The 144179-nt window shown below is 42.8% G+C and overlaps 1 protein-coding gene across 1 annotated transcript; it reads left to right on the top strand.

Moving 5' to 3' along the window:
• Positions 1-92183: 92183 nt before the first annotated feature.
• On the top strand, positions 92184-128717 carry LOC126176605 (uncharacterized; the record flags this gene model as incomplete). The annotated part of the gene is made up of 3 exons (XM_049923764.1): positions 92184-92201; positions 111848-112060; positions 128532-128717. Coding segments are annotated over exons 1-3 (417 nt in total), but the record flags the coding sequence as incomplete, so codon positions are not given.
• Positions 128718-144179: the final 15462 nt, after the last annotated feature.

Genomic DNA, 144179 nt, shown 5'->3' with positions numbered 1-144179 from the left:
GCTTCTGTATAATGTTATTCCTTGTTTTTAGTTTCTCTCCTGTTTTCATTAGGTGACCTTTGAAAGAGAGTGTTCTATCGAGGGTCACACCTAGGTACTTTGGGGTTTTATTGTGGGTAAGCCATGTGGTCTCGAATTTTATTCTGGGCTCCCTCTTAGCCGCTTTATTGTTTAGGTGAAAACATGATACTTCTGTTTTGTTGGCGTTAGGTTGCAGGTGCCATTTTCGGAAATATTCTCCCATCTTCTCCAAGTCAGCTGTTAGGGTCTCCTCTGCCCCTTCAAATGACTGACTTCTCGTTGCAAGGACCCAGTCATCGGCGTAGCCAAACTTCTTTGATCTTGTTTCCGGTATGTCTGCAATGTAGAGATTGAAGAGGAGTGGTGCAAGCACCGATCCTTGAGGTAGGCCATTTTTTAATTTCCTCGGTGAACTAATATCTGAACCCATGGTGACTTGGATCGTTCTGTCATTCAGCATGTTGTTTAGTAGGCGAGCTGTTAGTTTACATGGGATTATGCGGAGGAACTTATAAATCATGCCTTCTCTCCAGACTGTGTCGTAGGCAGCTGACAGGTCTATGAATGCTGCAGTGGTTTTAAGCTTTCTTTGGAACCCAGCTTCAATGTACGTCGTGAGTGAGAGAACTTGATCGACACAGCTGCGGTTTGGTCTGAAACCTGCTTGTTCGATTGGTATAGCATTGAGTATTTTCTGGCAGATTCTATTGTAGATGAGCCTTTCTAACAATTTATATATTACTGATAGTAGTGCTATGGGCCTGTAGCTCTTCGGTGAGTTTGTTGGTTTCCCTGGTTTTAAGATGGCTATTATTTTCGATCTTTTGAGGTCACTAGGCACATTACCGGTTTGGATGATGTCGGTGAAGAATCTCGCCAGCCAGAGTTTTGTGTATTTACCGCAGTGTATCAGGAGTTCTGGGTTAATGCTGTCGAGTCCTGGTGCTTTCCCTGGCTTGACCTCTTTGAGTGCTGTTTCTATTTCTTCGAGTGAGAAAGGGAGAGCGTATTCAGTTTCTGTCGCCTTATTCCTCAGATTCCTGAGTTCTCGTTTTATCTTGATCGTGTGTGCTCTGTCACTAGGGGCTCTGGACGTGGCCACTATATGAGATGCCATGGTGTTTGGGAGACGTTTGCTGTCTGTCTTTGAATAGGTGCTCCACTTCCTAATATCCTTAGCAGGGTCCATGCTTGTCGGCTTGAAGTCTGGAAATTCAGGCTCTCCATTGCTTCTGTCCATTTACGTTGTCTTGCAGTATCAAGACTGTGGAGAAGGTCATCGGCCAGTTGTTTGTCGCCCGTCTTGAGGAAGCGCTGGTAGAGCTCGTCACTGTTTTTGGACCACCCTGGGACATACTCTCGTCGGTATCCCCTAGGGATGTGCTTCTTGGCAGTGCTTATTACTGTTCCGATGAATCTTCTATAGTTTTTATGGGTAGGTGGAATCCATCCTAGACATTTATCAAGGTCTCGAGAGTACTTTTCCCAATTTGCGTTCTTGAAATTCCATCTGGGGCAAGGCATGGAAGTCACCAGTGGGATTTGGCTGCCAATTTCAATAATGACTGGTCGGTGCTGGCTATGAGGAAAGTCGCACAGGACTTTACGGGTAGCTGTTACAAATTGCTTATTTCAAGCGGAGCTCCGAGCTGGAAGTTCTTTATCATGCATTCCAATGACCCTAAACCACCGTCATTTGCGACCGGTGGTATCGAACGAGAGCTCATTGGAGGGCAGGATGGAGATGTGTATCCTGATGAAAGCTGGTTGTCCCTCGGTGCCAATGATGGCCGTGTGTTGGTTTAAAATGAAGCCTGTCTGCGTGCTAGACACACTGGAACTACACATAGAGTTATGGTCTTGGATGCTATTTCGTATGACAGCAGGAGCACTCTCACGATTATCCCACATACAATGATTGCAAATTTGTACGTCAATTTGCTGATTCTACCTGTTGTTCAGCCAATCATGAGCAGCATTCCAGGGCGTGCTTGTCAACAGGTTAACGCTCGCCCAAATATCGCTGTTTCAGCCAAACATTCTTCACAGAATGTCGATATGTTGCCTTGGCCTACTTGATCACCAGATCTGGCTCTAATCGAGCACATATGGGACATCATCGGACGACCACTCCAGCATCATCCACAAATAGAATCAACAGGCCCTATATGATTACCAAATACAAACAGTACGGAGCTCCATCCCACACACTGACATCTTCTACCTGAACAACACAATGCGTGCACGTTTGCATGCTTGCATTCAACATTCTGGTGATTACACCTATTATTAATGTAACAGAATTTCACATTTGCAATGGTTTATCTCGCCCTTACGTTAACTTATCATCTTGCAATGTTAATCACTTGAATATGTTACCTAGACCAATGTATTTCCAAAATTTCGTTACACTTCATTATCTAGATTTTGGTATAAAGATTTTTTCCGTCAGTGTATTTTTCAACAGAAAATATTGTCCATTATATGTGTTGAATCTGCTTGTGGACACATTGAGAGAATAAGCTGATGGTCGTATAAGGAATTTTGTGAATTCTCAGTACCTGGATGTTCGATATGTACATCTTTCTGTTCCAAATATCTTAACTTTTTTTCAGCTACATCAATAGGTGTTCTCTCCTATTTCAGATACGTTGATGATATTTTAACCATCTGCAAGGGCCTGATGATGAGAAAATATGTTTCACCAGCGAACTAGAAAACGTGGTCTGCCCATTAAACTTTCTTGACTTGACGCTTACAATAGAAGATAATAAAATCTCATTCAATATTTTCGTAAAGAAACATATACTGATCAGATCGTACCTGCGTCTTCCATTCATCCACAGTCTCATAAAACACCCACTTTCATTCTGCTATTCACCGAGCTACTTCCACTCCACATTCGAAAGAAAAGTTCAACGACGAAATCAATTTACTCAAAACGCTAGCAGTTAATATCGAGTATAAAGCTAGCATAGTAGATGACATCCTTAAGAAGAAAACTACTAAAAGAGTTACTACGATCGGCACCTCTGTCTTTAAATCTAAAACAAATAATATTTCTCTATTCCTTTCGTGGGGCCCATCTCCAATCAGGGCCAACGCCTTCTTCGTACTTTAATACATCTGCAACGTTGCATTTTCTACCAATAATAATTTGAAAAAATCTTTATTCATAATTTAAAATTGATTAGTCCTTCTTTAGAAAGTTCTGGCGTCTATAAGATTGTCTGCGATACCTGCTCTTCTTACTACACAGGACAAACAGGACGTGCCTTTACAATCAGATATAAAGAACACCTTTTAAGAAAAAATGGCACTAGCCCCCAAAATTCGTATTTTGACCAATTATCTAATTACAGGTCACGCGTCTAAAGCTATTTGCGATACCAACATTTTGCACACCGAGAAGAAAGCACGTAAATTAGACCTTCTGGAACAATTAGACATTTTTGAACATCTTTCTCGAAGTGATAGTCTCATTCTCAATGAACAGCTGCAGTTGCGTAATAAAAATTTCTTCAACGGTATAAAGCCGTTACTTGATATTTAATTTCGGGTCTCCTTGTGCAGTTTACCGAAATGTTTTTTTTCCCGTCCAAGTTAACTCATAATTTTTCATTTATTAAATGGTTTATTGGCTGCATTTCATGTTATATCGCTTTCGACAAGCAGTGTCATTCAGCCCTTCCTGTATCTTCTCTAATGATGTTTTTATGCTTCAAACTGTACTGCTAAACTCTGATGCAGACAAAATGTTACTTTATCTGTCGCTGTTAAATAGAATGATGCTTTTTACTGAACAAGATTCATTATAATTTCGTCTGTCTACACATGAATGTTAAGTAGCAAAGTTGTACCTGCAATGTCATGTTCACCTGCCCGCACTTGTTAACGCCGGCGCAACCTGTGGCTGTACAAGCAGCCCATAGTGACTCGCTTGCACGCATTCCTCTTTATATATTTTGTGACTAAACATGTTCCGGCCTGTTAATTATTTTATATGTGACATGTAAGTACTGCTTCTGCCTTTTATTGTTAGTCAGTACTCATACTTTTTGTATAAAAATGACTTTTCCTATTAATTTTTAACTATGTTATAAGCAATTTTAATTGTTTTAATTCTGATGAAGGCACTCTTAGAAGTGTTGAAGCCTGGTTAATAAGACTAAAAATAATTGTGACCGAGGGCTCATTTATTTCAATTTTAATTTAGAAACGGTCACTGAACCAAGCAGCCATGTTTAAAACTTTGTTCCAGTTTGATACAAATCATGTTAATTATAAGTGTTTCTACACGTGGGCTTATGGATTGATTTCTATCTTACATCTGTTAACACGTGTTCCATGGAGGTTATCAGATTATTACTTTATATGGATTAAAAATTAGAAATCTGACGAATGTCATTTAACTGAAAATTGTACAATTAAAATTTTCGGGGATAGCTAGGTCAATTTTTCATCCGAATCGTCTATTAGTTAAGTTGAATCTGTATATAGTGTGAAAACAAAGATTTCCTTTTTCACATTTCAAATGTACAAATATAATTGTTTATGAAGTCAGACAGTTCCAAAAATGTAATAGTAGGTAAGACTCCGAAATATGGCCACGCCTTTTTTATTATCACTTGACTCCATCAAACTGCTAGAACAGAGAAGAATATTTACTATTTGTGGTAAGATCATTTTTGTTACGGTTTTATGAATAAGGGCAAGACGGTCAGTGCATTCATGGAAATACATTTGTTGTTGCTAAAGGAACCGTGATTTTACCCAAGCGTGGGCATCTTCATCTGAAGCAAATCGACGGCCACGAATTTCGTCAGGACTCCAAGAATGTAGAAATCGCTGGGAGAGGAATGTGGACTGTTTGGTTTATGTCTGAGGGCTTCCCAGGAAACGTCTGCTGCATTCTCGGAACTTCCTTGGCAACATATCGGCAGGAGCCCTTTATGCTTTGTAAGGTGCCGTAAGGCAGTTAATATCGCTAGGCCACATATCATTGCCCTCAACCGATACAGCTCGTGACGCCTCTAAAAGGAAGTTTAAATAACGATGTTTTTCTGTGCTATGTTACAACTGCGATGAACGCAGAGCAAGCACGTTAAAGCTCTAATAGTACATTGCATGGGTGCAGTGCATGACTTCTCATTTTATAAATATTCGTTTATTTTATCGGAACCTCAAGCTACATATTTTACCTAAATTTTCTCTTGTTCTGTATACAGCACTCACCGCATATTGAAGTATACCTTTCAATTATTACCTTGTCTATGTATCTGTCGCAATAATTGTACTGTACGGTGTGGCTCATTTTAGCTACTTCTCAATAATCGCTCTTTGTAATACATCTTACCCATACTTTTGTTTTATGCTACAGTTCTCTTCAGCATATTATATGCATACTGAAGATCCAACAGAAATATGTAAGGTTACAATTTACGCGCTTATATTTGTTAGGTGTTTCATACATTTTAGCTTAGCTTCTATCCACATAAGATGATTTTTATCTATTGTCCACGTAAGAAATTTATGTGTAAGAAAGTTGCGCTGAATGTGTTCTGTTGTCAGTTGCCTATCAATCCCATCACGCAATTGTACAACTAGCTGCTCATATTGTTTCTCAAGATGGATGTAAAAGGGAAATTTACGCGCTCGTATTTGATAGCTGTTTTAACGAAGCTGCAGACACGTCTTCAGTTCAATAATCCCTGAAGTTGAGCGATGCTTTTTTCTAATATGTTCTGTAATGGAATCGCTTATGATGATAAACACAGCCTCGCTGCTCCTGGTGTTTATGGTATAAAATGTTGGCGCGCTATTGGGCGCTAATGTTATGTCGTACTAATTCCCAATGAAAAGACATTTGCATTCGTTTATTAAATAAACAGTTAACGTATATGTCATGGGAAGCGCTGTGCACTACCGGCACCTAGCATGCCTTTCTGAAGGCATCTCACTCGTTACTCAGAAATTTCTTGAGACAGTCAGTGCATGTGTTACACTATGCAGGTGGTCCTTAAATTTTGAATGCCTTGTGGCTCATTGGTCTGTCTCTACTGGATGGGGACGCTTGCTTTAATCATAAATATATGTCCAAGAGATGACAAATGTTATTATCTTTACATAAAGAAAAGTATTATCTTCTCAACAATCTATAAATCGTGAGCTATACCGTTAATTTTATGAAATTAATGAATTTACTCATGGTACTTTTGCTGCCTATGTCAGGGGTCACCTTCATAACTCAAATGAATCATCAAATTAACTAATTTAGTATTATTGGATTCTAAATTGCTGGTATATCCACGTATCACCACAATAAAATAGAAACAGTGGATGGTTAGAGTAGTATGAATGAGAACGGTGGCGCATTTAAGTTTACAGAAACAATTGCTAGCCGGCCTTTGCGGCCGAGCGATTCTAGGCGCTTCAGTCTGGAACCGCGCGACCGCTATGGTCGCAGGTCCGAATCCTGCCTCGGGCATGGATGTGTGTGCTGTCCTTAGTCTAGTACCTTTCGCCGCGGAAGTCGAACACGCGGCAGAACAAATGGACGTGGACAGCCGATAGAGGGCTCCGCCTCCGCGGCGGCTATTTCGCGCAGTGGCTCTCGCGCAGCGAGGGCGCCACCGCTAAGCCACGTGCAGACAGCGGCCAATAGCCGCTCCCTCCGGTTTCTTATATAGGGACCCGCTCTGCCCTAGTCCAGCCCCTCCATCTCTTGTGCCTCCTTTCAGTGTCTCTGCGCTCCCTCCTGCCCTGTCTTCCCTTTTCCTCTCCCGCCCCACGTGTCTCCCGCCTCTTCGTGAACCCACGGTTGCCCCTCCTCTCTTCATCCGGCCGCTTCCTCAGCTGCCCCATGCTCTCCCCTCCTTTTCCATCCTCTCTGACCTTTCCCTCGGCAGGTCCCACCTGGCAGTTTTACTCTTCTTCGCGTGTGCTCCAAGTGGGTTTTAAGTGTGTTGTTTCAGAGTGTTTTTAATACTGTGGCCAACTTTTAACCTGTGCATGCGCATTCAGTATCTTCTCTGTGTTTTAAGAATCGCCAACTGTGTTTTTTAACTTTCTGGTGACATTTTTAACTGTCCCCCATGAACGTCTACATGTCCATGACTTTTTACTTCCATTTTCTCCCCTTACTCTGTTTTATGTTCCCCTTTTTTATCTCCTTACATATGTATCATTTTATTCTTGTTTTAGTTGTCGTGTCTCTCGGCTGAAGAGCGGCGGATTGTGCCGCTGACAGGCCTCCCCTGCCCATATGGGGCAGGGGAATGAAATCACTATAACAAAAAAAAAAACCTAGTCCAGCCAGTCTGGTACTCGCTCTGGATTTCGTTTTTATCTCGGCGGTACTGCGTTCTGGTCATTGCTCATGGCTAATGGCTCTGGTTCCGAGTGGATTTGTGTTTGGTGTTGTGTTTTCCACAAGCCTCCGTTGTTTATCTCTTCCTCGTGGTGTCGCTCATAGTCGGTCGTGATCGGTTGTTTTCAGTTGTCGTTGGTCTGTCGTCGGACTCGTCCTGTGTTTACCCGGTGGTGCGTGCTCCACCGCCAGCGGCTTGCCCACCTGGCGGCTCCGATCCGCAGCCCAAGGCGTTCCTGCTGTTGGTTGTGGTTACTACACTTAGGTTAGTTAGATTTAAGTAGTTCTAAGTTCTAGGGGACTGATGACCACAGATGTTAAGTCCTATAGTGCTCAGAGCCATTTTAACCATCTGAACACAGTGACAAGTTCTTATTCATCCCTTTATAAGTACAATTGATCTGATAAATCTTAAAAAACAAAGACAGACATAAATCAGGAAAGAGATGGTGCTTTATTGGCAATCATTCATTATGGTGGAGTTGATTCATTTTACAGCACGATCAGACTTTGTTTACATGAATCCACTGTGAGGCCAAATTCTGTTCAAATGGAATGAACTACGACCAGATACACCACAAAGTATGGTTCTTGGAGAATAGAGAACTGTGAATATCTTTAAGTAACCCTACGTTGCTGCAGCAATACATGACCCTTTCACCTTGATTCAAGCGGCAGCAGATAACGGCACGCTGCGGGCAAGAAGCGGAGCATGGCGGGAGCTATAATGTTCTGAGGCGTCCACGAAAACTTGGAAAACTAAGCGGACAGGTGGTCTTATTATTAGGGAACTTCCCTATCAGAACTCTGAAATGGAGGATTTCAGTGTGAGGTGCACCCGTTCGCTGGTAAGGACAACCAATTTGATTCACAGGCAGTCGGCCGGTGTGGCCGAGCGGTTCTAGGCACTTCAGTCTGGAACCACGCAACCGCTACGATCGCAGGTTCGAATCCTGCCTCGGGCAGGTTTAAGTAGTTCTAAGTTCTAGGGGACTAATGACCATTTGAACCATTCACAGGCTTGACAGTGCGTTCTGGATTTGTCAAACATCAGACAGCCAATTCAGGACAAAAAAGTTCAGCCTCATTATGTCCGAGATGATATACGGTTTCACTGTGGTACAGTTGGAAACTTCTACCACAAGTCTCACCCACTATGGAAAGACCCGATATTCTCTATCAAGGGCGACCAGAGGACAAAGAAGGCAAAGAATCACAATCAGTTTATACCAAGCATCACTATGGGAGCCGAATTATCAAAAAAAAAAAAAAGAAGAAGAGAATAAAAATAAAAAAAACAGCAACTCAAAATCTCTGTTGTCAGAAAATAGAAGATTTTAGACTAGGGAAGTGTCGTTCTCATGTTAAGCATAGCCACATTTCGGCAAACAGCATCTACCTAGATGGGACCACATTCCCTCATTTATGGAGAGATCTTATTTTGCCAGGCCAACCATTTCCCATTACCAACATCTGAAAGAAGTCTATTAAGCTTCCCAGACAGTCGTGCTTGTGAAATATATATTTTTTGCCTCTCGATAAAAGAACTTGGTGACTTCCTGGCGTCGGGGGAGTTACAGTCTTATGTGCACCAGCCGCTCTGCTCGTATCGTCCCAGAGTTCGTAGTTTTATGACTATCCCGCCATTCGCATAAAAGCTCACATTACAACAGTCTCTCTTAAATGGCTTCCTCCAGTCACTTCCAGCCAACTGGCCGCCTTCATTACAGTCTATCGTCTGGCACCGATAAAATGTTTTGCGAGTCAGCACCCTCCTGCTCTGACCCTAAGGGGGAAGAGTGGACTGCCACAGACTGAAGTCCTTCCGCAGGTACAACTCACAGTGTGCTGCTTCTCTGAATCTTTCACACATTCGCCGGACACAACATTTATAGTCTATAATCCATCTTTCTTCCTGTACTCTGTCGCCTCCTCTATTGCCACTATTGCCTTTGGGTATAAGTTCTCGGCAGTGATATGAACATTCCGTCCATAACTACCTCATGTAAAAATATAAATAACAAATATGAAATGTAGTTGATACGTGTTTCCTTAGTCGTACCCCACTTGCACAGTATATCTTAAATACCATAAACCAGGAATCGGAATAGAATCAGGGATGGTAGTCACACTTTATAATTAAGACACTTTATTGTCATTACGCCTTTAAAAAGCATAATTTGAAAAATTACAAATTGTGTACGAGCCAATAGATAACACTTTGCAAATACAATTAGAAACCCAACGTACTCAGTACTCTAACAAACAATTCCAAATTAAGAAAAGGGGTTACAGGCAAACTTGAGATCTTCAAACTCACACATAGGACTCCCCTCAAAATAGATGTAATGTAACAATTACAGGTAAAGGGTGACTTAATAACACTTGAGCACTAGTGACAAACTAAGATGCCATTACATAACATGACAGAACCACTTAACTGAAAAAAAAACTTTAACAGAGACACTTATTTAAAAAAATGTTTACGTACTCAGACGTATTAATAAAAAATTACCAGAAAAGCTGCACAAGTAACTCAGCGGATACTATGCAGTTTAAGGTTTAGCCAGTTGCCAGCCCGTTATATTTAAGAAAACAAGTTCATATACACTCCTGGAAATTGAAATAAGAACACCGTGAATTCATTGTCCCAGGAAGGGGAAACTTTATTGACACATTCCTGGGGTCAGATACATCACATGATCACACTGACAGAACCACAGGCACATAGACACAGGCAACAGAGCATGCACAATGTCGGCACTAGTACAGTGTATACCCACCTTTCGCAGCAATGCAGGCTGCTATTCTCCCATGGAGACGATCGTAGAGATGCTGGATGTAGTCCTGTGGAACGGCTTGCCATGCCATTTCCACCTGGCGCCTCAGTTGGACCAGCGTTCGTGCTGGACGTGCAGACCGCGTGAGACGACGCTTCATCCAGTCCCAAACATGCTCAATGGGGGACAGATCCGGAGATCTTGCTGGCCAGGGTAGTTGACTTACACCTTCTAGAGCACGTTGGGTGGCACGGGACACATGCGGACGTGCATTGTCCTGTTGGAACAGCAAGTTCCCTTGCCGGTCTAGGAATGGTAGAACGATGGGTTCGATGACGGTTTGGATGTACCGTGCACTATTCAGTGTCCCCTCGACGATCACCAGTGGTGTACGGCCAGTGTAGGAGATCGCTCCCCACACCATGATGCCGGGTGTTGGCCCTGTGTGCCTCGGTTGTATGCGGTCCTGATTGTGGCGCTCACCTGCACGGCGCCAAACACGCATACGACCATCATTGGCACCAAGGCAGAAGCGACTCTCATCGCTGAAGACGAAACGTCTCCATTCGTCCCTCCATTCACGCCAGTCGCGACACCACTGGAGGCAGGCTGCACGATGTTGGGGCGTGAGCGGAACACGGCCTAACGGTGTGCGGGACCGTAGCCCAGCTTCATGGAGACGGTTGCGAATGGTCCTCGCCGATACCCCAGGAGCAACAGTGTCCCTAATTTGCTGGGAAGTGGCGGTGCGGTCCCCTACGGCACTGCGTAGGATCCTACGCTCTTGGCGTGCATCCGTGCGTCGCTGCGGTCCGGTCCCAGGTCGACGGGCACGTGCACCATCCGCCGATCACTGGCGACAACATCGATGTACTGTGGAGACCTCACGCCCCACGTGTTGAGCAATTCGGCGGTACGTCCACCCGGCCTCCCGCATGCCCACTATACGCTCTCGCTCAAAGTCCGTCAACTGCACATACGGTTCACGTCCACGCTGTCGCGGCATGCTACCAGTGTTAAAGACTGCGATGGAGCTCCGTATGCCACGGCAAACTGGCTGACACTGACGGCGGCGGTGCACAAATGCTGCGCAGCTAGCGCCATTCGACGGCCAACACCGCGGTTCCTGGTGTGTCCGCTGTGCCGTGCGTGTGATCATTGCTTGTACAGCCCTCTCGCAGTGTCCGGAGCAAGTATGGTGGGTCTGACACACCGGTGTCAATGTGTTCATCTTTCCATTTCCAGGAGTGTACAAACAAGTTACTTACAAAATATATGTCTATCACCTTAACTCGCCTTGACGGAAGGAAGATAAATGCTAAACTTTGGAAGGGGATATGTGACCAACTCGGGTAGTGGCCAGGTTCTTAAACACTGCCAGGCCTAGACTTCGGATGACATTACACTCCCCGCCAAGGCGCTGGCACAATTAAAAGTTTCAGTCCGAATCACAAAGACGTTCCAATAACTTTGAAACATAGAAACACTGGGCAGAACCTTTGACTCACTTACACATGGACAACTGAATTAATAAAATGCAGGAACATAAGATCATTTTATTGCAAGAGACACAAAAAAACTACTGAGAAAATTTTCAAATAACGGCCACCATTTAACTAACCCAAGAAATTCTCCCTTAATAATAATAATGTTTAAAATCTCTGAGATCGTCGGTGAACTAACAGTTACGACGACTTACTCCATACCTGTTACCCAATACGAGGGAGCGGGTTCCACAGCTTCACCGCTTCCCTTCAGATTTTATTCCCAGCGAAGTCACAGAACATGTATCTCCAAGCTACCCCTGTCGGCAATACGCCCAACCAGTTTCACACCCCAACGTGTAACGGTCATCACGCACGTTCGGCAGCCGTTGACACTCGTGTGCCCCGCAAATGGCGCGAGATCTCGAGGGTTCCCGTCGAAGGCTAACAACCAACTAGCTTCCCCGGCGAAGCCGCAATATAAGACACGTGAAAAGCAATGATAGCTTGTAACTAACCTGTTTCTACGGCTTATTACGTTAAGAGTGGGAATGGAAATGCTTATTGATTGCGAAATTAACATAAGAAGATTAGGGTCGCCACCGACTCTAACCATACAACTAATCAAAGGTTTGGCTGAGTCGGAAAATAAATTAATTTGATCACAGACCAAAAACTCATAAAAATGTATACGTCGTGATATCGCGCATAGAGGATGCGATTTAATTAATAGTATTGTCCGTGCACTGTTCACAAGAATCAAACATTCAAAATAAACTAGATAATGCATGAACACTGTGCATAAGATCAGCTCCCAGCAACACACCTGTAAATAAGACTTAATCTAAAGCATTTGTTTTAAAATAAAAGGGGAAACTAATCACTGGACCTGTGCGTAGGGAAACGCGTTGGATGTGCTAACAGGAAAGCTACGAGGTGAGTGGCTTAGGTGCAAAAACGTAACCTCGGAATGCAAGAGAAAATTGTGTACAAAATCATTTACTCCTAAGATATGGATGTGAGACACGTACACAATTCCTGATAACATTAATGCCTAAAACATTAAAGAAAAGCACCGAAACATACACCGTTATAATCTACACCTAAAATCATTGGTGTGAATCATTCATACAACTGCTGTTGCCTGATAACTGATAGCAATAACTCGTGAAACGGTACACGTTTCACAGTACACCTGCGTGCCCACGTGGTTTATGGAGACGCAATTTCTAGGTATCGTGGTCAAGTTGCAAGAATATCTCATCACACAATCATGAACAGTTAACATTCTTTAAAACAAACGTGAGACCGGACAGTTAGTGATGACGGTAGCCCAACAAACTGTAATGTTCAAACAACGTGGTCGGCTCCCCACGGACGAAAGATACATAAAGCAAGGCAAATTTACGAGAAAGCAAAGCCATTAATATTTAGAAAAATGAAAGCTTATATAGGCACAGCTGAAGGCAAACAGACATCCATACAGAAGCGAGTGCTCACTTCTTATCGACACCTTTGTGTGGCGCTCTTCCGGTGGATCCAAGTCTGCTATAGAAATTTACTAAAAGAAAAATCTGCCAAAGTTTTGCATTCCTTGCTGCGACAAGGCAAAGCAATCTTTCAGAGTTGAAAAACGAGACCAAAAGCTAACAATTCTCCCCTCGCCAAGTAACAACGCGCCACGTGGTCAGTCTAACTCACCCTTCTTCGACTGGAGCACAGCTGTGGACGCTTCCCGTACTGGCGGCAGACTGCCTCCCTTTTACTTCTCCAGCCTCTTCCACGCTCCACGTGGCCCGGAAAACCCAAAGATGCCATTTCCGCCACCAACCTAACGCAGGTGGATTTCTCACAAGCAGCGCAAACCTCTTTGCCTACTTGACCACTACGAGAGTTGGCTATTCTGTACAACTGCTGCTGAATCTGTATGACTATCGCAGACTTTCTGCAGCAGACTGCGCCACCGTCTAGCAACGTGACACACAATCACATTCATTCAATCGCAATATTATGAGAGTTATGAGGAAAGAGAAAAAAGGAAAAGAAGGAGAAATGCTAGTGAAAATGGGCTACCGGACTAATGAAAGGTGGCTAGAGGACCCTTTCAAGCTTACCTCAACCACAATCGATCTCAACCATACATGAACAAAATAAGACTGACGGCAGCTCGCCTCGGCTCAGTAGTACTAGAGAACATAGAGATCATGACCTAAAATACGAATATTAATCATACAGTGCAGATAAAGTGAGGCAGTGGCATACCACCTTTCAGTACTATCTTTACACGTTCCTTGTGAGTATTCAGGTATGTAATTGTTTTGTTTGTGCTTATATTTGATTTCTGCTGCCGCGTTTTGTAATTACGGCATGCTTTGTGTATCAACATGGCTCTGTATGTTTGCACGCCCGAAGATGGTCACGACAGACCAAAACTAATAATTAGATTTATTAATATGTTTGTGACGCCCAACTGGAATGAAGAGATGTATTTATATCTTCCTGCATCGTAGGGGAAGTTTTGCTCTGACAATATCACAACTCGGAAAGGAAAAAGCGTTCCTTCAAGTAATAGACGTTTCTTCAAGACTACTTGAATACCAGGCCTTGTCCGGGTATGTATTTATTCCAGTCTTCTCTAAGTCTATCACCTGTTCCATGCACTCTCTGTCCACTTCCTCCTACCCTCCTTCTGCCTTTCCCTCTGTTCCACTGTTCCTCCCCCTTGCTCTCTCACCCTCTTCCGTCTCTCTGTCCATTTCTTCTTCCCCCTTTGCTCCATTTCCTCTTTCCCACTCTCCGTCTGCTCCTCCCCACTCTGTCCATCTGTTCCTACCCAATTCACTGTCCTTCTGCTCCATCTCATTCTATCACTTCCTCCTCCTCTATCTTTTCTGCCTTCCTCTTAAGTTCATCACCTCACCCCCTCCAAGTCAAATTCTTCCCCCTCTCTATCTCCTCGTCCTATTCTCTGTCAGTCTCATCTTCCCCCTGTCCACCTATTTCTCCCTCTCTCTTTCTATCTCCTCCTCCCTCCATGCATATCATCCTCTTCTCCTTCTGTCTATTTTATCCTCCCCAGTCTCTATATTTCCTCTTCCCTACTATCTATGTCCTCCTTCCCTCTCTCTGCCCATCTCTTCATCCTGATGTCCCCCCCCATTACCAAATTATCATCCCCACTCTAATAGCATGCTGGTGTTTCCTAACTGCACGATTTTTCCTTTCAGGTGGTAAATAATATGTATATCAAGTTCGTTTTAAATCGACCCAGGAGCTTAGGAGGAGACTTTCGGCCACGGCTTTACCTGTGTACGCACATGTCAGATATTTATCACATGTAGTAACAAATTTCAAACACATCTGTACAAATGCTTGACCTGTATCTGTGGCAAATTTCTCCTTGGAGCTTCGTTTTCACACATCTCAATTTATACGTCATCTCGTGAACAGTGTGTCACAATGATATTATGGATATGATTTCGTGGGTGCATTCAATAGTACATGTGCACAATGATTGCGAAAAGTGTAAAGTATAAATCAGAACGTGGTGCATGATGTGACAGTTTTTCACTCATCTCAATGTTTATTACAGCATCTCCTGAGCTACCTGTTGTACATTGATATAATTTTTCAGATACCTTCAGCAGTATACGCGAATACTCTCTGCAAAACGTATTGCAAATATATCTCGAAACAAAGAAGTAATAAATTTAAACGTCACGGTACATGTGGCAGTTTTACTGAATGATCTGCGAAAATGCAGTAAGCGATAAGCTTTCTCCCTTTCATTCTTTTGTGTGGATTGTCAGCGACAAAAAGTTTCATAGGGCCTTAAGATGACGTGTTAAGTTTGTTGCGAGTCACTAAGTGTTCTCATTTTCAAATATTGGATGATGAATTCATCATATTTGCACGATGCGGGCTAGACTTATTTTTCGCCTCCACACCCACACGTTTGAGAGGTAGATGGTTCTTACCCTTTCCTTGCAGTAAGTAATACGTGAACCAAGTTTGGCTGAAATAGGTTTAGTTGTTTTGGAGGAGATGTGGAAGACACATACATATGGATCAATCCAAATGAAGTGGTCCAATAAAAATTGAGCTGGTTGTTTGACCATTTTTAAATATTTCAATTTTTTATATGTGATTACCCTGTAATTGAGAAGTTCAAAAGAGCTTTTTAAAAAAATTTACCTTTCACCTTTACTGAATTGCAGCCATCTTCGTTTCTAAGCGCCTGACGATGTTTCAGTTTAGAGTCGTTAGCAAAAATATGAATATCTCTGCACTGAGTTAAGATACATCATCACAAATTAAATGATTGTTGTTAGAAAAGTGTCCCCTACAATATTTTCTATTACGCAAAATACCCTAAATTCAAAAATAACCAATCAACATGACCTCCAAAGTTTGGTATCCAAATTTTCAAAAATCTACTTTTCAGGCCCAAAAATAACAAACAAGGAGTGATTTATGATAGTCTATTTTTTTCTCTATAGTTAGATATCATACACTAGCAGCCTCATATAGAGCATAAACATCTCAGGTGGGATTTAATATAAAAATATGATTTTTGCACAGTTTGTACACCAATATGATAGGATCGTACTGTCAAAAGGTCAACATTGATATCTGACTGTGAACAAAGATATGAGTTTTTGAATATGAGGAAATAATTCACATTACTCTCCATTGACCTTATTGGTGTTGCCTATTTAAATGCTTTATTGTTTCATTGTAATAAAATTTAATTGTGATATATATTTAGTTAACACTGTCACCCAATATTCTTTTAGTTTATTTATTTTTAATAAAATATTAAACATAGAAGTTTTCGCTTTTGTTCTATGGTAATAAAGATGCCTATTTACGTTTAGGTTTATTGTCAATAAAGAAGTAAATTATTGCTGGGTGTGGCATTGTAGAAGTACATTATTGCTGCGTGTGGCATTGTTGTTGCCATTCAGTTCTGAAACCTCTGTTAGAGTGGATGTACTTACTTCATCGAGAGTGTAGAATGTGTTAAAATTACCGCCATCCAGTAAAGGTGCAAGTCAAATTATTTTGTAAAACTGTTCTAAACTTGTCAAATATAGGGCAATCACATATAAAAAAATTAAATATTTAAAAATGGTAAAGCAACCATCACTGGACCACTTCATATGGACCCACATACATGTTTCTAGTATGTAAGGTTATGGATATTTGTATAGGTTGATTTCTCGGAAATTTGAATTTATCAAGGTTCGAATAACCAAAACTTGACTTCATTGCAATTCTTCCCCATCATTAGCAAACTGCTTCTGCAAATCACCTCTGACCCATCCATAGATCCCGTATGAGTAATGACGTTACAGGTGGATGTCGCGGCTGATCTTTTGGAGAGCTGGAGGCTGCGGCAGCGGCTCGCGTGGCGCACGCCCTGTGGGCGGGATGGCTCCTGGCCCTGCCCAGAGACGCCCTCCCCTGGGACGAGCCCCGGGCCATTGTCCTCGGCTGACAGTGGGCCTTGCAGCGCCGCCAGATAACGTGACAGCAGCGCAGTTGGCTTTTGTCGGGCATCCGGTCGCAGCTGCCTGCCTGCAATTAAACGCGACGACCGGCGGGCGCTCCGCTTATCTCCGCGTTTATGTGTTCACACTCGCCGGCATCCCGTCTTGCGCTTTTTATCGATCCGCACCGGCGTGCCACATGTCCGCAAGTTTGTAACAAGATTGTACGCGCAAGGATGTGCTCTTATTGTCTCGCGTCCGTCGGCCGTCGTAGTTTAAAGTATCATTTATTGGTAATGTTGATTGTTGCCGACTTACGTGGTGGGCCTTAATCAAAATGATATTTCATCAATTTTGATTTACAATTAAATGCTTTTGTGAAGTTCTCTTTTCTTAACAATATTAATCTTCAGTATAAATTATTTGTTACGTTAATGAACGTTAGACTCGCTGAATCTTAAAACATGAGCATATAAGTTGAACAATGGAATAAACTTTTCATATTAATTTGTTCGGCTAGTCAGCTCACTTTAAAACAAAAAAATCTTTAGTTATTAATAACAATTGTGGCCCACACCCGCGCGAGAGTATTTTTTTCTTACCTCCGTTAACCATTGCGTTGGAGTCGGTGTCCTGGCTCTGGCTCTCGGCTGTTGTACCGAAAATAAGAGTCTTAAAAAGCTACGTATTTTCTGCAACGTCGGGCGGCCGTGGAGAGTAATGCATATTGTGTTAATAGCGGGGGAGTTTTTCGCTTCCGTTAAATTTTATAAGTTAATATTGCCACGTAATGGCGTCGTTGGATGCATCGGCCGTTTCGATTGGTGCACTGTAAATCACTCGAATGCAGGTTAATTCAAGGAAGGCGGACATGAAATCGGGATCACCTGTTACAAATTAAAAGTGAACAATAATATTAAATCAATATATTATTTACTTAATTAGTACAAATATGCTTACATTTTCCAGCACCAGCAAGATGTCCGTCTACACGCAACCAAGACAAAAGAAGAAGTGAAAATGACTAAAAATTTAACAAAAAAGCGTATCTTGTCGTCTCTTTAGATCATTTTGTTATATTTCTTTGCCCTCTAAACTTACACAGAGAAATTATTATAATACGGAGAAAAATGTATGTTCGCCTGAGCGGCTAGTGTCCACTTATTATTCAAACTTTAAGCGTCTCTTATTTAAAAATACTGTTTTTTAAGTCTTTTCTTATTATTTCACCGGGGACGCTATAGTTGCCTAAGAACTCCGATCCATACTAAGACTACCATGTAACGAAACGATCGTTGAAGAGAATTAAAGTATGGAATTTACTTCGTGAACATATTTAACCACACACTGTTTTTGTGTAGTTTATGTGTTGCATTAAAATTTAATTTTTTCTAGCTCAAGGATTAAACTAAACTAACTGTGCCTAATTGTAACTTATACTTCACACCATTTGTTTCCTTTTTTAAAACTGTTTATCATAGTACCAGCATTTGTTCGAGAAACGAAAGTAATTTCCGCTTGTTTTTAGTATTTTAGGACCAGAATGTGTTTAATGCACGAGTGCAGTGTGATATGCTAGTACACCCTGCACAATGGAATAAGTAATTGTTTATTTCATCACAACAATACAGCAATATATTCAAATCTAAGAAAGAGAATTTCTCAGCAAAGATCGCACTTGTAAAATCTTTATTTGTGATGACCGGTTTTGGTAAACAAAATGAACATCATATGATCTCAGCATGGATTAATTGGTCATCGTAAATAAAGATTTTAAAAATGTGATCTTGGCTGGGAAATTGTCTTTCTTCGAGTTGGATGTTTGCGCAACACACCTTGTTACTCAGCATGAGCAAGATAATAGCGATACAGTTTTTGCGATGTTGCAGTCCGACTACATCCGCCAAAAATCTATGCTGTATCCCAGTGGTACTGTTTTCTTAATTCTTAGATATTTGATATTCCATTTTCACAGTATCGCACACATTTCACTTAGTTGCTAACATAGTGTTCCTGTGAGCATGTCAAAGTTACTGTAAGAGTCTCCTAAGCAATTAGTAAATAAAACACCACCAAATATCGGTTCCAGGAGTCCTATGAATATTTCTGTAAAAATAATCGAAGTCGAAATTTTGCCCAAAGATAACTGTAAACGTAAGTAAACTCACAACTTCGGAAATACTGCAGTTTGATAAGATCGTGAGTAATAACATTTTGTTTTCCGATTGGACATAATCAGAAATCTACAAATCACGCACATTTTACGAAATACAACATTTAACTACGAAAATTTACCCAATAATAACACTGAGAACACATTCAAGAGTGGTCTTCACCAAAAGACAGGTAATATGCAGACAACAACAGTTAAAAGCAAAAAGAGGAAAAGGTGAAGCAGAGCAGCGGAAGGGAAATGATAAAATTGATGGCTGAGACTAATTACATACAACTACATTTATTAAAAGAAGAAAAGGTAATTGTAAGTTTAACTACAATCAAGCGCCGCTAGAAATTATCTGAACAGCTTTCAGGGTCTTTATGGAGGGACACCTTTACAGCTATGCAAATCCTCAAGGTTCGGTGAAATCATGCAACATCGTCAAGAGCGAGATGGACAGCTATTGGTTTAAGGCTGGACGTACATCCTCTCGAAGTGATCACAGCCAATACGATCATGGTAATAGTCCCCGGTCGTCTCCTGATGGATATAGGTTGCTCGAAAGCAACAAATATTGTACTTCATTGCCGTTCGTACGAGTGGGACGACAACATTTCAGCACGTAACAGAGTTGTAAATGTGAAGTTTACTATTGTTTAAGTGTGTCAACTCACAGAATATGAAACTGCTGTTCGTTCATTTTTGCCACGCGTACCATACCTGCGAACTCACAATCTGATCAGTAACTTATGTTTAACTATTTTGTAACAACGAGGTACGCCTACAGTACATATCTCTCGTTGAACCAATACTTGAATAGTGATTATTTTTCTGGGGTCCATACCAGTTATGATTGGTGGAGTAAACAGAGAAGATCAAATGAACAGCAGTGCATTTCGACATTTCATTTAGTAAACGTAGAAGGGTCATGGAGATGTTAACCCAACTCAAGTGGCAGACGCCTCAAGAGAGACGTTGTATGTCACGGTGAAGTTACAGTTAAAGTTACAAGAGTGTACACTCAAGAGTCGACCGATATATTATTTCCTCTTACGCATATCCCACGAAAAGACTTGGAAGGTAGGAATGTGAATAGAGTACTTTTGTTTGCACACAGTACTAGTTGGCCTTACTCGTTTCTGTCCCAATGAAGTGTTTTGACGAAAATCTCCGGAGCTCTTTTCCCAGTTGTAGTTTATTTCAATCAAACTGATCAATGGTAGCCATACTTTCCGATCACAGACTACTCCAGAGTGATCACATTCACGTCCACTAGTTCTAGTTGGCCGTTGCATCCAACCCACATGAAGAAATACCATGTTAAGATTGAATTCCCCTAAATTACGATCACAGGCTCTGACAGCTGATGAAGTTACGAAACTAATGTTCACAATCCCGTGTCATTTAAGTAAGTACATAAAACTGATATGTACATTTCTCCCAATAAGTGAATTACGAGTGAAATTTTGGAAGTACCGATGTATTGTACAGGGATATAACTATTGAACAGTGATACCAGAAGAATTACGTGATTAACATAAATTAAAGTAATATTATAAAAACTTCAACTATAACGTTGGCCGTTACGGAAAGTTTTTCTGTTCAAATTACTCTCATGACCCAACCGCTCGTGAACGCAGACCTTTATTTACGCCAAATGGAGAGGAACAACTGTGCAGCTCAAAAAATACTCGTGCCCGTCATAAAGATGTAACAGAGGTAGGTCAGGCCGGTCTCCCTGCACGGTTGGCAACGCAGACTACGTTTTTGGCTGTGGAAGCACACTGCGCCGGCTATAAAACGGGCGCTCCGTCTGATTTGTTGCTCACTTGAATCTCTTCTGTCTGCAGTTGCACATTAGTTCTATATTAAAGTGAACATTGGCGCAAAATTCTGCTGCAGTGCTACATGATACAATGTTATGACTCACATTACGCTGGAGTCGGACTCGTTAAATCCAGATTTGCTAACAGCCCAGTCGTGTGGCGACAGTGTTGTATTGACGAGTGCCAGAATTGAGGCCACGCACGCCTGTGGTAGACGGTAGAAGTTGCTGGTCACCTATGTGCTGCACTAGACTGGCACGTTTTAAGGTCTGTGCCTCCGCTTGCAGCGAATCTATCTGCGTAAATCAAATAGCTAACTAGCTCCCATTGTCTGACCGTGCATCCCACAGTTCATCCCCAAGATCGTTTGAAACTCTAACCACATTGTTGCTTTACTACACAAAAAGGGCAGTGACTTTTCTGCCATCCGTTTTAACATGCTATACGTTGAATTAAGTAAATCTTTGTATCTTTTCTAATACTTTTTCGATTTAATTATTTTGTCGCTTGTGAAAGGGCTAATGCCACTGATGGACAAGCATTGTGGACTAATGGCTCCGCCGGCCGAAGTGGCCGTGCGGTAAAGGCAGTCTGGAACCGCAAGACCGCTACGGTCGCAGGTTCGAATCCTGCCTCGGGCATGGATGTTTGTGATGTCCTTAGGTTACTTAGGTTTAACTAGTTCTAAGTTCTAGGGGCCTGATGACCTCAGCAGTTGAGTCCCATAGTGCTCAGAGCCATTTGAACCTTTTTTTTTTTACTAATGGCTCCCGTAATACGACGGCTGCCTCAATTTCCGTTTGTATTGAAGAATTGATCCAAATTATTTCAAAATTCACCCTGTCTCCTGTTGGTAACCATCTAGTCTCTCCCCATATATCCGTTCACCCGGTTTCGGCAGAGACACCTGCAGTTTAACATGAATTACAAAGCTTCTACGATCACGGTAATAGGAAATTTTGTACACTACTGGCCATTAAAATTGCTACACCACGAAGATGACGTTCTACAGAAGCGAAATTTAACCTACAGGAAGAAGATGCTGTGCCATGCAAATGATTAGCTTTTCAGACCATTCACCGGCGGGTGGCGACACCTACAATGTGCTGACATGAGGAAAGTTTCCAACCGATTTCTCATACACAAACAGCAATTGACCTGCTTTGCCTGGTGAAACGTCGTTGTGATGCCTAGTGTAAGGAGGAGAATCGCGTACCATCACGTTTCCGACTCTGATAAAGGTCGGATTGTAGCCTATCGCGATTGCGGTTTATCGTATCGCGACATTGCTGCTCGCGTTGGTCGAGATCCAATTACTGTTAGCAGAATATGGAATCTGCGAGTTCAGGAGGGTAATACGAAACGCCGTGCTGGATCCTAACGGCCTCGTATCACTAGCAGTCGAGATGACAGTCATCTTATCCGCATGGCTGTAACGGATCGTGCAGCCGCGTCTCGATCTCTGAGTCAACAGATGGGGACTCTTGCAAGACAACAACCATCTGCAGGAATAGTTCGACGACGTTTGCAGCAGCATGGACTATCAGCTCGGAGACCGTGGCTGCGGTTACCCTTGACGCTGCATCACAGACAGGAGCGCCTGATATGGTGTAGTCAACGACGAACCTGGGTGCACGAATGGCAAAACGTCATTTTTCGGATGAATCCAGGTTCTGTTTACGGCATCATGATGGTCGCATCCGTGTTTTGCGACATCGCGGTGAACGCACATTGGAAGCGTGTATTCGTCATCGCCAGATTGGCGTACCACCCGGCCTGATGGTATTGGGTGCCATTGGTTACATGTCTCGGTCACCTCTTCTTCGTATTGACGACACTTTGAACAATGGGCGTTACATTTCAGAAGTGTTACGACCCGTGGCTCTACCCTTCATTCGATCCCCGCGAAACTCTACATTTCAGCAGGATAATGCACGACCACATGTTGCAGCTCCTGTACGGTCCTTTCTGGATACAGAAAATGTTCGACTGCTGCCCTGGCCAGTACATTCTCCAGATCTCTCACCAATTCAAAACGTCTGGTCAATGGTGGCTGAGCAACTGGCTCGTCACAATATGCCAGTCACTACTCTTGATGAACTGTGGTATCGGATTGAAGCTGCATGGGCAGCTGTACCTGTACACGCATCCAAGCTCTGTTTAACTCAATGCCCAGGAGTATCAAGGCCGTTATTATGGCCAGAGGTTGTTGTTCTTGGTACTGATTTCTCAGGCTCTATTCATCCAAATAACGTAAAATGTAATCACATGTCAGTTCTAGTATATTTGTCCAATGAATATCATCTGCATTTCTTCTTGATGTAGCAATTTTAATGACCAGCGGTGTATTAAGGTAAGAACTTGCTTATCTGAGAATAGGGAAGGAAACTACATATAGGGAATCAGACAAAGTCGGATCAACTTCTTCAGTGTTCCACCTGTAGGACTCAAGGCCTTCATCCAAAAGAGATTACAAAATTCTACCAACGTTACAGCTGTGAGGCCATTAGTGCGTGTTATGGCCAGGTAAGCTGTGATACTGAGTAGATATTGCAAGAACTCTAACGAGATCACCTACGAAGATTGTGTCACGGTTGTATGGAAATAGCCAACTAAATACCAGCTATGACTATCACTTTCGGTCAGCGCTTACACGCACATGCAGTCTAGCACGACGTCGTAACAACCACTGAAGTACTTTCCTGCAGACCTAGGACCAAAATGAAAGTGTCATACATGAGATGGATTCTTCTCCCAGCGTTAACTTTGCCATGGGTCTGTATCTTCGTCTGGCTGATCTGTTCCCATTCTTTTTGTTGCCAGTTGAGTTATTTACTAGTGCCCGCCAGGGTGGCCGAGCGGTTCTAGGCGCTACAGTCTGGAACCGCGCGAGCGCCACGGTCGCAGGTTCGAATCCTGCCTCGGGCATGGATGTGTGTGATGTCCTTCGGTTAGTTAGGTTTAAGTAGTTCTAAGTTCTAGGGGACTGATGACCTCAGAAGTGAAGTCCCATAGTGCTCAGAGCCATTTTAAGCATTTATTTACTGTAACTTCCGTTGGCCCGCAACGTCCTCTTATCCTACTCAAAACGACAGTGACTTGCCGAAAATGTTCCTGACTATAACTATTCCCTCGTCTCATTAACTACTGCTCAGTTACTCCAGTATCTGCGAAACTCAAAGCCTTCTCATATAGGACACGCGCACAGCCTCCTATACTGATCATTGTCATCCCTGCAGAGTAACGAGAACAATGGGTTCGATCTGCATCCTCAGTGGTCTACCAGAAGTCGCGCACAGACTAGACAGTCGACATGCCTCCTTTTACTTTCCGTGATTCTGACAGGGCGATTGGTCCCCTCTCGCGCACATACCGGATGTGTACTCGTATTATCATACGGTGTATCATCCGTCCGCAGATTGTGGTCCAGTGACCCACGCAAGGGGCCCTGGTTCGATTCCCGGCTGGGGACTGGGTGTTGAGTGTCCTTCGTCTTCATTTTCATCGGCACAATAGCTCAGCGTGTTCGATCAGAGGGTTGTCTGACCTCTGTAACAAAAAACTGAGTGAATATATCAACGATGAAGGGTGTGAAGGGACTTCCGCGCCGAACAAATGCAATGAACGATATCGAACAACGTAAGATTAAAAAAGTAAAGTGGGTAGCTGTTGGTGCCTCTGGATCACGGGGTCCCTGGTTCGATTCCCTGCCGAGTTGGGGATTTTCTCTGCAGGGGGACTGGGTGTTTGTGTCGTCCTCATCATCTCACCCTCATCATCATCATTCGTGACAGTGGCTCAATTGTAATGTGTAAAAACTGGGACCTGCTACGAGCGCTGATGACCGTGCAGCTGAGTGCCTGGCAAACCAAATATTATCGTACGGTGTATCATCCTGTCCCTTCCTCAGTTGTTCACTCATAACCGTTTCTATGGAGAACCTCCTCCCGCCTCTCCAGTCCACTGAATTTTTCAGCGATCTTCTGTAGCACGCCTTGTCAAATGCTTATACTCTAATCATTTTCGTTTTGCCCAAAGTCCGTGATTAACTTGCATACAATGATTTGCTCCATCATGTGTTTCAGTCTCAAGTGTTATTTTTCTTCCAAGGCAGCAGAATTCCTTCACTTTGTCGACTATGTGGTAATCACCATTAATGTTGATGGTGTTGAGACAGCAACGAGCCACAAATTAATTTTAAGTTCCTTCATTCACCGTTGCCGTTACGAATCATTACTATTCGTCGTCAGATGGCTTTCATGCTTTCATTACAACATGTGCTGTCTTTTTTTTTTTTTTAATTAATGTTGAGTTTGACCATGAAGAAAGTAAATTTTGTCTATAATTTGAAAGATCTGCTGCTCCTCACTACGCATCACTATTTTCGTTCTTCTTTGCTTCATTCTGAATCCATGTTCAATACTCAGTGGATTGTTTTCTTTCTCATTCAATAGGTTCAGTACCTTTTCCTCGTACTCGCAGAAGATAGTAATATTATCAATATTTTTTCTTTTACAGTCTTATGTCTTAAATTATTTTTTTCGGTTCTCTATTTTTCTTTTAGTTTCATTGCTTATTCGATAAACTTATGGAACATTAGAAAAGACATCCTACATCCTGGTTTACACAATTTTTCATCAGAATACTCTTGGTCCTCGATTATATTGTTTCGCCTTCGACTTGGTACACACTGCATTCTACCTGTCATTCCCTGCAGCACACAAATAAGTTTTTTGAAGATTTCAGTCATCTGTTACCACGTTTCGTAGTCGAATGTTTTTCCTACGATCACTAATCCTATACCGTCTGTCCTAAAAGATCCGGGACTGGTTTCATTTCTGTAGGCAATGTCATCGCAGTAATTACGGTCGAAACTTGAACTAACAACTGAACGAGAGATGTGTATTCGACCAGTCTGTTGTGAGCAGGCAGCGATAAGACGTGTGCATGCGGCCGTAAGTGTCAACGTTGTTGTGACGCATATCTCAAAGGAGCAACATTTTCCAGAATGTTCTGAAAAAGAGATATGTGTGTGAGAAAAGGTATTCTGCACATCCTCACTCGCGAACAAAACCGATACCTGGACGCCGGCCACGACATTACCGAAATGCAATGCGCGGGAAATTCTTATCTGGAAGAAACATCACGGGAGACAAGCCTTAGTGTTATCAATACGAATCGATCACAAGATGTCAGTGTACCGAAAATCACACGAAGGGTAAACGCTTTGATAATATAATCGATATCCCAGCCATTGTGTAGCACCAGTTGAACCACATACCAAAGACAGACTTTTCTGCCAGTTTAATAAGGTAGTACGAACGTTCTGTGTGTTCCACTCAAATGAAGAGCTGGGGAGAAAATACTGCATAACTCCTGAGGTATTACAACCATCATCTTAATTTTTCTCTATTTATTATACTAATACAGTCTCGAAACTATTTGGATGGACGGGATATAAAAGTGTTTTGAGTTTCTGTAGACTTGCGTCCATTATTAAGCGTGATTTCAGAAGTGCGTGTCTACTGCCTTGACCTTCGAAAAGAGCAAATGACCTTCACGTATCAGATCTTCATTTCTTCCAGTTCTTTTGTATATTTTACTGATTGGGAACACTGGCGCATGAGCTGCAATACGGCTGTATGACAGTTTAGACATTTATCTGACTTTGCTGTCTTCAGGACTAGTGGTTAACAAGCTTCTAAAAGTCTGAAAATATGTTTTGTTGATCCTAAACATCGCGTGGTTGCCTCATACCGCAACGAACTGAGTGTCTGCACTGTTTGATTGTAAGTCTTCCTAATTTCTAATAAACTGCAGTTATTAGAAACGTCAATGCGTGTTTAAAACTGTTCCGAAACAGGTCCCTACGAAGTTGGAAGCGTATAAAATTATGCCTCTCCGGCGCTATAGCTCAAGGAGATATTAATATGAAACCGCTCCATTTACTCGGTAGATCTTATTTAGTCCACTACCAATTTCGGCTTTTCTAATAAGCCGTTTTCAAATGGTTCTCAAAACTGCCATAAATATAGCAGATACCTCGACAAGAATATAACAGAAGATGAAAAAGTAAGATTTCCGTACGTGTAAATACAAAATAAAAATTATGTTGTAGAAAAGTAACGTCCAAATAATTGCAATGGTATTTATAATCTTATGTGCCACATGATATCGTGAGAAAGATGGGTGTGTCAAGTAACTTATTACGTTACAAGTGTTCTTTGTGATTAGGAATGTTTATGTTTCAATGTATTCGTTAATTCCAAATCGTATTTTTTACACGTAACAGGCAAAAAGATTTTTTCAGATTTAATAGAAGCGAAAAATAGTTGCATTAAAGTGCAGAATTTTGTCTCTAGGATGAAAATTTAAACTACATGCAATTTTCAGTTTTCGAAAGTGTTAGAACATAAATCGTCTGAAGCCCGAAGAACACTTACAATGTAATAAATTATAGTCTTGATACGTCCATGCTTCTCACGATATCATTGGGCGTGTAAGATTTTAAATCCACCAGACATTTGTTTCTATCATTCGGACGCTGTTATATAACAGTACAATGTAAGCTGTCGGCTATACCCTGTCCGTACTTATACGTACATATGTAGTCCTCAGTTTTTCATGTTCTGGTTTATACAGGTGTGTTATGTCCATGATATTTATGCTGTTTTTCAGAAACAATTGAAAATGGCTTCCCAGAAAGCGTGAACCAGTAGTGGACTAAATAACTTCTACACAGCATATGGAGCGCTTTTGCCTTTATTAAACAAACACTTGTGTAGTACACGAAGAAACTAATTATGTAGCTATATTCTAGTAATGGATGATACGATCGCTTCTTTACATGCGTTTTCATCGCGGTTGTGGTATTACATGATCGTTTTTTAGGGCTCGATGCTCTGTTTGCCTTCTGACGTAGCAAACGGTATGTCATGGTATGAGATGATGGACGTCTTACTGTCAGATGTACGTCTAGGACAAAAGTTTGTACTGCAAAAGTTGTATGCGGTGAACATCTTATAACTGTCAAAAAAGTGAGTAATCGACGGACAAAGAAAACAAAATGTAAGGATCCAACAAATGTACAGGGAAAGCTGTTGATAACAGCAAGGGGACAATGTGTCGACTGCAGAACATGTCAAAAACGGCAATGTACATAGTACGTAAATTGTACACCAAACGCACAAGAAAAACGATGTTTGATATGGGTATTATGCCATGGCACAAGCAAATTTTTTTATGCCTTTAATCTATAAACAACAAAATGTATTATTGGTACTACATTTACAAACCCATCTCTGATGTTTTTTTTAAAGAAAAGCAGAACGTAACTTGTGTGAAAAATTCCTAAATCGCCGTGCGGTTAAGACGGAGAAAACAATAATTGAGTAGTACAATAGTTTCCATGGACGATGACCATGCAAATTAAAATACTCACAGAATATTAAATCGCGTAAAAGCGTCGCCAGCCACAGTGTGACGCAGTTTGGTCGTCATGAGAAAGAACTTCATCACTTGTGCTCGTCTTTGTTGCACTAATTTTCTAATGGGCTTAAGAAACCTAATCCACTGGTATTAAAAAGTGTATCCATATTTGCTTCAAAGTCTCAGTTGATACAAAGTTTATTAGCATTAGTCGTTTAACCAAATTATGTATTCATCCACTCAGTATACGTTGCCCCTAGTCTCGTTTTGCTGTTGTGAACCGTTAACAGTAGAATTACTTCCCGAATGAATTTTTCACTCTGCAGCGGACTGTGCGCTGAAATGAAACTTCTTGGCAGATTAGAACTGTGTGGCGGACCGAATGTAGATCGGAACCTTTGCCAGAATCTGCCAGGAGCTTCATATCAGTGCACACTCATTCTAGACACACTCCACAGATCGTGGCTGACCATATCTTCGCAATATCCTTTCTCCCAGGAGTCATAGCACTGCAAGTTTCGCAGCAGAGCTTCTGCGAAGTTTGGAAGGTTGGAGACGATGTACTGGCGGATATAAGGCTGTGAAGACGGGTCCTCAGTCGTGCTTGGTTAACTCAGTCGGTAGATCACTGGCTTGAGAAAGGCAAAGGTCCCGTGTAGGAGTGTCACACAGCTTTAAGCTGCCAGGAAATTTCGTAGAAACAATTCTTATGTAACTCACCGTCTATATTCCCTTCCCTTATTTCTCTTTGAAGCCAGGGACGCACCCAGCTACCTTTCTTTTAGCCTCCGCAGTCGTTTTCCTGCCATTCTGCGACGAATAGTGAAGTTTAAGGTCTGCCGTTTTTAGGAGGTTAGTATCTGTTTTCTGTAAGAATAGTTGCCCTTGAACTGCGTATCGCTAGTAGAACAAGTATGTAGGATATAACAATACTTGCATAATGAGATGCAGAAACCATTAGAGCGCTTATATATATATATATTAAAACAAAATAAACGAGTCTGACCTGTGAAACAGAAGAACAGAAGAACGTTAAGAGGCAAACTGAACTGTCCCCAGCTGTCAGCATTTTGTTGTAAACGCAAATGACCACTCCATGAAGTTTGTATACAGGAATCATAGGCTCTTCTGCCATGAGTAGTCAACTGCCAGACAAGAAGATCGCTCATGTAAAGAGAGGGTATTAGACCACAATTTTTGAAGAGGCGCGTACAGCTGACTCGTCCCATGTGCCGATCTACCAGTACTTCGACGATGGAAAGAGGGAACGAATCCCATAGCGCTGGCTAACGTGTACATTCGTATATCGGATACAGGTTACATTTCATAAGCGTAAAGCTATTACTACTATCTTATGTGAGTCTTCAAGTGTGGTACCCTACCAGAGAACAATGTATTACTGGTACAGAAATTATTGCAGCTGCGCACGTGCCTCCGTGATACGAAAAAGAAAAATTTCTTACTGATTCATCACAGTTCTCATCAGTCATCTGTCGCCATTTGGATTGATCTGAAACTCTCATCGGGTGGAAAATTATTGAAATATTGGCGCTGGCCTGGATACAGTCAGTTGAATAGTTGAATTTTCAATTGAGGACGCTTCGCAGTAGCAACACCAATACACTGACGACCTTCAGTTATACGTAAGTGTACGTTCAACAAATATGCACGCAGTCATCCAACACGTAAATACTGACTTACTAGTCTTATCGGAGCAGGCACAGAACTTAATAATGAAACTCAAACAGCTAAAACGCAAGCAAACTTAGACGCTCACACAAGACTTGCTTTTCCTCAATTGAGAGAATTTTTCGCCTTCTGAAAACGGCTTCAGATATTTGTGTATCGTCGCTTAGACTAGACTGAACAAACGCTGCAGTCTATAAGAAAATGTGTGCATCACTTCACTCACTAAAGAAATACGTAAAAGCATCTCCTCTCGAAATTAAAAAGAAACTTACGGATTCACTAATACTTCCCTTATTTGTTTATGGTTTACATATTCTTTCGTACGAGAACTAAAGCTGGTTGTAAACGACCTTTTTGAGCGGCCCCTCCTGCCGGAGGTTCGAGTCCTCCCTCGGGCATGGGTGTGTGTGTTGTTCTGCTCATTAGTTAGTTTAAGTAGCGTGTAAGTCTAGGGACTGATGACCTTAACAGTTTGGTCCCTTAGTAAATGACACACATTTCAGCATCTGAAATGACGTTGAATGTTTGTGTATGCTAGAACCTGACGCTCACTATTACGACCTTATAACTCCTGCCTAAGAATAATTATCATGGCTGCCTGCTGATAAGCGTAGAGACCTTACATTTGCTCTATCGTTTCCCCAATCAATGCACTCCCTCTTGTTTAACTTCAACCGCAATACCAATACCTGAACAACGCAGTAGACACACTCGTTCTCAACGTAGTAAAATTTTCTCTATGCGCCACTACGTTATCGTCAGAATCTTTTTATCCATCGAGAACTGGACTTTGGAATAAATTTCCTGAAAACATCAGAAAAGTTAAATTTTTTTGACGCTTGAAAATATTTAGCAGATGGAAGCATTCTTGCACAGGCAAACTGAAGAGAGCAAAACAGCAGACGCAATTTTGACGCCGGCTTGTGAACACAAATGATCGCACGAGCGTTGTCTGTTCCATACGTTTGTCTGTAGTTCACTTTGCTCGACATCTCCTCCACATTAGTTTTGATTCCACTTCGCCGCAGAACCTCCCATTGAAAGGCTTTATCGTACCATCTATTGTCACTGCCATTTAAATCTTTTCCGTTTTATGTATCCCTTCTGTTTCCGAAGATACCAAAAAATGGCTTCATATGTGCGAGACATGTCAGTATTATCGCCATAATTAATCCCTTTAGTTATCAATATTACTACAGCTATTGTCATTATCATTAATCACCGTTATTATTTCTATTGCTTATTACAATTTTCCTACTAATAATTTCCCAGTGGACGTAATTGAACCATAGGGAGGGACAGTTAGTAAGAATATGTTATTTCTAGTCAGCCGTAAGAGAAGCCCTTAAGGTCGTAATCTGGTGAAGTTAATAAAAAATGTCAGGCTAATGTATAAGAATGATCCCAAGGAACATTAGCACAAAACTTGTTTCTCATCTGTTAGTAAGAATGTCAACAACTGTGACAGACTCTAGTTACGTTCTCCTTTGTTTTATATGGGAGCCTGGGATTTTAATGCAGACTTTCTCCTTCCACCCTGAGCTTCGTCCTATAGTCCTAGCACGTATCTGTGTGGTTCTGCAGCCTCCTTTGGTTTTCGTTGCGCTTACATTCAATTCTGTATCTCTCTTTCCTAGGTTTCACAAATCTGTAACTAGAGGAGGCAGTCTTTCACAACCCAAGCAGCATTTCACTTTCAAAGACATTCATGTTGTTATAAAAATAAACACGTGGAACTATTTGTGGTTTTAAGATTCTTCCTGTCCTTCCTGGGATATGTGCTGGTACAGAAACTACGCCGTATCTCGCTTTTAGCTTAAAGCTCTACAAATGCTCCTTGGACGCAGAACTTTCTTATAAATCGCTATTTTGCCCCACTGCTCACTCCCTTGCTCTGCCATGCTGAACAGTGGAACTTGCTGTTAGCAAATATACAAACTACATTGCTCACATTTATGATTCTCTCCACAAAGATACGAATTAAAATTCCTGTGTCATCTCCTACATGGATTAAGGTACACCTCGATAATTTCATACGAAGTGGAAGAGTTGGAAATAGTGTGACTACAGTATAGCGTCCTTTGTCTCAAGTGGGAGCTTTTTAGTTTGATACGACATGAAATTTTATTCCTCACAGACGTTTGCTTCTCAAACACACTACCAATAATATTTTACCTAGGACGGAACTGAATACATTCAAAACATCTCATCTAACTCCGTTAAGCCTAGATCCATGAATTCTGGACACCGGTAGAAAATTGCCGGATTAAAAGCGGTCCCATTCGTGTGGCACAGCTCACGGAGGGTCTAAAAAAAAAATGGCTCTGAGCACTATGGGACTCAACTGCTGAGGTTATTAGTCCCCTAGAACTTAGAACTACTTAAACCTAACTAACCTAAGGACATCACAAACATCCATGCCCGAGGCAGGATTCGAACCTGCAACCGTAGCGGTCTTGCGGTTCCAGGCTGCTGCGCCTTTAACCGCACGGCCACTTCGGCCGGCCACGGAGGGTCTCTATTGGAATTTGTTTCTGAGAGTGCAGAAAGCAACCCTCCATTGGAGTTTGTTTTTGAAAGTGTAAAAATCCAGGAACTGCATGTTGCTTGTAGTTAGCGACAGACAGTGCTAGTACTAGAGCTCTGTAACAAAGAAGGCTGTGGTAGCAATTGCCTCTACTGCCTCTCTGCCTTTCACAACGGTGCATTTTGGCCCAAATACTGAGGCTATCAGCAAACATGACCCGAACATGCTTTATTGAAGAGCTTCGTACGTATCACGAGTTTTTAGAAAGTATCGATCACCAAAGAAGTTGTGAAGCTCCTTATCTCCATGCAACACTGTTCACATCCTCATCTCAGGGACATTGTATCGCGTCCACCTCATTTAATATTCGCTGTAATTGGTTGTAATTACGTGTAGCGTATCTGTCGAAATGGTTGGATTCCAGAGTACCTTGATTGAAGCGATGTGGGAAAGTGTACAAGCAGTTATCAAACTGGCTATTAAATTCATTGTGTTAACTATGATTTAATGAAAAAAAAAAGAAATTAAAAACCGGAATTTAAATTGGGTAGTCGATTTTATCACTAATTAAAATTTGTGTTTTGTTCAAATTACAATAAGGCAATGAAATAATTTGTTCTGCAGTCCTAAAGCCAACAAATCAGTTATGAATGCAGGCTTAATGTTCAAAATGGCTCCGAGCACTATTGTACTTAACTGCTGAGGTCATCAGTCCCCTAGAACTCAGAACTACCTAAACCTAACTAACCTAAGGACGTCAGACACATCCATGCCCGATGCAGGATTCTAACCTGCGACTGTAGCGCCTAGAACCGCACGGCCAACCCGACCGGCAGGTTTTATGTTCATGCAGTAATCAGCTACACATTTGTGCATCAGTCGTAATTCTAAAAGTAAGCACGTCTGTAGTCATAGTAATAATTTACAATTGTTCAAATCAACAATAATGACATAGTTAACCTCAGTATCATTTTTACTATTATGACTTTTAAGAGATAACTTTTCCGCATATATGAAAATCAAACATTTCTAAGTGACAGTAAAACATCATGACAAAATTTGAACACCACGCTCAAGACAGTGATATACAATGTTACCAAAAATCGCAGTGGAGTAATGTAGTAATAAGAAGTAAAATTTACCATGATTTTCCAGAATAGAAGCCGGCCGCCGTGGTCGAGCGGTTCTAGGCGCTTCAGTCCGGAACCACGCGGCTGCTACGGTCGCAGGTTCGAATCCTGCTCGGGCATGGAAATGTGTGATGTCCTTAAAGTAGTTAGGTTTAAGTCCCATAGTGCTCAGAGCTATTTGAATCATTTTGCCAGATTAGATGTTTGCAACACTTCTACTAAATGTAAAATTCAAAAGATTTCGTTATTTTTGTCCCGCGAAGTTTAATTTATAACTTTAATTAATTTGCAGCAATATGTGCATCTGAACTCAAGATGAAATTAGGTTCGCTTTCTGAAAGCCTTGTTATCCTCAATAATAATCGAATTTAGCATTTACAATAGATCACTCTCAGTATCTGTCAACGTTACATGGATTTTGTTCCAGGTAACGGTCTCTTAGAAATAATAAGGTTCACACAAAAATTATATTGCCCAAACCACTTAAATCACTAGCAAGCCTTTTAGAAAGCCGAAAGTCTGAAGTTGTACGATCTTAAACAGTTTTGGACGCTGCAGACGCTAAGTAGAACGGCTAGCTCAGGGCAATAATGTTCCATGAAAGCAAGTCATAACGCCTCGTCTCCAAATGTAGATATTCCCTATACCTGCTGTGGCCAAAAAGTAGCCTTCTTGCTATTCCACTTGAAGATTGTAAGTAAGTTATACGTATTGGTCCTCGTTATTTGCATTGTCTCTGGCAATCAAATAACAGTGATTTTAGTGATGGGTAGCTCGTGAATGAGTCGTTCAAAATAAACGTTAAGCGGTTTCAGTGAACTGGTATTTCAAACACTACACAGCCCTCATACTCCTTAACATTCACAACGCACTCAGTTCGGTTGTGACTCGCTCAGTCTCTGGCTTTCACTCTCACTCTACACCGACGCTGCGTCACCCATTCCGCCTTCACTTCCCAGTCCCGTCCATACATCAGCGGTGGTCTTACACCATTAAAGATATAAACGACAACAATGAAATTTTGAGCACAACCAGCATAAGAAGTCTGGAAGTCAAGTATGAGCAGAATTCGCAGCTTCAAGAGAATCCTCTCAGTAGCAATGTTTATCTCGTACACATTACTTAAATAATTGCGCTAAATGACACTTTAAGAATTAGCTTAATTAAATTAAAAAGTATTACTTCTGCAGCGAAATGTGATTTATTCCAGTCTTTCCTCCTGTCAGACGATATCTCCTGTTAAAGGCGTCTGGCATTCGAGAACACTCTATCTCGCGACGTGGATATTCCAAGAATACACGGTCGCATGTTTGCATGATCGAAGAGCGACTGCCGTTCATACCACCAATGAAGTGGATTACCTTGCCTCTGTAGTAGGTGTCTTGCAAATACACTGACGAAATATGAAATCACGAGACAAAAAATTATTAATTTAGCGTAATGAATTTTCAGGAATACATTTGTCTACGTAATGTAAGCAAGTGATTAACATCGGAAGTGCACAGGTTAATGTAAGCGCGAGATAAACCATAGCAAATGTGAAATGCTGGTACATTAACAATCGGTGTAACCGCCATAACTGCAAGCACGCAAACGTGCATGGATTGTGTTGTATAGGTGCGAGATGCCAATTTGTGGGATGGAGTTACATGCCTATTGCAGTTAATCGATCTATTCATGGACGGTTACTACTGTTTGCAGATGACGCTGGAGCTGTCGTCCGGTGATTTCCCAATTGTGCTCGGTAGGAGACAGATCTGGTGATCGAGCAGGGGTAGTCGATATGTCAACACATCTTTGAGCATGTCGAGTTATAACAACGGCATGTGAGCGAGAGTTACCGTGTTGTAAAAAGCCCGCTGGAATGCTCTTCATGAATGACAGCAAAGGGCGGAGGAGGGAGGCGGCGGCGCGACGCGGCGAGTGGGAAGACGGCGGCGACAGCTGGTCCCGACGTCGACTCGGCCCTCCAGGAGGCGGAAACAAGATTCCGCATGGTCCTCCATGCAGAGATGGAGGCCGCCTGCTTCACTCTCCGTGAATACCTCCGCCGCTATACCAGCAAGGAGATGCAGGCGCTGCAGACGGATCAGCAGCACAAAGACGACGGGCCGGCAACAGAAGCAGCACACCCCAGGCGTGACCAGGCCACACAAACGGCCTGGCCGAAGAAGATGACCATCGGTCGAGCCACACAGGTCTCGTCAGAAGGCAATGGAGCACCGGCAGCACGTCAGGACTCAAGCGTCCAAACCAAGGAGTTCGTCAATAACTGGGCCGCTCTTGTGGACAGCGAAATCCTGGACGTCACCAACCCAAACTTCGCCGACCGAGATGAACACCAAATAAGCTTCCTGCAAAGCAAGGAGCTCATAAGAAGAAAGGCGGAAGCCCAAGTAGAGCAGTTCAGAAGAAAGCGAGAGGAGCAAGAGGTGGAGCGTGACAGACGACGCGAAGCCGCCCTTGCCCGCCGTGAACGCCAGCGCCAACGCTGGCAACACGGCAAATAAAGAGAAGTCAAGCCATAAGAAACAGTTCTGGCCGGGTTTTGCAGGTTTTCCTTGGCCGCTAAGGTAAATACCGGAACTGTCCCCAACAAACTCCTGCAAATAAATTCCCAATTGGGAGAAATGCCCCCCCCCCTCCCCTTCCTTGCACCCCAGCAAAAAAGAATAAACAGTGCCAAAGCAGAATAACCTAAACCCCATGGCTGACAAGAGCTCCGCACGCTCTCAAACAGCCCGCCTTTCTCCACAGCAGGTCGAATCACCAGACTGATGTACAGATTAGGAGACGGGGTGCTTGCGATGACCACGAAATGGTCCTGTTCTCTTACGACGGCGCACCTCGGACCATAACTCCTGCTATAGGTCCAGTGACTAGCACACAGACGAGTTGGTTGCAGGCCCTCAACTGACCTAACCAACACAAGGCCATCACTGGCACCGATATAGAATCAGCTTTCACTGGAAAACACAACAAACCTCCCCCATCCCTCCAATGAACTGTCGCTTGACATCAGTGAAACCGCGAATGGTTTGGTCTCACTGAAATGTACGCCACAGGGTGACTGTTTCGGAGCTGTCCTTGAAGTAACTACTTTTTAACAGTTCATTGTGTGTCTGCGGTGCCAACCCTGCTCAAATCGCTGCTGCACATGCAGTACGATGTGCCAGAGCCATGCACCGAACACGATGGTTATCACTCTCGGTAGTGCCACATTACCGTCTGTGTAAGTAGGCTGTTTATATTTTCTTATTGGCAACGTTACGTAGCGCTCTGTATGAAAATCACTGGCTGTGCTGTGTGCAGCCTGTGGCTAGTTTGCATTGTTGTCTGCCATTGTAGTGTTGGGCAGCGGCAGCTGGATGTGAACAGCGCGTAGCGTTGCACAGTTGGAGGTGAGCCGCCAGCAGTGGTGGATGTGGGGAGAGAGATGGCGGAGTTTTGTAATTTGTCATGAACTGCTATATATATTATGACTATTAAGGTAAATACATTGTTTGTTCTCTATTAATATCTTTCATTTGCTAACTATCCCTATCTGTAGTTAGTGCCTTCTGTAGTTTGAATCTTTTATTTAGCTGGCAATAGTGGCGCTCGCTGTATTGCAGTAGTTCGAGTAATGAAGATTTTTGTGAGGTAAGTTATTTGTGAAAGGTATAGTTTAATGTTAGTCAGGGCCATTCTTTTGTAGGGATTTTTGAAAGTCAGATTGCGTTGCGCTAAATAATATTGTGTGTCAGGTTAAGCACAGTCGTGTATAAATTGTTCTAAGGGGACGTTTCATCTGGAGTCCGGTCTTCTTGGGACCGTACATTCTCGTGACCACCGCTCCCAGCAGTCACGTACAGTTGTTAAGTTCTTGACAAATCTTGTGTACTATCGCAGAAGGAACATCCACCTTCCCGTACTTCCATCACACAACCTTGTTCAAACACAGTGATGCTTTGAAAATGCTATAATCGTCGCCTTAAATGCATTCTTGACTACCATCAGCTCACTATGTCCAATCTCAAAGGTAAATAAAGCTCACGACCGATACAGCGTGTATTTATGCAAACCTGATTTGCTTCGTCATAGTGGTGCTAGCTGCGGCAGTCTTAGGCGACTGCCGCTAATTCTGAATAGACATCGTCTTTGAGATCTAGAAACACGTCTGCCACTTTTCGTTTATGTCACACTATCCTTTCTTGGTGTTCCAATTTTTTCCCGTCAGTATATTCGCCTTCATCCAGCAGCAGCGCTCTCTGCAGCTTGGAAAGCATCAAATTCAACTCAGAGATAACAAGTACATCGGGTGATTGTAACTGGTATTTTTGTAATAGCAGTGGATGTCTCCTCCAGGTATTTCTCACAATGCCTGATCAGGTTTACTTTTATTTTCTCACCAGAATTTTTCTCTGCACTATGAAATCGCCGCTTTATGTCGTCAACAACTTCTTGGCCATCTCTTGCACATCAACACGAATTCAGTGTTACTTACAAACCCGTAACACCAACATTTCAACCACAGACTGAGAAGTATAACTTTCGAAACGGCTACCACCCTTTCACTGCTCATTTCCTCACATTCCATAAGCGTCACCTGCTACCCTTCGAACTTCTGAAACTGCCTCTTCTCAACTATGCTAAAGGGCTAACAATATTTCATCATGTTCTCTAGAAGTATGAAGTCTAATTATTGATTTCTTTTTCTAGACAGAACATTCGCAAAATACTAAAATAGCCCTTTGTTTTTGAGGTCGGATTACTGCTTTTGAAGGCACTGATTGCTGTTCGGTTCTGGCAATCGCTGATGTTGTTTGCAGATCGTCCGGGTTATCTTCCGAAGAAATATCGATGTCGGAGCAAGAGGTGCTAAACATCAGACAAAGACATCAAGCATTATACGAATATGACGAGCAAGTTTAAACGGGTCTCCTTTATACGAAACAGACTTTGAACAAAAGTTGTACTCGGTTTACGCATGATCTAGATCTCTGAAGAAACCCCAAATATCCCTAATTTTCGTCGATCGCGAGTTTCTAACCATAGTGTAATAGCAAACAGATACTATAACTTCCTTCCGAATAAAAGAAAGGGAAATTATACCTGAAATAACACCAATGTGTTAACGTTGACAATTTGCATTTTGAATCTGAAGGACTATTATTCTCGACACAAAATCGACAAGAAAATTAATGAAAAATTAATTAAGGTAGGTATACAGACTTTATAGCAGACGTAAACATATTCGTTCTGTTTCAGATTGAATTTTAATAGGAACATAACATTACTGTGCGTATCGTTGATAGCAATGGCAACAATTATACTTGCAGCATGAAATTCGTCACTAGATGTCATGTATGCGATAGCTAACATGACAAGTGTGAGCTAGTAAGTGGCATGCGATCTCTTTTCAGTTTCATCACTATTGGGAGAAGATTTTAACGCATCCTTATCAGATCACTTTTATGAAACGTTAATTTCTATAAACATGAAGTAACATCCGACGCATAGGAAATGACTATTTACGAGCAGAATCCTGTATTTCTTTAAAAAAATAAATAAAAAATTTATAAAATACTCTGCATCTCTCCCAGAATCCTCTTTAGAAATAATTTATTACTTTTTAAGTATACTGTACTTTTAAGCAAAATGCACAAATAAAATTCAGCAGGTATCCAAAACTGGCTATTTACGAGCGGAACCCTGTTCAAAAAACTGGTTCAAATAAGCTCTGAGCACTATGGGACTTAACATCTTAGGTCATTAGTCCCCTAGAACTTAGAACTACTTGAACCTAACTAACCTAAGGACATCACACACATCCATGCCCGAGGCAGGATTCGAACCTGCGACCGTAGCAGACCCGCAGTTCCGGACTGCAGCGCCTAGAACCGCACGGCCACCGTGGCCGGCGCAGAATCCTGTATTTCTTTCAAAAAATAAATAACAATTTATAAAATACTCTGCATCTCTTCCCAAAGCCTCTTTAGAAATATTCTATTACTTTTTAAGTATACTGCACTTTTAAGCAAAATGCACAAATAATATTGAGCAGGTATCCCCAAAGGCATCAGCTGCTTCGAACTGTCTCTAACCTTCAGGGTGAGGACTATTTTTTTATGTATGTAATACGCGGCGTCTTCGAAAAGTAATGACCGTTTGTTCATGGAAATGGTGGGAACTCAGAACAAAATTACACAAATGCAGTGTCATGTGTTGATCGTTTACGAAACTACAGAACTTAATGTTTTTATTCAATCGTCCTTTGAATGTGAGTGAAAGCAGACCACAATGTCTTCAAAAATTGTTTCCCCCACGGTTTACAAAGCGCGGGCTGTAGTTCGATATTTGACTGTAAAAGTATCTACTGGTGCTGAATCATCAGCAGCAGTGCTTAACTTGTGGGCTGTAATAATGAGTGAAAAGAAGTTTAGGTACTGAGGTCAAAACATCATGTGCAAATGTGCATGACGAAGAGCAGTGCATCAGACCCAGGATCCAGACCGATAAAATCGTGCAACAAGTGGAACATAAACTGCGACCCGATAAACGATGATGTTCTGGATGATGAATGTCACGACTGTAGCAGAAAAGCTCAGATATAGCAGTCAGTATCCAAGGTGAGTATCGTATATGCTTAATATCCAATGCAAAGGTTTTGGTTCCCTATCGTCAATATGGAGATGATTTCTTTTCCCTCGTTGTTATTGGCGGTGAGCAGCAGAAAACCTACATCCACGTATAATAAAAAAAAGGTCAGTGCGGTAGTCAAGTCCACCGAAACAAAAATTTCAGGCAAACACCTAAATCGGGTCACGCGGATATCGCGAAATGTGTCCAAGACAAGCAGCGAAAATGTGTGACCTCATACTGTTGACGATAAGAATTATAAGATACAGCGTATGCGTTGGAATCTCTTCGACCCTCACACTACCGACGCACCCAGGAAATATTTTTTCTTTTTGTACTTGCAACAATAGCTTATTGGGCAGTGATCTGAAGATGACGAGGCACTCTGCCGTTGTCAGTTGGTATACTTTTGCAGATGGTGAATTTTTTATGCTGAGTGATTATGGAAGACGGTAGGGCAACGTAACCAAAAGTGATTATACGTGAAAGGTGCTAACGTGGGAAAACAAAGTGTATTTACAGGAAACTAAAACCGATAGTTAAACTTGCGTATAAAGATAGGTTTTTTTACAACTGTGTTGCTGCTTCTTATCGAAACGCATATCTTCCCTGCACCGTCTCGATCAAGACAACTGTACGATAGTTCTCAAGTTTACTTGCACGTCTAAATATTGTTGCAGCAAAACCACTGAACGTAGCGTAATTAATGGGTCATTTATGCCTCGTCTATCCTAGAACCAGCTATTTCCGACGGACGTACCGCAGTAATCCTCATTTAGCACCACCCCTGGGCTATTTGAGGCTTATGTGAAGCTACATTCCGAGCTTCTGTCTAGCGGGAGGTTTCCGAATTAACTTCCCACCGGACGAGTTTGGGACTCAATACCACGTTGGCGACGTAACTTGGAAGCTGTAAGCGAGCCATAAGCGATAGTTGTGCAACCAGCAATATCGGGCTCCCGTTATGAACATTGCTAACATTCCCTTTAGACTTATTGTCAAAGTCAAGCAAATTACGTGATGTCTGGAAGCTCACTGTGTATGTACAATCAAAGCAATGAATTGAATTGCGTTACTGAATACCACCTCAAATAAGGAAGAGTAAAATTTAAATTTGCAATAAATTATTCGTTGTAGTGACTCCGGATCATTCTGTTACAGCACTCAAGAACTACCGTCACGACGTTTTTCTATGCGCAAATTTTGCGGTTGGCAGGAGAACATTGGTGCTGAGAGAATGTTCTTTCCATTTCGAATCAACCACAGATGCACATGAAAATTAATTACTTTCTTCTTCGTTGGGTCACGTTTGCTACGTGGAGCACTATCTTATTAATTTCAGAATCTCTATTAGTTGTCTCGAAACCACGTCAAAAATTTGTCGTTGGCAGCTTAACGCAATTATTGGGGCGTGTTGCTTTTCCCCCAGCATTTCTCCTACCGAGAGAGCAATGTGTTTGGTGTCCATCCCTGAGTTTACAGTAATTTTCTCCATTTTAATTCTGTGATAAAGACATTCCCTGTTATCAGAATCGTTAGTTGCTCTGAGAGAAGAAAATACGATGCAGCATGCATTTCTGAACTCTTTAACGTTGAATTATGCATCGATATCATCGTCATTCTCGTCTCAGTCAACTGACATCCATTGCTGGCTAAATATCAATCACGTTTCTGTCGAAATCATGATGAACTTGTAACAGTTGTAGCAATTACGTAGTGGACCTGTCCATCACAGCTAGGGAAATTAGTATTATCTCGGATCTCTTGCAGTTAGACGTAAATACACAATCAACATAGCCCTGTCTGCCATGCGATGCATGGAAGGATGGGTGATCTCCTACTGCTTTAAAGTTACCATCACGAGGGTGCAATGTGATAGTACTTTATTCGTAGGTCATCTGTATTAAGTCAAGTAGACGTCGTATTTCATGGATCTGTGGTTATACCACACCTACCTTTATTTGTAGGAGAAGCGGTTTGGTATTAAATGTCCTTCAGAGTTTAATGAAGTAGTAAAAAAGTATATCAGTTGTCTGGGCACATTAATTAGTTCCTGGACCTCCATTAAAGCCAAAACGAATGCATATCATTTAATATTTGTTAATAATAACAAATACAGCTTTAAAAAAACACATGTAACAAGATAAACAATGCCGTCGTACAGTTTTGTCATTTTCACACGTTACGCTTTAGCTTTCCGTTCCCCTTCCAGTTTCTACAGCATTTTTCACTGCTTTTGTATTTTTAAAAGTCTAATTTTGTCCTACACTAAACCAACAATATCTTCTCTACAAACATTCCTTCAGTTAATCGTTTCCTTGCTTAAAATCGAAAATCAAGCTTACAAATTAATTGCCGTTGGGTCCACAGATGCTCTGTGCTGGCAATTGTTATTAACTTCTCGCCAACGCAGTTTCATCACGTAGTCCATAGAGTGCGACACCTTCGTCTAATAACGGATCTTTCGGCAATCCATGGCCATATGGTTAGCTATCAAAGAAAGAAATGTAATCCCACAATCTTAATTATAATATTTTAGATTATTCATTCATAATTCATTTACTTTACGTTAGAAAAAAGGAAGAAAAAACATTGGCTTTAGTTACGTCAGGACCGGTGACGACCTGTTATCGTGTACTAAAGTGCAACAGCATATTGTAAATGTTAAAAATTATGCAACCCAGAACCAATTAAAATTGCGTTACTATTCTAATTCGAGCCGGAAATTGCACTAAAATAACGCTATTTGAAGTGCTCTCTCTGTGATAAGTAGAAACCAGTGTCGGGCACTGAAACGATGGTCAGCGGCACTACGACAGATGGTTCAAATGGCACTAAGCACTACGGGACATCTGAGGTCATCCGTATCCTAGACTTAGAACTACTTAAACGTAACTAACCTAAGGACATCACACACATTCATGCCCGGGGCAGGATTCGAACCTGCGACCGTAGCAGCAATGCGGTTCCGGACCGAAGCGCTTAGAACCGCTCGACCACAGCGGCCGGCGGCACTACGATCAACTCAGTGCACGCTGTAATGTGACGTCATCCCTTCCTGCAGTATGAGCGCTACGGTGCTCACAGTTCTTGGTCAACTTTCTATTTTATTACATTTTATTTTTGAAAATGCATGTAAAATATTGCCGGCACGATAGAGTTTGAGTGATTTTTGAGAGGTAGTTGACGTAATGATGCTGTGGCTAAGTGGTCGTGTACCATCATAACCGGAATGGTACAATGTACAATATGTCAACATGCACAGGCTGATAACCTGGCTGTGTGCACGAGGAATTACGTGTTTGATTGCTTATTTTTTTTCTGAGTTTGAATCTCTCCATACGGCTCTCCAGCCTAGGAAAGACCAGGAAAGACCTGATACGCCGACCCACTCTTATATATATATATATGTGTGTGTGTGTGTGTGTGTGTGCGTGTGTGTGTGCTTGTGTGTGTGTGTGTGTGTGTGTGTGTGTGTGTGTGTGTGTGTGTGGGTGGGTGGGTGGGTGGTTGTGCGTGTGTGTAAAGAGCCATTGTTTTCAGTTACGTTAATCTAATTCCCTTCCCGTCACAATTGTCATAGCGGGGGAGAGTGGGACGTCGAAACCAGGCCTCGGGCTGCGGGCCCTGTATGATTCACCGTCCGGCCCTTCCCATCATGACTCAATTTGTAATTACTCAAAAAAAGTGTAGGTAGGAAGACCAAGGCTCCGAGTTCGAGAAAAAGGAAGAAAAAGTTGTCAGTCACAGTGACGCAATTCGAGAGCTTGTGTTCGATTCCCACTGCTTCGATCTTTTTTTTTTCATTTTGTTTTACTCCTCATAATGCTCATCTATTAATTAGAAAATTTCGATCCAAACAGTTCAATTTGTTTCGGTAAAAGTAATATATCCAATTTAGTTATGATTACCGGCCTTGTAAGTCAAAAAGCTATACGCTGCCACGTAGGACCACAGAGGTAAAATTTTGTATGAGCTGCCACTAGCCGGGACATAGTATTCCATGACAACCTTCTACAAACTTAGCCACGTCTCACGGTCTCCAGTTGTACACTTGATGTCGATCCTGCATGTTTTCAATGCCATATACCCATCTCCCATTGGTTCATTCAGTTGTCATTTTCTTATCTTCTCGACTCAAAGTTTTGTTATCCGCTTGCAATGCCTGTGCTAGTCGGCTTGTTCCGCCCACCTCTATTTCATTGTTAACGTTACATATTTCAGTCCAGTGTGTTCCTTGATCAATTTGTTTGTCTTTCTGTCTCAGTAGTAATTTACAATACGCATATCTCTATTGCTTGCTGACTACCCTGTAATGTGTTAATGGTTTGGTATACAGATGCATATCTCATTTCCATGAGTCAAAATTGCTAGTCTACACTGATTTCAGCCTTTTATCTTCAGACTCAACGGAAGCTCGAAGTTAGTCTAAATTGATATGCGCTTGCTAAATTTCAGCTGCCGACGTGAATTGGAAGTTACCTATACAAATTCACGAAAACGGGTATGCCGTTGCTTGGCGCTCGTAACTGACATGGATAGCCCTGTATTTCGCTGGATATTGTTTCGGCTAGTGTTGTGCGCATGACTGAGGAAGTGCGACCGTCTTGATATCGCAGCACGGTTCATTCAAGAAGAATATCGCTTCAAATTTCTGTTAAACGTAACATTTTTTTGGGAGCTCTTTCATTTAATTCTTGTTAAATATTCGTAAACAGGTCTTTCTCACCCTACTTCGAATTTTAAAAAATTCTGTGCATTCAAAGCCACCTCGCAAGAGCTGGGGAAACCCGACAATGTTTTTACAACTGAAGCCATCAACAGAAAAGACGCACGAAGATTAGATGATGTATGAAATGGTGTTTAAACATTTAGACCCAACATTTAAATCGTGCAGATGGAATATGGCAACAAACGACTGAAACAGTTAATTATGAATGCACCGACGATGAAAAAACTGAAAAAAAATTTAATCATGAAGAATTTTCCAGTGATAGTGCCACATACAATCGCATATTAAGTAAATTGAATGAAGGGGGAAGAAAGGAAAGGAAAGGGATGGAACTAATGATTTCAGCTGTATCAGGACTTTGCGAAGAATCAGCAGCGACGAGTGAAATGTGTTCTGGTTTGGGACATCAGCCCGGAATCTCCTGCTTACTAGGCAGTTGAGTTAGTCACTGTACCACCCGAACACAGTCGCCAATGAGCGGACTACCTCTGGTTCCCTGACCGACACAGATTCTCAACACCAACCCCGTCCATATCCTTCACACTTGCTAATTTTAGATTCCCGCTGGAGATTGTGAATTCACTGACCAACGAGGTGAGTTGATTATATGAATGAATGGCGACTGTTCTTACAGACATAAAATACAAATTTCAAGAAGGACATCAATAGTTCACATTTTAGCAGTAATTACAAGGAATAAAATTAATGTTAACACGCTGGAAATTTTCTATTTATTTGTTTATACCCCACTCCATTTTGGGAGGAACTTTATGGATAAAATAAGGCTACGGATATTTCATTATATTATGATCGCTTTCGCTCGGTTATTCAGCGCTTGCCTCCCAAGCTAATAAAAGCGGTGACAAGAGAACGTCGCATACGTGCAGCGAGAGTTCAGGACTGTAGAATGCGAAAAATTTCACTTTTAGCAATAGGTTTTCCATAACGTCCAATTCATGTCACCCCCTGAAATTCAGCATATCGATTGTAACTCACCTTAACCACGTATGACCAAAAAAGTCACAGAAATTTCCGACATGACAAGACTGAACACTCCCTGGTAGCCACAAAAATTTATCAGCTGGCTCCACATCTTCCTTTTGGAAAACTTGGTCTGTTTACTTCTATTACTTGCTGAAGGTCGTTTACACTAAGGGAAAGCCTCACAATTTCATCATCAAAAGGAAGGTCGTTCAAATATGTCGCATTTATAAGCATTCTTGCATCTTTTTTTACATTTTAATGAGCGGAACCTTGCTTGTAAGGCTTCTGTGAATTCGCAAAGTGGTGTGAAAGTTCTTGTCCGGTCCTTTTTCCGCTTCCAAGTTCCATGTCGTCCTGAGGAAAAGTAATGGAAACTGTGTCATTGATGTATTTGTTTTGCAGGTAAGAAATATAGATGGTATACTTCGTTGCTCAAAAGCTAATATTAGATATTTTGTTGGAAGTGAAGCAAAAACTTCAAGAAACTATGAATCCTAGATAAGATGGAAATACGTAATCATTTAATAATTTCCTGTCTTCAAGTCTGTTGACGACTTGGAGATGGTTTGTATCTAGCATTTAGCACAGCGTGATTAAAATCCAGTGATTTTTCTACGTAGTTAGTGACAGTTTTAGAGAATAATTGGAACGTTACAGAGAGAAGAATGTTGACAGATGTTAATATTGTAACATTTTGTACCTCTGTTCTTAAAATGTAGAAGAATTACATCATCGTTTCTGTTTTGTGAAATTAATTCCTCCGTAGTCTCACTGTAAATATTTCTGCAGGTTCGTTTTATAATAATTTCCCGACACTGTAAAGTGCGTTTACTGAAGAAGCGTAATTTTCAGGCTCCTTTCCTTAGTCCTACCCTGAATAGCTGTTGTAAACCACGTCTGTGATTTTTTCCCGTGATATCATCAATTTCTCTTAAGGGTATATCCATTTAAAGAACTCCTCGAATGCTTGCATCATATTTTCTATGCTGTTAGTCGAAGGTTCACCGCCACCAGAAATGGAGTATGAATCTTTGAAAATACCAGCCACTCGTTCTACTGAAACGTCAGAAAAATCTTTAAACAAACGTCGGCCGAAGATTCCGAGTCGAAAAGCCAACGTTTCTCCTAACATCTGCTCAACTCTACATTTCTGTTTGAGATTTTGTTACATTTGCTCTAGTTACGTGTGCAGCATCATTCTCTTTTTGCACCACTTTCCCAGATAATTGCTTTTTTTTTCAGCGTTTGCATAAGAGAGATTTTTAAAGTTCTGAACGTTTCTCAATTTCATTCGCGTCTAAATTTTTTAATAAAGTTTTATAATCCATACGCCTGCTTTAAATTGTGACGAGTCTGACCCTTATGTGATTTTTAAATATTTTCAATTTCCACTTTTTTTAGTTCGCTTACCAATTTCTTTGTTGTTTCGCAAAACACATTCAGTTTAAAGTGTATTTACATTTCGTCCTTTCCTTTAAGTTTGTCTTCTTGCTGCAATACGTGTTGTATCTTCTTCACTCTGCTAACTGACGAACTCAGTAATTTCTGTTATTATATTAATTCAAGTCTGTGGTCCGGGTTTGTTATATCACTGTGGCATAGATGAATGACAAGACTTACAATTCTCTTATCGAAGTCAGAAAACCCTTGAAGTGTAAACCACGTCAACGACAGCTAATATCACGCATAACCTTAATCTGGACTGCATTCCACGAGCCTCAATGGACCGCGTGGCGGAGAATGCACACTCAACATGATTGAAATAAATTTTGGAATTACTTGGGCCAAGATTTTGATTTAGTAGTTAATGAATCCATTTTCCATGGAGAATACTTTATTGATTTTGTGAAGGCTAACCACCCATGTTTCAGCTTCCAGGAGCACCCCCTTCATATCATAAATCCATTGTAAGACAGTTATTAATTTAGTAGCTGAGTTCGTTGGGCAGCAATCTGCCTTTCAGTAGCTCAACTGTTGCATATCCACTAGCTATCAGAGAGTAAAGCATTCAGGCTCAGTTGGATTTTCGCAATTTATTTTCGTTGAGGGACAGCTGCAGGCATTTCTACCAGGCACTACAAGTTTGTCTGCATTTAGCAGAGAGTTTCTTCAGATGCGTTTCCTGTGTACGGAGCTCCGTTGTCTGTCGACGGCTGGTTGGATTACAGATTTTATCCGCCAGGTCAGGTATAGCCACGGTGTAACAAAACGATAGCGGCAGACCTTAAGCGAAGGTAGAGGTTGTCATGACTGAGTACTGTAATCGAAGAATGTAAGTTGTGCAAGCAAACACCTGCAGCTTGGCCATCCCATCGGAATCCACAGGAACAGTTTTACGATCTACAGTGTTAAGACAACGTCAACGGAATGAAAATCAGCCGACTTCACCATCGAATGGTGGTGTACACACAAGGCGAGAGGTCAACACTTCTCTTTGCCGATCCCGGTGCCGAACGGTGAAAATTAGGCTATGATGCCAGCCCGGTTAGCCGAGCGGTCTAACGCACTGCTTTCCGGGCGGGAAGCCGTGCGGGCCAGAGCCACGAATCCACCCGGCGGATTAGTATCGAAGTTCGGTGTGCTGGCCAGTCTGTGGATGGTTTTTAAGGCGGTTTACCATCTGCCTCGGCGAATGCGGGCTGGTTCCCATTATTCCACTTAAGTTACACTATGTCGGTGATTGCTGCGCAAGCACTGTCCCCACGTACGCGTACACCATAATTACTCTACAACTCAAACGCTTTGATTACACTCGTCTGGAGTGAGACGTTCCCGGAAAGGGGGAGGGGGGGAGGGGGGGAGGTGTCCACTGGGGGCCGAACCGCACACACTAAGGGCTACGGCGGAGACAAACCCTCTCCATCGTTTCTGGGTCCCCAGTTCAATACAATACAATACAATAGGCTACAAAATGCGGAATTCAGTGTCATGATTAAGGAACTAAAGACGATGCAGTTTATTATTAATGGCCAAAGCAAACTCCATCACCGATGATCCTCATTAATTTTGTGTGATAACTGCTGAGAAGTGGCACAGCATTTCAATATATCGACATTTATTAACTAGCAAAAGTATATCGTTTGTGACACGTCAAAACAGTTTCATAAGTGGGGTACATAGAGCTTATTTACCTTATCCATTGTGTTTTTCTTCTACACAGTAAATAAGGTCAGATACAACTGTACATTTATCCTTCAACAAAGCTGACATTTTCACATAAGACTTATTTATACACAGCGCATGTGTCAGCTCTCATCAGTTACTGTAAAGAATAAATAATGTTTTGCTTTCAGATATCTCGTCTCTCTTGTGAAAGAACTCTCAATGCACTCAGTGTCAAAAAGAGAATGTCCAAGTTACCATAGAACATGTGCTTTGTGCCACGAAAAGAAATCAAAATAATACTGAAGGACTAAGAAAACGCTAAAGCACGGACTGCACAATTGTGACATGAGTGAAGGTGAAGAAAATATATTAGTTTCCGATCTTAGTAGAATACACCGCGTCTCCCTCTCCCCCCCCCCCCAAAAAAAAAAGAAATATGAACGTCAAACTTGCTTCCCAATCTCGACCTGACGCTCCGTCCTATTTCGTTGACGGTCTCTGTCAATGCTGCCATTTGGAATGCATTATTGAATGGTTCGTTTCTGTAAAGCGCGTATCGATCTTCATTGTGACGGGAATGGACGCTAGTGACGCCATAAAACGTAATCTCAGCATACATCAGAAAACGTAGTACTGGCTGCGTATATCCACCTCTACAGTGATGATGTGATAGGCGAGGACGCATGAGACCTCATCTAACTTCCTGAATACTGTTACGTTCAGCGCAAGGAGTTTGCGATGGGAACCGACAGTGTACAGACTCATGTTGGCTGCCAAAAAGCTGACATCGTGAAAGGTTTGGACGCCCTGTTTCGTCTTTGTATAACACTTCAGCGAATGTGTCTCTATATTGAAACTGGTACTCATGACTTACTTTACAGTTCTTTGAATTTTGACTGTGAACACGTATTTCATGTTTTTATAACAATAACAGCCTTTACAAAGCATACCGTTATGTTTAACAGCTTAGAATAGTCTGCAGTAGATCCTATTGCAATCCGTATTTTTCTAAATGCACATCTAAATTTCTTACAAAACGCGAATTTATGTATGTTGCTTGCTAATGGTGTAAATTACCCAGACCTTTTATCATCTGATTCTCAGGTGGCAACGCTCTTGCGTCCAGAGAATTTCAGTCGGCCTTTAACATAGAATATGATTCTGTTACTTAAAATGTAATATCGTTTCACAATTCAACAAAATATTATCAGAAAAGGAAGAACAGGAGATAAGACTGTAACGCTGCCGCTACTAAACGACCACCGCTTATCCTACGTTCCGTTATAAAACATAAAGAAAGATCTTTTCCAGCCTTTTTTGCACAGTTACGTCTTACATTACTCACAGAATTGGTGACTAGATTCTTAGGCATGTTCTGAATATCAAAGGAAGTTCGACAATTCGCGCTGCCAGAGACGAAAGTTTATCAGGTCTCTCGTAACCTCACAGAAGTCCTAGTGCTGTGAATTTATGGAACACCGTGAACGTTTTCAAGCTGAACGTAATGAACATTAAGAAAAGTGCTATATTGTAATGAAAAACAATACATAAGTGCAAAAAACTTTAGCGGAGTAGCTTGCAATGATAGTAAAAGCTGTGCAAAACAGAGGATCGACTGTATGCGGTGTTGTAGTGATCCGGGCTTACGACAATGGTTTGCTCTTCTGTTTTCATGGAAGAATTTACTGGATATTAATCGCCGTCGGAAAGACACCATACATATCGCTTCTATTCTTGTTTTCCTTTTTTGAAACTCTTGTTTATGGTAATGCAGTGCCTCAGAGCGTGCAGCGCGGCAGTCGTTTAGTATACAACTGTCCCAGAGTAGCCTTCACATCGTGGGCAACAGCTTGCAGTCTTAATTTCTTTCCTAATTGTGTAGAGTATATTTTTAAGCAGTAACATTTCTTCTCTCCAACAGTTGCGCTGCTCCTACTTTTTTACGAAAATATCATTATCGTGAAGTCCTTTTTGATATTATACGGGACTACATGCGGATCTATACAATTTGTTATAATTTTTTATCAGTGGTTACGCTAACATCTTAACGTCTTAATCTATATTCCTCAACTGTATTCTCTTTTTGTACTAATTTCCACCTCCACATTTTATCAGTACATTACGCCATTATGTGTTTATTCTCAAAATATTGCTCTGAGTCTGTAGGCTCTGAAAAGACAACATTTCTGACATCGAAAGTAACTGTTGTTTATTTTCCATAAATGGCGTGTCTAAGATACTACACCACGGTCAAGTGGAAGCTGTCGTACATCATTGAGACAAGTCACTCGGCTATCCTGCTATCTTCTTACGCCGCACAAATATAAAACTTCTGGTAACGGCCACTCGACAGCGGAAGTTTGACGACAGAGGAAAATAAACAGTACATAAATTGTTACGATTGTGGTACTTAGTCGAAGTACAGTAATGTTTTGTGTCACTTATATACAGATGTAGTTATACTATTTCATCAGAAGTGTGCGGACACCTATTTGTGCACTTTAACATGGGAAACGTACACCCTTCGCCTTTATGATGGCTTCAACATCCCTGGGAACACTTACAATGAGGCGACCGAATGTCTTTGGTAGTCCGTTCATCTTCAAGAGCCGCAACCAGAGAAGACAGTGATGTAACCCCAGGGTATGGCGATATCTAAGTTCTGACTCATCCCAACGGCATTCCATTAAGTACCAAAATCGTAACAATTTATGCACTGTTTATTTTCAGGAAGAACAGTACTCTTCAGGAATGTTATCGTCCATACACCAGTATTCCACAGAGGCTGCTTTATGTCATGGTGCGTTGTAATGCTGATGGAGTCATCGTCTCCGACATATTCCTCTATTGTATGCACTACACAACTCTGCAAAATGTGTTGATATTCTTCCTCATTTACCAATTTTCTAAGTGCATTAAAGGTACTGCACAACGTAAGCGATTTCTCGTTTAATATAAATGAACCATTATCAGGAGCAGTTAAGTAAAGCCCTGCAGCTACAAGTCACGGTGTAATATATGAATATTTATGCCGTAGAAAAACAATAATGTATAGTAAAATATAGACACACTCACTTACTCAGCGTAGGCGCCACGGAAATGAATAGTGTGTAGCAAAGTATTTAAACATCAAATAGTAGTTAATCATTCATCAAGAACCCGTCCTAAAGTCATAAAATGCATACGGTTTCAGCTTATAGCCAAAACCGTGTTATGAGGATGATACCTTGTATCTGTAAACACTGAATTTTAACTTGAAAAGAATACTTATCCTAGAACTTCAGTGAACGACAGAGATGGGGATATGATTTAACAACAAAGGCTTTATATAACAAACATGGAAGCACACGCTATCATCTGTTGCACTGGACGTCTCACTCATATCAGAGCCAGCCGGTCTGGCCGAGCGGTTCTAGGCCCTATAGTCTGGAACCGCGCGACCGCTACGGTCGCAGGTTCGAATCCTGCCTCGGGCATGGATGTATGTGATGTCCTTAGGTTAGTTAGGTGTAAGTAGTTCTAAGTTCTAGGGGATTGATGACCTCAGATTCTAAGTCCCGTAGTGCTCAGAGCCATTTGAACTAATATCAGAAGACTGTGCATTGTTTTCAGTAATCAGCAGACTTTCAGAAAAGCATGCGACACCCTACACTGAAGGGCCAAAGAAACTGGTACGCCTGCGTAATATCGTGTAGGGCCCCCGCGAGCACCGATAATTGCCGCAACACGACTTGGCATGGACTCGACTAATGTCTGAAGTAGTTGCTGGAAGGAATTGACGCCAATAGTCCTGCAGGCCTGTCCATAAATCCTGAAGAGTACGAAGGGGTGGAAATTTCTTCTCAACAGCACGTCCCAAGGCATCCCAGATTTGCTCAATAATGTTCATGTCTGGGGAGTTTGGAGGCCAGCGGAAGTGTTTAAACTCCGAAGAGTGTTCCTGGAGCCACTCTTTAGCAATTCTGAAAGTGTGGGGTGTCGCATTGTACCGTCAAAGTCTGTCGGAACGCACAATGGACATGATTGGTTGCAGGCGATCAGACAGGATTACGTACGTGTCACCGGTCAGACTCGTATGTAGACGGACCAGGGGTCGCATATCACTCCAACTCCAGACGCCCCACACCGTTACAGAGCCTCCACCAGCCAGAACAGTCCCCTGCTGACATGCAGGGTCCATGGATTCATGAGGTTGTCTCCATACCCGTATACGTCCATGCGCTCGATACAATTTGGAAAGACTCGTCCGACCAGGCAACATTTGACGTGTCCAGGCGAGGCGTAAAGCTTTGTCTCGTGCAGTCATCAAGGGTACACGAGTGGGTCTTCGGCAACGAAAGCCCATATCGATGATGTTTCTTTAGATGGTTCGCACACTTGCTGATAGCCCAGCACAGAAATCTGCAGCAATTTGCGGAAGGGTCGCACTTCTGACACGTTGAACGATTCTCTTCAATCGTCATTGATCCCATTCTTGTAGAATCATTTTCCGGCCGCAGTGATATCGGAGAGTTGACGCTTTACCGGATTTGTAATATCCACGGTACACTTGTACGGGAAAATTCCCACTTCATCGCTACCTCCGAGATCGCTCGTACTCTGACTATAACACCGCGTTCAATCTCACTTAAATCTGGATAACCTGACACTGAAGCACTAGTAACCGATCTAACAACTGCACCAGACACTTGTCTCATCTGGCGTGGCCGACCGCAGCGCTGTATTCTGCCTGTTCACATACCTCTGTATCTTGATACGCATGCCTACATCAGTTTCTTTGGCGCTTCAGTTTACTTTGCTCCACCGTAACTTTAATCCGTCCAGTGTACCGGGTATTTGTTCTTAATGATTTTAAAAGGTAGCATGTAAGTAATTCAGCATAAGTGTGACAAAGGTAGCAGCAACAAGTGTGAAAATGATTGTGGAACCGTAGCATGCGACTGTGTTATTTAAGATAAAACATGAACGAAATAATTCAGAGTGTATGTACGTATGATATGTATAGTGATCTTAAATCAATGCAGATGATTCACTATGCCCACACGGGTTCTCATAGTAGTTAATACAGCGTAAGTCTCTCGAAAGGGGTGACGAAATGTACGACTACCAGCAAGACAGTGTATCATTTATAATGCAGGAGGGGATGATTAATTGAATCTGTAACTTGACAAGTAGGAAAGGTGATACTCGGTTATGTAATCAGCTTCGATTTCACGAAAAGTGAGCAAGCTACACTCATAAATTACGGATAATGCTGATACAGGGTGAAACAACACTCTTGTGAGAGGTTTGCGGGTTTGAATCACCTCAGGCTATGACCATGCGGTGCATTTGACCTGCGGTCGTCGCACGGTGGTGCTGGCAGCAGTCCACAAACGTAGAGGTGTGTTGGTGCATGTCAGGGTACGATGCAACGAGTAAGTGTGCAGACGTTTTCAGAATTGCTAATGGTGACTGCGTGTTGAAAATGGCTCCAAGAACACATATTGATGAAGTTATGAGGGGTAGAATACCAGGGCGACAGGGGGCTGGTCAAACACAGCAGGTCATAGCACGGGCCTTCCGTTTGCCACAAAGTGTGATCTCAAGATTATGGCAACTATTCCAGCAGACATGAAATGTATCTAGGCGCTACAGTACGGGACGTCTACAGTGTACAACACCAGAAGGAGACCCATATCTCACCATCCGTGCCCGCAGACGGTCAATGTTCAAATGGCTCTGAACACGACTTAACATCTATGGTCATCAGTCCTCTAGAACTTAGACCTACTTAAACCTAACTAACCTCAGGACATCACACACATCCATGCCCGAGGCAGAGAAAATCCCTGACCCCGCCGGGAATCGAACCCGGGAACCCGGGCGCGGGAAGCGAGAACGCTACAGTACGACCACGAGTTTTGGACAGATGGCCAAGGAGTACGGCAGGTAGCCTTGCTCGGGACCTTACTGCAGCCACTGGAACAGTTGTCTCCAGACACAAACTCTACAGACGACTGAACAGACATGGTTTATTCCCCCGGAGACCTGCAATGTACAATCCACTGACCCCTGGTCACAGGAGAGCCCGTAAAGCCTGGTGTCAAGAACACGGTACATGGTCGTTGGAACAGTGGTCCCAGGTATAATCTGAACAGTGATTCTCGCTCAGCTTTTATCTGGCGTGAACCAGGAACCAGATATCAACCCCTTAATGTAATTGAAAGGTACCTGTATGGAGGTCGTAGTTTGATGGTGTGGAGTGGGTTATATTGGTGCACGTACACCTCTGCATTTCCCTGACAGAGGAACTGTAACAGGTCAGGTGTATCGGGACGTCATTTAGCACCAGTATGTCCGCATTTTCAGGGCTGCAGTGGGTCGCACCTTCCTCCTGATGATAACGCACGGCCCCACCGAGCTGCCGTCGAGAAGAAGTACCTTGAAACAGATGATATCAGGCGAATGGAGTGGCCTGCCTGTTATCCAGGCCTAAACACCTTCTAGCACGTCTAGGATGCTCTCGATCGACGTATCGCTGCACGTATTCAAACCCCTAGAACACTTCAGGAGCTCCGACAGGCACTGGTCCAAGAATGGGAGGCTATACCCCAGCGGCTGCTCGACCACCTGATCCAGCGTGTGCCAACCCGTTGTGCGGCCTGTGTACGTGTGCATGGTGATCATATCCCATATTTATGTCGGGGTAGATGCGCAGAAAACAGTGGCGTTTTGTAGCACATGTGTTTCGGGACGGTTTTCTCAACTTATCACCGGTACCGTGGATTACAGATCTGTGTCGTGTGTGTTCCCTATAGTGTCTATGCTGTTAGCGCCAGTTTTGTGTAGTGCCACGTTGTGTGGCACCACATTCCGCAGTTATCCTTGATTTATGAGCATGAGTGTACAAACCTTCATGTCACCACGCGGAAGGACACCATTGAAAATTTCGTACATAGAGTGACAACAAGAAAACTGTGTGAATATTTAAAATTCTTGTCTGAAATAAGCTATCCATCGTTATAGGTCTCACCCTTAATCTTCAGCATTGTAGATACACGTGCACAGCTTACGTCAGTGCCAGAGATAACAAGAAGCGAAATAGACTAGACTGCCTCCCAAACAGCGAATCATGAACAGAATGCCGAAAACTCTTTTGAAATTGTATCTCGTCATCATTCGACACCCGCGAACGTATCTCATTCGCTGATGGCCTAAAAAGGCCTCCAAAGATACGAAATGCATCAGCGGAGACACAAAGAAGTATTGCACAGGTCTTGTTTTAAGTAACCGAAACGATATAAAGATGCAAGGAATTGCAAATATAAAGACACGTTGTACGAAATCAAAAATATTGAGGGCAAAATATGAAAGTGCAAATGAACAGTTAATTTTGTACCCTAACGACTGTAAACATCCCCTTACCGCAACACGATCTTCTCTGAACTGTTGAGAGTGTACACGATGGCATATAACATTCTCCAACATTCTGCAAAATCCAGACCCTTCCATCGGATTTCCACAGGGTGTACAGTATTTTATCACCCCAGATCAGTTTTTCCAGTTATCCACCGTCCAGTGGTCTCGTTCTAACTTAGTATCGACAACAGATATGTGTGCCTTGTAAGAAGTTGCCTAACGACTGTACCCCACTCTTTTTATCTCTGTAGTTGCAGTCACCATACTAACAACACTACTGAAAGCACTTTGGGATATACGAGTGATTTTTCTCTGCTGTCGAAATGAGCACCAGGCATCTTTCCCGGGTGTAAAAGGTGCCTAGGACAGGGGCCTGCAACCCCCTCGCCCCCTCCCCACGCCACCGCGTCGAATAATGATGCACTCTTCCTGCAGTCAGCCGTTAATCCGGACATGGGATTGTGTACCAGACTTTAATTTTACCTTCCAAAACGCTCAAAAGCTCCTGTCCGTCGGTAGTTGAGGTCTGCCTGGTCTTGATGTAGTTGGCGTCATTCAATCGTGTTTCCATTTCGCAGTTAAGCCACCAACAGTCGACTTGAACAGTTGTAGAAGGTTTGAAATGTCCCTGGTTCGTTTGTTCCTCAGCTGACATCCAATGACTAGTCCATGTTGGAAGTCACTTAGCTCTGCTGGCCGACACATTTTGCTCTTACTATCTCTCTACTGACAACATCCTAACCTCCCGCCTGGGTATAAACCCAAGCGGATCTGCCTCTCGTGAGATCTAGAGGTCAACTCGTCATTATATAGGGGTTTCAGGATATTGTATGGTACATGCCTGACGTTGGTATGGTTATATAGATCAAGTTAAAAATGCGGTTAGATTCGGATGCTACATGTTACTTAAGTGTGACTGCAGTGCGTATTGCCTATTGGCCGGAAAAAGCTGGAAGCGATATTGTCAGTGTTCGACAGCCTCCATGCTACTGCCCTCGGCTGCTGCGGCGTTGACGCAAATGTGGCCATAGCTTTGGCACCTTTGCAATCGCTTGGCAACTACTCCAGTTTCCGACGAGCAATGCATGGCTAGTTCGGTCTCATCCGTGAATGGCGGACAGTGCGGGCTCGTCAATATCCACGGGGAAGCGTATGTTGATACTGGCTTCTGGGCTTGGAAATTTTTTAAAATTAATTATGGTCGTGTACTGTGAGGAGCGTCGGAAGGGTGGAATGTAGCTATGGTACAAAATGTTATCTAGCACTCGGTTTCGACAAAAGCCACAAGATCTCGAATTCTGCCTTGGAGGCTTATGAAATAATTAATGTAAAACAATGAAAAGTCAACTTATATTTGCTACAGGTGGTTACGCTTCATGCAAGCATGAGGAATGACGGCAGCAGAGTTTGGTTCTGTATACCATGGTGTGCAAAACAAAAAACGTACGTTAGTAATATTGTGTCACCACCACATAATATACCCCAATGAAACAGGGACCACAAGTAGAAAGAACGGCTACAGGTGGCAACTGAAAGAAATACGCAATGAGACAAACAGAAATGATACTATTATAGGAAGTCAATAATTACATTGAAGTCACAGTAATTTATAATGGTCCCCTAGGCGTTACAGATGACCCGTCATGGTTCTTAATAGAGTTCATACTCTGCAACGGGCTCCCTTGTTGTCCATAAGGTTCGTAAGGATAACTTCTGGTACGGCGTTCCACTCTTCCACCAGAACGGCTGACAAGTTACTATTGGATGGTCGTTGGTGCAGGCGTACGAGCTGCAATATGGCTCCCTCACCGCGTCCACACGTGCTCGATGGAAGTCGGGGGGAACGGACAATACTCTCCTTCACCTGCGCTGTTCGACGCGGTCGCACATTGTCATCCATAAAAATGAAGTCAGGACCGATTGCACCACTGAAAAGATATAAAGCTTCACAATAAAGCTCACCGGTGTGCGTAACGTGTTCAAGGGTTAGGAGAGCGGTACGCACGTGCAACAGTATGCCTCCCCACACCATAATACATCGACCTCCGAAACGATCATGTTCGACAATGTTCTCGGGTGTATTACATGTTTCCGTCCCTTGTCGTATGAGGGTAGTCCAGAACCAGTATACAGACTGAATCTGCGCTCACCCGAGAAGAGCACTTGACTCCCTATACTCCACATAGATACCACCAGAAAAGGCTTCCTAACACTTTCATTTATATTCGATGTTAGCAAATTAATCTTTTTAAGGAATTCGTTTCATACTTTTGGCAATCCGCATCTAATATTCTTCTCTAGGTCAGCCATTCTCTTCACTTCACTCATTGTAACTAGCCATTCCATTAAGTGTTCTGCCAAGCGCTTTTCCTCCTCTGACACAATTATAACGAGCTCGACAAACCTCATTCTTCTCCCTTCATTTTAAATTTCTTTCTACATTTCTCTCTAGTTTCCTTTACTCGCAGATTCAGTAACGTTATGGACAGGCTACAGCGTTGTCACAATCCGTCTCCTACTACCGCTTCCCTTTCATTACTTTCGACTACAGTAAATGCAGACTGGTTTTTGCATAAAGGCCTATTGTATTTTATACCTGCTTTATTCAGAATTTCAGTGACAGTAATCTAGTCAATACTGTCAAGGCCTTCTCTAAGTCTACAGATTCTGTAAAGATAAGTTTGCTTTCCAAAGTGTATCTTGTAGGATATGTAGGATACGCCTCGTATATTTCTACATTTCTCAGGACCCATATTTTTCTTCCCCAAGGTCGGCTTCTATTCTGCTGTAAATAATTAGTCTCCATATATTGCAAATACAACTCATAGAACAGGTGGTTCGGTAGGACTAGCACCTGTCAGTACCTACCTTCTGCTTAAATGGTATTATTACATTGTTTTTGAACTCTGAGAGAATTTCCACTGAGTTGTATATCTTGCTTGTCAAGAGTTTTGTCATTCCTGGTTCTCCCAAAGGTTGCAATAATTCTCAGAAAATGTCGTCAACTCCAAGAGACTTATTAGTATGTGCGTCCATAAATATCCGGGACAAAAAATCGGAGAAATGTGAGATTACACGCAAAATCTGTTCTTTCTGCAAGATTCGTGTACGCTGCTGCTCAGAGGGGAAATGATGGCTATAGCCCAAGTACCATCCACCACAGACCATATACTGGATTGTGAAGTGCAGAAAGATATGTGGCAGATCGCGTCACTGTTACTTAAGAACTGTTGTGGCAGGAGGAAGATTGTGGTAGGGGGAAGGCTGGTAGTAGTCCACTTTCCGATACAGAGTCTTAGCATTAAAATGTAAAATATGAACACAACCTGACATATTTGTTGATGATACCTCACCATCTTTCCAGTGATTCATAAATGCTCGAAAGAGAAAAACATTTGAACTAGGACTGAGGTACTACGATTCGAAACAAGAGTATCATGCGTATTTTCGTAAATCATTAGTAGAATTGGTCGTGCGGTAGTGTTCTCGCTTCCCGCGCCCGGGTTCCCGGGTTCCATTCCCGGCGGGGTCAGAGATTTTCTCTGCAACGTGATGACTGGGTGTTGTGTGATGTCCTTAGGTTAGTTAGGTTTAAGTAGTTCTAAGTTCTAGGGGACTGATGACCGTAGATGTTAAGTCCATAGTGCTCAGAGCCATTTGAACCATTAGTAGAATAAACAACTGTCAGCCCTTAACCACTCTAGTGAAATGCTCGTACGCTGATCCTCCAATAAGTTAAACGAAACTAATTTAAAGAAATTTATTCTGAATTGCATTTTTATCACTGAATATTATAAACTTTTTACGCATTTGAGGTTCGCATTTCTTGCATCCTGCTTTCCTCATGGGTTCTGGCTCTGAAGATGTTGAGGCAAGAGGAGTACCACCAAGTTTAACAACGACGTCGCTCAGTTCACGAGAAAGGGGTGGGACATCTCTTCGTTCTATATGGGGTTTTACTAAATCCATTCCAAGCCTCTATAGCAATTATCTTCTTTTTAAGTCATCAGTTTGATGAAGTTATTTGGTTCTCTGAAGTAAAACAGCAGCATTGATTCCTACTGCGTTTAAAATGGCGTAAAATACAGACATTGGCCATCAGCCTGTTCGTCATGATAACGAATAGTTGCCGTACATTTGGTCCAGTGCATCCACTCCTCCTTTTGTGGCATCGTAATTAGTGATCATTTCAGGTTTTCTCTTTTCAATACTAATTTTCTGATCGTGGTGCATAGATGAAAGCAACACAACAGCTCGACCTTTCCGAGGAGCGTAAGAACAATTTGTCTTTCCTTTTTTATGCCCAAATAATACAGATTCTACTGGATGCTTTCTCTTTGGTTTGAATTCTTCTGGGATCTGCGGTTTATTTAGCGCCGACGGAAGTGGCCGAGCGGTTATAGGCGCTGCAATCTGGAACCGCGAGACCGCTACGGTCGCTGGTTCGAATCCTGCCTCGGGCATGGATGTGTGTGATGTCCTTAGGTTAGTTAGGTTTAAGTAGTTCTAAGTTCTAGGGGACTAATGACCTCAGAAGTTGAGTCCCACAGTACTTAGAGCCATTTGAACCATTTGTTTATTTAGCTTCAGACTGCGTAAGAGAGTCAACGTTTGGGCTTACAGTGGATCACAGAGTTCGACATGAACGAATGGTCTATTGTCACATTTTTGTTGCTTCGTCAACTAGTGTTATTAGTTTCAAAATATGCTGTGTTGGAATTGATAATATACTTTTATTTGTCCCTTTCCCTGTGTAGACAAATGCTTTGCATAAATAGAATTTTCGTTAATCACAAAGGCACATAACTTTGAGGCCATATTTTGCTGGCTTCTTAGGCATATACAAGCGAAATTTGCACCTACCACGAAAGGGTACTAACATTTCATCGACTGTAACTTTCGCTCCTGGAGTATAATGCTTTTGATATTTGCCTATAAAGAGTTCCCAGACAGCTGCAAGTCTGTCGTCAGCCTTCCGAGCATCTCTTGTAGTAGGACAATCGAAACGCAAACAAGACAAAATGGGTAAGATCTATGAACGCTCATAGGGGCTCGAAACACCCACGACCAGTTGCATCAATAGCAAAAAGTCCAACGATATTTTCGCGATTAGATTTCATTACCCCATATAAATAAATCGGACCTAGAAATGCTCTCAGTTTTATTATATCTAGCGGCTTTATGAATGCTGGTTGAGGAGCTCTGTATTTGTTTGACATGTCATGTATCTTGACGTTTGTATTCGTGAGTATTCCTTGTAATAAATCATGAACAAATCCCAAGCAGCTAATATGTCAGTTTAATCAAGCGATTTTGCTTGGAAGGCGACTAACTATATTGCGAGCACGGACACGAGTTGCAGGAGGAGCTTCTTTAGACCACTTGTATTACTACTATTTTTCCAAAAAGATATTTGTCAGCGGAAGGCCTAACACACACCTCTTCATCTGATTCTTCGCAACTACTTTCTGATGTAACTTCAGAGGTGGAATCATGATCACTTAGTCTAAATTCATCCTCATCTGCTGTGCTCTCCTCATCAGACTGCAAAAAACGCAGGCTCATTCACTATTCTTTCCAACTCGTCATCCTATAATGACTTCCATGATGCCATTCTTAAAAATAAAGCATACATACCATAAAAATTGACGTTATCATTGAAATTTTGCTAAGACTTCAGTCTCGTAAAACATAATTGAGATAATGAAAAACGATACTCTGTTGGGGTATTCTAAGGCTTCTTTGTCTCTATATCACAAAATACTTCCGGAAACACCGCATCCAACACTCCACATTAAACGGCATCACTTCACTGAGGAAACAGGTGCCATTTGTTATCCGTTGACATACTACATACTGTATTCATATCGCCTGGGGTTCTCCAGGACCCCACCAGAGAAGTTAATGGTTAAAGTTCGAGGAACACAGTTTCCTTTAGTATTGCATTGGCACAACATTTATAAAGCAGTGTTTCTGTGAATTCAATCCTGTTGTTTATAAAGAACACAAACACCACAAAGGGAATATTTTAAAACCAAGTTGCAGGGCTGACGTGGCTGCGTATAAACGACGCGGAGATAAGCCTTTTACTATCTAAGTTCGTATTGCTGTGTAACTCAACCTTTTATGACATTATGAACACAGTGGAAATTATAGCGCCTTTGGTGTTAACACGAGCCTTTTTTTACGTACCATGAGACTCCAGCGCAGCCTTTGTCACACAGTTATGTTTGGCTTTCCCAGGTGCTTTCGCAAATGGAACAGGTAGGACGTGCCACTGCCTTTTGGAATACACCTTTCGTTTCCATTATGCGGATGAGTTTCATTGGAGTGCCGTGTTTTCGCAGTTTTGTTTTCAGGGTACAACTCACTATGGGGTGCAAATCACACACATATGGCACCGCATTTCAGTCCGCTGATGGAAAAACGTCTCGCCTCGTGTCCGAACAGTGCATTTTCAGTTGTTTTCGCTACAAGCAAGCGGACCGGTGCATATGGACGACGCTGCCGGGCCCGGAATGGCACTGAATAAAACATCCGCTTCTTATCGAGCGTGACGTAGAGAATGACACTGAGCAGTGCTAGATACCTGAATGTGGCGCTACTATAGTGGGAAAGGCATGCGATATTCAAAACAGATTCAGTTACCCGCTGAAAGTATTTCTGGTATTTCTTAACATTTGCGCCCTTCGCAGAGCAGGCTTTAATGCAACATGCATTAGCACAGAAACAACCCAGAGAAGTATGAAATAGTGTTCCGTAAAGAACGGTGTGACGGAAAATGGGTGCCGAATTACAAAGAAAGTAAATAAGAGATAGGTATTAAATAAATGCACAGATTGAACACAGCACTGAAAACCATTCGTAAACAATACAAGAAAATCGCATTTTTCAAAATAGAATGTAGAAAAATTGACAATTCTGATAAATGTATAGTTCTCCGTCCGGACGTAGCAGAAGATGACAGTAATATAAAAAGGGAAACACTTCCTAATGTTGTACAACTTTTATATATTTAGTCTCACCATTTTACGGTTTTTTAGATCATCCTCAATTAGACAGATCATGCTCTCAGTTGTCAAAGGCCTAAGAAGTTGAGACACTTCTACGTTATTGTAAACCTCTTCGTTTGTGATGTTAGAACTCTATTTAATGTTGTACGTATTTTAATTTGGTCAGATAAGCAACAAATCAAGAACTCTTAATGTGTAATAGAAACGAAAATGTATTTCTATGCTAAATTTCAGTTGGTCATATCTTGACAATTTTACATACGGATATCAACAAAAAGTCTTCTAAAGACCTTTATAAGCTGATTTAGTTCATAAATGGTTCAAATGGCTCTGAGCACTATGGGACTTAACTTCTAAGGTCATCAGTCCCCTAGAACTTAGAACTAAATAAACCTAACTAACCTAAGGACATCGCACACATCCATGCCCGAGGCAGGATTCGAACCTGCGACCGGAGCGGTCGCGTGGTTCCAGACTGTAGCGCCTAGAACCGCTCGGCCACCCTGGCCGGCTTTTACAAGTAAGAATGGAGTTTTCCCCATATGTAGGAAAGCAATTTTCAAATACTTTATAACACGTAATGACACAATTTTCTTAAAAATTTAAAGGTAATACCTACATTGGCCACGAATCTGTGTGGCACTATTTAAACGTGCATCGAAGCGGTTACGTCATCTATTTTCGCCGAGCCTTTCTCCTAGCGCACACGATGGGGCTGGCCATTGCTTTTACGGTACTTCGTTTGGGTCAAACTACTGAACTAGTGAAACTACCTGTTATTCTGTATATCAGTAATGATAATATTTGACGTCTACATCAGAGGCTCATATATTTGTATCTAAAATGGTATACATTTTTGCGTCAAAAAAGGGGGTTTTGCTCTTGAATATTTTTTGTTTAGAACTGACTTTTATAACAAGTTTGTCTTTCTGTAAAATTTGTGCCAAAACATTTGTGAGTGTTGACTGTTTATAAGAGGTTACCAGACGAATTTGTGCCAAAACATTTGTGAGTGTTGACTGTTTATAAGAGGGTACCAGACGGTGACTTAAACATGTCACGATAGATCATAAACAAATTCAGAGAGAGCCAGGTGCTGTCTTAAGCAACCACACAGCACTTTTCAATTCCTCCCAGTAATTATTTTAGTTAAGGTTGTACGCCTCTATAAGGACTTTCGGTCTGACTTAGAACTCTTTTTCAGCTTTACGTCAGGAGATCCCAGCTCAACGACCTACAAGGTACATTTCTGCTGCTATATCTCCAGAAAGCAGCCGGTTGGTGTTGGTTTTTGTTTTGCCTTCATGCGACAGAAGACAGATATCTCCGCTTGCTCGAAAAGTACAAATTTGGAGCGACAGCTGTCTGCAATAGAGAGGAGGAGTGTGGTGTGCGTACTGTAAGCCCTTCGGTAAACACACCATCAGATTATTTGACTTTTCGCTCTAACGATGTAGGCGAGTGTCAGCAATATGTCTCGTGGTCTTATCGTGGCGTGTTTATCTTCTGCCGTTAGGTCAGACGATAGAAATGACACTTGCACGCTCAGAGTAGCAGATTGACGGTGACCAACTTGATTAATTTTCACACACATTTATTAAAATAATAAAAATCACAGACATTACGTAACTTGATTGTGGATGCTGTTTACAATTGACAATCCGAAGTTCCTTTGGTCTTGGTACGTTAATCTTATTCTCACATATCTCTGATACTTGACAAAGTATCTAGTCATTTATCTTCATGGCTATGTACAGGAATATGATAATCTTATTAGTCGCAGACTGAAACTTGAGTACAGGCAAATGCAGACTAATGCAGACTGACTAATCGGAGGTCTGTACACTCGTTATAATACCTCGCGCGTTCAGGTATCACTGCGCGAGTGTGATCCGCGAGGGGAAAAGGTTCTACGTTAGCAGCAATCTCATTGGCTGCGTTACATATTAATATGCGGATCGGCGGAAGCAGAATTTGGTCCGTCTCTTAAGGCAGCGCCATCTCGTAGTGCGCTGCGCCTGCGCTGTTGTGCTTAGCGGGGCGCCCTCTATTGGGAAAGTTGTGTACGCGCTGACTACGCGGAACTATGTACACAACAAGGAAATACGCAGGACGCTAGGACTGTTGATGTCATGGACATTGTCTCTCGTTTCCATTAGGTTTCAAAGGATAATTAATTCTCAACTAGCGTCCATACCAGTGTGACAACTCCTGTTTCGCCGCGCTGGTGACAACATCCTGCACAGAATTTGCAAGGGGTAGTCAAAAAGTTTCAAATTGTGGGCATTGCTGCCGCGTATATGTAACGTAGCACGACTTCGACGCAGATGTAGAAACACCGGCAAGTACGCAACGGATTAGTGTGGCGTTCCTGCCATTCCCACGTGCATGCGGTAAATGCGGAAACGTGAACCACAGCGCTGTCAATACTAAATGCTTCCCAATAGGTCCATCATGCTGTTATTCTTTTCTTGGCTGCCGAAGGACGGACTCTAGTTGATACCCTCAGGAGAATGAAGAATGTATGTGGGGCAGCATGTCTGTCGAAAACCACCGTTATGGAATGGTGCGCCAAGTTCCATGCGACATAAAGTGCTGCTGACCCCGTGGTAACGCTCGTCCGCTAGAACTACGTAAACCTAACTAACCTAAGGACATCTCACACATCCAGGCCTGAGGCAGAATTCGAACCTGCGACCGTAGCAGCAGCGCTGTTCCGGACTGGAGCGCCTAGAACCGTTCGGACACAGCGGCCAGCTTGGCATACCGCTTCTGGACTGTCCGACCTTCGAATACGTACTTTTTGATCGCCCTTATACGTGAATGCCATGGTAGAGTCCGACACATTCACCTAAACCACGAGGCTAAGTCGGTGCCCGTCCCCCCAGCTGCAGTCAAGGGCGCTCCGGCTAACGTGGCATCTGCGGTGTCGTCGAGTTCGGGCTTCAGACTTGGCGATCTTGAAGAGCGTCCTGCCGCCTCGGCCAGTGCAGAGACAACAGCGCGCTCCATATGCCCCGGCACACTACCACCAAGAAACCCAAACCCGCTAGCATTCGCTGGTTCAGTGTCGATCAGCACTCAGTTGGGAAATAATTTAATCTGTCTCATTCGCGCGGGATTAGCACATTTTTAAGAACGTGTGTGACGTGTTTACTATTTCATGTAAACAATGGTTCTGCCGCTGATTCTCCGTTTTGAATGAGGGCACCTGAGTACTGAGCAGTCTGTCGAGATGTGATTGGTGAAAAAGAATAGTGACTGAGAAAAGTAGTGTGTGTGAAATGATGTTAGGAAATATACACATACAGGGTGTACTACACTTTTTAGTGAAAATTGAGTTAGGTGAAAATATACGATAACAAAAGAAATAAAGTTCCGATATCTTCCATAGACGGACCGTTGCGAGAAAACTTTGAATGTGTGCTTACGAGCCGCAACTGACTTCAGTTTGTAAATTTGTCCTAGTTAGCTCAGACTTAAAACTTTCAATTAAGTGCCCACCAAATTGGGCACAATTCTGTGACTCTTACTCGGTGAATGTGGTACATGCGTGATGAGGGCAATGGAGAATCTTGCTGTGGTTGTATATCCGTAGAGTACCTCCACACGGGAAGGTAACCTGATTATGATAACAAATCAGAATTCTAAACAGGTGCTAAACTAAGAATTACTTACCAACAGCTCTTGGAAATTTTCAAATGGTATGATACTTTGTTTTCAACTTTTTATGCGGTTGAGATACTGTTATTATTACTAAATATCTATTACCAGAGTTTCATATTCATACAGCCGATATTTGCGTAATGTATATCTCAGAACAGGATGTTTTTATCATGCACGTATGTGATATAATCCAGGACAGAAAGGTCAGCGTCGCTCGTGATGTCTTTTTTATCGCAGATCTCGATTTCATCTAACTATGCAGCTACGATCAGTACAATATGGGCAGTCATGTTGACTCAACTTAATTACATGTTCCAATATACACTCCTGGAAATGGAAAAAAGAACACATTGACACCGGTGTGTCAGACCCACCATACTTGCTACGGACACTGCGAGAGGGCTGTACAAGCAATGATCACACGCACGGCACAGCGGACACACCAGGAACCGCGGTGTTGGCCGTCGAATGGCGCTAGCTGCGCAGCATTTGTGCACCGCCGCCGTCAGTGTCAGCCAGTTTGCCGTGGCATACGGAGCTCCATCGCAGTCTTTAACACTGGTAGCATGCCGCGACAGCGTGGACGTGAACCGTATGTGCAGTTGACGGACTTTGAGCGAGGGCGTATAGTGGGCATGCGGGAGGCCGGGTGGACGTACCGCCGAATTGCTCAACACGTGGGGCGTGAGGTCTCCACAGTACATCGATGTTGTCGCCAGTGGTCGGCGGAAGGTGCACGTGCCCGTCGACCTGGGACCGGACCGCAGCGACGCACGGATGCACGCCAAGACCGTAGGATCCTACGCAGTGACATAGGGGACCGCACCGCCACTTCCCAGCAAATTAGGGACACTGTTGCTCCTGGGGTATCAGCGAGGACCATTCGCAACCGTCTCCATGAAGCTGGGCTACGGTCCCGCACACCGTTAGGCCGTCTTCCGCTCACGCCCCAACATCGTGCAGCCCGCCTCCAGTGGTGTCGCGACAGGCGTGAATGGAGGGACGAATGGAAACGTGTCGTCTTCAGCGATGAGAGTCGCTTCTGCCTTGGTACCAATGATGGTCGTGTGCGTGTTTGGCGCCGTGCAGGTGAGCGCCACAATCAGGACTGCAGACGACCGAGGCACACAGGGCCAACACCCGGCATCATGGTGTGGGGAGCGATCTCCTACACTGGCCGTACACCACTGGTGATCGTCGAGGGGACACTGAATAGTGCACGGTACATCCAAACCGTCATCGAACCCATCGTTCTACCATTCCTAGACCGGCAAGGGAACTTGCTGTTCCAACAGGACAATGCACGTCCGCATGTATCCCGTGCCACCCAACGTGCTCTAGAAGGTGTAAGTCAACTACCCTGGCCAGCAAGATCTCCGGATCTGTCCCCCATTGAGCATGTTTGGGACTGGATGAAGCGTCGTCTCACGCGGTCTGCACGTCCAGCACGAACGCTGGTCCAACTGAGGCACCAGGTGGAAATGGCATGGCAAGCCGTTCCACAGGACTACATCCAGCATCTCTACGATCGTCTCCATGGGAGAATAGCAGCCTGCACTGCTGCGAAAGGTGGATATACACTGTACTAGTGCCGACATTGTGCATGCTCTGTTGCCTGTGTCTATGTGCCTGTGGTTCTGTCAGTGTGATCATGTAATGTATCTGACCCCAGGAATGCGTCAATAAAGTTTCCCCTTCCTGGGACAATGAATTCACGGTGTTCTTATTTCAATTTCCAGGAGTGTAACTTAGACATGTAACAAGCATTAGTCCGACTAATTCACATACTACATTGAACCAAGGCAGGACTTAACATACAAAGAGCTACGGTGTATGTGAGTCTGTGTGTGTTTTTGACGGAAGGAGGGCGAGCGTGAGAGAGAGAGATAGAGAGAGAGAGAGAGAGAGAGAGAGAGAAAGAAAGAAAGGGGGAGAGAGACTAGCAGTTCTGAATAATTGAAGTTACTGTGGAGACTTGGTTTCCAGCAACAAATAAATAAAAAAATCGTGGACAGAAAGGTCAGCATCAGTCGCAATACGCTCAGTCTTCCAGGATTACACATGAATTAGTTGAATTAACAATATAACGTCGTATGCTCTTTATATACTAAGTCCAGCCTTGCTTCAATGGATATTCTTTGATTTGCAGACTTTCATGTCTTGGGAAATGAACAGTGTCCTCATGAATGTAGTGATTCACAATTTAAAGTTACAAGTGTTTCAAAGAGTTCACGAATTTCTGTTGTCAATAATTTACTCCTGGGCATGAGTTTTCTGTGACTATTAGAAGCAAGTATGTCTTTTGCCACCTGTAGTTCACATTTTTCTATAATTGTAGAAAATTTTAGGGATCATTTGTACAAGTAGTGCTGCTTTTGCGAAACTACTTGTAGTCTATGTCTATATTTTTCGAGATTATGTACTTATTGTAGATGGGACATCTATTCTTCCAGGGTTTCCGTTCGCTTTTTTAAATGCGCCGCCGTGACCAGCGTCGGTTTGGTATTTTTACGCTCTTGTATTACATGCGCCGCCGGTTTGTTTCGTGGGGAGCCTTTTAGTGAGATACGTATTTCTGCAGGATGTCAGATGCTGGGACCCTGGTGACTTCCGCGGGCAGCCGCAACCCCGTTCCCCTCACCCCCACACCACCAGCTGCTCTGGGGTGGACTCCACCTGTTGCTTCCTTCGGGTGACAAGACGGTAAATCTCAGAAACTTGCGAGCAACTGCGAATCTCTTGCGTACGGACTCTGTGCTGTCCTGTTTAGAAATACGATAGTATAAGAGTGGTGGTGCTCATATATTATTTGTGTGCATTTTATGCCACTTGCCACGATAACTTGGGCCAGATACTATTTCGCCATAATACCAGATTAACTTCAGTTAATTGTTTACTTTCATTCGTTCTTCCGATTTCGTATTAATTTCAACATCTAATATCTACATAATATGTTTTACGCATTTTGGTGCCAGCCGCTGGTGGCCGAGCGGTTCTGGCGCTACAGTCTGGAACCGCGCGACCGCTACGGTCGCAGGTTCGAATCCTGCCTCGGGCATGGTTTTGTGTGATGTCCTTAGGTTAGTTAGGTTTAAGTAGTTCTAAGTTCTAGGGGGCTAATGACCTCAGCAGTTGAGTCCCATAGTGCTCAGAGCCACGCATTTTGGTCTTTGTCTTCACACAGCATTTTGCCAACGAGTGCTCACGTTACCTGATTTGAATTATTGGGTTGGGCATATGTCCGTACAGTTTTTAGTTAAGTTTAATAAACACAATGGATATACGTAACAGAGTCTTTAGTCATTAATCATATACTCTCCTTCACTATGTACAACAGTATGCCAACGCTGGAGTAACTTTACTATTGCGTGGCTGTGGAAGTATCGTGATTTTGAGCCGAAGAACTCGTCATATTCGGAGTGCATTTTCATCCGGAAATGGAAGTGAGTGTTTGGCGTCATTGGCCGGGAGGCCCCTTACGGGGCAGGTCACGCCGCCTTGGTGCAGGTCTTATTACATTCGACGCCACATTCGGCGACCTGCGCGACGGATTTACATCCGGAGAGGTAGCTTCTTGAAGGTTGTTCGACAGAGAGCGGGAAACGATCTTCATCAAACCCCGGAATGTGGAGGGTCACAAATGTCATAACGACCCTCTTTAAAACGAGAAAACGGCGCAAATGTTAGTGATTTCCTCCTCTGCTGTCACCACACTACTGAACTCAAAGAGAACAACCTGTCGGAAATGGTCCGATTTCTCCATTTGGCCTTTGTTTCCTTGCGTGCACAGCTCCACTCACTGTCTCGAAATGACAAAATGGCAATATGGTTCAAATGGCTCTGAGCACTACGGGACTTAACTTCTGAGGTCATCAGGGCCCTACAACTTAGAACTACTTAAACCTAACTAACCTAAGCACACACATCTATGCCCGAGGCAGGATTCGTACCTGGGACAGTAGCGGTCGCGCGGTTTAAAATGGCAATATGTTAATTCAAGTTGCAACAGTGAACTACGAATAAAAAATGTCGTAGGCTTGACTTTTCTAGGGACTCGAGAGTGGCCGATTCAAATGAGGCGCCAGGCCCTCGCGTCACTTAGTCCCGCTCGAGGCCCACGAGAAAGACAGGCTGCGGCTTGCACGTTACGAAGGTAGGTCCTAACTCTCTCTGTCGCTCAGCTCAGCAGACAAAATGCGTTTCTAAACCTGTTAACTCGTAGCTGGATGTGTACGTACTAACGATAACTTCGTCTTCTACTGGAATCTGCTGTTACGAAACCTTACTGATTAACAGTACTGCAGCAAACATTAATTTAAGATCAATACTCGTCGTACATGGTATAACGGGTTGTTTATATCATTTAGTCTCTTCTGCTTAACACACTCATTTCACACAAGAAGTGGTGCCTTATGCAACTGATAATCATTGTGCGTGATATTTATTTTATTGTACCCCAGTACGGCCGTAACAAATTATCAGTAGCCCTAAGGACTTCCGACCATTGTATGATTAATAACAGTAAGACATGATAATAACGGATTCCAGCAGAATATGCAATTATTGTTTGTACGTACACACATAGCTACGAGTTACAGCTGTAGAAACGTAGTACGTCTGGGAGTTGAGCAGCGAGCGCAGGTGTTCCTTCGTGACGTCTGCGCCACGGCCTATCTTTCACGTAGGCCTCGGTCCCGCTGCGGAAGGGAGCCTTTAGGAACTGCCCGGCTTGCCTTCTGCGCATGCGTCCTTCCTGCCCTCTCTGCCAGGTTCCAGAAGCTGCCATTAAATCTAGTCCCTTTAGTCGGTGATTTTAGGTTCAGATGGCTCTGAGCACTGTGGGACTTAACTACTGAGGTCATCAGTCCCCTAGAACTTAGAACTACTTAAACCTAACCAACCTATGGAAATCACACAAATCCATGCCCGAGGCAGGATTCGAACCTGCGACCGTAGCGGTCGCGTGGTTCCAGACTGAAGCGCCTAGAACCGCTTGGCCACCCCGGCCGGCTGTGCTTTTAGGTCTTGATGACAATGACGGAGACAGCTGTCAAAAGTTCGAATGACTTATTCGAAATGGCGGGCTTGTAAACTAAGTACATTTTATTGAAAAATCCTGCAGTATTAACCGACACCAGATCGAACCCAATGGAATTAAGTACCACACGGAAAAGAGGTGGCGGCGAAATGGCAGCAGCGTTTTCGGCTATGCCTACGCCCCTCGCAGCGAGGCTCGTGCCACAGGGCATAGCGATGGATACGGAAGGTTCGGTTTAGACAACCTGCCATGCGTCTGGTACTACACATTGTTTCCAACTGAGTTACAGAGGAAGAGTCTTTGGCAGGACGGAGCTGCAGCAACCCCGCTAAGCGCGACTATATGGTTGGTGGCTGTGGATACAGCATCACTTCTGACCCACCTCCAGAAGGAAGATATGGCATAACTATATCTACGATAACGTGGCTGCAAAAGCCAGGAGGACCCCAAGCTCAGAGAGGTGATCCCTGGGATGGATACTCAAGGTGGCGGAGGCCTAGACCCAGGGATTGTAGCCAAGTGGCTCGTATGCTGCCACAACTCATAGATCTGACTCAGAAGAGAACTGGTATGAGCAAACTGGAAAAAGATTCTCGTGCTGTCTCGTATTTCAAGATTTAGCTGACTGCTACAAGTGGCAACGAAAGATAATACCTAGTGACCAGGGTTTGCAGTGAATCTTCCAGGAGTGCACAAGCAGAGGGTTAAGTCCTGTTTGTGGCATGAATAAGGTCTCTACATGAGGCAAATTGAAACCCTGGACTACAAAAAATGGTTCAAATGGCTCTGAGCGCTATGGGACTGAACTCCTGAGGTCATCAGTCCCATAGAACTTAGAATTACTTAAACCTAAGTAACCTAAGGACATCACACACACATCTTTTCCCGAAGCAGGATTCGAACCTACGACCTTAGCGGTCGCGCGGTTCCAGATTGTAGCGCCAGAACCGCTCGGCCACCCCGGTCGGCCTTGGACTACACATGATAATCGGCCCTTCTGGGTGAATGGACAGCGAGGTGATAGGAGACGCGTGTGAGATCCTGAAAGATGGTGCAGAAGGTCCCCAACATGAGTAGGTCGGCGACAGGAGCTATCAAACAGAGACGATGGTGTCACTGGAAGTGATGGTGCCACTGGATGTTGTGGAACCACTGAAGGTGATACTGGTACCACTGGAGGCGATGGTGACACCTGAGGCGATGGTGTCAGTAGAGGTGATGGTGACAATTGAGACGATGGGACCAGAAGAGACAGTGGGGACAGTGGAGGCACTGGTGCCACACGATGCGCTCTAGACGATGTCGCCAGAGATGGTGATACCAGAGGCATTTATCCCATTAGTGGTGTAGACGGGTCCGACGAGATTACCCTGGAAAGGGCTGGCACTGCGAAAAGACGCCACAGTGAAATTGGGACAGGTTAGAGAAGTGACCTAAAACAATGGATTTATGGGTATTTAGAAAGATGTTGCGCCTGGAGGAATGACGAAGACCAATAATGCTGATAAGAAAGAAGGACGGGCAAGGTGACGAGGAATGGCGTAAAGCAGAATGCAGAATGAGTACTATGAAGATGAGCACTGAGAAGGTGAGAAGCAGGAAGACGCCTTGGAATCTAGAGTGTCTGCTGGAGCACGAAAATTGTCATAGTAGGCATTGAGTTGCTCACATAAGCGGACATACAACAGGGTGAAAATGTCTGTACCTAGGTTAAGGAACTGAAGAGGCCGACGTAAGCACCAGAATAAACAAAGATAACAAGGCATTGTCCGACTGCTACTTGAATAGTGCAGTGCACGAACAACACGAGGAATGTGGGCAAGGCTCTAACTCGTTTGAATTTCTGCGGGATTAACGGCTGTGTCGTCACTGTCTGGGTTGGAACAACATCCTGATGGATTAACATCTGTATGTGAAGCTCAGGGTCCCGTTGTAGGCACTGCAAGCGAGGGCAGCTGTGCCGTACTGAAAAGTGTGTAGCGAAAAAGTCAGCAAGTCCGAAGTAGAGCATGGGGAAAGAAGATAACTCTGGGTAAGCGTGAAAGCAAAAAACTCTGACAGTCTGCATGCTAGTGACTGATCGGTCATAATTCCCCCAGCCAAGTTTCTTCGTTGATACTGTAGTGGGGACGAGAATGTTCAATCCTCAAATCTTGGTGGTGCAGACTTTGATACTCACCGTTACTGTAGTATGGAAGAAGAACCGTGCAAACTTTGACCATCGTTTTCATCGAAGTTTTTAAGACTGCGGGGAAAAACAACGTATGGTCGTCGACGCACCCACGTAACCAAAATCGTAGTATCTTCAATAAATAAATAAAATAACAGTTTCCAAGAACCTGAAGCTGCATTCCGTGGTCAGTTTTATGGTTAAATACTGAAGCACTGGAATTTCCTAGCAGGCAACCGCTTACTGGAATGTACTTGCGTTTAATCACTGATATTCCACTGGAATGTCCGCATGACGACGGTGATGGTGTCGCATGAGGCCGTGGCTCAGAGATGAATAGCAAATGAAGCGGCGGATTCACTTATCAGTGCCCTGGCGTTTGCAACCGGCAGCGAGTTGCTCCTTAGTCGACGCTTTGTGATGGACTGACGCGTGGTCAGCGTAGAGCACGCAGTATTGTGTGCGCTTCGCGATGTAACTCAGATTGAGGAACAGCTAGGCGCAGTCGGCGTAGAGCACAGAGCACGTAGTGTACTCGGCGAAGGAACACCGATTGACTAATCGTTAGGTGCGGTCGCTGTAAAGTCCATAGTGTGAATTTTCTGCAAAAAAGTCTACGGAAAACCTAAATACCCTTCTGGAGAATGGGTGCAGTTGGAGGCAAGTGATTCACGGAAGTGAGGAGCGTAATTTGCGGCAGTGTTTAGGTCTCCGACGATGAGGCTGGCGCCACACGCTATCGTGGCGACTGCTGAACGTTCGTTTGTGAGGAAACCTTGCGTGCCTTTGTTGCTGCGTAACTCCAGGAGAAGAGTCGCTAGTGGTCCGGAGCTGTGGTAACACAATAATATGCTCTGGCCGCAGACGATCTACTCGATTGCCTTTGCTAACAGCACGACTTCGCCTGCAGCGCCTCTCTTGGTATCGTGACCATATCGCTTGGACTCGACTCGAAAATCGTGGCCTGGTCAGATGAGTCCCGATTTCAGCTGGTAAGAGGTAATGATAGGATTCGAGTGCGGCGCAGACCTAACGAAGTCATGGACTCATGTTGTCAAGAAGGCACTGTACAAGCTGTTGGTGGCTCCATAACCGTGTGGGCTGTGCTTACATGGAATGGGCTCTGTCCTCAGGTACAACTGAATCCATAACTGACTGGAAATAGTTATGTTCGGCTACCTGCAGACCATTTTCAACCATTCATGGACTTCATGTTCTGAAACAACGGTGGGATTTTTATGGATAACATTCTGGACATTTCGATGACGATTATGTTTGGTTTGTCGGACACTCAACTGCGTTGTCATCAGCGCCCGTTCCAATTTTTACACAGTCCAATTTTTCTTTTCGCTAGTCCAATACAGCCACTGTCATCAGTGATGATGATGATGAAATGATTAGGACAACACAAACACCCAGTCTCCGGGCAGAGAAAATCCTCAATCCGGCCGGGAATCGAACCCGGGACCTCGTGATCCAGAGGCAGCAACGCTTACCACTAGATTGCGAGCTGCCGACTGGACAATTCGAGCCACTTTGGAGACTCACAAGGAACCCCAAGGAACATTTATGGGACACAATGATATACTCTTTCTGCGGGGTCAATCAGTAAACTATTCTCCCAACCGATTTCAATAACAAGCGACAAACAATCAGTTATCTTTAAAGGTAATGATAAGGGAAAGGATTAACTCGCCCCAACGCTTCACTTAGTGCAAACCACAGAACACGCAAGTGTAACAATGAGAGAACATTCGCACTCGTAATATTTCGTATATAATTTAAGAATTACTTAATAAACAATAGGAACAATAGCAAATAATTAAGTCACGCCTCAGCAAATGCATCAAAACCAAGTCTTTCAGCTCTATAACAATTTTCGATCGTCGAATACGCCGGACTACCGACACAGAAGGCTACATTTTACCAAACAGCAATTTCTCCAGACTTAGAACTATCTTTATAGCGTACAATTCTTAGGTTATCCAGAACTACTCTAATTCGCCTTTCTTGGGCATAACGGCCGAGAAGATAATTAGCCTCTTACTTCATTCTCCTGGAACACTTTGTGGCAGACGCTCGGGCAACTCTTACCCCAGCGTGGGTCGGGAAAGAGGATGGCTCCACCAGGAGGAGGAAACATTAACCCGAACTTGAAAGGGAATTCGTCTAACACGAGGCACTAAGTTGGACGAAGAACAGTCGACGATTTTTAATTATTATCCAAAGCTTGCTGGCTAGCGGACGAATATTATATAGGCAAAGGTAGCTTTATTTGTGCTCACAAGATTTGATAACTTCTGCAAATGAGATTCCGGCATAACTACCGCCATAGTATCAATACGGGAATTCGGGACTGAGGAGAGCAACTCAACAACGGTCTCTACCAAACAGACCCAACATTTCAAACAGACCGAGCAACCGACATCAGTCGTGGCTAGGAGGATTACCAAATAGAAACTCTAGTACTACCTTAAATATAACTAAATAGAGCACTTCAATGCCACGGGGACCAAACTCAACACTAGAATATGTATACGATAACAGTGACTAAAGTTAAATATGCCTACGTACTACAACACAACAGATATTAGCGAACATTAACATAATCTCGCATTTCAGACATCCATAAAATTAGTTGTCTACAGTTTACACTATCTCTCCGCCAGACAGTAGAAGGTTATTTAAAATTTTTACAACGTGTTTATCCAGTGACCTACGCCATCCATGGGAAAACAACGGCTTGCAGAAGGTCCACAGCCATAGAATTTTTTTTCCTTGTCTTTACGACGCGCGCCTTAAGTAAGTCAGCATGGCATTCAAATGCACGGTCATGCAAGGGAGCAGTAAAACACGCAAGGCAATTTCCGATCACAAACTCAAAGCAGAGAAACGTTGCCACCCAGTTACTAATAGCTCCCACAACACCGGGAAATTTGCCCCGCCATACAACGGCGGTGGCACTATCTAGATGAAAATTCTTAGTTCCAGTGACGACACCACCTTCCGGAGGTTACTGGCAGCCGCAGATGGACTTCATAGCTTCCCCACCACATGAACGGAAACCAAACATTGTCCACAGATTTATTTATTTATTTATTTACTTAACCTGATCAAATTAGGGCCATCAGGCCCTCTCTTACATCGGACCAGTGTTCCACACATGCAGCATTTCATACATCAGAGTTACATCATGACAAGACTTTAAATAAGAAAAATTAGATTACTCTAGTCACAATATGAATAAAGAATAATGACTAAGACCTAATAAAGTAAGTACTGGCAGTATCTTTACGACAGGTGCTATACATTCAAATTATAATAAAAGTAATAATAGTAACAGTAAAAAAATTTAATAATAACGATAAACATGAGAAAAATGGGCAATAGTAATGAAGATTTGTTCAGATGTACATTAATATCTTGGTGTGTAAAGTAGATGTTTACTAGTATAGCGAGTTTTGGGGGAGGGAGACTTAATGAGGGGGAAAGAGGGAAGTAATGAGGTGAAGTGCATTCGTGTACAAAGTAAAGCATTACTGTTGCTTAAGTAGATACGTCATTAACTGTTTTTTGAAGCTGGACATGTTTTTAAGTTCTGTAATATACAGAGGGAGGTTATTCCAGAGTCGGGTTCCCGCTACTGTAAAGGACTTGGAGAAGGTGACTGAGCGATGCAGTGGAACAGAGAGGATTTTATTACGATGGGAACGTGTGTTTCTGTCATGTTGTTCCGACATAAGCGTTAAGGACGAGGAGAGATATGAGGGACAGTGTACATTTATAAGCAGTAGATGAGACAGAGTGTATGGAAATCTCTGCGTTTGTCTGTACGCAGCCAGGACAATTTTGCATATGCTGGTGAAATGTGATCAAAAAGTCGAATGTCACAGATATATCGGACGCAGGCGTTCATGACCAGTTCCAGACGTCGGGAGTTTTCCTGAGAGAGTCCTTGTAGGATAATATCGCTGTAATCAATGATTGGGAGTATAAGCGTTTGTACTATTTCTTTTTCAGATCGAAAGGGAAGATTTTTTTATATTTTTGTAGGACATGAAGGGATGCTGATGCTTTTTTGCACACTGGAGTTACGTGCTCTGTCCAATTTAGATTTTCATCTATTATTACTCCAAAACTCTTTGCTGAGGGAGAGAAGTTAATATATGTTCCCTTTAGGATAAGAGATAGTACGGATTCCCGAGGTTTTGGGCTAATGAGCTTAGAGTGACCAACAAGTACCGCTTGGGTTTTATATGGGTTTAGTTTTAGTCCTATGCCCTGTGCCCATTTTGATAGTGCATCGAGATCAGTATTGAAATTTTCAATAGCTTTCTTAAGATTGTTTGGTTCCGCACTTAGATACAACTGAAGGTCATCAGCATACATATGATATTTTCAATAAGTCAGAACCGATGACACATCATTGACATACAGAAAGAAGAGTATGGGACCTAGTACTGAGCCTTGAGGAACGCCTGACACTACCTGCCACCATTGTGATTTTATGTTCCCGGACCGGAATGCGTTGGTGACGGGACGTCATGTATGAGCGAAACCATTGCACTGCACTTGGTGAGAAATTTAGACCGCTAAGTTTGGCTAGTAAGATGTCGAAGTCGACAGTAGCAAATGCTTTGCTGAAATCTAAGGAGCAAATGATAGTCGCTTCTTGTCTGTCCACGGCAAGTTTCAGGTCATCTGTCACCTTTATCAGTGCGGATTTTGTGCTTCGATGTTTACGGAAACCTGTTTGGTATTCGCCTAGTAGGTTGTTAGTAGTTAGGTAGTTGGTGAGCTGGTCATGGCCTCTTGTGTCCTCACGCCCCGGGTTTTTGGGCCCATACAGTCTTAGCATAGAGAGACCGAGCGTCCCGCTGCAGAAGGGTCGTCCAGGGCCGAACACGACCCTCGGCACGGCACACAGCGCCTCCTCCCACCGGGCGCGCTTCCAGCGCCCTCGTGGAGGATCCGCAACGCCCTCTACGAAATCGCGGAAACTTCAAACACAAGTAAACCAAGGGAAAAACAGGAACAGTGACAAACGACATAGTTCACATAATCGAGAGGTCAGTCTGTGCACAAAATCTTGAGCCAGCAACACTTTCGGAATTATGGACTGCTATAAAGGCTGCAGGAGACTTCCAACGACTTGTTGAGTCCATGCCACGTCGACTTACTGCACTACGCTGGGAGAAAGCAAATCCGACTTTACGAGGTGCATTCAAGTTCTAAGGCCTCCGATTTTTTTTCTCCGGACTGGAAAGAGATAGAAACATGCGCATTGTTTTAAAATGAGACCGCGTTCATTGTCAATACGTCCGAGAGATGGCAGCACCAAACGACGGATGGAATTTTACCGCCAGCGGCGAGAATGAGAACTGTTTTAAATACTTAAAATGGCGACGTTTTCCTTACTTGAACAGCGTGCAATCATTCGTTTTCTGAATTTGCGTGGTGTGAAACCAATTGAAATTCATCGACAGTTGAAGGAGATATGTGGTGATGGAGTTATGGATGTGTCGAAAGTGCGTTCATGGGTGCGACAGTTTAATGAAGGCAGAACATCGTGTGACAACAAACCGAAACAACCTCGGGCTCGCACAAGCCGGTCTGACGACATGATCGACAAAGTGGAGAGAATTGTTTTGGGGGATCGCCGAATGACTGTTGAAAAGATCGCCACCAGAGTTGGCATTTCTGTGGGTTCTGTGCACACAATCCTGCATGACGACCTGAAAATACGAAAAGTGTCATCCAGGTGGGTGCTACGAATGCTGACGGACGACCACATGGCTGCCCGTGTGGCATGTTGCCAAGCAATGTTGACGCGCAACGACAGCACGAATGGGACTTTCTTTTCGTCGGTTGTGACAATGGATGAGACGTGGATGCCATTTTTCAATCCAGAAACAAAGCGCCAGTCAGCTCAATGGAAGCACACAGATTCACCGCCACTAAAAAAATTTCGGGTAACCGCCAGTGCTGAAAAAATGATGGTGTCCATGTTCTGGGACAGCGAGGGCGTAATCCTTACCCATTGCGTTCCAGAGGGCATTACGGTAACAGGTGCATCCTACGAAAATGTTTTGAAGAACAAATTCCTTCCTGCACTGCAACAAAAACGTCCGGGAAGGGCTGCGCATGTGCTCTTTCACCAAGACAACGCACCCGCACATCGAGCTAACGTTACGCAACAGTTTCTTCGTGATAACAACTTTGAAGTGATTCCTCATGCTCCCTACTCACCTGACCTGGCTCCTGGTGACTTTTGGCTTTTTCCTACAATGAAAGACACTCTCCGTGGCCGCACATTCACCAGCCGTGCTGCTATTGCCTCAGCGATTTTCCATTGGTCAAAACAGACTCCTAAAGAAGCCTTCGCCGCTGCCATGGAATCATGGCGTCAGCTTTGTGAAAAATGTGTACGTCTGCAGGGCGATTACGTCGAGAAGTAACGCCAGTTTCATCGATTTCGGGTGAGTAGTTAATTAGAAAAAAAAAATCGGAGGCCTTAGAACTTGAATGCACCTCGTATATCCGGAGGTATCCAATGACTTTTGTCCCCTCAGTGTATAAGCGCAATTCTTTGACGTCTGGGGCAAAATCGTAATAACCGAACACCAGGTGATCAGCAAGCATAAGAATAAAAATGTTTAGTTACGGCTAACTTATAACAGGGACATAAACTTACTGGCTATATGAGCACTATCTGGTGGCGAAACAGAACATCTGACTTACGTAATCTTTAGCCTCCACTATACAATACTGAAGCACATGATGACAGATGAAAATGAGAGGAGAAACGACAAAAGTCAAGGATTAAGTTCCCTCCCGTTGCTGGACCATTCGATAACTCCTTACAGACATTTAATCCGCTAGCTGTCTCACGTGTCGTCCTCTGTTCCAGGCTGGTGACGAGCGCTGGGTCCTGCCACAAGCCTGGATACGCCCTATGGGTCCCTTGAGCCCGGTAAGTATTTATTGCGTGGGCTGCTAACGCTGTATTACCGTAGTAGCCTTCACTCCAAACAACTTTCATCTCATGCAATAAGATATTATTTCTAGTACAGTACGATACCGGTTGGCAGAAACTCCCGATCGTAGATCGTAGAAAGCCACATGAATACTAAGTTGAAGTACAGGAGTGAAACTGTATAAGTCAGAGATAAAGCAGCGTAATCGTAGTATAAAATCATTATGTTTGCAACTAAATTGCACAATCTGAGCAGAAGTATGTGGATACCTTTTATCAGATATTAATATGAGGGTGTCTGAACTCGGTTAAGGTCAGGTGTCTCATGGTCTGTGGGGGAATGACTGACTATTCTCTTTCAAGAGTCGAGATCAGAGGAGGCAGTAACGGTGGACATCCCAGAGGTTTACATTGCGTTCATATTGCGACTCTGGACGGGCCAGACCATCTCAGAAATGTTGTTTCCCACAAAAAAATTTGCTCATAATTGCTTTTTTATGACATTTGGCATTAGCAAGCTGCTACAAAAAAAAAAAATTATCGTCTCGTAACTGTTCCTCCGCTGCATGTAGTACACTCTACTGCAAAATATGTTCACATATTTTTGCATTTAGCGTCATCTTAGCTAGGAGATACAACCTAATACCGTAAGAGCACCTAATTTCTACTTTACTGTTGTCACCATACAGATAATTTTCTCCAGGCATCAGGCAAACTCAAACACTTCCATGGGATTCCCACAAGGTATAGCGCGATTCATCAAATCGCTCGTTCCCAGTCACCCCCTGTCCAATTGCGTCGCTCTTTATACCACCTCGAGCGTTGTTTAGCATTGCCTACAGAAATGTGTGGCTTATGAAGACCTGCCATACCGTAGAACCCCATTCTTTTTAACTCCCTACGAACGGTCACTATACTAGCTGGACTGCTGGGAGCACTTCGGAACCCATGACTGATTGCTTGCGCTGACTTCATGCAGTTTTTACAGACTCCCCCACCGAAATAATGCTCGATAGTCCCTGTTCGTCAGTACATGAGATCAAGGCGGTCTTAATTTTACTGTGGTTGTTCCTTCGGGTTTCCACTACGCCACAGCATCAACAGACGATTTCGGCAACTTTAGAAGCATTGAAATGTCCCTGATGGATTTGTTACTTATCTTATTTCTGGAGAACATTCGAAAGAATGTGATTGTCTTGTTAACTGCCCTACCAGTTGAAGCCTTTCGACGCTACTACCAACACAGAGTAACAACGGCTCCGCCGGTATGTAGTTTCCAAACGGAACTACTTTGAAGGGGGATGTACTGTTGCTTATCTTTCCTCACACCTCGTAAAGGCACAGTAGCACAGCGTACCGAGTACGTCAGCTATAGGTATTACTATTTTTATCGTAAAATAAATCTTGTTTGCTAGACCAACTGTAATGTTAACTCACAGAGGGCGTCTCGTTAGATCTGGGGTCAGTCTGGTGTAGGAACTGAACATGGTAGACATAAAGAAGGAATATGAGACTGCCCTTTTAAAAATGTGTCCATGCTTGAGGATATTGCACACTAATCTATCACCAGCGCACAGACGTACATATGACAGATACTAATGTAAGAAATTCGCTATCGGAAAAAATTGCATGTAATCAAAGTGATCTGGACACGAGATTTACTGCGAATACGACACGGAATTAGCTCCGGTCCTAGCCTGTATTTACCGAGAACCTGTTTCCCACACCTTTGAAAGATCACTCCCGTTTACAAAGAAGGAACGCATTCAGAAAACTAGAGACCAACGTTGCGGACATCAGTCTGTTGCTGCATCCGTGTGCGCTGTCTATGTTCAAAATTACAGACGTTCGTTGAGGAAAACAAGTCCCTGTCAAGAACCAGCAGGTATCCATGTAAAGCTGACCGTATAAGCTACAGTTTGTTTCACTCATATACGATGTCTTGGAAGCAATGTGTATAGCTTGACCTGCTCTTCTTAGATTTCGGCAAATCATTCGGTTATATGTCATATCGCCAGATAATAAACGAGGTAAGACTACCTTCGAAGACATGCAGTTGGTTCTACGAATATAGAATCCAATACGTTACACTGGACGGCGACTGTTGAACAGGACCGAAAATAACACGAGGAATACAGATGTTCTTGTTGATGTGACGTGCCCTTGGTGTGTGCACTCATATTAGATTGATAATTATTGATTTCTTCTCTTGTTTCATTTATTATCTTGCATTTCTCCGGCTGCCAATTATTAGACTGTGTGGAGATTTCTTTAATATAAAGATTCATATCTTCACATGCATATTTATGATATGACATGACACGTAGCAGTGGTGGAGGAGATTGTGCGAATTTGTAGAGCATAAGATCCGAAGATGACAATTTAGTCTTACCGGAATTAGTTATAGAAGTAAACGCTTTACTAGGAATCTTGGCTTTTATAAGTTGTCCTGAGTTTATGCATGTTTTTCGTAGACTTTTCAAAAACTGCACTGGATGCAGATAGAATCATTTTGTTAGCTGCAATTGTCCGATCGTGCATCATCTCAATGCAGTTCGTAATTGTTGTTGCCTACTCTGCGCAATTTTAGAATCTTCTTCTGCACTACTTACCTTCTGTTGAAGCATATTAGCGAGTTCGTGTAAAGCATCCCCTTCAGCCGTCTTCCATGTTTCTGCAGTAAGTTGTTGAAACCTCATCGATCTCTGTCACCTGTTGTGATACCGAACTCGTGACCTGATATTTCACGGCATTGTTTGTGCTCATACGCAGAGATTCCCCTATCCACGCACCGTTCCAGTTCTCTTCTTGTCAGTGGAAGCCTTTGGTCCAAATTTGATTTCACATTATTCAGGCCTATTAGAACGTAGCAAAATATTCCAGTTGATCTCAGTGCTCTTTTTAATTTCTTGGTCCAAATTATGTTTTAATTCATTCTTACTTTGCTCTGTTTCCGTTTTAATTTCTTCTAAGATGCATTGGCTTCTGTCCTAGAATAAGGACCTGTTAATAACTGTTCCCTACTCTAGTGAATCGCATTGCTTACAGCGAAGGTGAAGGTTTCCTCATTCCATTCCCGAAGACCCCTCAGCTTATTGTTTGGTGGAATAGGCTGGAACTGGAATCACTCTGGCTCGTGAAGTCGAATTATGAGCTGCTTATTTCAATAACTGCAAAACTTCACATGCGAAGCGTCGAAACGACGTCAGATCGATAGGCTTCCCACAAACTGAAAACCACACTGTGTTCCAAATATTATTACGGTTTGCGAGTACTCGCCCTTCTCGGATCCTACTGACCCCGAGTTTGACCATTTTACTCAACACGCCTCTCTTCATATGCTGTAGCTCTATGAAGCTATCGTCAAGTTAGGCTCTCAACTGATTAATTAACGTATGTTCTTTGATGATTGACATATCAAAATAAGTAGCATAATAACATCGGTTTTAATCTTTGGTGTAGATTTTCCAGACTAAACATCGTAGTGTTGCTACCTGAATATGAATTGAGCAGTCCGGACGTCGGGTATCGTATGAAATGTTGCTCTGTAGAACACGCTCTCTGGGTAGCATTGTACTTTATTTGAGCAAATGACCGGTTTCGGCGCAACAGTTGCTGATGTCTGTGAAACTGAGCACCTTCAACCACTGAAATAAAATAAAATGTGTCGAAGACTGCGAAATTTATAGTATATGATGATTTAAAGGTCGTTGGTCTTCTCCAAACCTCACAGTGGCGTCACTGCAGGACAGAAAACAGTATAAAAACAGTCATACTGCATCCTGACTATACAATACTGCTAAGTGTTTGCAAATCATGTTACTTGTGAGAAAATCTTTCTTTGTGCGTACTAAAACATGAACCAAACAATGCATTCAACTATGCTTTACAAATAAAATGACGGCAATAAAGAGATGCACATTAACATTTATTCTTATAGTAAGCGGCATCTGCCATTCATTTGTGCTTTGAAGATGCTGTGATAACAAGTACGTTCTGTCGACTTTTATTATGCAAAATATTGTGTTGGCATTCAGGTTATCAGGTGATATGACATCTTGAAATATTTATAGAATCTTTGTTTAACATTTGTTGTTTCTCCTATTTTACATGTAACGTTTCATAATGATTTTTGCTCTACCTGTGTTGTGTTTGTCTCTGCTTGTGTTGGTTGTCCAAGCATAGACAAACACAAAACATCTGGTGTTTACCAACTAACATGCCAGGACTGAAAAGCAGTTTATATAGAGCAGACAAGCGGAAACTTTAATACCAAATAGACAGAACACAGAAGAGCATTAAAAAGTTACAGCTGTCATTCCACATTTGCTGAACACCTCATCGAAAAGAAACATAACCCAAAAAACATCAATACAGATCTGAAAATTCTCAAATGCAGTAACAGCCCCCACAAAATGTGGCGTGGACTGTTCGGTTTCTTTTAGGTTAGAGGATCTCGGGAAAACACAAAAAGTTCTTTAGTTTCAAAGGGGGCAGGGCGAACACAGGAAGAATGCAGATACAGGAAACATCGGTATAACAGTTCTGTTGTAAACTGTCGCAGCTATATTGCGCAAGTACCAGGAGCTCCAAGTGCTAATAGAAAGCACAGATGCCCAACTCATTATAAGTAATAATGAAACGTGGCTAAAACCGGAGGTAAGTTCAGCCGGAGATTTAGCGAAGAATCTAACGGTGTTCCGAAATGGTAAGCTAAACATAGCTGGCGGTGGCGTGTTTGTTGCTGTTAAAAGTAGTTTAGCTTGTTGTGAAATTGAAGTAGATAGTATCTGAGGGTTATTACGGCCAGAGGTCATTCTTGGCAACCGGAATAAAATAATAATTGGATCCATTTACCAACCTCCCAATTTGGATGATACAAAATCTGAAAGTTTCAAGAAAAACTTGAGTTTAATTTCAAACACGTGGACTCATACAATTATAGTTTGTTGTGACTTTAATTTACTCTCGATACGTTGGTGAAAATACGTGTTTAAATCCTGAGGTACATACAAAACATCATCCGAAATTATTCTAAATGCATTCTCTGAAAATTATTTCGAGCAGTTAGTTCACGAGCCCGCACGGTTGTGATGACACACTTGATCTCCCAGCAACAAATAATCCTGAGCTAATAACAAGCATCAAAACGGATACAGGGATTAGTGAACACAGGGTTGTTGTAGCGATATTAAATATTGTAACCCCCAAATCCTCCAAAAATAATTGGAAAATATACCTGTTCAAAAAAGTAGATAAAAATTCACTTGACCTATTCCTGAGAGACGATCTACTCTCCTAAATCAAATAAATTGACAAATGGCGGAGCTGATCCTCCTTGGTACATAAATCGGGTCAGAACACTTGCAGAAACAGCGAAAAAAACATACCAAATTTAAACGGACGCAAAAACTCCATGTTTGATGATCTTCTACAGAAGCTCAAGGTTTAGCTCGGTCTTCAATGCGGGATGCTTATAATATTTTCCTTAACGAAAATTTGTCTCGAAATCTGGCGGATAATCCAAAGAGATTCTTGTCGTTTGCGAAGTATGCTAGCGGCAAGACACAATCAATGCCTTCTCTGCCCGATAGCAACGGAGATACTCTAGATGACAGAATTGACAAAGCAGGGTTACTAAACACAGCATTCCGAAATTCCTTCACAAAAGAAGACGAAGTAAATATCCGAGAATTCGAATCAAGAACTGCCGCCAACATGAGTGACGTAGAAGAAGATATTCTCGGAGGAGTGAAGCATCTTAAATCACTTAAGAAAAACAAGTTTTCCGGTCCATATTGTATACGAGTTAGGTTCCTTTCAGAGTATGCTGATACAATAGTCCCATACTTAACAACCATATACAACCGTTCGCTCGACGAAGGAACCTTACCCAAGAAGTGGAACGTTGTACAGGTCACACAGAAGTAGTCCACTAAATTACAGGCCCATACTATTAACGTTGATATCCAGCAGTATTTTGGAATATATATTGTATTCGAACGTTATGAAATACCTAGAAGAGAATGGTCTATTGACACTCAGTCAACACGGATTACGGAAACAGCGTTCTTGTGAAACACAAATAGCTCTTTGACAAACTGCGTGTTGGTTTCTGTATGGTGTTCTTCGGCCGACATTCGTCTGATGATTATTCGGGAGTTTCGCCAGCACGAGTGATTGGTATTTTCAGAGCATCACCCTCCATTGCGGGTGGTGAAATGGAGCCGAGCTCGCGGCCGCAGACTGTATGTACCTGGAGCTTTCTATTTCCGGTGTGGTTCTTCTCTTGCTACTTGCGACGGTCGTTCGCTGCAGCACAGGAAGTCAGGATCCGTTCACCTTAAGGCTTTGTTCTTTCTTGTTGAAGCTATTCCCGTGCTTTAACAACATGGAAGAAAGCCTTACGGTGAATGGATCCTGGCTTCCCATGCCGCAGCGAACGACCGTCGCAGGTAGCAAGAGAAGAACCGCACCGGAAATGACCGCGGAGAAGCTCTCGGACGTTGTAGAGCCAGGTACGTATGGTCTGCCGCCGCGAGCTAGGCTCCCACGAGCTCCGAGCTTGGGCCACCAAACGGCGGCTGAAAGTCAACGCAGGCAAGAGCCAGGGAGTGATTTTCACTCGGAAGAAGGTGCCAGCGGACATCAGGTCGGCGCAGATCATGGTTGGCCCTATCCCATGGTCACGCACCGGTCGGTCATCGGCGTTCAAAAGTCAGGCGCCTGACGTGGAAGGCGCCTATTCCGCAGGTGTGGGCAAAGCCAAAGGTGCTGGACAGGATGCGCCTTGTACCCGCTGCTGAACACTGCGTCAGCACTTAAAACTGTGTGCCGGACTGAGACTCGAACTCGGGACCTTTGCCTTTCACGGGCTAGTGCCCTACCAACTGAGCTACCCAAGCACGACTCACGCCCCGTCCTCACAGCTTTACTTCTGCCAGTACCTCGTCTCCTACCTTCCAAACTTTCAGAAGCTCTCCTGCGAACCTTGCAGAACTAGCACTCCTGAAAGAAAGGATATTGCGGAGACATGGCGTAGCCACAGCCAGACTGTTCGGAAGGTAGTAGACGAAATACTGGCAGAAGTAAAGCTTTGGGGACGGGGCGTGAGTCGTGCTTGGGTGGCTCAGTTGGTAGAGCACTTTCCCGCGAAAGGCAAAGGTCCCGAGTTCGAGTCTCGGTCCGGCAAACAGTTTTAATTTGCCAGGAAGTTTCATATCAGCGCACACTCCGCTGCAGAGTGAAAATCTCATTCTGCGTCAGCACTATCTACCCACTGCGGCAGAACACTGTATCTGACTCATCAGGCCAGTGTTGGGAAAAGACTGCCGTAGTCTGGGGAAACGCGGCCGACACATCAGTGAAGCTGCTACAAAACCGTGCAGAACTAAGCCCTCAGGCTTGCACTGCACCTGCCACGTGACTTCCCCACGAAGGAACTACACGAACTTGCCGGAATACCACCACTTGAATAGCGCTTCCAGCAACTAGCTGCAAGTTTCTTTGCGCCAACGACAGAATCCAACAATAAATTTGTCAGTGGCGTTGGGAACCAAATACACTGGCGACCGACCACACGCTCGCCGGACCTATTGCGCGGGTAGCGAACATTCACCAGCAGCAAAAGCAGCAAGAAGCCTAAAACCATTTACACCAAGAAGGAAAACCGTAAATGAGAAGAAATAAAAGTCCACAGGCCGTTGCAGGAACAGCATTACAGGCTGCGTAGCCTACGACACACCAAGGCAAGAAGCCTTAAGAAGTCACGACCGGATGCTCGGTTCCAGTTCTCCACCAGCAATGGAGGGTGAAGCTGCGACAATGCCAACCACTCGTGCTGGAGAAACGTCAGTAAAATCATCAGAGGAATGTCGGCCGAAAAACCCGAGACAGAAGCCAATATACAGTTCGTGAACAAGTGGCCACGAACGCCTTAGAAATTTTGAAATAGCTCTTTACTCACGCCAAGTTGTTGAATGCTATTAATAAGAGATATGAAATTGATTCCGTATTTCTGTATTTCCAGGAGGCTTTTGATACTGTACCACTAAAGAGGCTTCTAGTGAAACTGTGTGCTAGTGGAATATTGTCTCAGTTACGTGACTGTATTCGTGATTTCCTGTCAGAGAGGTGGAAGTAAGTAGAAATTGGCGGAAAGTCCCCAAGGTAGCTTCATAGGCCCTTTGCTGTTCCTTATTTGTACAAACGATTTAGTAGAATCTGAGGAGCCGTCTTAGGTTGTTTCCATATGATGCTGCCGTTTATAGACTAGTAAAGTCATCAGAGGATAAAAACAAATTGCAAAACTATTTAGGAACGATACCTGTATGGTGGATAAATTGGCAATTGGCCCTAAATAAGTGTGAGGTCATCCATATGAGTGCTAAAAGGAATCCATTAAATTTCTTTTACACGGTATATCAGTCAAATCTAAAGGCCTTAAATTCAACTAAATCCCTAGGAATTATAATTATGACAACTTAAAGTGGAAGGAACACATAGAAATTGTTGAGGGGAAGGCTAACCAAAGGGTGGCTTCTTTTGGCAGAAAACTTAGAAAACGTAACATATCTACTAGAGAGGTTACCTACACTAGCTTTTCTGTCCTCTCTTAGAATAATACCGCGCGTTGTGGGATCCTTACCAGATAGGATTGACGGAGTACATCCTGAGACTTCAAAGAATGGCAGCACGTTTCGTATTATCGCGAAATTGGGGAGAGAGTGTCAATGAAATGATATAGGATTTGTTGTAGACATCAATGAAACAAAGGCGTTTTCGTTGCGGCAGAATCTTCTCACGAAATTTCATCCATCAACTATCTCCTCGGAATGCGAAAATATATTGTTGACACCGATCTACAGAATCATAATAAAATAAGGGAAATCAGAGCTGGCACGGAAGGGTATAGGTGTTCGTTTTTCCTGCGCGCTGTACAAGATTGGAATAATAGAGAATTATTGTAAAGATAGAATGAAATTTTCACTCTGCAGCGGAGTGTGTGCTCATATGAAACTTCCTGACAGATTAAAACTGTGTGCCAGGCTGAGACTCGAACTCGGGACCTTTGTCTTTCGCGGGCAAGTGCTCTACCAACTGAGCAACCCAAGCACGACTCATGCCCCGTCCTCACAAATCTAGTTCTGCCAGTACCTCGTCTCCTACCTTCCAAACTTTACCTTCTGAAAAGTTTGTAAGGTAGGAGACGAGGTATTGGCAGAACTAGAGCTGTGAGGATGGGGCATGAGTCGTGCTTGGGTAGCTCAGATGGTAGAGCACTTGCCCGCGAACGACAAAGGTCCCGAGTTCGAGGCTCGGCCTGGCACAGAGTTTTAATCTGTCAGGAAGTTTCAGTGTAAAGATAGTTTGATGACTCTTCTGCCAGGCACTTAGACGTTATTTTAAGAGTATCCATGTAGATGTGGAAGAAGATGTCTAGTTATCAGAGTTATTCAAACAATCCGTCGCTTGACTTGTTGCCAAGCTGTATAATGTCCCTCACGCCAATCACTCGAGTCTAGTGAAGTCTGAAAGAGGGCGATAGGCTTCATCTCCCCAGGGCATAATGCGTTGCAGTAGGTATCTGAAGAATAGTGTTAGCAGTACAACTCCAAACAGCCATGATGAACTGTCACCATTCCCCATCTGTAGTAACAGATTTCTTCCGAGCTGAATATACTGAAAATAACCTGACATAAACATACTAGCATATCCTTAGGCATGGAGTTTCAATTTGGTAGCGTTCGGTGAATGTATTCTTTTTCCTTTAACAGCCCTTTAAGTGGTATCCAAAGAAGACTTGATCGCACGTAGCTGGTTGTTCACCTACCAAACGGCGATAAAAAATTGATGAACAGGGTAAAAATACTTCGAACTCATCCCTCTATCGCTCGTAAGGAATTCGACGGTAGAGACTGAACATAAACGCATGATATCAAAATTTGAGTGAATGTTGCCTATACTGTCGATGATGATATTAGCCACGGAGTATATATGGAGGACATGACCTTATTGTTTCTTGTTAATATATCTCTGTCTCTGAAGGAGTCTGTTTTAGCATGACAGGTTTAGATTTACACACCGCTGTAAAAAAAAGAAAAAAAAAGGAAAACGAAAGAGGAAACAATTGGAAGGGAAGTGTATTATACATGAATACATACAAGCTCCATAGACGTAGAACCTCTTGTTGTCGACGTTGTACGCAATTCATTGGGTTTTTGTTCTTAAAGCAGTTACTACGAAACTCAGACCTGCTTGTTGCGGCGAATTACAAGTGGCTGCCGCGTAAGCCTTGAGTATTCCTTTTACTTTAATTAGAGGATTTAGCTTGCAGTTAGCTATGTGATTCTTTTTGAGGGCAATTAATGCCAGCCTCAAAGTTCGTGCTACTTTTGGACACATCTGGAAGTTTACATTTCCACTAAATTTATTCACATAATATTTCCACTTCTCATAAAAAAGGAAGGAGAATTGATTTGCATGTAATGAGTTTCAGATATTATTACGCATGCTTCAAGTTTCGCAGTAAATTTAAAATTAATTTCAACCACTTTAATTAAACGATTTCAAGATGACGCTCACTTTTCAGGTAAGTAATGGACCTACCTCATGCAAAGTAGGCCAAATATCTCAAAAGAATCGTTTCGCAGTTGCATCACGAGAAGGAAGACGTAAATTCTGATTTACGCTCCAACTCTCCACCGTCAGTTGTTAGAAACCACCATTGAACCTATATTTAATGGACGTTTACAATAGTGACAAAAAGTTTAAGAGATAATAAACTTCAATTAAAACAATTTTTATGTAGATCTGAACGAAAATCCTAGAGGATTAATTATAGTGGATTAAAGCACCATGTTCTCACCAGCCTCCAGCGAGTAGTAGATTCCTAACCTATTCCACGGAATCCGAAACCTCATCACTCTATGGTGCAAGTCGAGGAATCTGCAGCCCACGCGGCACAGAACTGTTTAAGCCTCTGATTCAGACCTTTCACTCGGCTCTGTACTAGAGGTACGCAATCGGTCCTGCCGACTATGCTGCAAGCTCTGCTCTTGTTTCGCAAGCAGGACTGGCAACTTTTACCACTTGTGTTAGCCGCTCAAAACCAGACAGAATATCTTCCGATACGATGTGACATGGATTGGGAGAATACGGATTGGGGGACAGAAATGAAAGAGGAAGCCGTCTGGTAGTACGGTTCGCCGAGGACATTGTAATTCTGTCAGAGACAGCAAAGGGCTAGGAAGAGCAGTTGAACGGAATGGACAGTGTCTTGAACGGAGGGTATAAGATGAACATCAACAAAAGCAAAATGAGGATAATGGAATGTAGTCGAATTAAATCGGGTGATGCTGACGGAATTAGATTAGGAAATGAGACACATAAAGTAGTAAAGAAGTTTTGCTATTTGGGGTCGAAGTAGAGAGGATATAAAATGTAGACTAGCAATGGAAAGGAAAGGGTTTCTGAAGAAGAGAAATTTGTTAACATCCAGTATAGATTTAAGTGTCAGGAAGTCGTTTCTGAAAGTATTTGTATGGAGTGTAGCCATGTATGGAAGTTAAACATGGACGATAAATAGTTTGACAAGAAGAGAATAGAAGCTTTCGAAATGTGGTGCTACAAAAGAATGCCGAAGATTAGATTGGTAGATCACATAACTAATGAGGAAGTATTGAACAGAATTGGGAAGAAGAGGAGATTGTGGCACAACTTGACAAGAAGAAGGGACCGGTTGGTAGGACATGTTCTGAGGCATCAAGGGAACACAAATTTAGCATTGGAGGGCAGCATGGAGGGTAAAAATCGTAGAGGGAGACCAAGAGATGAATACACTAAGCAGATTCAGAAGGATGTAGGTTGCAGTAAGTACTGGGAGATGAGGAATCTTGCACAGGATAGAGTAGCATGGAGAGCTACATCCAACCAGTCTCAGGACTGAAGACAACAACAGCAACAACAACAACAACTACACGAAGCGACACACATCACTGGTACCGACGTAGCCACTGCCTGAAGTTGGCTGCACACTGTGCTCTTCGTGGCATCCGGAAGGACTCGTTCCACGTCCAGAATGACTCCACCCGGTATGCACACAGAGTGCACATTGGCTCACTTCCCCTTCTTGGCAGCCATGTCCCTAAGGGGCCCCATGAAGCACTTAACATGGGAGCTCCCACCCTCTGCCTGATCTTGCAGGCTGAGAGGTTTCCTCTGAAACAGGATAGGCGACTGCATCTGACTGGCCAACAGTGTCAGCCACAGAAAGCACCTGGAACCTTTTTTTTCAGAGTGACTGGGAAGGCCATACGTGGAGCGCCCTGGGATGACAGATGACAACAATCGAAATACGGACAGAGACTACAGGCAGAATTCCACTAATAACCGCTGTAACAGATCACTGGAAGTAGTACTGATGTCTCAAGTTACGAGGCATGACTTATTACTGAAGCCGTACCACGGACAAGAGTGCCTTGCATGATAAGATCCGGAAGCACTGGCACACTGAGTGGCATTATGTTTTGTTGAGCGATATTTCTTATCTTAGCTAAGGTCAGATAGACGCCGACATTTTTGTAGATCTGGCGAAAGGCAGAGAGAGCAGCGATTCTCCATACAAGTAATGAAATATTCATTGCGGGTGTACAAACCGTGTTTTCACAGCCTACATGGCCACGGTACAAAATGGCAGATTCTTCCAGGACAATGCAACTTCTTTCACTGCAGTTCTCCATACAAACTTGGACTGCACTGATCTTTTTCAGGCCTACCCAGTCACTATAGAGCATGTCTGGTACACAGTGCCAACACATTCATGTTCATACCAGCCACCAGCAACATATCTTCATGAACTCGCACAGCATACACATGTTGATTCTCTGAAACCTCCCACGTTTCAGACAGCAAGGAAAAAAATACTACCGTAGATATGATAATAAGATTGCACCATATGGTAGTGAAAATTACTTAGTAATTATCAGTATATCTCTACATATAAACATTCTATAGCACGAAGATTATAGAGTCTGTATTTAATTTCTTGCCATGTTATTCGTAAAATATTCTCTGTCACTATTGCAGCCGTATCAGTGACACGACGTCTTAACATATGAATATCTTACACTTTGGTCATCGGAGTGGTATTTGCAGTAGAACACAACTGAGAACACACCATTACATATATACTAAAATAGTAAAGGATCTCATACCGAAAACCAGGGCGCCAGATATTGCCTTCCTCCATCGCGATTTAATGAGCGGAGATGATGCACTGCTGGTGAGATATCAGGTATCAGAGCAAATATTCTACATCTAGAGTCTATACCCATATACATACTCCGCAAGCCGTCGTACTGTGCATGGCAGAGGATATCCTGTACCACTACTACCCACACGCTTTTCTGTTCCACTCGCAGAGAGAGCGATGGAAAAACGACTGTCTGTGTACGGAGGCATGAGCCCTAATTTCGGTACCTCATCCTCTCTACGCGAAATGGTGGCACAAGAATCGTTCGAAAGTCAACTTCAAATACTGATTTTCTAGATTTTCTCAGTAGTTTAAACTTGTTAAGGCAGTTATCAGCTTGTAAATACTTTATAAAATGCATGACACACTAATGCAGATTTTATTTATGTTTTATTCCGACAGGTTTCGGTCAAACTATATTCACTGTCCTGTACGAATACAAAACAAAAATCGAGTCAAAATGTAGAAAGCAGATGACCTAAATGGTCACTAGATTATTTCGAATGTAACAAATGAAAAATCATTTACGTTGAAAAATATACCTGCAGCCAACAAACATTACATACAAAGACGAAAAGTGTCATTTATTACCAACGCTACAGGATTATATCTTTGTGAATTGCAACGAACTGAAGAAAACCAACACGAGACATATGCTGGCATTACAGGGCTAGAAATCACAGTAAACTAATCATACATCTCATAACAAAATTATATTCGAACTAATCATTTTCAAGAAGACAAATTAATAAATATTTAATTAAATTGTATAAGTTTTTTAAAATATTTAATTACTCCAAGATAACAGCATCTTTTGTCATCATAAAGGCTAAAGAGTAACATCTTTACAATAAAATATAACCAAGTTATCAGAATAGGTTGTAACACAGTTTACAAACTTTTGGGACAAAAGTACCGTCCAGTAACACAATAACTATTAAACACAAAATCTGAAACATCTTCAGCAAAGGATATAAGAAATTATCATACACACAATCATATGAAACTATAAGAAAAGGTCAGACCCAAAGACGGCTATCCCACGGCATAATCTGGATTACAATCCTTCAGAAGCGATAAAGCAATATAAGGTGTGACCATCCATGAGGTTAACCAAATAAGCACCAGAATCATAAGCGTGCATTTGAGGTACCTCACGACGTATCACCAAACAAAATATACAACATATAACCGCAAGTATAAAACAGAATGGATAATAAGTATTTTCTAAAATGTTTAGGTCACAGACACCTCTAACAAAAAGTCATCTGTCACCTAAATGGGCGCAAGAGCAACTTTTTTATTGATGTATGGGTAAGTTTTCTACATTCTTTACTTATGTGTCAGCATGAATTGATTAATTACGAGGTGACTGCCCTAAACTCACTGACTATTTAGTCTAATGTTTTTATTTTTCCTCTTAGCAAATTGTATTTGTGCTTCATTTTTGTACATTTTTGGTGACGAATGGCACTGTTTGTAGGACACTCTTGCCATTAACATAGACAGTTTTATCTATCAATCGAAGTTATTACTTATCAGTATGTGAATGTATACACTTTCTTAATTTGATAGGCTATTATTATATCAGTTATGAAAGATTGTGATCCTGATTCTGCCATGGGATAGCCCCCTAACGGATCATACACGTTCACAGCGTTTCACATGATGGTGACTAAAATAATTTCTGATTACCTTTGCTGCAGATATTTCAGATATTGGGTTCGACAGTTACTGTATTACTGGACCGTATTTGTTTCCTAAATAAATTGTAAATTGAGTAAATAACTTAAGGCTAAGTATGTTAGCATGAATTGGAAACTGAAATATGATATTTACCAAATCCTGATAAATTTGTAATATTTTATTATGAAGATGTTAGTCTATGGTCTTTATGAAGACAAATGCTGTTGTTATCTTCGAGTGATTAAGTATATGATGAAAAACTTATTCAGTCTAATTTAAACGTTTATTACATTATCTTCTTGAAAATGTTTAGTTAGAATACAATTTTTTGCGAGATATATGATTAATGTTATCTTTATCCTGGCTACAAAGGGTTTACTATGAGTTCTGGCTCTGTAATACGGGTGTATGTCTCGTGTTGGCTCTCTTCACACAGATGTAACACTTGTACTGTTCGAAATGAACGATACTTTTAGTTTTAGTGTCTAACGTTCGCTGTAGATAAATTCTTAGCCTTATTTTTTTTTCTGTTTTTCCATTCGAAATAATCTAGTGACCTTGTAGATCATCTTCTTTCTGCATTTTGACATGATTTTTATTTTGCATTTCGTACGGCACCGTGAACAAGGCTTATGACCGAAAACGATGGACATGAAATATAAATAAAGTTAGCATTTGTGTGTCATGCATTTTATAAAGTTTGTCAAGAGCGTTCCTCGAAAAGAACATCGCCTTTCCTCCAGGGATTCCCATATGAGTTCCCTTCCCGACAGATCATTTATGTACACAGAAAATAATAGCGGTCCTATCACTCGTCCCTGGCGCACTCCTGATGCCCCTGCCTCTTATGAACACTCGCCGTAGAGGACAAGATACTGAGTTCTATGAGTTCTATTACGTAAGAGCCCCACGGAGTGGCCGCATGGTCTGGGGCGCCATACCACGGATTGCGCGGCCCCTCCTACTGGAGGTTCGAGTCCTCCCTCGGGCATGGGTGTGTGTGTGTATGTTTATCTTAGCAAAAGTTAGTTTAAGTTAGTTTAAGTTGTGTGTAAGTCTAGGGGTGACCTCAGCAGCGTTGTTCACACACATTTGAACATTTATATTACGTAAGAAGTCTTCGAGACAGTTCCGTATGGACCGAGCGAGGTGGCGCAGTGGTTAGACACTGGACTCGCATTCGGGAGGACGACGCGTCCGGCCATCCTGATTTAGGTTTTCCGTGATTTCCCTAAATCACTCCAGGCAAATGCCGGGATGGTTCCTTTAAAAGGGCACGGCCGACTTCCTTCCCTGTCCTTCCCTAATCCGATGAGACCGATGACCTCGCTGTCTGATCTCCTTCCTCGAAACCAACCAACAGTTCCGTATGTCGGAACCTACTCCGTACGCTCGTACCTTTGTTAAAAGTCTGCAGTGAGACACTGTGTCGAATGCTTTCTGGAAATCTTGAAATACGAAATCTGCCTGTTGCCCTTCATCCATAGCCCGCACTATATCATGTGAGAAAAGGCAAGCTGGGTTTTACATTAGCGATGCTTTCTTAAACCGTGCTTAGTCGTGGACATGAGCATTTCGGCCTCTAGAAATTTATTATATTCGTACTCAGAATATGTTCTAGAATTCTGCAGTAAACTGATATTAAGGCTATTGGTCTGTAATTTCCTAGTCCGTTCTTATACGTTTATTACATGCACGAGTCACCTGCGCTATTTTCCTGTCGCTTGGGGCTTTTTGTTGGCTGAGAGATTCGCGACAAATGCCACCTAAATAAGGTTCCACTGCCGTAGAGTCTCTTTGTAAATCAGAACTGGGATTTCTTTCGGACCTGGCAACTTATTTGTTTTCACCTGTTTCAATTGTTTCTCTAGCCGAATATGCCTGTTACTATGTCCTCCATATGTGAGTCTGCGCGATGGACGAACGACAATATGTTTGAACAATTTTTCTGCATGAAGGATTTCTTAAACGCGGAATTGAAACCCGGCTTTCGTTTAGCCATCTTCAACTGCCTCACCATACTGGCCAACGAGTGAGTGGATGTAAGACTCAGAGACGCTTAGCGATTTTTAGTAGGACCAGGATTTTTTCTGGCTCTTGGTCAGACCTTTTGCTAAGGTATGACAGTGGTACTTGTTGTATGCTTCAAGCGTACATCTTTTAACGCACTTAAGAATCTAACCTTTACCTGTACTCATTTTTGGGTTCTCTTTTGAACCGAGAGCCTTTGCTGCACCAGCATTTTCAGAATGTCGTTGCTAAACCACGGTGGCATTCTTCGTCCTTAATCTACGATTTACAATCTGTTTAAATTTTGTCCATAATTCCTCCATGTCCATTGTAATGCAACCAAATGGTTGCAGTTCATTGCTAACAACAGCTTATATGCTATTTCTAGCAAAAACACTCTCCTACCCTTCTCAACTGATTTATTAACTCTCGTAGCAACAATCGCTATGCTATCATCACTCCCGCTCTCTGAACTGACGCAATCGATAGGGTGTAGCCTGTTTGCAGTTACAAGGTATAAGATATTTCCATTACGTGTGGACTGCTGAACTAGCTGCTCAAGATTGTTTAGAAAACGTGCTCAAAAGTACTTCGCAAGACCATCTGTCTGTACCTGCCGCAACGAACCCATGGACGTCCCAGTCTATTTCGGTAGGTTAAAGTCACCTACAACCACTATTGCGTTATCTGGGTAATTACGTACTATTCACCGTCGACTTTCTTTGAATAACTCTACAACTGTCGCAGCGAATTCGGGTGGCCAGCAAAAATATCCAAGGATTAATGTGGTTTCACCTAGTCCTGTTACAAGAGACTAGATAACTTCACTGTCACACTCAAATTCAACCTCAATAGGGACAATATTTTTGTCAGCTGTCCGTCGTATGGTTTATTATCTGTCATTCCGATAAACTTTCCGTAACTCGCTAAATACCTCAGTTTGAAAGTCGAAGTGTTTTTACTCTGACGCTGTCTGATCTCCATGTCTGCGTATCGACTGATGAATGTGCATCAATCTCAAAGTACCCCGTAGCATAAAAAAGTCCCATGTGTGCCCTCCTCAAGTGGTCTGTTACCCGAGCAGCTGCTTCCTTTGCGTAGTGCACCCCTGACCTATCGGGTCCCACAATTTTCCACCGCATGAAGCAGGTATATAGACCTGCAGCCGCCACAGAGTCGACGGCTCCTTTGGTTAAGGCCCTCCATTCGGCTCCAAAACAAAGAACCCCGATCGTCTCTGGGAACAATGATGGAAATTGCGAGCCGTGGTTGAACCCAGTACGCGATACCAACAGCCTTCACTGCCTCCGCCAGCCTCCTGTGTGAACTGAGGATGGGTTCAGAACCCATGCGACAGGCTTTGTCGGTCCCAATGTGAGCCACAACTCGTAGGCTACTGCACCCCGTAGGCTCGATAGCCGCAGGCAAGGCCACTTCCACACCTCGTATGAGGCCCCTTGGTAGACAATCCGTATGCATATTGGCTTCTTTTCCAGCCCTGAACACTATCTTTCTATGGGGCTTCTTAAGTCGCGTAACATTGGTGTTCCCGATTACTAACAAGCCGCTGCCCACGTACGCCTATTCGGTCCCTACGGAAGTAGTGGCCGCCTGCTCATTAACAGGGTGAATAGGCGAGGCAAGACGCCCAGCCTCCACATTGGCCCTCCGCCTCGAATGAAGCAGATGCGTTACAGCCCGCTACTCACCCTGCTGTGAGGGTCGATCCATCGCGTGGGGTACACAAGGAGTTGCCTCAAGAGACGAGCCCGTAGGAGAAACGAGCGACCACTGAGGTGTCCCATGCGACATGCCAGATTCTCCGCTACCGCAGCACCCCGAGACAGCAGCATGGAGGTGGCTGATCGTAGCCAAACAACATTCAACATTCCGCAATCTGCGTCCAGCTCCTCCTGCGTCCGCACCAGAGTACGAACGCACTCTACCCATCCTAGCAAGACTAACTGAAGAAGTAAACTACAAGAACCGGCAGAATCCTAGATATGCGACTTGCTACCCTCCTGATGTGTTACTACTGGACGCTGATGCTATATAGCTGGCTGTTCAGTGAGCAACTATTGCGCAGCAGACTGAATGAATTTACCTTTAGAAAAACGTGAGATTGAACCTCTGAAACAGAAAAACACACACAAAATTTAAACAGTATATACAACTAAGAAAATACAGGAAAGATTAAATATTTAAGTTGCTGCTCTGGTGACATCTTGAGGCGGAATGAGTGGCTAACTAGGCTCACTTGCACTGCACATGGCGGGAAATTTAGGATGCTAAGTTTGAGGAGTGAAATGTCAAACCGTAAAATATTAAAGGCTTTTCTGAAGTCTAAGAAGTACATGATTGTCACCTCTTTTGCATCCTTGGTCAGGATCACGTCATATGTTACCTTTAATGAAGCACATACTGTCCAGTAGGTTGTTTGTAGTAAATTAGATTGTTAGCTTGCCGTTGGCTATATATTCTAAGGCCTCAGACAGTGCAAGAAGAATACGCCTCGACTAACGATTGCCCACAGTATTATAAAATTAGCACAGAAACGTCTTGTATGTCAAATCGATTTTCATGTGCTGGACACAAAAAATGTGTTCTATAAATGTATTGGAAACTGTGTAATACAGTTATAAAAAAATTTTAGGTCAGTTTCTTTTTTGGGAAACAGTTTCATTTCATATGTCGTAAAGGGTGGAGTAGTGATTTTTAAGTGTGTTGACAATGATCATGGGTTTGGCATCAGTGATGGATCTGGAGAATGGGCTGTCCAGGGCAACATCGAACACTCTCAGTATGGAGATAGCGCAATACAGCGAAGGTAACAAGCTCTTTTGCGTAGGCTTCGACGATAGAACACAGCCACTATCCTTAACATGTTAGAAACGTCGAAATTACTGTATATGCCAATTATGCATGCTCGTGTTGTGTAGTCAGTGGTACTTCATATCATCATGCCAGATGCCAGGGCCATATGACAACGTTGCAGAGTGTCTGGCAATGTTCATTCTCCACGGAGCCTGCACACAGGGTTATGTTCAGCGTGTGGCAATCGAAAAAAGTCGACTCAGTGAGGTCGTGCGGTAGCGTTCTCGCTTCCCGCGCCCGGGTTCCCGGGTTCGATTCCCGGTGGGATCAGGGATTTTCTCTGCCTCGTGATGACTGGGTGTTGTGTGATGTCGTTAGGTTGGTTAGGTTTAAGTAGTTCTAAGTTCTAGGGGACTGATGACCATAGCAGTTACGTCCCATTGTGCTCAGAGCCATTCGACGCGGTGATGTCGCCGATCACCACAATCGACGCTCAATTATCTGCTGCCGCGCCAAGGGAATCCGTAACAGTGGTCGGCGCTGACAGCCTGTAGTTCTCTAAGCGTTCACACACAGCCCGTGTGGGTACTTGTCTTGCTGCAAAAAAAAAACATATCTTCTGACTTATGACGTTTCTGTATGAACTTGGACACTCGGTCAAGCAACACGTCCTCTCGGGCGCTAGCGTAATGCGGCTGTGGAGATCCATCAAGACGTTGAGTATGGCCCTCCTGAACCCACCAACTCAACGTCAGCAACAATATTGCACAGCGATAAACTACAGTATCGATAGGCAACTGTCGGCTTGCACCACGTGCTTGTGGACATTTCTCTGTCTACCACAGGGCATATAACGGTCTTCTAAGGATCATCAGTCTAACGGGTTTCCTAAACACAAAATCCGCTGCGTAACCTTCCCGTGCATACAGACTGTACATGGCATTCTGCCTGGTAACATTTTGTTGTAGCGCTGTGATGCCTAGCACTAACATATCCATACAAGTACAGCACTTCAATCCAGTTCGACATTTGTTGCACCACGCCTTCATGGTGCTGTAGTTTCAGGGCCTAGCAGTGCAGTTGACTACCTGTTGAAACCTGTGTTGTGGTACAGAGTAATATTAAAGGAATGGCTATCTGCCTTCAGAAAAGATAAACGCACTACAGAGGTCGTGCTGACGTCACCGTTAATAGCGGAAGAAGGACTCACGACCAGTCAAGAGACTATCTTTGGATCTGATGACTTAGAAAGAGCGTTAGAAAGTGTAAAAAAAAATAACTGCAGAAATTAAACTATTATCCAAACAAGTAGAAGCTCTACAGAAAAACGGGCAATCTCAATAACGAATTTTCAGAAAGACGGGAGTAAGCTATACAGAAGGCCCGCCCGGTTGGCCGTGCAGTCTAACGCACGGCTTCCCGGGCTGGAAGGAGCGCCTGGTCCCCGGCACGAATCCGCCCGGCAGACTTGTGTCGACGTCCGGTGAACCGGACAGTCTGTGGATGGTTTTTAGGCGGCTTTTCATCTTCCTCGGCGAATGCGGGCTGGTTCCCCTTCTTCCGCCTCAGTTATACTACACTCCTGGAAATTGAAATAAGAACACCGTGAATTCATTGTCCCAGGAAGGGGAAACTTTATTGACACATTCCTGGGGTCAGATACATCACATGATCACACTGACAGAACCACAGGCACATAGACACAGGCAACAGAGCATGCACAATGTCGGCACTAGTACAGTGTATATCCACTTTTCGCAGCAATGCAGGCTGCTATTCTCCCATGGAGACGATCGTAGAGATGCTGGGTGTTGTCCTGTGGAACGGCTTGCCATGCCATTTCCACCTGGCGCCTCAGTTGGACCAGCGTTCGTGCTGGACGTGCAGACCGCGTGAGACGACGCTTCATCCAGTCCCAAACATGCTCAATGAGGGACAGATCCTGAGATCTTGCTGGCCAGGGTAGTTGACTTACACCTTCTAGAGCACGTTGGGTGGCACGGGATACATGCGGACGTGCATTGTCCTGTTGGAACAGCAAGTTCCCTTGCCGGTCTAGGAATGGTAGAACGATGAGTTCGATGACGGTTTGGATGTACCGTGCACTATTCAGTGTCCCCACGACGATCACCAGTGGTGTACGGCCAGTGTAGGAGATCGCTCCCCACACCATGATGCCGGGTGTTGGCCCTGTGTGCCTCGGTCGTATGCAGTCCTGATTGTGGCGCTCACCTGCACGGCGCCAAACTCGCATACGACCATCATTGGCACCAAGGCAGAAGCGACTCTCATCGCTGAAGACGACACGTCCCTCCATTCACGCCTGTCGCGACACCACTGGAGGCGGGCTGCACGATGTTGGGGCGTGAGCGGAAGACGGCCTAACGGTGTGCGGGACCGTAGCCCAGCTTCATGGAGACGGTTGCGAATGGTCCTCGCCGATACCCCAGGAGCAACAGTGTCCCTAATTTGCTGGGAAGTGGCGATGCGGTCCCCTACGGCACTGCGTAGGATCCTACGGTCTTGGCGTGCATCCGTGCGTCGCTGCGGTCCGGTCCCAGGTCGACGGGCACGTGCACCTTCCGCCGACCACTGGCGACAACATCGATGTACTGTGGAGACCTCACGCCCCACGTGTTGAGCAATTCGGCGGTACGTCCACCCGGCCTCCCGCATGCCCACTATACGCCCTCGCTCAAAGTCCGTCAACTGCACATACGGTTCACGTCCACGCTGTCGCGGCATGCTACCAGTGTTAAAGACTGCGATGGAGCTCCGTATGCGACGGCAAACTGGCTGACACTGACGGCGGCGGTGCACAAATGCTGCGCAGCTAGCGCCATTCGACGGCCAACACCGCGGTTCCTGGTGTGTCCGCTGTGCCGTGCGTGTGATCATTGCTTGTACAGCCCTCTCGCAGTGTCCGGAGCAAGTATGGTGGGTCTGACACACCGGTGTCAATGTGTTCTTTTTTCCATTTCCAGGAGTATATGTCGGCGATTGCTGCGCAAATAAGTTCTCCACGAAAGCGTACACCACCATTACTCTACCACGCAAACATAGGGGTTACACTCGTCTGGTGTGAGACGCTCCCTGGGGGGTCCACCGGGGGCCGAACCGCACAATAACCCTGGATTCGGTGTGGGGCGGCGGAGGGGTGAAGTGGACTGCGATAGTCGTCGTGGGGTTGTGGACTACTGCGGCTGCGGCGGGGATGAAGCCTCTCCGTCGTTTCTAGGTCCCCGATTAACATACAACATAAAATACATACAAGCTATACAGAAAGACGGGACGAAAAGGGAACAGGAAGAATTGAAGACCATATTAAAAACGGCGTAATGTTGGGATGTGCTTGCGTACAGACTGTACACTGAGATGTGTCGTTGGAAGTCACCTGTAGAAATATTGAACCATGCTGCGCTTATAGCCGTGCACAATTATGAAAATGTTGCTGATGCATGATGTTGTGCATGAACTGACCTCTCGATCCTGTGCGATAAATGTCCGACGCAATTCACGTCGGACGATCTGGGTGGCCAAATCATTCGCTCGATTTGTCCATAATGTTCTTCAAAGCAATCGCGAACAATTATGGCCCATGTTGGAGGACCTCCTGAGTGTCGGCAGATGGTCTTAAAGTAGCTGAACATAAACATTTCCAGTCAATGATCGGATCAGTTGGACGAGAGGACACAGTCCTTCCCGTGTGCACACATCCCACACTGTTAGGTAGACACCACCAGCTTGCACAGTGCATTGTTGACAACTGGGTCGATGATTTCGTGGGATCTGCGCCATACTCGAAACCGAAACCTACCATCAGATCTTACCAAATGAAATCCGGACTCACCGGACCAGAGCACTGATTTTCTGTCGTCTAGAGTGAAACATGGTCACAAGCCTGGGAGAGGCACTGCAGGCGATTTGCTGCTAGCAAAGACACTCGCGTGGGCCGCTTGCTGCCATAGCCAATTAACACCAAATTTCGCGTCACTGTTCGAACGGATACGTTCAGCGTACGTCCCACATTGATTTCTGCCGTTATTTCATGCAGTGTTATTTCATGCAGTGTCTCTGCTCTCACTCGTTAATTTGAGGACCTCGGCCACTGCGGTATCCGTAATGAGAGTTGATGCTTGAAATTTCGTATTCTCGGCACACTCTTGACATTCTGGATTTCGGAATATTGAATTCCCTATCAATTTCTGAAATACAATGTCCCGTGCGTCTAGCTCCAACTACCACTCCGCGTTCAACGTCTGTTAATTTCCGTTGTGCGTCCATAACCAAGTCGCAAACCCTTTCACAAAAGACACCTCAGTACACATGGCAGCTCCGCCGATGAACCGCGCTTTCATACATTGTCTACGCTATACTGCTACCATTTTCATTTATGCGTATCGCTGTCCCACGAGTTCTGTCTCCTCCGCCAGCCGTTGTGGCCGAGAGGTTCTAGGCGCTTCAGTCCGGAACCGCACTGCTGCTACAGTCTCAGGTTCGAATCCTGCCTCGGGCATGGATGTGTGTGATGTCCTTAGGTTAGTTAGGTTTAAGTAGTTCTAAGTCTAGAGGAATGATGACCCCAGATGTTAAGCCCCATAGTGCTTAGAGCCATTTTTTCTGTCTCCTCTGTGTATATTGAAGACGCAAACACTGCAGTGAAAGGCTGTTTCAAAAGTGCGAATAAATTTGTGCGTGAAAGGATATCGACGACAAGTTTCACTGATAATATTGCTGAAGTCTATGGAATTAATGGGCCAGCTGAAATGATTGAACAGTTTATTGGGCATGTAATACGGATTGGTAGTAAATCAAAGGACATTTAATGCTCTTAGGGGCTGGAGAAGTGATGTCAGTGAGCAAGTTTGCATCGTAATTAAGGAATGTAACGAAGGAATTGTGCTCTCCTGATTGTTTAGCACATTCCAAGAGAGCAATCGTCGCTTGTGCAAGTATAACATGAGAAAGAAATTTCTGAGAATGACCGTGTGGAGCTCAGCAGTGTATGGAAGTAAATCATGGACTTCGAAAACTGGAAGAGAATGGTATTGAAGCGTTGGAGATGTAGTGTTATAATGATACTGAATATTTCGTGAACTAATATGAAATTATAAGTTTTCGTAAAATCGGCGATATAAAAGCATAAGGTGGAGATTGGAAAATACATATAAATAAGTGAGAACATTGGGCGTGAGAGCTACTTTAAGGTAAATGGAGAATAAAATAATGAAATCTGACTGCACAGTAGTTTCCTCCATTTTGTGTTTCATCTCCTGTTGAAGACAGATGTCGTCATAATGTGACGTTAAATTGTATACCGCTGGAGTATTAAAATTCCTGCTTTTCCTGCTACTAACAGCAGTTCGCGTGTCCCGATTGAGACTTAACTGTGTATGCAGTTTTCTACCAAGTTCTACCGAACTCCGTAGAGGCTCTCCCACGACGCTGCTAAACAGCTGGGTGTTTGCCTTCTCAAAACCATAAGGATGTTCCTGATCTGGACCAGGCCGGCCGCTGTGGCCGAGCAGTTCTAGGCGCTTCCGTCCGAAACCACTCTGCTCCTACGCTCGCAGGTTCGAATCCTGCCTCGGGCATGGATGTGTGTCATGTCCTTATGTTACTTAGGTTTAAGTAGTTCCAAGTCTAATGGACTGATGATCTTAGATGTTAAGTCCCATAGTGCTTAGCGCCATTTGAACCAATTGTATGTGGAGCAGTTTCCCTCATTTCCTGAGCTTTGAGCTGGTTCGTACATTGCACAGCGTAACATATATGATGGCCCCTGGTAGCCTCAGTTGCATATCCTAGGTCATTGCAGCATATATTTTTAGTTTCTCACGTATGATCAGGAGAGAGTTTATGGTTTCAATCTTAATATGTTGGTTTCTTAGGTTCGCAGCGTCTGAGAAGCGACATCGATACTCCAGTACGTCTATAGCAGGGTACCACTTGTACTATTACTCTGCCCCTGAGCTTCAGTACTTTTGTTCAATATGTCGTGGCTATTTCCCTTGATGACTACTGATGCAGTGCGTCTCATCGTAAACATTTCCTGTCCGTCAAATAAATTTAATGTTGTTGTGATTTAGTACAGTGAACCCAGCAATAAACTTAACGATGCCTTCACAGTAAAGTACAGGGTCGCCATGCTAAGTAACGGGAGCCAGACAGCCATGTGGTGTGGTACCGTACACGGTGAGTACGAAGTACGGAAATGAAGGAGCGTTAATCTCTTATAAACCGTTATCATCCTTCTTCGCAGATAAGGATTGTAACTATACTAAATGATGATTTTCATCATATTCATTCCCGATAATGTATTGCAAAAAATTGATGCCAGCAATATTTTGTGGAGAAAGACTGCAGCATACTTTCGTGTGGGGGAAAAGAAAGAAAAGTTATTCATAAATAATGTATGCAGCGTTTCTATCCTAGAAATTTCACTGTTATTCGGGTATGCAAATGAGCTCCCAAGGATATCCTAAAAATCTACGCATAGTTCACAATATACTGCATTGACTAAAACACTTCGCTTCTTCCAGGCAACGTGAATACACTGCTACAGTTATTGCACATCCGGGAGAGTTTCCATGTGTGCAACTTTCCACCCTCCATCTACCACCTCATGTCTCTTTCAATTGACCGAAAACATTATCAAATTGCCTCCCCAATGGAAGGTGTTAATGGGGTTGGTTAGTTAGTTGGTTGATTATCAGGAGAGGATCAAACAGCGAGGTCACGGGAACCATCCTGGCATTTGCCTAAAGCGATTTAAGGAAATCACGGAGAATAGAAATCAGTATGGCCGGACGCCGGTTTGAACCATCGTCCTCCCGAATGCGAGTCCAGTGTGCGGATGGAGTCGTTACCTCCGCATATCAGTACCATATGCGTCCCTGCCTGCAAAGACTACGTCATCTGTTCTGCAGTAATGACCGACCGTCCGTAATACATGTACGCCCCTTCGAAACTGTAGCGTACTTGCCAATGCAGCTGATAACATCAGACATTAGAAACACCCCTACCAGCACGACAGGTAGACAGTCCAACAGTTTGTGAGGAGAAACGACCCCTTTGAGACGTGGAAGAACGCGATGCGGTCTTCATTGATGGCTAGCAGCAGTTATAGTACGTATTAGTCGCCATCGTGTACTGTCCCTCGTAGATGTTGCCTTATAGACATTAGTGGTGTATCTTCTGTCGGACATCTATAATTCCATGTGCGCGACGGCTCTTTCACGAAAAAGCTTCCGTGCGGATGCGCAATCAATGTTCGAATTCCTACGGGAATCAGAATTCTGCGAATAGTTGTTAATGTGCAGGGGTCGATGCGGTGCGGCGAGCAGGAAGTTGCGAATTTGGGTCTGTCGGGGACCGTGTCCGAATGGAATTTTCACTCTCGCCGTTGCAGTTCCACAATGTCGTGTGCAACTGTAAATCATTATCTCCTTTCCATGTCTTTCCCATTGCTATTCCATTTCTTTCACACCAAAATATTCATAGATGAACCTTATCTATGACCCGGTTGTACGTCGAGAATCCCGTGACCGTGGTAACGCTGTTACAGGAAACGGAAGTACGTCGGTAAGAAACCTTGTACACATTACTTGTGGTATGGATACTAACAGTGGTAATGGCATACGTTCCTCTTGGCCGTCCTAGTGCTGATTCGGCCGTTCTACGCCACAATGTTGATCACCTGTTCCCTTCATTCATGGTCTCCAATTCCTGCCAATGTACCTGTCTCATGCAAACGTCTAAAGCCTGCTATAAACAGTAGTTAAGTTTCCCGCTGTTGTCCGAGAAGCAACACACCTACGTGTGGTCTCAAAGAGCACATCGTCCAGCTTCCTACTGTAATGTTGGCCCCTTCCTCAGCAACTGACGTGTGAGAGAGATCTGGGCCGAGCCAGTGTCTTGCGCTGGTTTCTGCACGGTCTGAATAAAATTTCCTCTAATCGAAACATTTTATTTTCATAGGTATCATATCCCTCATTTTGTCCACATTACTGAATTGAGGATCTATATTCATTTTACTTTGCACATTGTCCTGAACAGTGTCATGTCGTCATACTTTGAAGACAGGAGGCTGCGCTTTAGCGTTATACTTCCTTTGGTCAGCTTTTAGAGCCTAATAAGGAAAACTACCCATCGTACTCCCGTCAGAGTTAGCAGTAAGATGCCCCAGTGGATAGCCCGTCAGAAACTGACAACAGGTCAAGCATGAAAACAGGAAGAAGGTGTACCGAACCGTTAAAAAAAGAAGCAAAATCGGAACAATGAAGGGCCCAAACTTAAGATACCGGCACGATATTTCAACTTGTTTGGTCAGAGGGCTGCGTCCTTTCTGTAATAAAAAAACTGACTCAAGGAACCAACGATCAACTGGAACTGATGCCTTGTGACATCCGCCCAGACCAAACGCAACGAACTATATCGACCAAAAAAAAAAAAAAAGTTGTCGTGGTTATGTGGTCACGGTATTGGACGGCGACGAGGAAGATCCGTTATCAAATCCTCATCCTACCCAATTTTTTCCCACAAAATTGTGAATTGTCCGTACGGTCATTGACGTGTCTGTTCACTGTAGTGTAATTTGTTATGACTTTTGATTTCCGTTTCGGAAGTTTCGGCTATTTAATTCCTTTGTTGTAACATAGTTCATATTCATTTGTTGTTTTCGTTTCTGTGAGAGGTCTATGCGGCATCTCGCTTGCTCTCACTATTCACCACATTTACTTACGACAATTACCAATACTACAGAAGGAGAGCAGACATATCAGTGTCAGGACGGAAAGTTCATAATTTTGCGAGAAGAAAACTGGGCGCGAGAGATATTTGAACACAGACCTGCTGCTTTGCTGTCCAACACCGTACCACACAACCACGACCCCGTGATTCTTGCAATTTGCTCGATGTTACTTATCTTGAGCTTGGACCGTTCACTGTATCTTTCTCGCTTCTTTTTTCATAGTTTAGTACACGTTCTTCCTGTTTTCATGCTTGATCTGTGTTCAGCTTTTGACGGTCTATCCACTAAGTTGTTTTAGATCTAAATTTGTGAGGGGTGCGTTGGGGAGTGTCCCATGTAGGCAGATACACTACTGGCCACTAAAATTGCTACACCAAGAAGAAATACAGATGATAAACGGGTATCCATTGGACAAATATATTATACTAGAACTGACATGTGATTATATTTGCACGCAATTTGGGTGCATAGATCCTGAGAAATCAGTACCGAGAACAACCACCACTGGCCGTAATAACGGCCTTGATAAGCCTGGGCATTGAGTCAAACAGAGATTGGATGACGTGTACAGGTACAGTTGCCCATGTAGCTTCAACACGATACCACAGTTCATCACGAGTAGTGACTGGCGTATTGTGACGAGCCAGTTGCTCGGCCACCATTGACCAGACGTTTTCAGTTGGTGAGAGATCTGGAGAATGCGCTGGCCAGGCAGCAGTCGAACATTTTCTGTATCCAGGAAAGCCCGTACAGGACCTGCAACTTGCGGTCGTGCATTATCCTGCTGAAATGTAGGGTTTCGCTGGGATCGAATGAAGGGTAGAGATATGGGTCGTAGTCGGCAAACTGGTAATGCAGATGGTTGTTGTCTTGCAAACGTCCCCATCTCCTGACTCAGGGATCGAGACGTGGCTGCACGAACCGTTACAGCCATGCGGATAAGGTGCTTGTCATCTCGACTGCTACTGATACGAGGCCCTTGGGATCCAGCACGGCGTTCTGTATTACCCTTCTGAACCCACCGATTCCATATTCTGCTAAGAGTCATTGGATCTCGACCAACGCGAGCAGCAATGTCGCGATACGAAAAACCGCAATCGAGATAGGCTTCAATCCGACCTTTAGCAAAGTGGGAAAAGTGATGGTACGCCTTTCTATTCCTTACACGAGGCATCACAACAACGTTTCACCAGGCAACGCCGGTCAACTGCTGTTGGTGTATGACAAATCGGTTGGAAACTTTCCTCATGTCAGCACGTTGTACTACGTGTCGCCACGGCGCAAACCTTGTGTGAATGCTCTGAAAAGGTAATCATTTCCATATCACAGCGTCTTCTTCCTGTCGGTTAAATTTTGTGTCCGTAGCATATCTTCTTCGTGGTGTAGCAATTTTAATGGTTAGAAGTGTACTTTGTACATTGTTCTAAACGGTGCTATGTCGTCATAAGAAGACAAGCTGTAGCCTTAAAATTGTCTTGGCCAACTTCTAGAGCCTAAGCAAATAGTACAGTAGTGCGCCAGACTTGCCAAGAGCAGCGCACGCCAGGCCTGCCAACAGCAGCGACGCCCGGCTGGTGTGGTGTTGTCAGATGGAGCGCCGTGCCGTGCCGCAGGGCCGGCGGCGGTGGGCGGCGCTCTCGCCTGGAACGCCAGCGCGGGCGGCGGCGCCGGGGGCGGCGGGGACGCCGGGGGCGGCGCCGGGGCCGGAGGGCCGTCGCCGGAGGAGGAGGGGCCGCCCATCTCGACGTCGGGCCCCGGCGTGGTGGTGCGCGCCGAGGAGGCGCTCATAGTGCTGCTGGTGTTGGTGCTGTGGCTGGCGGCCATCGCGCTCTTCTTCAACCGCTGGGGCAAGATCCGCATGCTGGAGCCCTACCAGCCCAAGTTCCAGCAGCAGCACCGCGTCAGCTGCCCCATGGTCGACATCAACGCCGTCCAGGTGAGGAGGACCGGACAGTCTACTCGTACACTAGGCTGGGGAAAATTGTCCCACCTGGACTAGCCAGGGAAGTAAAAATTCTAGAACGCTCAGAAGCGCACAAAAATGTGCATATATTACAAATCACTCATCCAAAAGAACAATAGTATAAGCTATCCGAATCGAAAACTGCGTGTCTTCGCACGAGAGCCATCTCAGTGATTTCCTATTAAAAGTCCAACAAGGGGACAATGACTGTGCGGCTGGTCCCAGCGGAGGTTCGAGTCCTCTCTCGGGCACGAATGTGTGTGTTTGTCCTTAGGATAATTTAGGTCAAGTAGTGTGTAAGCTTAGGGACCGATGACCTTAGCAGTTAAGTCCCATAAGATTTCACACACATTTGAACATTTTTTGAAGGGGACAATGAGGTCTGTTAACCACGGATTTAGATGAGTCTTAGGTGTCTTGTACAGGGAACTGTTCGCGGTACCTGGATACCAACTTTTCCCGATACACCTCTAGTTTTCGAGAAAAATCGATGCTGAAATTTCATGCTTCGTCCCATATCCATAACGTTGGTCATACTCCGGATGGGCGAGAGCAGCCCAGACGCAAAGGTTGGCGCTCGCCACGCTGGTGATACAGGTTCTCACACTCTATCCTTCCACCTTTTTTCCAGTTTCATTTACAGTATATCGTTAAAGAGTACAAGCCATATGAAATTATTCAAAATGGTTCAAATGGCTCTGAGCACTGTGGGACTCAACAGCTTACGTCATCAGTCCCCTACAACTTAGAACTACTTAAACCTAACTAACCTAAGGACATCACACACATCCATGGCCGAGACAGGATTCGAACCTGCGAATCCGGACCTGCGAATTCCGGACTGAAGCGCTTAGAACCGCTTGGCCACCGCTGCCGGCCGAAATTATTCAAAAACAGTCATTCTCGCCCTAGTAATTTCATCAATTAATCATTACAGCACAAATTTTTTTCAACTGCATGTTCCGTTTTTGGTTCGTAGTTAAAATTTCAAATATTTTTACAGCTCGATCACGTAATTAATTTCGATCACACGGGCTGCCACTACTATTCTACGTTCAATAGATCCCGTCCGGTACAAGGAGTGAAGATCTGAACAAGATTAGTCATTCCGTCGCAGTATAGTATACTATAACGTCGCCCGGAAAGATATTCCCTTATCTTTCCTTGTGTATGCAAGAACTGTCTTGGAAATTTGGTCCTATTTTTCGTTAAACAGCTGACAAGTTAAGTCATAAATTTTTTTAATAAATGTACGTGGGGCACGCACGAAATAGGCAAGTTCACGAAATTGCTGGACGAAGAGTTTCCAAAATTTCCTTTTTCAGTGCGTGGTATGAGATTAATTTCTTTGCATTTTTTAATCGTGGTTAGAATGGACTGATCGGATATTTTACGATCTAATTTTTGTAGATGAAGCCAAGCATTCACCTGCATCGTAAAAATTATTTCATCCAGATGTTCTCCACTTTTCAACGATGAGATGTTTATTTTTACAGGTCGGTTAAATATATTCAAAATGTTCCCGAGTTGTAAAATACTAATAGAGAAATTGCTTTGAGGGAAGATTACATAAAAATACATTATTTAATCCTGAATCAATTTAGACCACTTGCTTGCACAGGAATGGTCAAATACGCGCATCGAAGTTAACCGAAGGTACAACAGTCTTTTGGAATCTAACACCGAAACCTCCAGATGTCAGACACTTAGATCGGTACCGAACGTTGTGCATCGATAGAAGATCAACCAAAACTCCGATTTAGTTCGTACTACATGCGGTTAAGTCCCATAGATTTCACACACATTTGAACATTTTTGAGTTACAAGTACATAACGTTCAGAAAGGAATACATGCAAGGCCACACACACACACACACACACACACACACACACACACACACACACCCTGACACAGTGTCATTCGTACAGGAACAAAGGCTTCACCATAATGTGTGTGAAATCTTATGGGACTTAACTGCTAAGGTCATCAGTCCCTAAGCTTACACACTACTTAACCTAAATTATCCTAAGAACAAACACAAACTCCCATGCCCGCGGGAGGACTCGAACCTCCGCCGGGACCAGCCGCACAGTCCATGACTGCAGCGCCCTAGAGCGCTCGGCTAATCCCACGCGGCTTACAGTAATGGTTCCATACGAGGAAGTGTGTGAAGCGAATTACATATAATACTTTTAAGCGTAAACAATTTTTAAAAAAGTTGTTGTTAATGGGGTTTGAATGCGGACGCTTTGGTACAACGACATCGTGCGCTACCAACTCACCAAGGAGCAATTTTCCAACAGCTGTTAGCAGATAAGCTTTTACTGTGCTCCGTAGCTCAGCTGTTACTTTTAATTACCGTTTACGCATGTTCTACTGGACGATAGCACTTAATACGAAATCGGTGTATTGGTTGATACTCCATTGACATACGTTTGATACTGATCTGAGTGTCTGCCATCTGAAGGTTTTGGTATAAGCGAACCGTGTTTTATGGTAAAACATCTGAAACGTCTGTGTGCCTGCAATGCAAGAACTTTCATGAAATGTGCGGCTTGCGCTACTAATTTATGTTCCTCTAATTTTGCGACCAATACCATCCGGATTCCTGTTCTAGCACAGCGAACGATCCAAACAATGGCGAATAAGACGACTGTGTAACCTATCCTGTAACAAACAGAAGACAAGGTGGCGCAGTGATTGGCACACTGGGTTGCCACTCAGGAGGACGACGGTTCAAGCCCGGCAATTCAGATTTAGCTCTCCGGTAATTTCCTGAATCGATTCGGGCAAATGCCGGGATGTTTCCTTTGAAAGGGCACGGCCGACTTCTTTTACCATCCTTCCCTCCGTGGACCTCGCTGTCTGGCCCCCTTCCCCAAGTCAACCAACCAACAGAAATACAAATTTAAAGAGAATGTGCTGTAATGATTCATTTATTAATGAGAGTACTGTGGCGGAAATAGTTATATTTGAATAATTCTCGATGACACATACTTTTTAATGTTGTGTATATTGAAATTTAAAAAAAAATACAGGGGCGGGACCTATGTCCGTATCGCGGCCATAGCAGGCGTGAACCATAGTCCATTCGCAGTGCTTACTTTGTCGTACCAGTGCGAACGTTGTAGATATATAAGGTACGCATAAAGCTTCCACACCGATTTTCTCGGAAGCTGGGGGTCGTCGTATGAGATGCTCCTAGCGAAGTACTGTGGCAGGTCCCTCTACAAAATACGTAAGACTCATCAAAATCCGTGATTAACTGGTTTGATGAGCCTCTTGTAAGAGAGGAAATTTGGTAACCCGAAGAAACGGAATGCCGATATAATAGGACTAAAAACACGCTGCTCTACAAAATATTTCCATCTTCTTGATGTATAATTCTTTAGGCAATATAAGCTCTATACTACAATATGTAAAGCCGCACGATCTTCTTTTCAACGTCAAACTACACTTTGTTGTATATAATCAACTATCTCAATCGAAGTACCAAACTATGTTGCAACATGTTTGCCGAAAGGTAAGTTATGACACAGATATATCAGCTACACCGTTTGAAAGTGTAATTATTGTGTTGTTTGATGTCGGACTGCTTGAAAGCAGTAGCGTTGTTCTACGCGAAAAAGTGGTTTTTGTTAGATGTGCGTATCCTACTGTTCCACTCTCCTTTGACCACTTCATTGAAGTCCCACACCTGCACTTTGAAGGCAGGTGCAACGATATCAAGCACACAGACAAAGTTTATTGTTCAGGTACAGCAATTAATTTAAGCAGATGGAAATATAGAAATAAGTCACGATATTGAAATGTGTGAGGTTTTGGTCCTGTTATACTGATATATTGTTTCTTCACGTTACCAAATTTCCGCTCTTAGACACTGAAGAGTTTTTCATTCAGATATTACTCGCGGTAAGACGCGCACTTTTATGTGCGAATGGCTCATACCAATGTGTTTGCGATGAATGATTTATATTCTAAAAATATTTTTGTGGTCTTCTGAGCGCTCGAGGTCATGTACTTTCCTTGTAAGCAGGCAGCTGGAATTAATTTCGGATGTCTGTCACAGACCAGGGACTTAAATTAGCCTTCTCCTGAACGAATGGATACCTAGAGAGGTCTAATGGGATCTGAGCCATACCACAATTTAGCTTTTTACAAAACAAGTCCTACAATGTTCTTCACTCTTTCCTCCATAAGATGGTACATAACTCTTTGTGTGACGTCTAAAAAGAGTTTACTTTTAATTTCTTTATATTACTTGCGTATTTCTGAAATTACCTAATTTATTACGTGGATCTGTTTATATGTGATTCTAGCGCCTATATTGTCTGTAGTTGAATCAAACCCGTACAAAAAATTTCTAAATGAAGAAAACTGGAACGCGTTGGACACTCTTTCCACCACCAAACTGTCAGGTGGCAAGCCACTCAGACTTGCACGGATGGTAGACTCTGGGCCCCTTCAGTCAGATCAAGAAGCTTTTATACTGCTCTGGATTTTCGTCCCAGGTATGGAGCAGGTTCTGTTGGCAGCTACTGAATTCGCTGGATGAAACGAGGTGCAGTTCATGGTTCCATTATATTTGGACTTAGTTCATAAATCATTCTGAGTTCCTTCCAGCGCCTGCTTGATGTCACGAGGTCGAATACCTCGTTCGCAGGGATGATGCGAAGATCACGGCATTGCAACTGGATCGCATGTGGCGCTCTTGCGTGGATCCACTTATCACATTTAACATGATCTTCTTCAGCGAACTCCACAGACGATTTTCTGAGTGAAGCTTTCACACCTTCCCCTGATAGACCGTGCATGCAGTAGTCATAGAAAGCAAACTATAGCACAGCTCGAGAGAAATTCACGTAGCATTTATTAAGTTAGAGGAATATTACAGTGTACCCGTTGCATAGAGTGCGCTACGTGACAGAGCTATCAGCGGGTGCAGGTAATCGTCAGTGTCATTGACGTGATTGTCGACAGCGATTTTGGAACATAACAGTCTTTATCTAAAATCGGTTTCTTGTCCAGGTAATATAAGTATTGTCCTTGAAGACGCAAGAGGTGGATGGGGTACACTTAGTAACTGTGTTTGCGCTAGTAGACGGATTTCATTAAATACATTTTATCCAAAACGGGAACAAAGCTTGCCTACTCCGGTGGAGGCCCTGCAGAAATAATTCTGGATATCATACCCCATTTTAAGTTACAACATATCTCGCGGCCTGTAAAGGAATAAAGAAATTTTAGTTTTCATGATGATCGATGCTCACTATAAAATCCACTCATTGTAAATATATGCAACAAACTCAATAAATCTCCTTTATATGCAAAAAAAATTCAAAATACGGGTGCTAAATTCGTAACAACGTAACATGAATCATTTTAGACGGGGAAAAACCTATCTTCGTGCCACAGCTACTGTCATAAGTCTCGTTCATCAAGAAGCGAGCCCAAAGGAAACAGCAATTACAAAAACATGATAAGCCCTTTCACGATATAATCTCAAGTGAGTCGTAATAATATCCCTTCGTAACTTAAGGACTACGTGCGTTTACCGACTAATTTAGTAAGCTGTGATCTGTAAATTCTCAGAAACTAACACACATCTCCATCACCATTTCCTCGTAGCTGTCACATTTAAAATTTCCCCTGTCGGAACCTCTCTGCAAGCAGAAACAACCTGCTACGTTCTGACTGCCTAGAGTGAAACTCGAAATGGCGGACGCTACATCTTGCCCTTATTTCAAAATATGCAGTAAAGACACACATAAATTTCCCTACCACCATTATAGAAATATAGACATGTAGGAGGAAATACTCTACAAGAACAGGAAAAATATGTGACGTTTGTTCAATAAATGGAAGAGACATGCTCCACTAGCAAATCATGTCACAGTAGAAACAAAACCCCAAATAATACTGCCCAGTTCAGCAACTGCAGAATATTTCAACAAAGATAAAAAGTCAGTTGTCTGATGCACAAGGAAACCTCTGTCTTGTAAAATTTACCAGTTTCAGCAGTTTAAACCGTCATCTTCGGAACTGAAATAGACTCGAATCATTGATAAGCCGACGTTAATGAAGAACCGGACAGTAGTGCCCCACAGAAGAGTGGAAAAAAATGCACGTACGTTAAAAAAGCGCAAAGATTGAACAACAGAAGAAAAATAGTTTTAAACTTGGAGTTCCAGTCATCTAATTTCCACTGTACTTCTATTTCTCTGCAGAAAGGTACATCATCAGCAAAGAGTAATGCGTAAGTGCAATAAAAAGTAATGAGGATAGAGCACTACCCTATTGCACTCCTCTATCTGTCCTGTACCAGTCAGATGTCCCATTACACGATTGTACACAACTCTTTCAGCCTACACATAACATTTGCATCTTAGGGAGTTCGAAACAATAGTTGTTCTAAACACTCCCAGATCTTACACTTGGTGCGCTTATACAAAAAGGAAATACGCCATATGAGAGAATAAACTTATTATTTATAATGGATATCTTGTGTACTATACAGAAAACTCTTGCATAGTTATTTGTTAGAACACTATACAAAACAAATAGCTGACGATGATATATACTGCTTCGATGTACGACGTGTTGTATTGAAGTTTCAGCTAGTGCCAAAAAAAAAATTGTTATGTAATTAGTTTATTGTTTGCGTGCGGGTGCAAATCTTCAGTCCTGATACATAATGAAATCCATGCGCCGTATTACCGTATCTCGCTGCCGAAGGAGACAGAAAAAATTGTGCAGCCCCGCCACCAACCATGGACCCTGCCGTTGGTGGGGAGCTTTGCGTGCCTCAGCGATACAGATGGCCGTACCGTAGGTGCGACCACAACGGAGGGGTACCTGTTGAGAGGCCAGACAAACGTGTGGTTACTAAAGAGGGGCAGCAGCCTTTTCAGTAGTTGCAGGGGCCACAGTCTGGATGACTGACTGATCTGGCCTTGTAATACTAACCAAAACGGCCTTGCTGTGCTGGTACTGCGAACGGCTGAAAGCAAGGGGAAACTACAGCCGTAATATTTCCCGAGGGCATGCAGCTTTACTGTACGGTTAAATGATGATGGCGTCCTCTCGGGTAAAATATCCCGGAGGTAAAATGGCCCCCATTCGGATCTCCGGGCAGGGACTACTCAAGACGATGTCGCTACAAGGAGAAAGAAAACTTGCATTCTACGGGTTGGAGAGTGGAATGTCAGATCCCTCAATCAGGCAGATAGGTCAGAAAATTTAAAAAGGGAAATGGTTAGGTTAAAGTTAGGTATAGTGGGTATTAGTGAAGTTCGGTGGCAGGAGGAACAAGACTTTTGGTCAGGTGAATACAGGGTTATACATACAAAATAATAGGAGTAATGCAGGAGTAGGTTTAATAATGAATAAAAAAAGAAGAGTGTGGTAAGCTACTACAAAAAGCATAGTGAACGCATTATTATGGCCAAGATAGACACGAAGACCACGCCTACTACAAGATTATATGCCAACTAGCTCCGCAGATGATGAAGGGATTGAAGAAATGTGTGATGAGATAAAAGAAATTATTCAGATAGTGAAGGGAGACGAAAATCTAATAGTCATGGGTGACTGGAATTCGAGAGTAGGAAAAGGGAGAGAAGGAAACATAGTAGGTGAATATGGATTGGGGGTAAGAAATGAAAGAGGAAGCCGTCTGGTAGAATTTTGCACAGAGCATAACTTAATCACAGCTAACACTTGGTTCAAGAATCATAAAAGAAGGTTGTATACGTGGAAGAATCCTGGAGATACTAGAAGGTATCAGATAGATTATATACTGGTAAGACAGAGATTTAGGAAACATTTTTTAAATTGTAAGACATTTCCAGGGGCAGATGTGGACTCTGACCACGATCTATTGGTTATGAACTGTAGATTAAAATTGTATTTAAGGAGATGGGACCTTGATAAACTGACTAAACGAGAGGTTGTACAGAGTTTCAGGGAGAGATTAAGGGAACAATTGTCACGAATGTGGGAAAGAAATTCAGTAGAAGAAGAATGGGTAGCTCTGAGTGATGAAGTAGTGAAGGCAGCAGAGGATCAAGAAGGTAAAAAGACGAGGGCTAGAGAAATGCTTGGGTAACAGAAGAAATATTGAATTTAACGGATGTAAGGAGAAAATATGAAAATGCAGAAATGAAGCAGGCAAAAAGGAATACAAACGTCTCAAAAATGAGATCGACAGAAAGTGCAAAATGCCTAAGCAGGGATGGCTAGAGGACAAATGTAAGGATGTAGAGGTGCATATCACTAGGGGTAAGATAGATACTGCATACAGGAAAATTAAAGAGACCTTCGGAGAAAAGAGAACCACTTGCATGAATATCAAGAGCTCATATGTAATCCCAGTTCCAAGCAAAGAAGGGAAAGCAGAAAGGTGGAAGTAGTACATAGAGCGGCTGTACAAGGGCGATGTTCTGAAGGACAGTATCATGGATATGGAAGAGGATGTAGATGAAGATGAAATGGGAGATACGATACGGCGTGAAGAGTTTGACACAGCACTGAAAGACCTGATTCGAAACAAGGCCCCTGGAATAGACAACATTCCATTAGAACTACTGACGGCCATGGGAGAGCCTTTCCTGACAATACTCTACCATCTGGTGAGCAATATGTATGAGACAGGCGAAATACCCTCAGACTTCAAGAAGAATATAATAATTCCAATCCCAAAGAAAGCAGGTGTTGACAGATGTGAAAATTATCGAACAATCAGTTTCATAAGTCACAGCTGCTAAATACTAACGCGAATTCCTTACAGAGGAATGGAAAAAACAGTAGAAGACGACCTCGGGCAAGATCAGTTTGGATTCCGTAGAAATATTGGAACACGTGAGGCAATACTGACTCTACGACTTATCCTAGAAGAAAGATTAAGGAAAGGCAAACCTACGTTTCTAGCATTTGTAGACTTAGAGAAAGCTTTTGACAAGTTTGACTGGAATACTCTCTTTCACATTCTGAAGGTGGCAGGGGTAAAATACAGTGATCGAAAGGCTATTTACAATTTGAACAGAAACCACATGGCAGTTATAAGAGTCGAGGGGCATGAAAGGGAAACAGTGGTTGGGAAGGGAGTGAGACAGGGTTGTAGTCTGTCCCCGATGTTATTCAATCTGTATATTGAGCAAGCAGTAAAGGAAACAAAAGAAAAATTCGGAGTCGGTATTAAAATGTATGGAGAAAAAAGAAACTTTGAGGTTCGCCGATTACATTGCAATTCTGCCAGAGACTGCAAAGGACATGGAAGAGCAGTTGAACGGAATGGACAGTGTCTTGAAAGGAGGATATAAGATGATCATCAACAAAAGCAAAACGAGGATAAAGGTATGTAGTCGAATTAAGTCGGGTGATGCTGAGGGAAGTAGATTAGGAAATGAGACACTTAAAGTAGTAAAGGAGTTTTGCTATTTGGGGAGCAAAACAACTGATGATGATCGAAGTAGAGAGGATATAAAATGTATACTGGCAATGGCAAGGAAAGCTTTTTTGAAGAAGAGAAGTTTGTTAACATCGAAAATTGATTTAAGTGTCAGGAAGTCGTTTCTGAAAGTATTTGTATGGAGTGTAGCCATGTATGGAAGTGAAACATGGACGATAAATAGTTTGGACAAGTAGAGAATAGAAGCTTTCGAAATGTGGTGCTACAGAAGAATGCTGCAGATTAGATGGGTAGATCGCATAACTAATGAGGAGGTATTGAATAGAATTGGGGAGAAGAGGAGTTTGTGGCACAACTTGACAAGAAGAAGGGACCGGTTGGAAGCACATGTTCTGAGGCATCAAGGGATCACCAATTTAGCCTTGGAGGGCAGAGTGGAGGGTAAAAATCGTAGAGGGAGACCAAGAGATGAATACAGTAAGCAGATTCAGAAGGATGTAGGTTGCAGTAAGTACTGGGAGACGAAGAAGCTTGCTCAGGGTACAGTAGCATGGAGAGCTGCATCAAACCAGCCTCAGGACTGAAGACCACAACAACATCTCGAATTCAGCAGCTGTCCCGTTTTGGCTTCCCTAGCGGTGCGCTACGGTACCGTGGTGTGGGCATTTCAGCCTCTGCCAGCACTGAAGACAGACTGAAGCTTTGTGCCGGACCTGGATCGAAATTCGAAGATATGCCTACGTCGGACATGTGCTCTGCCAACTGAGAAATTGACTTATTATTTTTATTTAATTGTTTATTTACTGAGGAAATTAGTTTATTGTGCTGATATACACTGAAGTACAACGTCGTACAAACATTGAGGCAAAACTTAGCCATTAATACAATGTTTCATTATTTGCATTAAGCAAGAAATAAATGAGTGAATTAAATATTAATGACAATACCAGTGTTCGTTTTGTATTTGTATGAATAAAACTTTAATAAACATCATAAGCTGATAGTAACTTTTTCTCCCAGTACATTTTCCATGACCTAATTAACGTATTGTTTTAACTTATTTTGCTGGTTAACTACAGAACTTAAACAGGGGAATGGCATGAATTAACATGGAATACGTGATACTTTCCTATAATAAGAACATCACGTGTATTATTAGAATGTTTACGAATGAAGTTTATGTTAACGATATGGCTATTTTGTTTAAATTTGATGTAGATGACAAAGACAGCTCTCGAATACCCTCGATCTTCCTTTCTACCTGTACGAATTCTGTGTGAATGGAATATTTGTAGTTCAGCTTCACTTTTCCAGGGGTAATGAGAACTGTACGACTATCCCTTGTAATTAAGTACTTTAAAGGGAGGAAAAATTGCTGACCGGCACAGGCAGTGTGTTTATGTACCAGATACACCTCTTTATAAATGTTGAGCCGCTCCAGTGACCTGCACGAAAGTGATGTATTTGGCCTGTGAGTTACCTGTACTTTCTAAACGACATTGTTGGCATCAGAGAGTATATATTATAAGATATTGTTTAAGACTGACAACTTCGCCTACAGTTGTAGTAAATTATCATTTTCCAAATGAGGAACGCACAACCAGTTGCATTGAGTGTACGTTTCAGTCACCTTATATTCAGTGCAGCTGAAGATGTGACCGGTCCTGAAATCTTGTTGTGCTTTCCTTTTACGAAAAATAAAAATGTATTGCAACTGTAGCAGCTGTTATAAGTTACGAATAATATACGTTAAGAAAAAAAGCAACACAAAGGAATTATCCGAGTGGGATGGAAATCGATAGATGTGGTGCACGTATCTAGACAAGCAACTGATCACAATTTTAGAAAATATGGATGAGTTATTCAACAGAAAAACCTTCAAAAATAGAGCATGTCAACAAGGCGTCGGCCATCTCTGGCCCTTGTTCTGGCAGTTATTCGGCATGACTGATGGATTGCTGGATGTCCTCGTGAGGGATATCGTGCCAGATTCTGTCCAATTGGCACGTTAGATTGTCAAAACCCGGAGATAGAAGACCCTGTCTATAATATTATAGTACTGCAAACGTTCTCAGTTGTGGAGAGCTCCGGCAACCATGCAGGTCAAGGTAGAGTTTGGCAAGCTCTAAGACAAGCAAGAGAAAATTTCCTCGTGCGGGCGGGGATTACCTAGCTGAAATGTGAACCTGTGGTGACTTGCCCTGAATGGCAACAGAACAGAGCGTAGAATATCGTTGACGTACCGCTGTGCTGGAAGGCTGCCGCGGAGGACACTCAAAGAGGTGCTGCTATGAAAAGAAATGGCACCCCAGACCATCACTCCTGGTTATCAGGGCGTATGGCAGGCTCTACCTTGCCACGTTCTACGTGGGCCAGCAAGATCAATGGGTCTCTCCCCAACTGAGAACGTTTATTTTCGGCAGGGCCCTCCTACTATCTCGAGAATTTTAAGATTTAAAGTCCCAGTTAGAATTTACCACGATATTCCTCATGAGGGTATCCAACAAGTGTATCAATCAGTGCCAAGTCGAGTAACAGTTTGAATAGGTGACGAACGTGGACCAACTCGTTTTTAAGTTCTTCCTATGTGAAACTCTGAAACGCCTTGCTAATCCCGCAGGAGAGGACAAATGGTAGGAATTGTGGAAGGGGGCCAGAATGAGCGGCTGTCAGTTACGCTCCAATCATAACACCTTACTTAGTTATCCAAAAATTACAGCGCAACTTCTAAGTTTGACTATCGTTAGAAAACGTCTTTATTTCTAAAACGGCTGAAGGCCCATGTATTAAATACAACTGCTATAATTTTATTTTATTTTATTTTTTTTTTTTTTTTAGGCAGACGGCTGTAAGCTTTAACCTTAAAGAGTATTTAAGGCCAAGCGATCTAAGACCTGACACGTCAGAGAGATTAAGTTTTTAATAGTGGCTGAGGGCCCATAAATTTAAAACAACCTAACTGCAATAACCTTTCAATAGGCAGAAGGCCCAAGCTTTATGACCAATAAGAATAATTCAAACGGCTGAATGCCTTTGTTTGAAAAAGACTGCAACTAATTTTCCAAGGCAGATGGCCCAAAGCTTTTAACCTCAAATAGTATTTAAGCCCAAGTGATGTATGACTTGATACGTAAGAACCCTAAATTTTAAAGCGGCGGAAGGCCTATCATTTTAAGAACAACACAATTACAAAAATTTCAACAGGAAGAAGGCCCACAGCTGTATCTTTCAAAAGGTAATACTTCATAGGTAAGAACCTTAAAACCTAAATGGCTGAATGTTGATGCTTTTAAAAACAATACAATAAATTTTCAACAGGCAGAAGGCCCAAGCTTTATCTTCAGACAACGCAAGACTTACCCAATTCAGAAAAACTTACTTTTACAATGACTGAAGGCCTTTGATTTTAAAAACATAATTACAAGCAAACAAACTTCAACCATCAGCTATGAGCCATTTAAAATATACAATTAAATGCCAACACGAAACGGCACTCAGAAGTTTCCAAGGGATCTCGGTCTGCCCTAGAAATCTCAACGTACGCTTAGGTGAGGCAAGAAGTCGGCCCAACTATACTCGATCCACTGGCGACACAACCAAGAGACAGTCAGGGACCCACCGACAAGACGACTTTCTAACAACCGACCAGTATACGCAGGTTCCAAAGCCAAAACGTTACGGACCTAGCCGCCCACAACCAAAACTACATTAAGCTGTCAAAAAACTACTCACCATGTTGGACAGCGACTACACGTGAGCCAAGGACACTGCCTGAATTTACTTCAGCGACCAGGGCAGGTAACCGGAACACTAACGGCCACAAGGCAGAAAATTCCGCTGGTGAACTTTATTTGTCGGTTTAAAATTCAAGTGCACCACACGGCGGCTAACTCATCACCAACTCGAACACTCGCTGTTGCTCCCAGGAATACCGCCAACGCCGAACTACCAACCAACTGACCGACTCACTGCCAGTACGCCGTCAACATTTAAAACAAGTTGTCATGGAAATGACACAAACTACACACACAGTTTGACAAACACTTGTACGAAGACTTGAATGACACTCAGCGGTGGCTGTGCAATCACGAAGACAAATCGGGAGTCGATACACACACACAGCCAACCCATAACCGATCGGCGAGCCAGTTCACTTCGTCCAGCAGAACGACCGACCGACGATCCACGAAGACCGTCACCGGCTCAAGTGATGCGTGGCGGCAACGGTCGGGCGATCCATGGACAGCCAGGACTCACTGCTGCTCCAACCCGACTGAACTAGTCCCGCGTTCCAACTCCAGGAATGGCAGGTCCGAACTGCCCTCCTGGAACGTTCCAACTGACTCCACGACAGACGACAATCGGGAAGTGATTGCACTGACGCAAAGATAACACGTGAGGGCTATACCGATAGACGCTGCTACTGCTGCTGACAGGCAGACAAAGCGGCAACTCAGTGACAACGGAAATTGAAACTAACATAACCAGGTGGCAACAGGAAAAAGCAGGATGTAAAATAAGAGATGGCACGAGCGCGAGCCACGCACGGCTCAAACTCTTTAATGCATCATCAAATTATTTCTGAAGCTGTAATCATTTGTTTTTCTCTGCATGCACAGTCGTGGACAAAACGAGCGAGACCCCTCGCCTTTTCGTTACGCTGATCCGCACAGCTTTGAAGTCCGCAACACAGCATAACAGGCAAGGCGACGAAGTGCTACCAACATACTATGCAAGTTCGCTCAGCTGATGTGCTGAGACAGCTAGCACTAGAGAAACTCGCGCTTCGAAGACGCCACAGCATCGTCTGCCACAACTTCGTGGGAAACGAAGTACCTCAATTATTAGCCAATGTGTCGTATTCACATATCTGTGTCTATGACTTGGATCCAAAGTGTGGTTATGAATAGCAGGTATGCTCAAATTGCGAATCTAACATTATGAATAAAGACTTGGGGAAATGACTTAGGCGTTCTTCCTCTTCCGTAACATCAAATATATTTTAATTATTCTTTCTTAAATGAACTGCACAGAAAATCATTCACCAGAAGTGAATAACATTTTAGTAACACCAAATGGTATTAACAGCTTGCCGGCGCGGGTTAGCCGTACACTCAACGGCGTTATATGGCGGACCGAGCGGCTCCTTGCGCCGTCAGTTCGAATCCTTCCCCGGGCATGGATGTGTGTTAGGTTTGGTAGGTTTAAGTAGTTCTAAGTCTAGGGGACTGATGACCTAGGCAGTTTGGTCGCATAGTTGTTATAGCAATTTTTTGAACTTTCGCGTAAATTTTCTTTACATAAAGGCGTATCTTTAGATTGCGTTAGATAGCTCACTTTTACACCACCGAGGGACCGTATACCGCAGGAAGTGCGATACATTACCGCTTATTATGTCCACCCGTACTCGAGATAAATGGGTTTTAAGGGTTGGGTAGACAGACTGAAGGTCAAGAAAGTGAGACTAGTAGGGTTCAATTTTTACCGATTTACGTGACGAAATCCTAACAACGAAAATAGCTATCACAGTTACTGAAGATGAGGGCTGCATAATAGTTTCACCTATTGTTTATTCGAAATGTTCCAGTTGCAGTCGATACATCAGCATATTAATCGTAGCTACGCTTTCGATCCACATCACGTTTACAGGAATGCAAATAAAATCCATTTGCCTATACACGTGGTAATTCAGATCCCATTGTTAATGCCACCGCCTTTTAGACGTGCGAGCATTCCCATTGCTAGCTAGCTTAAGGAACACTTCGGCTAATCAACGTCTAATGGAGAATTCGAAACATTGTAGAATACGTTTGACAGCTACGTCGCCATTTATTTCCTGGAGTGGTGCAGAATTATCCTATTAAATGTACTCGTTAATAACAGGTTTTTGTTATTTCGATAAACATCCGAATAATTGTCACATAAGCGGTGACATAAAGGTAGACAATTAATGCCATTTTAATTGGGAAATTGCCGGCTTATTCACGTCTGGGGTAATAATAGAGGGCTGTTTGCCTGGGTTGTCTACTAGCGTAGTGAAAGGTGTTTGCTACTGCAAGGGAGGTCTGGTTTGTTTTCGGTTCTAATCTCAATGGAGGCAGATAGACTATCAGTAAAGGAATTTTAAGAAATTCTCGCACTCCCAATACGTTTTATTGCTACCCTTATTGAGTACCGGGGCCCTGTGGAGGTAAATATAAAAACCTTGTAGAATTTCGTACTTGTTACTGCCTACTTCTTCCGCTTCTGTCAGTAATTGAATTGACTTACGTGTGGTACTGAACGACTTTTAACTGAATTTCGTTATGAATCTTCACGCATTGCTAAATTTGCTCCCTTTCATGGTAGGTCAGCAACGGTAATCCAATATGACTGGTCTGAAAGTTGACACAGTTCGTTTCGCTGCCGAATGCGCATAATATTTTGCTAATTCGTAACGATCTGGGTACCTTGTCTTACTAAAACAGTTATGTTATCTCGATAAGCTGAAATTCATTTTCATTAGTGCGGTTCATACTAATTAGCGTTTCTTCTTTCATTTATATCTTATATTTATGTGTTGTGTTTAACACACTAATCTGCATTAACATAGTCTTACACATGATTGAAAACAGTCTGAAAAGTTCGGATAGTTCATCAATTTCACGCGTGTGCATAGTATGTTGGCAGCACTTCGTCGCCTTGCCTGTTATGCTGTGTAGCAGACTTTAAAGCTGTGCGGATCAGCATAACGGAAAGGCGAGGGGTCTCGCTTGTTTCGTCCACGACTGTACATCACGTCTACCGATTTCCGACCCATGCAGATAATTCCTTCTTTGTGCGCCTTTCGTAGATTTTTTTTGTTTTTTTGTTTGTTTTTTTTTTTTCCTAGGGTGCGTTTACTACAGGTGCGGATGTCCAGTCAAGAGAAACTTCTGTATTAGAGGATAAGTTGCATTCCTATCGTGTAAAATAATGGTCCACTACCATTACACAGGAAGGCTCGCCTCTGCTCCCTCACCTGACTATGTGTTTTTTTGCTTTTCCTACCACAGCACCGCTCGTTCTCCAAGTTCAACCTGAACTGCCTGGGCGAGGCGGGTTCCGGCGCTCCGCCGCTGCGGCCGCTGCTGCGCCCGCGGCAGAACTCTGTGTTCGTGGGCGGCTCGGGCTACATGCTGCCGCCTCACCTGGGCCCCCCGCGGAAGGCCAAGTCGGCCGCCGACCTGCAGACGCTGGTGCTGGACGCGCCGCCGCACGCCGACCCCGACGCCGCCTCCGCCTCCGCCACCGCCTCCGCCTCCGGCCTGGCCGCCCCCGCCGTCGCCAGCGCCGCCGGCAGCATCTGCCGGCTCGACACGTACCGCGTCACGCACGTCTGAGGCCTCCGCCTCCCTCTTCACTATCCACACTCAGCCGTCGAACTCTTCCTGTCGTCACACTTACTTCAACTAGTAGCTTCATCTCTACAGACTCGAATCGACACATGCTTCCATGGGCTGCTGGACAGTCTGAACAATTCGCAGTCCTGGGAGCACACGCATCTACTGGAGACTTTTGTCCGTGTTTATCCATAAATATCTAATATGTCAACATAATGAAGAAATTTCGTACTGTGTTATTTCTCTCTCAAGCGATCCTTCTCCTGAACGTAAATATTATTTTTGAGCTAATGGGAAGCTGTAAATAGGCCGCTATTGCTCTTGTGATTGCTACGTTTCATAGATTTTTGGACAACATGGTTGTGGAGATGAAGCAGCGATTAGTGTGATTAATCAATTATTTAAAAACAGTCTTAATCGGATTTATTATTATTATACCGCCAACCGGTTTCAATCCGACGTAGGGGTTATCTTCTGGGCGTTTACAGCATTTTTCGACTGTTGGTGGTGTCACACCTGGATAGTTTCCTGCCGTTATGTTGACAGGAGTGACACCACCAGCAGTCGACCAATGGTGTAAACGCCCAGAAGATAACCCCTACGTCGGGTTGAAACCGGTTGGCTGTATAATAATAATAATAATAATAATAATAATAAATGCGATTAAGACTGTTTTCGAATAATTGCTACGTTTCCAGTTTTAAACTGTGACTTTTATCCTCGCTGCGTCATATCGATTCGAGCATCTGGATTCGCCTAGGCGGTCAATCATTCATCCAAACTCAGCTGCAAAAGTGAACAAAATTACTGTCACTAGCTGCTATCCAGTCTGATGAGCTCGCCGTCGAGGAAACAGTAGACCTTCTAAATGTGTAATCAAGCTGACGTACTGCAAATATTTCATATTATAATTATTTTCTCTCTAATGCGATATCTATACTGACTGTTATATATGAGTAAGCTTGGAGTTCAATCTCTGTAATCGTTGCTTTCTCAAATTCGAGGTCCTGGTTGTATGTTATCAGCTCCCGAGCCTGGGTTTTGCTTAGTAACGAGTCAATCACACTGTCTTAACAGCAACGGAAGTATAGTGTCTCGTTCGAAATATGTTGCAAGACAACACGAAAAGAACTGTGTGTTTCATCGTACTTCTTAGTGAATTTCCACGTGGAGGGACAATTTCAGATGCTCCTGTAACATTCACGTGTATGTGGTGACACCGGATTCCAGAGGCATGCCGTCAGCTTGAGCTGAGTTGTTTACTAAGTGAACTCAGGCAGTGGTCCTAAGTTGTTTACTAATTGATCTCAGGCAGTGGTCCCACCATCCTTAATAAACCGTTACACAGGTACCTTGTTTCAGATTAGAACAAAAGCTGAATAGTGACAGTTCTGTATTGTTACGGACTGCAATTTACAATTCTCATTTTCATTTACTTCTTCATTGGCACCAGTCACGTGATCCGCTCTGGAACAACGCCGTACACATTACAATTTCTACCTAAATAGTGCATGTGTATTGCGCTGTAGCACGGTTTCTGTCATCTAACCACCTTCCTGTAAGAAAATTAATTTCCCACCCTGTCAGTTTCATACACATCCTGTCGGTTTAATACGTAAAGTGTGTCACAGTAAATATGAGCGACCACAACATTTCATATGCGTCAGCGGTTTAAAATAACATTACAACCGTAGTAGTATACGTACGTCAGCATAAAACGTTGTAATATATCCCACAGAACGTTGTGGTACCAGGCTTGATTCAACACTGTCCAATTTACAGCAAGCAGCTTTTGAAAGACATACCGACAAAAAATCAGCTCCATCCATTTTCTGTTGAAATTACATCTTGCCCTGTACAAAGTATCTGTCATCTGTCACTGCTAATTTTGTAGCTCCAAGATCTTGACAAGGGCTTTCCTTTGTTGTTTACATGGTTTGCAAGTCGGTCCCCTATATGTTCAGTACGGAAACTAATAATTACTTTTTTTCCTTTAAATCCCAGAAATTCTGTCACAGATATTTAGCAGTACACGGTATCGAGACACATAAGGTTTTCCTAACTACCTAACGTTCGTTAGCCAGAATGTTTTTCTTATCAGTTGTGAAATAATTTTTCTCATTGATTTGAGTACACTTTATTCATTTTTGGTTCGAAATAGTTGTTTATCGTCCTATCGTTGCATGGGTGATTACCAAAGAAAGTTAAAACAACCCGGGTAGAGGAGCTTTCTGTGCTATCTACTATAGTTGTTACGTACTTGTATCACTAGGGCAGTAATGTTATTTTAAAGCGTTAACGTATATGAAATGGTGTTGTCGCTCGTGTTTACTACGAGAGCGGTTACATATTAAAATGACAGATATACATCTTTTAGACCCGCAAAATGTAACTGTGTAAATTGACGAGTATAGGAGTACAAATTTGAAAATCGTAAACAGCCGAAATAAGCTGAGCGTAGTATAAGTTCCAACGATTATATAACTAGCAGAACAGTGAAACGAATTCTGTTTCGATATATTTGTAACTTTGGCACCCGAAAACAAAAAAAGGAAGGAAATAATGATACGTTGCCTAACCAGGTAGTTGATACGGTACTCCAGTAGAAATTAATTAGAATCAAATTACCTGAGATAGTCGAACAAAGTTTAACAGACACTGTGTAAAGCACAAAGTGATCTTAAAAAATTATTGGTCACTTTCTATTAAGTTTGCGTCTCCGTCGTTTCTGTCGTCTTAGTATCCAATAAACAAGGCACTTGGTCCCTTTACCATAAAAATGACATGCATCGTTTCGTTTTCATTGCCTTCATAATTACGCTCTTAAGCTTTATGCTTTCAATCAGCAGTGGAATAAGGCTTGCTTATATAGCAGCGTATCACCATCCTACCCACAAAACAATACACACATTTCCCATCTAGAACTACGTGCATTTGAAATGCCTTACGAAGCAGTTGGTTTTTCCTCGCAATGCATTCGAAGTTAGCAAATACTCAAAAAGCATAAATGTTTCTGTGTCATAGGAGCAGCCGTTTTTTAAGTATTATCTTACCAAACTTTCAAGTGTAGCACACGACTTTTTAAGTACTTGATGCTGTTGCTATGGTTATCAACATCGTACGCTTCACAGTACAAACGACAACTGTGGAAATGAGGTATAGAACTGTGTTGCATACTCTTTACATAAAGCCCTTTGCTCTTAGATAAAGATATTGCTTACGCCGATTCAGCTACCTAATTGATCGCCACCCACTTGATCAGCTTATAACAAATCCCGAAATGTTACTTGCAGAATGTATACCAAAATGTAGTTAGCCAATCGCACATATACAAAGTTATGGAAGAACTTCAAAATCTTTGAGACTTTCTAGCAGTCAGCTTCAACCACAAAATACCAACCGGTGCGAGAAACAGCTTGTCGAAAGTCTCCAAGCTACTCGGAGAACACTGTAATCCTTTGATCACAATTGCTTTTGAAATAGAAAACGTGACAATAGCAACCACCTACAAATTTACAACTGAGCTTGTGGAAATATCGGAGTCGCAGAGTTGGGAAGACGTTGGAGACGAAGAGATTGACTTTAACTTATTATAAATTATATAGCCTGATGATAAAATTCTACCTCTCTGTTTGCCATTGGATGGATTAAAATACTCTTTTATTTTGCATTCATGACTGCTCAGTTTTGATTTTGTAGCCATTTTCAAATTATTGTATGAAAAGCATATCGCCTGTTGCAGCTTTTGTGATTTTTTTTGTTTGTTTGTTTTGCAAAGACTACTTTGATGCGTCTTTCTGCGCTAGCCTATCCTGTGTATCGTCCACTTTTCACTTCCGCACAAATACTTTCAGAAAAGACTTCCAAAAAGTTAAATCAAGCGTTACTTAGTTGAAACACAGTTATCAAGTAAGTATAGATGAAGTGGTTAAAAGAAGGCTTTGGTAGTACAATCCATGTAAAGAGCATGCTTATATTACACAACGGCAAAAATCACAAGGTGTTGAGCCCGTATCCAATAAAATTAACCACAAGTAGTGGTGAGAATGGTTCCATGCACTACGTACAACAACAGCCGTATCCAGGCGAACAAAGTTAAACGTGATCTACAAGATACGCTATGTCTGTGATTCAAATGAAATTACAGTAAACTTTCTTTACTTAACCAACTGCATACGGTCCAGTGCGCACCTACACTTCTAAGGGGTGTGTTGTGTCACTTCTGTCCACGAAAATCTTTGCATCGTGTCATTAAGTTCGTGATAATATGTTTTGTTGCACGGCGTTCTCTCTTACTGAAATTCTATTACTTTTAATTTCACTTAATTTGTGTTTAATGTTATTGCACACCAGGCCTACCCACAAGTATTTTCCATCGCGTGAGTTGAAAAATTAACTGCAACTCAGTTATGTCCATTTGATAGATTGCACTATGAAAGTCCACTTTTCATTCTTTCGAAAATAACGTAAGAGGTTGTTTTGTATATGTGTTTTACCTTTGTTTCGCGTATTTCAGAGAACTAAAAAATAAAATTTTGTATCTCTCGACATAGAATATTAGCCGCAGCAATATTATCTCAGTGGTCCGTTATATATGATAAGCTAACCGTGAGCCTCAAGTCTAAAGATGATTATAAACGATAGATAGACATAAATTTTATAAAGGAATAGCTAAACCTCTTTCTAAACATGCTTTAGAGTCGTCGTCATTATGTAAGCAAGGAGAAACGAGTATACGTGCTGCTTAAATGAAAATAATCAAATACTCAAAAGATTGCTGTCTGATGTATTGTAACGAGTTGTACAAAAGAGAAGAGAATACCACTATAGCCGACATCTTCGCGTTGAGATATTCGGCAACTGTATTGATATTTATGATAATTCTGATTTATTGTTCCGTCTCAGGTTGCATATTTTTAAGCTAATCAAAAATTTGCAACTGAGAAGCAACAATAAATGAGAATAATCTTAAAACGAGATTATAATCGGTAGAACAGGTCGATAAGATGACTGAATGGTGAAACAACGAAAAAGTACTGAAATAGAAATCACAAATGAAATGAGAGCCGGGAAGACCACAGGAGGGATGAATGGACAGATCAGGTGCCACTTTAATGGTTGTGAGGAGGAAGGAATGTTTCAGACCCTCATTTGAAAATGCGCCCATAGCTGAAACACTGCAGCAGTTGATGTAAAATGATAGCAAATTTTAATCCATCGAAAATCAGTGTGGCAGAGTATTATGATCCTGTAAACTTTTGATGGCTTTGAACCATTTTATAAGTAAAATATTACAAACAAACACACACACACACACAAAAGTCAAAGGTATATTTAAGCCGTGTTGGTGGAAAAGGATACCAGATCTCGTTTAAACCATCTTTCTGCACATTGTCAGGAACCTTTAAACTGCGTAGGTCACGTTAGTTGCTCTATCAGAACCCAGAATTCTGGCAATATTTCTAAATCTGTTTCTCTAAGACTCATACACACGACACGATCAGCACATTTGTGGTAATTGTTCTCCAAGAATTAAGAGACAATGCAGGATCTGCGTTCAGAGGCACCCCAGTGCGTCCGCTTTATCAGATCCGCACCCACGAATGTGGCGCTCAAACGCTGTGCAGCTTTAATGAGAGTGAATTATGCAAGGGCTGGACCCTGCCGCTCCGGTGTCTCCACGGTTTCCGGTACGCCAGTCACAGAAGGAACAGGTCTCTCTCGGCATGGTGGAAGTGGTGCTCGTAGCCTCTCTTTCTCCACTATTCCCTATTCACCTCCATTCTTGGGTACCCCCACACCTATATTCCACGTAACGTTGTAGTCTTCTTATTGGCAAGTTCCAACTAACTTGAATCAGAAATTTATCATCTGCCAACAAGCCACTACTTGCACTAAGTTTAATTCCAAACTAAGGCGAATGGCAGCCTCAAGTAGCTATGCATAACCACGCTATTCATAACAAAGATGCATTGCAATTATTAGGATCTAAATTCACCTGTCCACAGCAATATTATCGTTTCCTTTTGCCAGCTTTGTGGTCCTGTTTGCTTAACGATATTACGTATGAACAACCTGTCTCCAGAGGTTGCGTTACCCTTCATTCAAGTAGTTCCATAGCTGCTAAATCAAAGGTCGCCAGACTTCGTTGTCATATTTCTGATTCTCTGGACATATATATCCTCCTGCATTAGCTTTCATGACGAAGTAGAGAAACCGGCCGCTGTGGCCGAGTGGTTCTAGGCGCTTCAGTCTGGAACCGCGCGACCACTACGGTCGCAGGTTCCAATCCTGCGTCGGGCATGGATGTATGTGCTATCCTTAGTTTAGTTAGGTTCAAGTAGTTCTAAGTTCTAGAGGACTGATGACGTGTGATGTTAAGTCCCATAGTGCTCAGAGCCATTTGAACCATTTGAAGTAGAGAACTAACTACTGCACTGGGTACATCTCAGATTTGTCTATTATTTTCGTTGAATTGACGGTAAAGTCCATATTTTGCTGCTGTGGTTCGATATATAAATTGAGTTGTTGACCTTAAACTGAACTCCAGCATTGGTAATTCTCACATTGATCCACGTAGTCGAAAACTTTTGAGTGCATATTTTAATGTGCTTCAAATTGACATTCTCATTTTCATCATGTCTCTCAAACACTGCTCAACCCAAAATTATCACTCTTGTAATCATGACCTGATAACCAATGATTAGTTAAATATCGTCCATTCGCCTTAAATGGAGAATAGTTATTTTACTTTTACTGCAGGCGTGCTTCTATGTCCTTCAGCCATATCATGGTCTTTATTTCCTCTGGAGCTAGACTCGCCTTTTTTCCGATTTTCTCGAATGTGATTCTTAGCATATTTTATTCGTTCCATTCAGACGTTAATGATCCACCTTATATCACTGAAATACTACAGTGCGCTGCGTAGCTGGTTCGACTAGTGTGCTATAGGATCTACCTTAACGTTAGATATGTTTCGCATATCTAAAATAATTTTGTGTGTCACTTCCAGTTTCACTTCTCTCGCTCTATTAACTTCCTTTTCTGATCCTTTAATTTGTGTTATTTGTTTCTGAGTCTTCAGGAGTATCAGTTTTCCAGTCTCTCGTCGAGTCACTGTTCACCCCTAACGTTACTCACATCTGCTGAGAGAAGAGCATTCCCCATATCTCAGCAAAACCTCTTCAAACTCTACGCTGAATTTTTCTTTGGATTACCGGTCCCTGTCATCTATGACGTACAATGGGCTCTTCACCCGACTGTATTTTACGGTAGGACAGTGTGAAGCGGACTTTTCCTGAATAGAAAGAAATAAGTACCTATGAAGGTGCCTCTATATCCAAAGTCATTCTGAAGATACCTTTGTCTCCTGATCGTTTCTTTAAACTGGTTGCGGTTAGTATCCTTTTACAACCACGTCCAACTACGCTTTTGCTCCGTCTCTAATGCTCCACGATGTCACGAGACATTGAATCTCTACTTTACATTCCTTAATGAATGATAGCATGGTTCTGATTTTACTCCTTACTTCATTCACGTTTAAAGCAACTCATATTTTCTCATTTTCTTAAAAGAATAGCAATGATTTATAAAGAACGAAGTCAAATTTTCTGTTGGAAATTCCACATGGAGCGTCCTTCAAGTTTCTTGATTATTGTACAAACTTCCAGCGTGGAAAAAAGTTAATCAGATTACACACAAACCCTTCCTAATGCTTGAAATACGGTCAGAAATCAGAATACTAGAAGAGGACCCCAGTATGCCCTTACTTCTCGCCTCAGTCTGAGGTGACGACGATATCAGAACCTTCTAGAAATTTTCTCTGCATCACACGATCACTTATCAATTTCATAATTTCTAGGATCATACGCGAAGTGATATTCATTGGGGTCGTACACAGAACGAAAGCGAAACAGTTTCGCATCATTTGTTGGGACAGAACGTACCATCGTTGTAATGTCTCCTCCAACATACTCACTATAGAAATTGAATTACTTATCGTATCGTGGAATTAGTTTTTGCAATTGAAAAGAACCCTGTCACCTGAGAGCAACAGCCCTCCACGACCTTCTAAAAATGCACGACGGGCAAAAAATTATTCGGCTCTAAGGAAAGAAGGGAATCGTTAGTGCCAAGGTAGCTGCTAATAAATGGGCAGCCGATCACTTTCAAGCGTAACGCTCGCAGGCTACGCTTTATGCGCTGAGTTTAGCGTACCGGTGGTTGAGCACAGGCCTTTCAGGATTATCCAGTTGTAAACGGCTCCTAATGTCCCTTTAAAATAACTTGTACTATCAATGCACATTCCATGTACTTACAACGACGGGACTAAGCGTTACACGAAGCTCATAGAGGGTTGCAGTTGGCACTATCTTTTGTGTGTTCTAAAACTGTATCACTAATCTAATTCCACAGATTACAAGTTCTACGCGTTGCATACGGCGTTCATATCAAAAATCTATAGTATGTTCCCATCCATCAAACACAGTGCATTAATAAGTACCTTGCTTCTCCGCTGTGGAAAGCTTCCTTTCTTGTTAATATCTGAACCTATGAAATTTACTATCATTTACCGTTTACAGGACAAAGCTACTCATGTGTAACAACGCGTATCACTGTTTGTTAATAAACTGATTTGTGATAAAAAATATTCCTTAATCTACTCGGCGCCGGATTATACTCACTACCCAATCCGCTTACAATCACATGCAAAGTACTTTAGGAAAGCAACTATGAACTCCCGACAAAGATACATGACGGACAGAAGACGAACGGTGTGCATTAGTATGAGGTAACAACAGGTTGTTTTCAGAAAGTTTATCAGAGTTTAATCACACTTATGACTGTAATCCGGGTATGAAAAGCTTATACTGATATTTTATGCAAATCGGTAAGAACGACTGTAAGTGTTCAAATAGATGGCCTCAGGGAGCGCAAATTAATTGATCGTGATTGCTGAAGCACACATTACGTGTAGAAACATACATAACGTAGGTATGGAGTATAACGTCTGTATGGGAGAAGTAGAGACAAGTGCTAAGCGATGAACTTCCGTCTGACTAACCTCTCTCAGATACCTGTCGAGGTAAATGAAACTAAAGCAAAGAAAGCTTGACTTCTCTCTCCCCGTATGGATGTGGATCGTAAAAGGTGCTATAAAATTGGGCCTTGCGGCCCTGTTTCCAATTTTATGCCAACTTACAGCATGTTATTGTCACTATTATTATTATTATTATTATTATGAAAAATTAAAATATTTTATCATTTTTAATCGTAAGTGTTAACACTATTGAAGAGTTTTGTCAAAAGGTTTAGGGGTAACCTTTCAATCTCTCTCTGTATTCCTAGAAAGGAGAAACTTCATCTATTCACAAAATTATAGAATAGAAAATGTAATAGTTGTTTGATATTTGTCATTACTGATAACCATATCTTTCGTCGAATCTGTAACGTGGTCATAGATAATTCTTACATGCATCGCCTGTATCACATACTGCATGAAGAGCTAAATTCGTGTAATGCGCCGTCCTTCATTTCACAGTATTTTGAAACACTCATTTCAAACTTCTTGCTGTTCCCATCACTGATGGTGCAGTTTGTAAACACATAAATTTTGCTCTGTCAATAACTGTAACTGACTGATCGAAGTTGTGCCACTCAAGTTTCTAAAGTAATGCGGGTTTTATAACTTTCGTACGTTTGTATATCAAACCATGACGCCTGTCTTTTGTTCAGCACATCGAATACTAAAATATGAAGTAAGGCATTTCATACATAAGCAAAATTAATAAATTTTGAGTAAAGTCTTCTTTTAGAAATGAAGTGCCTCGCTAGCGGACGGCAGGTCACAGCACCTGAAAGCTGACGATCACGTTACAGAAATCTGCTTCTGGCTTGAGAGGATCTATTCTTGAAATATAAGTATTTACAACTGCATATACATTTAAAATCTTGCAGGTCTACTGTAAAAATGTGACCTAAGTATTTCTGTGAATTGTTGTTGAAATTAATATATTATTTTTCATAAATATACACATTAGAAGAAACTGTATGTAAGATTACACATTTATCTTTTCTCTGTAAAGGAAAAAAAAATTATTTTCGATACTGTTCCTGGAAGAATTACATCAGCTGAAAAGTTATTTCTGTTTCGTATGTTTCATACCAAATTTTAAATGAACCAATATAAATAGAAATCTGAGATACATTAAAGTAACATTTCTTGTTAATGTAAGCAATCTATAGCCGACTGAATGAATGTAATTGCAGTTATTTATTGTACAATGAAATAACCTAAAATTGTAATCCAAATGATGTTATATTTAAGAATAAATCAAATAATATACTCTTCCAGTAGTTTACAACCATTTCCTTACTACAGATGTCTACCGGTGCAAAAGAGTACAAGGAAGAAAGGAATACTTGTGGAAACTATACACGTCAGCGTAACTGAAAGGTAACTTCTTACAGGAATTCAAGAACAATGACGGTACTAGCTATGCATGAATGGAAATACTGAATTCATTGAAATATTAAGCTACTTAGTGTAATTTATTCGAGATAACAATACAGCAGCTATGATAAAAAGGTGCCAGTCGCTCATCGTTGATTCTATTCTCGTTATGTGTGTCACGTCTTAATGTTCACTATAGCTTCAGAAGCCAGAAGCTATCAATTTCTGATTCCAACAAGTAAACAAGTTGACACCTTAGTGAACAGACGTTATATTTTAGTTGAACGGAAAACCTTGTTTAAAATCTATACACGAGACAAACCATTTAGATTAGTGTTTATTTACTTTTCCTTTTCTTTATGATTAATTATTAACATATTTAGAAACGTAAACGTATATACTCAAGCAGAATTACACTGTGATCCGGCTCTTTTGTTTGACAACGCTACTTATATATAGCAACAATCTCAAAGAAGGCAATTTGGCAGGAAACTTCTAAATTTACCTTTGCATTTTGGTACATAGTTCTGAAACAATACGTACAGGGAAACCATTTTGACATGTGGCGCAATCATCTGTATCCATACAGCCCAGACGCCTCTTATGAGACCTACAGAAGTTTACGTAATATAAGAAGGAACCTCAACGCAGGTAAGAAGCAATAGATAAAATACCTCTTTCATAATTTTTCGTTAGTTGTTGTGCAGACATTCACCCAGAGAGCCAACATAATCTTAGATGAAAGATCCAGAACGAATCCACGACAGTACTGTGTAATTTAGAAACTTTTCCACTTCTCATATTCGTAACAGAATACGAATTGAAGGAAAAAAAACAATTTCACTGCAGTGTAGTGCACTAGACACGCACTGTTCTAAATTTCTTGTATTTGACACGTGAGGCCATTGTGACAATGAGTTTTTAAGCACTTTATGCATTGTGTTCTTTCTCATTTTACTGTCAGAAGATCTTAATCAACATCCCTTCGAACAAATTTGAAGGCAGCTCCAGTAAAATGAGCTGAGGTCAACCTTTTAAGCGAGGTGTAGTTTTATTATTTATTGTTGCAGTATGGAATTGCAGAAGACACACATACATACCAAGTTTACAAGATAATGTACAGGGAGCTTCCACGAAAATTAACACTGGTTACAGCTCACGAATCTGTCTTCTAAACACTGAGTGTGGTATAATCTAGTACTATTCTAAGAATATGAATATCAGTTTTACTGATCACATAAAAAATGGTTTTCACTGTGCCTAATGAAACATTTTGTTCTTCTCAGGACAGTAACAGATTATACTAATGAAATGAAAATTAGTTTTATTACTGGCTTAAAAAGACATTTCGTTTCCTTAAGTAAGCAATAAACTCAATATTCGTTTTCTTCAGTCATTGTTTCTACTCGTATTACGTTATGTTTAAGTCGTATATTGTCTCAGCTATACAGTTTAAAATTTTGTTAATTAGCAATGAATAACGAAGTTTGTGTGGTTGAGTAGGGTTCCGCGGTCACAGCCAGTTGGTATCTATTGATCAGTAGACCCAGAAAGCTACTGTAATCGTGGCCGAAACGTTGGTTTGTCCAGTATAGTCTTCTATAATAATGACGCTGAAAACTTTTATGCCAACTGACTCCGGCCGCGGAAGCCTACGCTGTTATACACATTACTGACCAGTGCACACAGGAGAAAGCCGCCCATTGTAACCGTAGCCAAGACGTTGGTTTCTCCAGCGCAGTTTGTTATTTCATGAAGCGGTACCACAAGCTCAACATTTTTATGACTACGAACTATGTAGTTACAGAGGGACATATTTTGAGGGGTTATCATAAGTCTATTACCGACTTTGTACGATAAATTTTGGGGCAGTGGGGTTTCCATAGTGCTATGTTTTGCTCAATGCGATGGTAGCTTGTGTCTTTGTCCTACGTAGATCCAGTAAACCTCGTTCCTTTCTGTGGATTTTCGCACTGTTTTCCTACAAAATTGATTCCAATTACTGAAGAGTCCTGATAAAGGCGATCGAGGTCCCAAGTTTATACTTCTTTGCTTTCTTCGAGATATCTATGGGTAATTGATTATGCACATACAAAGATTACAAAGCTATTACTTATCAACATTTAAACGCAGCTCCTCAGTATAATACACTGAAGAGCCAAAGAAACTGGTGCACCTGCCTAATACCGGAGAGGGACCAAGCGAGCAAGCAGAAGTGCCGCAACACGGCTAATGTCTGAAGTAGTGCTGCACGGAATTGACGCCATGAACCCTGCAGGGCTGTCCATAAATTAGCAAGAGTAGGAGGGAGTGGAGATGTCTTCTGAACAGCACGTTGCAACGTATCCCAGATATGATCAATAATATTCCTGTCTGAGGAGTTTGGTGGCCATTGGAAGTGTTTAAACTCAGAAGACTGTTCCTGGAGCCACTCTGTAACAATTATGGAATTGTGAGGTGTAGCATTGTCCTGCTGGAATTGCCCAAGTCGGTCGGAATGCACAATGGACAGGATGTTTACGTACGTGTCAGCTGTCAGAGTCATATCTAGACGTATCAGGTGTCCCATATCACTTCAACTGCAAACCCACCACATAATTACAGATCCCCCACGAACTTGAACAGTCCCCGGCTGACATGCAAAGAACTTGGTTTCATGAGCTTGACTCCATGCCCGTACAGCAGGTCCATCCGTTCGACACAATTTGAAACGATGCTCGTTCGATCAGGCAACATGTTTCCAGTCATCAACAGTCCAATGTCAGTGTTGACAAGCCCATGCGAGGCGTAAAGCTTTCTGCCGTTCAGTCATCCAGGGTACACGAGTGAGCCTTCTGCTCCGAAATCCTATATCGATGATGTGTAGTTGAATGGTTCGCACGCTGACACTTTTTGATGGCCCAGCTTTGACATCTGCAGCAATTTGCATAAGAATGGCACTTCTGTCACGTTGAACGATTCTCTACAGCCGTCGTTCCTGCAGGATCTTTTCCCGGTTGCAGCGATGTCGGAGATCTGATGTTTTACCGGATTCCTGATGTTAACGGTACACTCGTGAAATGGTCGTACGGGAAAATCCCCACTTCATCGCTACCTCTGAGATGCTGTGTCCCATTGCTCGTGCACCGACTATTAACACCACGTTCAAACTCACTTAAATCTTGATAACCTGCCATTGTAGCAGCAGCAACAACTGCGTCAGATACTTAATGTCTTATATAGGCATTGGCGACCGCAGCACCGTATTTTGCCCGTTTACATATCACTGTATTTGAATACGCATGCCAATACCAGTTTCTTTGGCGCTTCAGTGTATGACCCAAACGACAATAGCTACAAGCGAATATCAAGGCTTTATTGTAGTTTAACTCATCTCTTGTCACAGAACGTGTTTCCAGCAATTCCACGCCATCCGATCTGCTGCTTAGCTCTAGAAGCTCAATCACTAGTGGACAACTCAGAAAAGCAGAAACAAGAGTAGCACGAGAAAAGATACACAGGAGGACATCGCAAAGGTGCCCACCTAAGACTACGTGTAGTAGCCTTTCTGACAAGAAAAGGCAGTCTTACTCTGCCAATGTTATCTGCCGCTGAGCACCTTGGTTCTACATTGAGTCAGCTGGAGAAAATGAAGCAGTTGTCGGTTTCTGTATAGCTTCATTTATGTCAGTACGCGTTTGTGGCTTTTACGCAACCTCATATGGTGTTTTTTACAAGTAGGTTCTAATACAATTGTGTGCCTATGGAGTATTTTATCATATTTGAGCCTGGGTTCGTCATTTCCCATCATAAAGATCACAGTTCGTCCCAAAGGAAATGTTATAAACCCTCTGCTGTTTCTGATATACACAAATGATTTAGAATATGAGCAGACGATGTTCTCAATTACCGTCTTCTAAAGTCAACGAAACATCAAAACCTATTCCACTTACACACGGTGTCTTTATGGTGCGAAGAGAGGCAACTGAACCTAAGTAATAAAGAGTGAGTTCATCCACAAAAATACTAAAAGGTATGTGTTAAGATTCGGTTACACGTTAAATCTCACATACCTAAAGGCGCACAGTTCGATTAAATATCTAGGGATAACAATTAAGAACAACTTAAATCGGAACTGTCACACATATTATTACGAAATGGCATTGCCTATGTTATTAAGAAGTTTCTTTCGCACTTGCATGCACGCGCTCATGCATGAACGAAGGAAAATGGCATCGTACTTCTTAATAACACAGGTACTGCTATTTCGTATTTATTCACCATTACCAGGCCTCTCAATAAATATATACTTCTCGACGGGAATGTAAGTAATCTACGAGTGCACCATATGACACAAGGAGAACATAGGGAAGTTTGGGTGTCACAGTGATTTGTGCACGGACAGCCGAAGTGGTAAAAAAAATTGGCTAAGGTGACCGCTCGTGTAAAATATCCGGGTTTGAGTCTCAGACCGATATAATTTTTCGTTGTCGTCATTCTATACAGTAGAAGGTGGTTCATATCCGCAACTGAAAGTACATTTCCTACTTTGATAATTGTTTGTTTGTTTGTTTGTTTGTTGTACATGGCCACCAGGGATTGTACTCTATTTAGACATCGAAAACATATGTTTACTTAGAATGCATAATCGTGCAGAGAAAATACATGATGGATATTTACAGAATTGAAAGCTCATGCTTCAATTTGTTTCCCTACAAATGTTAAACATATAGAATGATAAGTAAACTCGGCATTTTTATGTTATCAGTCCGCACTACTTAAATTAATAATAAGTGATACAAAAAAGTTAAGTATGAGTCTTATTATAATCTACATTTTTCCTTTATGCTCTTAAGGAAACTGACAATCACTTTATACAGGAGAACGTC

The sequence above is a fragment of the Schistocerca cancellata genome, chromosome 3 (genome assembly GCF_023864275.1).
Source record: "Schistocerca cancellata isolate TAMUIC-IGC-003103 chromosome 3, iqSchCanc2.1, whole genome shotgun sequence".
Classification (NCBI taxonomy): Eukaryota; Metazoa; Arthropoda; class Insecta; order Orthoptera; family Acrididae; genus Schistocerca; species Schistocerca cancellata.
This window is presented reverse-complemented; position numbering and strand designations above follow the sequence as displayed.